The 144,179-nt window shown below is 35.6% G+C and overlaps 2 protein-coding genes and 1 pseudogene across 3 annotated transcripts; 1 reads left to right on the top strand and 2 right to left on the bottom strand.

Annotated features, from left to right (window-relative positions):
- Positions 1-43,151: 43,151 nt before the first annotated feature.
- On the bottom strand, positions 43,152-110,682 carry SYT10 (synaptotagmin 10). Of its 2 annotated transcripts, XR_012017526.1 has the most exons (8): positions 110,476-110,682; positions 92,680-93,037; positions 78,025-78,592; positions 57,687-57,807; positions 54,278-54,449; positions 52,038-52,167; positions 49,898-50,121; positions 43,152-49,241 (listed from the first exon to the last, which is right to left on the bottom strand). XR_012017526.1 is itself a non-coding variant. In XM_072798393.1 (7 exons), exons 1-7 carry the CDS (start codon positions 110,624-110,626, stop codon positions 49,170-49,172), a joined length of 1,572 nt encoding a protein of 523 aa, XP_072654494.1. In that variant the 5' UTR covers positions 110,627-110,682; the 3' UTR covers positions 43,152-49,169. The 2 variants fall into 2 exon arrangements, 1 of the variants encoding a protein (XP_072654494.1); XM_072798393.1 differs by lacking the exon at positions 49,898-50,121.
- A 19,983-nt stretch (positions 110,683-130,665) lies between these two features.
- Positions 130,666-132,865, bottom strand: LOC140616829 (60 kDa heat shock protein, mitochondrial pseudogene; annotated as a pseudogene).
- A 1,623-nt stretch (positions 132,866-134,488) lies between these two features.
- On the top strand, positions 134,489-135,076 carry LOC140617063 (olfactory receptor 2A7-like). Its single transcript, XM_072797853.1, has one exon. It carries the CDS (start codon positions 134,489-134,491, stop codon positions 135,074-135,076), a length of 588 nt encoding a protein of 195 aa, XP_072653954.1.
- Positions 135,077-144,179: the final 9,103 nt, after the last annotated feature.

Raw genomic sequence — 144,179 nt, 5'->3', positions numbered from 1 at the left:
TTTCAGGCACTGGAGACATAACAGTAAACAGACTAGGCGAAAATCTATGCCTTTAGAATGCTTATATTTTTTTGAATTTTCTACTCACAAGAACCAATGTTACTGTCACTTGCTTACTGGAAGGAAAGTTTCTAACATGAAGGTCTAAGAAATGTTTAAATTACTTCCCATTGATTGCTTAAAATCATGTATTTATGATGGAAATGATGGGTAAATAATTTGGAACTTAGTATGTGACAAGAATTCTGCTCAGTATTTCAAATATATATATATATGTATATATATACATATATATATATATATTTCTTACAACATCTCCATGAAATAGGTATTAATGCATTCATTAGTCTATAGACAATGAAATGGAGATATATATATATATATATATATATATATATATATATATATAAGATTCAATACTTCACAGAAGGGACTACGAATCTGTAATCACTGAAGAGAATCACACTCAAATACATGAAGAGATCCGAGATATAGGAAAATATTTTCAGGAAATATTTTGTTAAGTTACAGCGAGGGAACAAAGACAGACTGTCTTAAAACATGACATGCAGATTATGTGAGCTGAAAGCAATCAAGGCCCAAAAGACTTTGGAAGAAACTTTGACCTTCTCCCCACAAGAATCTAGATAGAGGACCTGCTTCTGTCGAGAGTTATCACTATATAGAAGTACATTATAATATGGGCTACATAGGGTAGACATGAGGAACCTAGCAAGGCCTGTTTGGCCAAAGTCCTCTCTGTCCTATTGTTAGTAAATGGCCCAGCAAACATTTGTTCATCAAACATTTGTTTATCAAATATTTTCTCTTTTTCATCTTCCTATAAATTGTATTCCTTCCCTTTGAAGTCCCAGACCCCTACTCACTTCTCTTTATTTCAGGATGACATAAATACCTCATTTTGCTTGACTGTCTTTGGAATTTCATGTCTGTGTGGATTCTTCATACATACAGAATTAAATTGATTTTTTCTTTTCATGTCAATTTAATTTTTAGTCCAGCTGGAAGAACTTTGACAGAATATTTCTTCCTCCTCAATAAAAGAGAATATGATCTTTTTCAAGTGGCAATGGAGTAATTATAAATGTTTTATATAGTTTAAATAATGATTTAAACTGTAGAACACACACACAAAATATAAATTCCAAAAATTCACGAGTTATTGGGACTATATTGATTGATTTTTTTTTCCTTTGTGGCCTCTTTTCCTGCTGCTTCCTTCCCTGAGCACTTGGATCATGACCATTATTCCAATATCCATGTTGGGACATGAGGTAACCTTGAAGATAAAGGTCACGCACATAGGATGGCTGCATAGGAACAACCACTAAATGACCAAAAACAAAAAACAAAAAACAAAAACAAAAACAAAAAACAAAAACCCAGCAATATTAGTCCTGGACTCTCTTTCAGGACTTCTTTTATCTGAGAGAAAAATAATATCACATACATTTAGCTAGTATTAATATTGGATTCTATTATTTCTGTTACATGCAGCTAAACCCCGTTCTCCTTGATACATAATATTGCTGTCATTTTGACTCTGTCTCCAAAATCTGACTAAAATGGTCTAAGGTGATATGGCTCCTAGAAGATATGGTCTATTAAATAAGATCTTGATATCGGAAATGAAACGCTATTCTATTTAACAATGACCTTGGGTAGATTTATGGGACAGATAATGTTGATACATTATCCCTTATTAGTTACAATATCTTCCCAGCTGCTAAACTGATCCAACTTAAACTAAGGCATTACCACTTCTTCCTGGTGACCTATTTGAAGTGAAGAGATAATAAAACAATAGTAAGTAAAAGGAAGTCTAAGGAATTTCTGTATGAGTGGAAGTTATCTAATACTTAATGTATTTCATAACATAAGTTCAATTTGACTTTAAATAACTGAATTCTGTAAGAAGTTACACTCAGTAGAAAAATATTTTTTTGGAGGTAACGGAGAAGAAATATATACTATCCAGAACTCATTTTGGGGAGGGATATATGTTACCAACTGACTTAACAATGGGTATTTTGTTAATCATTAGAATACTCTCAATATTTATGAGACTTTAAATGTTTTCTTCCATCCACATACTGCTCTTATTTTTGACTTTAATAAAAACAAATATATGGATTACTCATCCATGCTATAAAAATATACATTTTACATAATCTGCCCCCTATTTAACAAATTCAAACACACTACTGCAAGACAGATGTGAATGAGAATGATGAGAGCAGATTTTTTGCTGTGATCTTTTTGATAGTGTTGCAATTAAGCTGCCAAAAGCTAAAGAGAAAGAACACATGTGCACACTGTATTTGACTAAAGAATGGCTGCTCAACCAAAGCACATTTAGTACAACAGATTCAAGGAAGCATTTAGCATACCTGACACATAATAGCTAGATGATGGGCAGTGACGTATTCATCACTGGAAGTAGCTGTAATATAGAGCTTTCTCACTTTAACATTGACTTCATTCTTAGACCTTTGTGTCAAAGAGGATGAAAAAATAAACACATCTCAAAATTAATACTATAATAAATACTGCTTTAGAGAAAGTGAAGATTTAAATGTTTTAGTGGCCCCCTTCCTGCCTTTCTTAAGTCTCATGCATTTTGAGGGGTGTGGAAAGACACACATCTGTCTACATGAGGAGACTGAACCTTGGTTGACTCTTCTGGGTTTTTGAAGCATTCACCTTTATTGGCAGGTTAACTGTTTTCTCATGCTTCCATATTAGTAGCTTTGTAGGCACAAAGCCCAACAAAGATTATAAAAAAAGGAAATTTCAATGGAGATGCTAAAAATTTTTACTATATGAGAAGGATGCTTGGTCTATATAGCTCATGTCCTGCAAATTCTCCTTTACTTAAGTCACATTTAAAAAATGAATATCAAACTTTATTTTTAATATTAAACTGATAAAGCAAAATTCATTGTTCTAAAAATTGACAATACAGACAAAAGAGCATGTTTCGATAAGTTTCTATCACTTTTGAAAAGACATGGATAATCTCAGCATGTTGTAGCATCAAGAGATGCTGGTGGAAATGTGAAATGGTGCAGCCACTCTGGAAAACTGTGTGGAGGTTCTTCAAAGAGTTAAAAATAGACCTGCCCTACGACCCAGCAATTGCACTGTTGGGGATTTACCCCAAAGATGCAGATGCAATGAAACGCTGGGACACCTGCACCCCGATATTTCTAGCAGCAATGTCCACAATAGCCAAACTGTGGAAGGAGCCTTGGTGTCCATCGAAAGATGAATGGATAAAGAAGATGTGGTTTATGTATACAATGGAATATTACTCAGCCATTAGAAATGACAAATACCCACCGTTTGCTTCAACATGGATGGAACTGGAGGGTATTATGCTGAGTGAAATAAGTCAATCGGAGAAGGACAAACATTATATGTTCTCATTCAGTTGGAGAATATAAATAATAGTGAAAGGGAATAGAAGGGAAGGGAGAAGAAATGGGTAGGAAATATCAGAAGACTCCTAACTCTGGGAAACGAACTAGGGGTGGTAGAAGGGGAGGAGGGCAGGGGGTGGGGGTGAATAGGTGACGGGCACTGAGGGGGGCACTTGACAGGATGAGCACTGGGTGTTATTCTGTATGTTGGCAAATTGAACACCAATAAAAAATAAATTTATTATTTATTAAAAAAAAGAGATGCTTAGGGCTTATCTTAAAGAAACAGAGTAATTGCAGGCTTTGAATTACTTAAACCACTCAGCTGAATTTAACTGAGATAGTATACTCCCATGTACTCAGGACTAATTCCTAAAATTTCTCCCCAAAACAAGTTTAAATAGCCTATCAATTAAAATTTTTGCCAGTGTCTTTCAGAACACAGCAGAATTCCTTAGTCTGGTTTTACCAGTTTTTCTTATTGGTTTCTTAGCTCTGTCATAGCTCTAGTAATACAGAAATTTTATCTATACATTGGAAAGTAACTTGCCTTAGCTCTCTTTTAAAAATTTTTCACTAAAAAAAAAATTTCACTAGATAATAAATAAGAACAGGTAAAGATGCTCAATGTCATCAACCAGTTACCATAAATTTTCTGGCAAATGTAGAGCCAGGGGAGGTGGCTTACTTATTTGTTTGTTTGTTCATTCATTCATTGATTTATTCTTTCACATATGCACTCCTTTATTCATTCATTTACTCCCCACTTTGCTATGCAAAGGATTTGAAGTGATTCTCAAGAATATAAATCAAAAGTAGAAGTACTATAAAAATAAGAAAATTTAAAAACTAGAATTAGAAAGTAAAGATGAGATATAGCAGGGTTGGAGGAGGAAGCAAGGAAAACTATTATGATAGAATTTTAGGTATGTCTCTGCCAAGGCAAAAAAAAAAAAACAAAAAACCCACAACCAAAAAACAAACCCAGAATCAATTATATGATTTGCATTGTCTTCAAAAGGAGAATGCCAGTAGAAGCAAAATGTTCTCCTGTCTTAAGAACTGAAAATAAATTCTCTTTGGGAATACTACCATGAGAGGTACCAAGTGATGTAATTCATTAAAAGTTAAATACAATTGAGCAGTAAGTAGAATTGTCAGTTTCACACAGCACGCTCTAACACTATCCCTCAAGTTAAGCTGAGGGCATAACAAGAAATAACTATAAGAAAAAAAAAATCTGAGAATGGCCAGGAATATGTGGTTTTGGGTTACTGCTTTCTGATATTTTCAGTGTATTAGTTAAGATGCTTTGGTTTAAATCATTGGAAACCAAGATAGTGTAGAGTGACTAACTAAAAATATATAACAAACTGGAAGTAGGGAGTGATGATGGATTTCTGGGCATTCCCTGGACAAGCCAGAACTTTTCCATACCCTGAGACTTGACACATGCTTTTCTATTTGTCTGAAAAAATCTTACTTTCCCAATTAATTAGCCAAACTCCTAACTGGTGTTGTACAGTGTAGTGGTTTAGAATCCTGGGTTCTCAAACAAATAAACCTAGGCTTGAGTCCTAATCCTGTAACTCATTTGCTTGTGACCTCTTATAAGTAACTTTGCTGAGTCTCTGTTTTCTCATCCAACAAAACAAACAAACAAAACATTTTTCCAAGTTCTTGGTCCATAGTAAGGCTCAATAAATTGTGGTTACTAATAATAAATGAAAAAGCTTATGACAAATTTTATGAAATATTTGGAAAATAAAACATCTTACAGAAAAATGGGAATAAAATCAATCTATTACAAAAGTCTGTCTTGAGTAAAACTTAGTCTTTTAAATTTTTTGTATTTTTCTGGATGACGTGCCATTGCTCACCTTGTTTTGTCAGTTTTTGATTGACTCCATTTGAATAAATATGTTCAATACCTTATTTTAGAAATGTGTCAGCAAAGTAATTAAAATGCATAGGTTGTTTTGTTTAAAAAATATGATCTTAAAATGTAAAGGTCTTGAGTTTGAAATACTTAAAAACTCTTAAGGCAACTTTGTTGTGAGAGGCATTGGGAAATAGAAATGTGATGGTTAATTTTCTGTGTCAATTTGACTGGACCGCAGGGCAAGCAGACACTTAGCCAAACATTGTAAGTATTTTTGTGAAAGTGTTTTTGGAAAAAATTAACATTTCCATTGGTAGATTGAATAGAGCAGATTGCCCTTCATAATGTGGATTGGCCTCATGTAATCAGCTGAAGGTCTGTACAGAAATAAAAGATTGAGCCTCCCTTGAGTCAAAGAGTTTTTTTTTCTCCCTCATGGCCTTTGAACTGGGACATCAATTTTTTTCTTGCCTTCAGACTTGGACTTGGCTTTTCCTGGGGCTCTAGAGGCTTTTGGATTGGAAATATACCATAAGCTCTTCTGGGTCTCCAACTTGACAACTTACACTGTAGACCTTGGGACTTGCCAGGTTCCATAATCACATAAGTCAATTCCTTATAATAATTCGCTTTATATATCATTCTATTGGTTCTGTTTCTCTGAAGAATACTGACTAATATAGGGCACTTCATCCTTTTTCATGTTTAGTTTCAGGATTGTTCTTGGTTGTAGGTGAACTCAAGTATGTGAACTGAAGCAGTCATCATGTATCCTGACTACATTTAATCAGTTTTCACAAAAGTGTAGTTACAACTCCTTTAGGCACAATCTTTCCTCCCAGTATTATCAACTTCTTTTCTGGATTTAGCCTTGAAAATATGCTCATGTTTTCTCCAACCTTCTACATCTTGTCCTGCATGTACTCAGAAACCTAAACAAGGTGGGTGTCTTCTGTCCTGCTGATAAGAGACCAGAAACCTGAATGTTCTATGGCACTATGTGGGTCAAACCTTTTTTTGTCCAGTTCCACTTGTTCTGTGAACCAGTGTAATATTTTTATGGTTAACCCAGAAGCATGTTTGGAGCCTGGCAAGTTATAAGGAAATCTTTCTTGCACCCTCAGTACAGTTTTTAGACCAGCCTTCTTATATCCTTCCCTTCATTATCTATGATTGAGCCATGTTCCTTACTTTTCCCATTGTTTTTTAGCTCTTGTAATTTAGATTTGGTTAATCTTTAGAGTGATCTTTTAATTTTTTTCCTATCAGACCAGTGACTAGAAAAGGTAAAGGCATTTATTTCAAAGAAATCTCTACTAATTAAAGTTAAACTCCTTAATACATCAGGATACTATTACTCTCAGATAATACATTTTGACTTACATTGACCTCTCCCTTGAACTTCAAAAGAATTTATGCTATCCATTTTGACATTATATGGGAATGTATTTTCATATTACTTATTCAAGAGTCTTAAATTATTTTGTTGGGATGAATCATAATTAATGCTTCTCTAGTTCCTGATATAGCAGAGATGATGATAAAATATGACATGCTTAATAAATATGGTATTGCTAGAGTCAAGTAGTTTTTAAAAACTTGCCCTTGGTAGGCTTTTAGGAACAAAAATTATCAGAGATATTTAGAAGGAGTTTTAAATGGAGTTAATCCCTGCTTGGATTATGACCATATATTGCTACAAAATATCTAGAAGAGGTTTTCTGTGTTCACTTATAATGGAGAATAAAATGACCACTATTGGCTACAAAAGATGAGTTATATAAAATAAAGGACCCTGGTATGTTGACCACCCTGATGGGTTTTAACATGGGAAGGAGGGCCTGATGCTAGTTTAAGAGTATGCTGAAAAGAACTAAATTACTCTTAAAAAAAAAAAAAAAGTGGTACAAATTCCCAGATCCCAGAGAGAAAGGATGAAGTGGAGGTTTGAGATAAAGGAAAAGGAAAAATGGAATGATATAAGACTGAAGCAGTCCATTGGGTCATCAGTGAAAAATATCTGCTGTGGCCAAGTTATGAACTAAAGAGATTTTGAATAGAGATATTAACAATTTAATTTGAGCTTCCATGAATGCTGTAATATATACCCCTCCTTGATTACCTCAATCAAAAAAAGTCTTCAAAATATATAAACACTGACAACATTATGTAAATAAAGAAATTGAGGCATAGACTGAGTTTTATGACTTGGCAGAGAAAATATGACATAAGTACTACTCATGTATGCAGTGAAATAGTTCATAATTTAAACTGACAAAGTAGAAGAAGTGCTCAGAAAAAAAGATGTAACCATGGGGACATAAGCCCTCCAAGAAACTGTGGGAATTTTGGAAAGACTTCTGGGCTCCTACATGTAATGGATTGAGCATCTGAGTTAATTTTATTAGATCTCAAGAAGCAAGAATCCTAAATTCAGTGTTATATACATTTAAGAATTATCGGCCCTCTTTCCCTTATCTGTTATTTTTGCTGATGTTTGCTCTTAGAATTCTATTTCAGTGCCTATTATTGCTCCTACAACAGAGAACAAAGACATTATTAAAGTGACGCATATTTGCCTAAAATGAAACACGTAAAAATATTTTCCATGTCATGTGGAAGAAATAGAGCCTATACCTACAGCCATTCATAATTTTTTTCAACAATTTTATTCAGTGAAGACCATGGAGTTTCATACAATGTCTTGTATTCATATGACAATAACAGAAATACCAGTTAAATCCATTGGAAAGAGTCGTCTTAAACCAATAGATTAATTGCTACCTTAAATTATCCCTTGGATTATCTGCAGAGTAATAAAGTTAATAAATTTAGGACACACTACCCCCAGAAATGGCACATTGGCATACTAACTATTTTAAAGTGAAGGAATTTGAGTAATGGCAGGTGCAGGAAGGACTTTGTGACTTTCTCTTGAAGTAGGTCATAAGACCCTTGTGTGAGAAGTACTCTTCCTACTCCCAAAAGAAAGGAGCATCCTTCTCTCTGAAGGTGAAGGGACATCAAGAAGAATCTGAACAGGCCTTGCTAAATTTTCTCCAGTCTACTGCACTTGCTTCACATCCTTTGTCCTATCATATTTCTACACGACTTTCTACTCTTCATCAAGCCTACTATAAAAATGTTCAGGTTTGACCGTTACTTCAGGTCTTTATTTCCTTGAATGCACCCTTGTCACATAAAACTTATATTAGGGATCCCTGGGTGGCGCAGCGGTTTGGCGCCTGCCTTTGGCCCAGGGCGCGATCCTGGAGACCCCGGATCGAATCCCACGTCAGGCTCCCGGTGCATGGAGCCTGCTTCTCCCTCTGCCTATGTCTCTGCCTCTCTCTCTCTCTCTCTATGTGACTATCATAAATAAATAAAATTAAAAAAAAAAATTAAAAAAAAAAAACTTATATTAAATAAGGTTGTATGCTTTTCTCTTGTTAATCTGCCTTTTATTACAGAGACTCAGCCAAGAATTTAGAAAGGTAAAAGAAAAATAGATTTTTTTCTCCCCTACAAAATGCATTAGGTCAAGTTTTAACAACCTCCATAGAAAATAAAGCATATGTTTATAAATTCTATTAAATATGATCTTTTATTTTTAAATTTTGTTAATAAATTAGAATGCTTATATCAGAAATATCAAAGAAAGGAGAATTTACAGTCATAAAACTTGCTCTTTGATATTAATAATAGATTTATACTGTATGGATGATTGGTTGAAAAAAATCAATCTGCTGGTAAATGTGTAAAACAATGAAACTTTCTTTACTCTTTCTCATATTATAAAGGTGGAGGGTAGCAGAGTATGCCTCCGCCAAATATACCTTTTGGGGATAAGGATTATTTTGGGCTGATTGTTTTGAGAAACAGCAAATACTTAAGCAGTTCTGGAAACAGAGTGGAAGTTATCGTATGGAAAATTTACAACTATAAAGGAAAGCTCCATTTGTAATGGTGTCTCCTTGTCCATCCAGGAAAAAGCTGCAGGAAGAGACCCTTATTAATGGAGAAGGCTACAATTGAAATTTGCACAACAAATCTTACCCTTGATTACCATGCTTTCCCTGGTCACCTCCCTCACCACTACACACAACCTTTCTTCTTTTGTCTTTAGTTAAAGATGGTATTTTAGCTGGAGTTCTAAATCACTTCTCTGAAATACTCATTTTTCCCTTGGTATCTCCCATGTATACTATGAGGTATACACGTTAGTCAACTTTGGTTTTTCCCTTTTAATCTGTCTTTTGTTACAGGATTTTCAGTCAAGAACTCAGAAGGTTAGAGGGAAATTATTTTCGCTTCCCTACAATCTGGTAGTTCTATTTTCAATGTTTTTAGGTACCTCCATACTGTTTTCCATAGCAGCTGCACCATTTTGCATTCCCACCAACAGTGTTCAGAGGTTCCAATTTCTTTAAAACCCTGCTAACACTTGTTACCCTCTTTTTTTTTTTTTTGGTAATAGCCATCCACCAGTGTGATTTTGATTTGTGATTGTGATCTCATTGTGATTTTGATTTGCATTTCTCTAATGACTGAAAATGTTGAACATCTTTTCATATACCCATTGGCCATTTGCATATTTTATTTGAAGAAATGTCTGTCCAAGTCCTTTCCCATTTTTAAATCAGTTTATTGGTCTTTCAGTTGTTTTTTGTTTCTTATTTCATTTTACTTTTGAATTATAGAAATTTAGTGTCACATTTTAAATAAGAAGCTGTATCTTCCACAAGAAAGGCATATGGTGCTTTTGATTTGTTTTAAAACCAAGACATTAATTTTTAGTTTCTATTTTCACAATGAAGTTAATTGTCTCTATGACTTAAAATGGCAGTTCATTCTAGCATTAAACTAACCCAAATTACACTTTGTTTAAAAAAAATGCTTTCTTGTTTTCTCCAGCCTTATTGGTACTCTTTTTGAAGATTTTGCATGGCAAGGATAATGCTATATATTTATCAAATCTCCTTTCATTTTCATCTTTCAGGGCACACAGGAATACAACATTTCCCAAGCTCCCTTGCAATTAAATTGGGGCCAAATGGCTGGGTCCTAAACTAAATTGCCAGAGTATGTATTACCCAAGCCTGGAAACAATATGTTACAGAGATAGCTATAAGGGGGAAGAAGTGTGGCTAACTCACATTGGCCTTGATCTGAGCAAGAAATAATCTTTATTAGATTAAAATTTTAAGATTTCAGGTTTATTTTTATTTCTTTTTACAAAGTGTAGCCCAGCTTTTGATGACTCTCAGCAAACATTGTATATTAAGCCTGTATAAAATTTGATACAGAAAGGATTTTTTTAAGAATTTAAAAATATATAGACATTTTACAACATAAATCAACAATTTCCACAGTAGTGTTATACAAAAAAAAAAAATTGATATTTTGCCAAATAACTGATGATGAATTAATGTCAGGAAAGAAACCAATTGTTTGTGGGATACGAAACTGCAGACTGGAGAAGTCTAAATATATTTAAGAACATTGAATAAACCAACATTAGCTGTAATTATATTTAATTATATGGTAACAGTTTTTAGGTTAACAAATTTGAGAAAATAAATCTTTGGCAGTTGGAGCATTTTATCTTCTTAAAAAACTTTTTAAACTAGTAGATGAAAAGAATAATACTGTTATGCTGGCCAATTTAACTCAAAGTGCTAAAGAGACCAAGGCAGGAGTCTGAGGAATACCCATAAACCTAATAAAACTAAATGAATAGATCTTCAGTGAAATTCCTGGTAACCACATCAGTGACATTTTGTAATTTTCTTTTTCATAAAGATTATCTGCAGAACCTGTAGACTGAAAAAATTGAAGAAGTACAAGCAATAAGGTAGCCATCAACAACTTCAGTATACAGGTCACTCTGACATATGGAAAAAAGGAACAGTTAGACCACGCAGTTTCCAAGATCAGTGGAGGAGGTACTAGAATGTGTCACCTCAAAGCAGGTTTCTTTAATATAGGATTATTTTAAGTTAAAGGCCTTTGAGAACCAGCAGATGCAGGAAAAAGCTCTAAAAACGGGGCACAAATTTTCCTTCTATAAAGAAAATTTACATTTATAAAGAAAATTTCCATTTGGAGAGATGTCTCCCCTTCCTGTACCAGGAAGTGGAGGACTCTTAGCTCATCAGTGGAGAAGGCACTGACTTAATTCTGCATTATAAACCTTACTAAACAATCCTTATTTACCATACCTTTCCTGGTCACCTTCCCATAATCTATCTTCCACCTAGGAGCCCCAAACACTTTTTCTTTTATTTAAGTCTAAGATGGCATATAAATCCAAGTTCTAACCATCCTCTGGAGTTACTCATCTCTGGGTGCTCCCATCTGTAATTGCAATGCACAAGCTAATAAAAAAATTTTTTACTCTGTTTTTTTTTTTTTGTTACGGGGGCTCAGCCAAGAACATAGACAAGTAGATGGAAAAAAATTATCTTTTTCTCCACTACCCTGCCAAATTCACCCCTGTCAATTTGTAGGCATTGTGTTATATATACTATATATACATAATATATGTATGTTATATATATATATATATATATATATATATATATATATACACACACAACATTAATTTTCAATGAACTAGATCAGTTTTTGGTTACATTTTGATTCTGCTATCACTGTTTACATATATCCAGCCTTGATTTTTGGCAGTTCTCTTAGAATAATGTGTACTTTACCATAATCAAAGAGTGCTCAACTATATGACCTATATTCTCACTAAAATGACATCTATAGTTTTTTGAATTAAAAATTTATGAAGAGAAGGCTAACACAATTACACAAAAAATATTTAAGGATCAATATAATATGAGCATTTTTCTCTGAGTTTCCATTCATTAAAAAATTTTAAAAAGAGAAGCAAGTCATTCTCTACTGGGAAATTTATTCTAAGATGAATAAATGAGTGATACATAGAATACACTTGGCATAATAAATTTTGGCTTTGTGATATGGGTATAAGGAGACGTCAGTATCTTAAGTGATGTCACAAATTATAAATCATTAGAATTTAATTACTATATTTTCTTCATAAGTAAATTTTATTAACAGGACACTAGTACTACAACAAATATGAGTCAAGACTTTTTAAAATATACCTCCTCTTTGCTTTTTGCACTTTTCAAATTTTCATCCTTAGTTACTAAGGTTTATATTTTGCATTGTTTTATATTGGGTAACAAGCTAAAGAAGAAACAAATATGATCAATTAAAGCCAAATGTTAACATATTTGCCATGAATTTTCGTTTATGCAAGACAAAAAAGAATAATTAATATTAAGCAGGCTCCAAGAACGGCACAGAGCCTATGTGAGACTCCATCTCAAAACCCTGAGATCATGACCTGAGCCAAAGTCAAGAGTCTAGGCACTTGACCAACTGAGTTACCCAGGTGCCTTGGAACTGGAAAATGTTTTTGAGATCACAAAATTTTTGCTTGGCTATCCCTTCTTAGTTATCTGATTTTCATCTTTTTTGGGGTTGTTAGGTTGAGAGAGTCAACAATGTACCTGGTGATGACTGTTGCCCTTACAACCTATGCAACTACGTTACCAAAAGATGTAGATGTGCTGCAATCCAGGGGGTTTCTGCAAAACCAGGCTGGATAGCCAAAATTATAAACTTTTGCTTTTGCTTAATCTGTACCAGTCAGGCTCTAGATAACTGTCAAACCTCCCTTAATTCCCCCCACCCCAGAATTAACGTCCCCTTTCAAGCTGATGAATACACCAGAGTCATACATAGAGACTGGCAAATAATGGAAGCTTTTAAAATGTTTGTATCTGAAATGATTGCACTTCGTACTTCTAACAAACCTCCTAGAATATTCTATTTAGCATCAGCATTGGTAGAATGTACACCTCTGCCAGGAAATTGTAAACTCTTTTGGGGTGAGACTTCCATTTTGTTATGGGCCTTATGTAGTCTATCTTGCATGGTTTGTTTATGTTTTTCTCCTTCACTAGATGATGAATTTCTGGAGGACTAAGTTGTGTCACTTTCATCTTTGTGCCTAACACTACTTGATACATAATAAGTGCTCAAAGATTGTTTATTGAATTTGAATGATATATCCCCTGGATAAATCTATTTATAAAATATTCACATTTGGATGGGACTTAATCTATCAAAATGATTTACTTTGAAGATTAAGGTGATCGTGAATTAAGAAGACGTGGAACTCTTTAAGGTAGTCCTTCCAACTTCACTAGGGGATTTAATAGGATTAGTACAGTATGGCAACAGGTACAGATGCTGTTTGGTACCTAATTGTTTTCAGATTGTGTTTGCTTTGAGAGGGTCAGGTGCCACATCTCGGGAGCCTATTTTTAAAAGTGGTGTAAAGAGGCCCTCAACACCATATGTCTTTAAAAGGCCTGTGTTCTTTGTATGCAAATTTTGGCAGTGATCACCTTAGGTTTATACATTCAAAAAAAGAGCGAAGCTAACTACACATTCTAATCAATCGGATAATTGAGGCTTTTGGATTCTCAAAGAAAAATGTTTACTCATTCAATTGGTTGCCTAAAACTGATGTCTGAGTCAGAAAACCTGTCAGCCCAAGGTGGAAGGACAGTGAAGAGAGTTTTAAAAATCACTTTATTTTTATTCTATTTATTCTCCATTTCTTTTATATATATATATATGTGGGTGTATAAATTTATTTATCTTATTCTCCATTTCTAAAAAGTACCGATATTTAGTTCTACAAACATTTTTTTAAATACTCACCTGTTATATTAAATGAGTTAGAATATGTTTTTTTTTTTTAATTTGGAAACTTTGTTTTCAAAAGATTTAATCTGTACCAATATCTGTGAAGTCTTTCTTAATTTCCCTTCAGAATTGAACATTGCAGGTACTGGGTGGGGGGGGAGGGGAGGCTGAATTTGATCATTGATTTACTTGACAATTCTATTAAGATAACAATTTGACATCATTTTAATTTTCAAAATTAACCCTTAAAAGTCGAGAGGATCTAGGCTGAAATCTTGCCATTCATTGTCTCTGTCATCCAGTATCCTAAGGATCAAGAAAAGCCCAGCATGGGACGGTCTCTTCAACTGATTGGTCTGAAACTCAAAGAAATGGAGGATTTTGGTGTGTGAGCAGGTTAGGGTACCTGCAGTTTTCTTGGGGGCCCTAACAGTTATAATTTAAAGAAAGTTCCTTTAAATAGCATTAAATATGGATTCCTATGGGTATATGCCAACGCTGTCTTTGAAAAGGAGCTTCTCTTATATTAAAGTGAGATCTCACTCTACTTTGCTGATGCATATGGCAAACTCAGTTTTACATCCAAACTGAGACAATTGGAGAGCAAAGGGCACACGACACACTGTTAATAAACACACAGGGAATGCAACCGTAAACCAGTCAGGGCATCTATGATCACCACAGCAACAGAAATTCTTATATTGTACTTGGTTCTATCATTGTAGGACTTAGATGATGATGATGATGATGATGATGATCATGATCATGATGATAGTATGATGGTAATTTCTTCTTCCTGTCTAGAGTCCAGACTGCATATCAGATTGAGAGTTTCTCAAAGAAAGAAACTATATTTCATTTTGGAGAAATAGCAGAATAGTCTGTTTTATCTATTCCATATACACTTGTTAGACAGGAATAAAGGAGAAATATAGTCTTTCCATTTCCTTTTCACTTCTGTCTCTTCCTCAAACTCACTTTCTCCGTGCCCCAGACTTTTGAGAAGAAGAATGCCTTATAGCTCAGTCAGCCTCAAGTCTCTGTCAGAGCTACACAACCTAAAATTGCTGAGGTTTAGGAGTAGGTGCTGGAAGAAACTGCGAAGGCCTGATGATCACTGAAACAGGAAATGGCAGAAAGAAACTCAGAGAAGAGTATGGCCAAATAGGGAAAGAACAAGCAAGAAGAAAGTCAGGGGTTTTGTGAAATTTTGCAAATAGGAATGATTTAAGAGATGTAACTACTCGCTAAAGTGAAACCTAGGAGGAGTTTGGAAAGTTTTACTGTCTAATGTGGAAAGCAATTCTAGTACATTTTAAAGTGAACCGCAATAAAGGCTGGCAATATCCTCGATGTTTCATGGAGCTGGACTTCTGTATGCTGTGAATGTAATAAGATACCCTAGTTTTATATGTGCTGTACCTATTAAGCGTGTATCAAATAGCAGGCACTCTATTTGGAGAGGTAATGTTGAATAAGGCGTGTGTAGCAGATGATGCTTACAGAGCGAATGAGCAATGGATGCATGAATGAATGACCACATTTGGAAGACCAGAAAGTTTTTCTCCTGTAAGCAATTTAAGGGCGAGTTGCCTACGTCATGGCCCTTTACTCCTAGATATTTTAATGTCTATTCTGTTAAAATAGAAAAACACAATAATTTTTTTTATTCATTCTCTTGATTGTGTGGGATTTGAGAGAGGGTGAGGGGAGATTCGGAATCAGGCCATTGCTATTGTTTTCCTGAGAGCTGTTTATTAATCATGTTTTTCCTCCCGCTGATCTGACCCCTGCTGATTACTGCAAAGCTGTACACTGAGCACACACCTGTGAGCTTCCTCCTTCCTGCTCCCATAGTCATAATGTGCAAGACTGTACACCCTCATGTTCACCGTATTCTTGCGGATACACTACTTGCAAGGGAGCACTATGAAAAGAGTTTGCAAAACATTTTTCTAGAACAGCTTCAACAGTGACACTGTTTCAAGTCCTTCTAGCAGACATCTAGTCTCATTTAGCTCTTGCATCAAGGGATTACCATTGTATTCACTTCCTTACACCTGCCACTACCTCCCTTTGGCACCCCTCTTGTTTACCACTTTTTAGTTTCACAGGGAAGATCACTGTGTCAATGGGAATTCTCCTTTCACTTCCTTCTTCTCCTACTTGGGTCACTAGGATCTTGTGTGAGTTTTGTCCCCTCTACATCACTCATGAATTAATTTCAATCATATTTTTTATGTAGTGATTGTATTGTTACATTAGATTTTATTTATTTCTACTTTCCAGATCCTGTTGCTTTCTCCTCTCACTTTATTGTTCAATTTTGACTCATTCTCTTTAATTCTCCTTTTTTATGCTTACTTCAGTCTTCAAGAATAATGCTTAATATTAATATTCTTGGGTCCACCAATATATGGTTTGCTGGATCTTCTCAGAAGTTTGTCTGAATTTTAGTAGATTCTGTTGGTGGTTCAGGAAACAGTAGGATGTCTGGACAGATTTAAATTGGTGTGAGCTTCCAAAGGCACCTAAAGGGAGAAATTGCAGCCTCATTACTGACAGATCAGATATAAGTGGCAAAACTGCATTTTTTTTTCTTTTTCTTTTTTTTTTTTAATTTGACCCACACTGTGATTTAAATGATTTTTAATTAGTTACCAGAATTTTACATAGAAATTTTGGCTTCTCTTTGAAATAAGGATAATTCTCTATAAATATGGATTTGTAAGCAACAGTCTGATGTAGCTAAGTAGCTGCTGATCTTGTCAGATGGGTATATGATTTGGAGTTTACCAAGTCCCCACCTTACCCATTTCAATCGTTTATATTTCTTGTCTGACTCCTGTAGGAGTTTCTGGCATTTATATGAAAGGCTTGAAAGCAGCCTGTTTCAGGAGGTGGAGAACGGGAACATGTCAAGGTGATAATTGCCCTCAAAGGACACATAGAACCTCGCGTGGCTCTTTCACTTTGTTCCCTGCCGTGTGGTGATATTTTACTGAAAAAAATGACTGATTGACTGACTGAATTTCTCAAGAATCATCATGATACCTTAATTTTGTAAACCTCTGAAAACTCAGCAATGCTAGTGTGAAATTTGCAATCCTTTCACTCCTATGGCCTAGTGCTTGTGGCAGAGGAGGTAGTTCTCTCACTTAGGCACAGTTCACACAAGAGGCCAGGGCCAAGGGCACACTAGGCCATACATTTTTTACTCAACTGGCAATGGTTCCCATCTTCTCACTGCTATTGGATTGGCCATTTCCAAAGAGTGGAGCTGCTAGAGGTTAGGAAGAAACATAGAGGCCATGGTGATTGTTCAAAATTATAAATGAATTCATGTCATGATCTTGATAATACCATTCTTTGGATTTCTATTGCAGTTGAGTAATATCTAAACTCCTTATAAGGAGTGCTCCTCACTCTCCCACATTGCAGCTCCAGTATAATCTTTATTACTCTATCACATTTGTTTTACTTCACACACACCTATGGATCTCCTTCAGGACTTGGACATCTGTATGAAGGACTTGGAATATTAAAGGCACCTCATTTCAGACCATTTCAAGGTAGTAGTTTGCCCTGAAAGGACATAGAAATCAGATTATGTCCTTCAGGTTTTTCCTGCATATCAGTCTCTTTGTTGCCCAGGAGAATGGCATTTTACTGACCGTCTGCTTTGTCTTAGCTCATCTCTTAACTTGTTCTTTTCTCATCTTTTAGGTCTCAGCTTAAATGAGTTATCTTCTAAAAGGTAGAAAATATATACCTTTTAGAAGATAACACAGAAAAGATAATCTTTGATTATCAAAGACTATCTTGTTCAAAATAAGCTCCCTCATGTACTCTTCATTACTCTCATTTTATGTTAGCATTCATTACAATCTAGCAGTATTTTTAAATTTTATTTATATATTTTTATTGCTCATCTCTCTACCTCAGACATGTATATGAACTGTATGACCATGGAAAACTTGTGTGTCTTTTTACTGATATATTTCCAGCACCAACCAATGTCTGGCTCAAAGATAATAGAATAAATAAATGTGTACCATATGTTGACTCTCTTTTATTACTTTGATATTTCTGCCTCCAGTGTCTACAACCAAATTATACTACTAAAGCATACTATATTATTTTCATTACATATGTAAACTAAACTGAGAGTACCAGAAGTGTTGAAGAGTACAATTTACCCTAATGAAATATTTATTTAATTTTCTTTAAATATGAATCATCAGTGATATTCCTATTCTAATAATCTTCTTCCATTATTCCTTTTGAAGGTGTTAAGTTTGATAACGTGGGTAAACTTTGTGGAAAAGATTGTGTCAAGGCAATTTAATTGAAGTATGTTTATTTGAGAAGTGTGATTACTGTCTTACTGAATAATATGATTATCAAGTTTTTTTTAGGTCTTAATATATATCAAGTAGGTTTTAATATATAACAAATTACTTCTCAAAGGACACTGAGATTACAATAGCCAGGGAAATGTTATCACTGGCATTTTTTATTCTATAATTCTCAAACATCAAATTTCTTATTTTTTTTCTCAAAGATTTTATTTATTTATTTGAGAGAGAGAGTGTGAGAGCAAGAGAGTACAAGCTGGGGGAAGGGACAGAGGGAGAGGGGGAAGGAGACTTTCCACTGAGTCTGATGAAGGTCTCCATTACAGGACCCTGAGATCATGACCTGAGCCGAAGGCAGCCACTTAACTGACTGAGCCACCCAGATGCCCCTCAGATTTATTTTCTTAAAAAAACCTAGCCAGTTTGACTTTTAGAAAATGTAATAGTTCTTGGAACTCTCACCTTTACATTTCTCTAAGTATTGAATCTGAGACTATTCAACCTTCTCTGTGAGTGTAGGCCTGCTCTGTATTTAAGTATAGCCAGAGCCAAAGACAAGAGAAAGTTAGAAATCTATGCCAGTGTATATCCACTCGGTACTGAGTTAGCTATTGCTATTTCCAATATAACCTGAGATCCGCAACTGTAGAGGTGAGATTTGCGGCCCTAAGTTCAGGGAACCTAACATACACCATCAAGCAGGCCCCTTCTTGTTTGTCTTCTGCCTTTTTATACCCTTTGTCCATTGCCTTCCCCATTTCTGTTCTAGATTTTTGTTTTCACTCCAATTTATATTAATTTTCAACTTATTCTATACCCATTTAGACATGCAGCCAGGTTATAAGAAAGATTGGTTTTCTACCTTGGTCCTCGTTTGTTTTGCTTCACATGTGTTTAGTCACTACATACGCATTGAATTTCTCTTACAAATAACCCATAATGAAAAATACTAGATGTCATTACATTTATATAATTCACTTTGAATTTTGAGTCTCATTTAGAAATAGAGCATTGATATTTTCAAGTGTCCTTATTTTGATTATGGTTCTCTCAGTGGTTTATACCACAGTCATCTCACCTCTTACCAACTTAGCCCTCTTGGTTCTAATTTTCTCAGGTCTGCAGAAATGTCAGTACTGTCCTTATTTTTACTCACAGCATTGTCCAATACAAGTTCCATAGGGGATCTCATCTAAAATCAGACCAAACACCAGTGGTTTCTTATCTCAAACTATCTACCTTCACTTTATTACTGGTTACTTTTGATTTCTAGTTTTAGCAAATCTCTATTCCCTATGATAGTGCTAACTATCAAGCTGAGAGGGTTATTTCTGTGATTAAAATTTCATGGTTTCTTACATCTAAATTCTTTGCTAGGGAGAACACTGAATATCCTCTGGAGGAAACAAAAATACAGCATAACATTTTTTGTTGCTGCAGAAATTTACCATTATAAATTCAAAGGAATGCCCTTTCATTAGCTCTCTCCAGGAGAAATAGAGTAATGATAATAAGCTACAGAGCAAGAATCCGGTTTGACAATTTATATTTATAATAATAAAATAATATATTTGATATGTACAGGATATTTCTTTTCATCCAGATTTTTATTTTCAAAACCAAAGAGAAAATGCAAAAAATCAGACAATTAAAACAAGAATATACTATATGGTGTATTGATTGTGCTAATAGGATCATGTTCCTCAGTATGGTTTTTTTAAAACCATTTTTTAATACGCCAGATATTTTTTTATGTAATTAAGAATGGGGGGGGGGCATTTTTAATTGAATCACGAATTAACCACATCAACTCAAAGCAAAACATTTCTTAAAATCCTGTTATGTGCCTAGCTTTATGTTATGTACTATGAGGGAATACATGGCCTTAGTTGCTGCAAATTTTATAATTTTGATGAGGAAATGAGTAGGAAGAGAAATGCAATATATATGTTATCAAATTCTGGTTTTATAGCATAAAAGCTGAGAGAGTAAAAAATATCTGCATGTTAGAATCTTAAGATGACACTAATTGAGGGGTGTGGAATTTTGATTGCCCTTAAACAGGGTGTAGGAATTAAATTCATGGATGGGTCAGGAGGAAAGAGGTTGGTTTCTACAAAAGGATGTGTAATCTTCCTGTAGGGCAGTAAATTTTTGTCTAACCCCCAAATTTCATTAGACTAAATTAGACTAATTCTCCAAAATATGTATACTAGTTTCTTTAGAACACAGGATTTCTAGGTTTCTAGCTGTTCACAGAGATGGATGGGCCTACTGAGATGGTTTACACCAAGTGAATTAGAACAAGTTCAGTGTTGTTCAGTTTGCCACATGTGTTTAGAGACAGCTATCACTCTGGAAGTTTTTAGATTTTATTTGAATAATAGGAGGTTAACTGATAAGGTCACTTTGTGATTCAGAATAGAAAAACAAAATGTTCTGAGCTGGATAATAAAATACAGTTGGACATGTGACCGTGATTGTTCTGTTACTGGAATTTGAAATGTATTTTTATGTTGGAGAAAAACAACAAAATAATTTGGTGAAATATGTCACAGATAAGAACATGTGAAAAAAAAGAACTAACATGTGATACTGATACTGCATATAATAGGCATCAGATTTTAAGTAGCTGCAATTTTTGGTATTGAGTGGAAATATTAAAGATTCTGTAACTTCAGGGTAGTTAGAAAAAATGGTTTCAGACTTTACTGAGCTTGGAATTTGTCCTCTTTTACAAAATTCAGGAGCTATAGATCCTTTCCAGTGTTAGCGTGCAGATGCAAAATAAATGGAAAAACAGAAACGGAGAAATACAACGAGAATGTTACTATAGAGAAAGAGACACAGAGACAGAGAGAAACTGAAGGAGAATAAGAGCAAGGCACAGAGACTAGATAATGAATAGAATATGGCTTATCAGCTACTTCCTTTAACCTAATACTCAGTATTGTAACTGAATTGTGTCTCTCCAAAATTCTTATGTTGAAGACCTCATTTTCAATATGCCTAGAGGTATGGCCTTTAAGGAAGTAATTAAGGTTAAAGTGAGGTCAAAGCATGGGGCCATCATCCAAGGACACTGTTGTCCTTATAAGAGATACCAGAAATCTCTCTCTCTCTCTCTCTCATTGTATGCACAAAGGCTGTGTAGGGATACCCTGTGAAGGTGGACATCCATCTTCAAGCCAGGAAGAGGCCTAACCAGAAACCAACTCTGCTAGCACCTTAATCTTAGACTCCTGGCCTCAAGAACTGTGAGAAAATAATGTTTGTTGTTTAAGCCACCCAATCCACTATGTTTTATTACGGCAACCAGAGCAGACCAATACACTCAGTGTGCCAGTAGAGAAGCAGTATGCTTGGCAAAACTGGGAGTAGTGTTCATAATGGAAACAATACTTACGAGAGGCACAAAGGGGGCAAACAATAGTTAGGAAGAGAGGATGAGGCATAGCCTAGAGATTGACAGTTGGATCCCCTTTTTGTTCTCTGTATGATCCTCAGCAGGTATATCTCAGAGTTTCAATATGGGAAACAAAGCACAGAAGCAGCTGGAGGCACCTCCTCTATTACATTTGTGTATACTTTTGCTTATGCCTACTAGATGAGCATAAAATTTGAATACAAAACATCATCATTTTTGCCTCTCTTCCCAAAATTAAACCCCAAACCAAAAACTCTGCATGAAAATGCACACAAAATTTTGAATTCTAGGTTACTCAGTCTACTCTGAGTCATGGGGCTAAGAAACACAGAGAACAAACTACTAATCTGAGATCTGGACTGCACCAGCATCTAGCTGGGGTGGGGCCCTGGCAGCATTGGGGCCAGTAGTCAGACTTATTAACTTCCAAGCGTTGATATACCTAAAAAAATCTTGTGTGTTTCCCTTAATGTGATACCATCATTGCATTAGACAGATCAGTATGACTGAGCCTTGGAAGAATTTTAAAATTACAAACATATTATTAGTAAAAAGTTACCCCAATATATATTAATATACGTTGAAGTGGAGGAAAGCTCTGCCTCCGTTTGACTAAGTCTTCTCTATGCCCCAGTCTTGGTCAGTTACACCCATGTAATCCAGTTGCCCAATGTAATGCTCATAGATTGCTTTCAGGATCTTTTCATGTAGTTTTGGGCAGTGGCTCATTCAGATATGTCCCATGTATTCTAACATGGGGACTTTGAGGACCCTGCGGTGTACCATACTTATATGTCTAGGGTGAGTCTCTATTGGCAAAGTTACATCAAAACGAGTTCCACCAAAAAATAAACAAATAAATAAATAAAAATTAAAAAAAAAAAAAACCCAAGTTCCACCTGGAGCAAGAGCCACAGCAGCAACTTCTAATCTTGTACTTTTTAGAATGTCAAAAAAATTCTGAAAGATGAAGACTGGGAAACAGGAGAAAGGCAGAACAGGGAGGGTGAAGGGAAGTGAAGGGCAATCTGGACTAAGTGGATGAACAGCCCTATCTACCCATACCCAATCTATTGTCCTTCAAAAGACAATGGACCAGTGGTCAGCAAGAGCTCAATTTTGTACAGCTTTTTGCATTCAGGGAGATCCCCACATAGTAGCACGTCACAACTATAGAAACGAGCTGAGTCATCTGTTGTTAATATTGGTGTGTGCCTAAGCCAAACTAAACAACAAATACAAAGTTAAAAAAAAAAAAAAAACCCAATCAGTACTTCTTCCTGTACTCCTTACCTTCTTACACCAAAGAAAGAAAGAAACAAACAAACTCTTTTCCTCAAATAGCCAAACCACATTCTCTGCTATAAGGAGAAATGAGGTAAGCATACTTGTTTTTATGTGACTTTGAGGTGATACCATACTTGAGTTGGCTCCAATTTTGCTAGCATAATGGATATGTATTAGGTCATACATCAGCTCAGGAAGATCTTGAGCTGCAACCCCAACTAAAAATAATTACAATGACTTTCCCTAAATCCAATTCTATAGCAAATCTAATCTTTATCCCTTCTATCCTCAGACATTGCCCAGAGATCAAAGTGAGTCCATGGTAGTTGGAATATATCAGAAAGCATCAAAGCAGCGTTATAGCATAGACAGACATCACTCCCTGCTGGGTGGCACTCAGTTTAGAGGTGACTGTGCTCCAAGGGAAGGTCTCTCACCAGTAGTGAGCTCAACCATGGTGATGGTTAATGCTCCCACTGGTGGAACTGGATAAGATCAGCTTTCCCCCAGCTGCCAGGTCCTTGAATAAAACGCTCCCTCAGAATGATCCTTTGCTTGAAAATCCTTCGTTCCTGTTCCTATGATTCACTCATGCCAGGCCTTCTCATCCTGACTCAGCTCCCCACAACCCAGTCCATAGAAACCTGTTCTAACAGGTTGAAGTGGAAGAAAGCTCTGCCTCAGTTTGACTAAGTCTTCTCTATGTCTCAATGAGCAGAGGCTTTTGAAACAAACAAACAAAAAAAGCCAGGAAGAAACTCTTATCTCCCTCTGTCATATTTCTCCCTGAGAAATGGATCATGGGAAATCTAGCTGCTTTCACTGTGGAAAGCAGCTGAAGAGAGACAGGGAAAAAAGCTCCACGGAGGAAAAAAGAAAAAGCAACAACATTGGTAAATATCTAAAAATAGTATCCTGCTCTGCTTGTTATGCCACTAGCTGTATACATGTATGCATATAAACTACTCTAAGTTGCCCACTTTCTCATGCCTTAAGAAGGAATTTAGGGAACCAGTGACCAATAGGAATAAATTAAGACCTAAATCATGGAGAAAGAAGTAATATCATTAGATCAGTACTTATCAGTAGGAATGACACTGCTCCCAGGGAGGTGTTTCTAGGTGTCATAATTCTGTTTCATTTAATGGAAAAGGACCAGAGATGCTAGATGTCCTGTGTTATTCAGGGCAACCTTCCGAAAGAAAGCATTGTCTAGCATCCTGCATGGCTTTTAACTGATCCACACAGAACATCCAAATAGATGAGTATCTACTCATAATGACCTAAACCTAAACTTACCTCTGTTTTACATGTAAGCACAAAGTATTTTTTGTATAGTGCTGAAATATATTTAATTTTTCAGGAATAGTGCTATTGAGCGAAGATTATACTTTACTTTGGAAATTTACCAAGAGTTATTAACTGCTGGAAAAAATTGTGCCTCCAATGATACATGCTGCCAGTTGGCTTTAGCTCTAAGTCCAAGCATCTAACTACATTACATATTACAGTCATGCTCAAATAATTTTATATTTAAATATCAATTGCTTTATTACAAATAATGTTCCTTCCATGTGTTCTTTTATATTGTAGTAAATGCCTTGTATACATAGGGCAGCATTGGGAAAGATGAGGCACAAGCTGCCATTTGTATACTCCCAGGAGAGTTACACTTACAGTGCTTCATTCTCCCAGCAACAATATGTAACAACCGTATAAAGTATTGTCAACCAGGGAAGTTCACTTAAGTCATGTTGTCCAAGGTTTTAATTAGGGGGAAGTCACGTAATTATGGGGGGCCCATATGGCTGGCCTTACTTAGTTTCCAATTCTTCCAAGGTCACATTGATCTTGGGGCCAAAACCATTTGTTATGGCCCCAAGCCCCAGGTAAACAAAGGCACTCTTTTCAGGCAAGATATTTTGAGAGCTTAGAGATTATCTTTCAGGAGCTCATCAAGGACCAAAACTTGTTTGAAATGAGCAGGGTTTGGACAACTTAGGCCTGTTGAGTTAATCCTCCATATTATGCTATGAGTTTTACTTCAGAACATGAAAGTAAGTGTTATAAAACTTTTGCTTAAAAAAAAAACAAAACATTAGATCTGCTCGGGCTTAGAATCACTGTATTGAACATAGAGATTGAGAGACAACAGAATATAATCTTTCACTCTGACTGCCATTTCCATCTGCCTCCCTTTCAGCCTCCTTAAGGTGTTAGGGTGCAATTTTCAAGATATAAGTCTTTTTTTAAAAAAAAGATTTTATTTATTTATTCACAAGAGACAGAGAGAGGCAGAGGGAGAAGCAGGCTTTCTGCAGGGAGCCCGATCCAGACCCCAGGATCACAACCTGAACCAAAGGCAGAGGCTCAACCACTGAGCCACCCAGGTGCCCCACGAGATATATCTTTGAGTTAGACTTCCTGAATAAAAAACTGGCCCTACCATTTACAAATTGTATGATTCAGAAGGGGCTATTGAAAGGTCCCATTACCAGTTTTTCATCTGTCAGTAAACTAGTGTTGTGAATGCACCTACCAAGAGTATAGCCAGCTCCTGATAAATGGTTCTGAATAAGCACTCAGTGTCTGTTAGAATTACTAATTGTAGAAACTTTCCTAAGAGCAAAAATGGGATTACCAAATTCCTTCCAAAGCAAAGGAAGGTTCATGGTCATTTGAAATTTTAGATATGCCTTTTCAGGATTTTGGTAGACTCTTGCTCTCAGTCCTTTTCCCAATTAATGAAGGGAATACCTGCTATTTGAGATGGGTTTTAATTCTAAAGTATGAGAAACAATGATAGAGAGGTGTCATTTGTTTTCTGTGGGCATTCTGTCATTGTTTTCTTTTGAACTTTTGGTTCAAAACAGGAGAGCTTAAAGCAAACCTTTTTTATTCCTAAGATGTTCCAAATTATTCACTAAGGTACTGATGAGACAGAGATTTAGAGCAGCACTTTTTAAGTGATAAACATTTGGTTCGAACTTTCTTTTGATGCTACTTTTATTGAGAAAGAATAGAGCCTGCGTATGGCACCCTCCACTCACATGGCAGTTAATGAACAGCCTGAACTCATAAAACTTTTCTTACCCAGAGTGAGCAAATCACATTATGTAAAGAGATTTTGAAGTGCTTTAGTCACTGCTTTCATGATATAGATACAATTTATAAGAGTATGTGAATGATTCACTTAGCCAAAATGGGTTGCATAAGTTGACTTTTGTCAAAAACAACCTAGAATAAGAGAATCAATTAACTGAAGACTGTGTGATACCTCAGCTGAAGAGTCTCCATTTATGGTAGAAGTACATAGCACTTCATCCAAAGTTAGGTGCCATCAAGCAGCAGAAAATGAGAATACATACTGTATATGAGAGAGCTTGCTTTCTAGATCATCCTACGGGGAATGGGGGTGGTCCTTGGGGATGAAGTGACTCATGCTCCCAACCCTCACTAAAAGCTATTAATCTTTCTTCTTTTTGGGAAAACTGAAGTAGAAGTGCGGTGTTGAATAATGCAACTTAATAGCAGAAACATTTTTTTAGGAACTGTCACCAAAAGAGATCGAGAGAGCTTGCCCTCCACCCTGTCACAAGACAAGGGGCATCTTTTCCAGACTTTTCAACAACTCTGGAAAACTGAGAGTCCTCACCACCCTCCAGGGACTGCTGAAGTGAAATCTGCTGCTTGGTGTTCTTGCTGTCCTCAGACAATCTAGTCATCCCACCACTCCCGAGTTCACAGTCTCCTAATGCCTCCGGGTCTCCTCTCCACTGATCTGGTCTCTCATGGTTTTAGACTCCCCTAAAGCCTCTTACTGTGCCATGTGCTATTCCTTACCCATAATCAGCAAACTCTTACATAGCCTCAGCATCTTCCCCATGTTTAACCTAACTTCCTCCTGTAGCATTTCTTAAACAGCAGTTTACCTCCTCACACCCCACTCATCTCTGGGTCAGACCATATGAAACACTTAGACTACTACCGCACCTGCTTGAATTGATGTTCTCCCAACCATCTGAGATTCTCACTTCCATGTGTGCATCCTATACCTTTGGCTACCCCAAACTGCTCCAACCTAAAGTCACCAACTCGACATCCCACCGTAAGGCCACAGACTCATACTTCTTATCAGTTTTTATGACTTAATTAGGTTTTTCCTGCTTAATTATGATATAATTGACATGTAAGACTGTATAAACTTAAGTGGTACAATGTGGTATGTGTGGGTGTGTATCAAAGTATTTACCACAATAAGGTTAGTTAACACATAGTATATACCTCACTTAGTCATCATTTTGAAGTTGTTATGGTGAGAACATTAAGGGTCTACTCTTACGGCAGATTTCCAGTATACATCATAGTATGGTTAACTATGGTAACCATGCTGCACATTAGATCCCTGGAACTCATTCATCTTAACACTGGAGGTTTGTACATTTTGACCAACACCTCTTTATCTTCCCCAGATCTCTGCCCCTGGCAGCCCCCAATCTACTGTCTGTTCTGTGAGTTCACTGTTTTTAGATTCCACATATAAATGAGATCGTGCGGTATTTGTCTTTCTCTGTCTGACTTATTTCGCTTAGCATAATGGCTTCAAGGTATGTTGTGGCATAATTGTTTTATTTTTATGCTTCAGCCCTTCAGCATCAACATTAACTCATGTAGCTTTCTCTTGCTCTTCAATAACTATTGCAGAATTTTCCTCTCTCTCCTTGAAGACCTTGCTTCCTTCTTACCATCAGCAAATGATTTGGATTACTTGACATACGCATTTAAACATTGCAGTAACCTCAACTTCAGTACGTGGAAAAATATTTTTGAATCCTCCTTCTCCATCAGAAATGTCCTGTCTCCAGTGTTCTTTATCTTTGTTTTCCTCTTACACACCTCCAATTTATTCTCTCAGTATTAAAAAAAAAAAAATGTAAACCTGAAACTTAAATGTCTATGTGCAACCACTCCACTATTAGAAAGTTTAAATGATTAATAGTTATGCTAATTTATGGGCTGGTTCCTCCCTAGCTTCACCTTGTACTGCTCCTCACTCTGCCAAGCTTTTTTTGTTCCACCAATAATCAACATCTTTCTCTTCTTCTAATGTGCTCAAGGTCTTGGCATAGTTTTATCTGTTTTTCCACCATAGTCACCTTACAACTGCCTATTCTTCATGGCACAACTAAAGTATCCCTTCCTCCAGTGAGGTTTCTGTCAATCAAGCTCTACACAGTATAAAAAAGTTGCATATCTCTATTAGAATTGCTGATTAAGGGCAGCTGGGGTGGCTCAGTGGTTTAGCGCCACCTTCAGCCCAGGGCCTAATCCTGGAGACCCTGGATTGAGTCCCATGTCATGCTCCCTGCATGGAGCCTGCTTCTCCCTCTGCCTGTGTCTCTGCCTCTCTCTCTCTCTCTCTCTCTCTGTGTGTGTCTCTCATGCATAAATAAATAAAATCTTTTAAAAAAAAAAAAGAATTGCTGATTAATAGGTCTTTCTTGCCCTCCTTTAAGCCCCATTAAGATAGGGACTAGGCCATTTTGCTCACTCAGAGATTCTCAATAACATCCATGGAAGAAAGTGAATGAATCACTTTAAATGAATTTTTTAATTATAAAAATATAGTATTTCTATTTTTTTTATTGTAAATAGACTATAGTTTACAAACTGTATTTCTTGTGACTTATAGTGGTATGACTTTCTTTCCTCATAGAAGACAAATAGCTACAATCTCAATTCCATGCACCTTTCTCCTGGATCACTATCTCCTGTCTTTCCAACTTATCCCCTCAATTATTCCCATCCTATCAAAATTTGGTGCCTATACTCTTGAAGCTGAAGATGACTGGAGAAAAATGTGCAACCACATTGACTGCTCCTACTTCAAATTCAAGGCCATGAACCTGAAAGTAGACCCTTAATTCTGCTCTGCAATCCTAGTACATTTCCCTGGGCTGCTTACCCTCCACTCTCCTGTAGGATTTTCTCACCTCTTCTTCTCTCAGACTTTGAATACTTCCTCGCGTGCATTTGTACTCTGACTTGTTCATCTCTGGCTACTCTCTTCCTCGCTCACTCCATTGTAGCCCAGTGGCCAACTGGCTCTTCTTTGAACATTTAAGTATTCTCTATTTTAGGATCTTTCCCTGGTTATTCTCTTTGCCTGGGACATTCTTCTTTCTAGATAGCTTTATGTTTAACTCTTTCCTTCCCTCAAGTCTTTGCTTAAATGTGACCACTCAAAGACTTACCCTATTTAACTTTTTACTCTACCACTCTATTTAAAATGACAACCTACCCTTCCTAGCATCAGTGGTTCCTCTTAATTTATTATCTTTAAAAATTTTTTAATTCTTTTTTTTAATAGCACTGTCTGATTCTGTCATACATATTTCATCTATTTACTATGTATAGTTTATGGTCGGACTCTCTGAGTAGAATTTAATCATCCTAATGTAATGGATTTTGATTAATTTTGTATTTTTGATCACCGATGGATTTTAAGTCTTCAGAAAATGGCTGACATAGAGTAGCTACTCGGTAGATATTAATTGAATAAACTAATGACTAAAGGATTTTTTTCCTTGTTAGAAAGTCATTGGCATTTATAGTAAATGTGTTCCCTATATGTGAAATGTTACAATATATATAAAGAAAAGAACCAACCGCAGCAAAATGTATTGCCTGAAACAGTGACAGTTTTATCTACTTTTAAGTTTCTTTCTATGCATCAATATGTAACTGAGATGGCAGCTGAGAGCATCCTACCCATCCTCTCCTGGGCTACTGTGTGCTTTCTTTCCTTCTACACCCAGCATCACCCTAGCATGGAACTCAGCACCTGTACAAGTCCCCTTACACATCTGCTCACACAGATGTCAATGCGAATAATGAGGGCTTTGCAGAAGGAAGAATGTTAAGGGGGTCATAGCAGAGTCTTAAAATCTGATTAGATATATCTGTTATCTGATCCTCCTTCTAGACTTTGTTGTCACTCAAGATTTCTTTTTGACACTTTCCCACATAGTTCTCAGCCTTCTTGGCTCCAATCTATTGGTTACCTTAGGTTAAGTTTAAATTCTTCTTTCCTTAGTTTTGCAAAACAGTTTAGCTCTGCCTCTTTCTTCATGTTGAAACTGATATATCAAAATCCAAGGAAAAGGTTAGCAAAAGATACTTTTATTAAAGAAAAAAAGCCAATCACAGCAAAAATCATTGTCCTGAAGTCATCATAGTTTATCCAGTTTTAAATCGATGCATCGACATATCTACATGTAACTGAGATGGTGGCTGAGACCTTCCCATCTCTCCCCTCCTGCACTGCTGTGTGTTCATGCTCTTCAGAAGGCAGCTGGTTCTATATACAAAATCTTTTGCTTATAAATTCTCTTTAAAGTTTATAACAATAATTTTCAAATATCAACTATTCTTCTGAAGTGTGATTTTTTTTTTTTTTTGCAGTATGTGACATTATTTTGCCAAAGTCCTACTATTGGACATATATACTATTTACTTAATCTGACAGTGTTTGTTATAAACAGGTGAGGTTTCTTATTTGCTTTATCTCAACTAATATCCGGCCTTATGTTATCTTGTTATAAAATATATTGTTTTTAGTGGTTTCTTACTGTTTTACTTCTTTTTTTTTGATCATTTGATATATTGACTATTTTGTTTTCTTCTCTCAATTCAGAAGGCATATATTGTTTTTATTTTAGTAATATCTGTTTTTAGGTTACTATAATGTACTATTATTTTCCTTGAATATGTGTATCTAAGCATGTATTTACAGCCTCCATATTTTATAATAGATTCAACTGGCCTTTCTTCTTCCATCTTTTCCTATTTTCATTTCCAGTTTTGTTTGTACCATGACTTCTCTCTTCTTAAGTTCTTTGCTTTTTCTTCCTTTCTCATTTTGTTGAATTATTTCTCCAAATATTTTGTTTTAAGCGTATGTTGTATGTGTATCATCTACTAACTGATTGCTTGAATGTCTAAAAATATCTTTTTTTGTCCTTATATAGTTGAATGCAAATTTAGTCTTGTACAGATTATTTTATCACATTATTTTCTCTGCAAAACTCAGAGAATATTGTTCTACTTTCTGCTCTTACAAATAAGTTCAATGAAGCTTGGGATACATATGTTCTGTATCATATCCACAATTTGAAGGGGGAAGAATGTGCCACTGTTAAAATGTGGAAAAATTTTCAAAAGTATAGGTAAGTATGTAAAAGATAAAGCATATTTCTATCTGCAATGTGGCAAAAGTAAACACTGGAATATTTTTAGCCAGAAAGAAAATGAAAATAATACAGCTGATTCTGGTACTTCTATCTCACCATCTCTCCTGCTTGTGTCCTGCCTACATGCCTGTTTAAGCATACTTGCTGGTTTATGATGACACGGTACAATATTATCATGTATGATGACACTGTACAATATTATCATGTAAGGCACAAAAATTTTCCTAAATCTCAGCTGTGGTCAAGTGAAATTTATTTCTTGATACCTGTGAGGACTTTAAAACCATGCAGAAGCCTGTACTAACACTTTTATAACAATTTCTGTATACTCAGCTATTAAATCAAGAATGTGAAGCAAATATAAAGAAATTTCCATAGGGCATCTGGGTGGTTCAGTCAGTTAAGTGTCTTCTTGCAGCTCAGATCATAATCCTGGGATTCTGGAATCGAGCCCCATGTGGGCATCCAGCTCAGCAAGAAGTCTGTTTCTCCCTCTTCCTCTGCCCCTCCCCGTGGGGATTCTGCTTCTCCCTCCAATCTTCCCCCTACTTGTGCTCTTGTCTCTCTTTCTCTCTCTCAAGTGAATACATTTAAAATCTTAAAAAGAAAAGAAATTTCTTTTCTTTCTTTCTTTTTTTTTAGAAAAGAAGTTTCTGTATGGTGCCAATATGATGAGAATATATTGAGATTCTAATAGAAGATTGAAAACAATGGAGAAAGAGTATCAACCAAATTATGTTTAAAGCAGGAAACTTCAAATCAAGACTTGAAATTTGAAAACATCTTGGTTCAGATTTTTCCCATCTTTTTATATGTAGGAGATAGAATTCCCTTGAATGTGTCATTTGTTTTAACAATAAAAATTTACCTGGGTTGCACAATTGATTGAGAATCAAGCTCTTGGTTTTGGCTTGGGTCGTGATCTCAAGGTCGTGAGATCAAGCCCCTACTGGGCTCCTTGCTCCACATGAAGTCTCCTTGAGATGCTCTCTCCCCCCTTCTCTGACCCTCCTGTTCATGCTCTCTATTTCTTTGTCAAATAGATAGATAAATCTTTTAAAGATTACCCATGAGAAAGAACTATTTATCACTCAAAATATTCTAATTTAACCACTCAATGATGATAACAACAATGAACATTGATAAATTTCAGAAAATATTTTTAAAAATTAAATACATTTGAAATTAATGCAGTAAAGGACTAACTGCCAATTTCATGGTAAAACTATTGCTGAGAATTACAATTATATAGTTAATAATTAAATTACTTAATCACAACAACTAGAATGCACAACTAGCTATTATATTTACTTAGACAACTATGTCTATATTTTAAAAAGCTAATCTATTTCATTGTTGGTAGTCCATAAAAGGAGAATTGTTCAATGTTTTAGTTCTTAAGATAATATTCCTACAAAATTGTGCAAATTTAAAATAGAATCATAAGGACTAGAATGCTGTATGACATTGGTAGCTAGATTCTTTTGGGCTTATTTAGTTGTTTCTGGTGGAAATATTGATGTGCAAATAAATGACAGCTGTCGGTTCATGCAAGATAGCTGGATTGAATACCAAAATTTGTTTAAAGAGAGATTCTTAAATTGTATTGTTGTTAAAGAGACAGATGGAAAAACTGAAAGAAGTTATTATAATGAATGTTAAATATGTCAAAGTTAATTTAAATAAGATCAGTGCTAATATTTATGGTATCCACATAAATTTGAATTTTAGGGTGATGTACAAAATCCACCTTTTGGATTGAACAATAAGGCTTTGTAAGGAATAAAAGATTTCCAAAATGCTCCGAATTAAAGAAAAAAAATTTGTATGACACTATGCATCTGAAATTGGGTATTTTGTTTCCCAAAATTTGTGTGAAGAAGGCAAAGGTATAGCATGTAAGAAATGATACTGCTTGTTGAAAACACATTGAATTGTGTATCATCATAGGTTATATGAAACAATGTTTCAAAAATGTAACTTGGCTAATAATTGGAGTGATTTGCCCAAACTGGCTTCTAGATTCACATGTTATCTTTTCTTTTAAACTTTTGCATCGTATGTAAAAGCTTGAGGCTTTTGCTCTTAGTGCTAAAGTAAGTATAGCTATTCCTCATTTTCTGTTTAAAAGTAGGAGCATTGAAGAGAAACTAAACTATGGAAGAAGGTAAAGAAGAGTTATGCAAAAGCAAACATCCCTAAACCAAACAAAAAAAGCAAACATTAAAACTGATATTTCAAAGTTAACAAACCAAACATTTCTAGATTAAACATTTTGTGAGACTAGTTATAAACCATGTTTTATAATATAAGGGCACTCCCCCAATCTCTATCCCATTGCCAGTTTTATATGGCAGGTCTTCAGCCAGCCCTGTTACTATCCCTACTCTTTTATTTCTCTATAGTCTGTACAACCACTGAGACGGGTGGTAAATAAAATGAAACAAACTTATTCAAAAGGGAGTATGGCTATCAGGGAAATGGGGACACTAGGGAAATGAACATGGATGTAATTGTTGATCCTGGTAGAAGAGAGATGGAAAGAGATCAGTGCCTGTTCATTCTTGCTTTTATTATTTTAGGTTATAATATTCAACTTTTATCTCTGTTTAACAGATTCAACTAAGCACATTTTATCTACCAATCCAGTTTTCTGAACTGGGAATGTGATTTACAGGGTTTAACAGGATAGGTGTTAATTAATTAACTTTTAAATGAACCTTGTTGCACAGAATTGTGTTAACCATAATGCTTGGTTTGTAGACAAATTATCTTCATTGGGCCATGCAAAGCCCTCTTTTATTTTGTTTGTAGGTATGATATACACATGTATTATTAATATAAAGAGTATCCATGAACTCACAACTTAATCAAGAATTAGACGACTTCTAATTATTCATATCTATACATTTTTTTTCATCCTATTCTAGTCCTCTAGTTCCCACTTCCAAACAAACACTATCCTGGATTTTTTGTCATTCTCTTTCCCCCCGCCCCTTTTTTTTGTAGCAACAGTTTCATTAAGATATGACTCATATGCCAAAAAATGCATCCCCTTAAAGTATATAAATTTTTGTAGTATATTCACATACTGGTAATCATCACTAAAATCATTTTAGAACATTTTCATCATCTCCAAAACTAATCCCATGCCCTTTGCATTTATCCTCATGCTCCTCATCCACTGCAGCCCCAGGCATCCACCATTCTACACTCTGTTTCTATATATTTGCCTGTTGTAGACATTTCACTTAAATGGAATCATCATGTTGATGATGTCTTTTGTGGCTGACTTCTTTCACTTAGCATAATGTTCCAAAGTTCACCATGTTGTGCATGTTTCATCATTATTTATTGCCAAATAATATTCCACTGTGTGGATATACATTGTATTTTTCTATTCACCAGTTGTTGGGTATTTGGATTGTTCCCTCTTTTTTTGCTATTATGAGTAATGGTGCTATGAATAGCCACGTACAAGTGTTTTTGCAGACATATGTTTTTATTTCTCTTGGGGATATATTAAGGAAGTAGAATTGCTGGGTCCTATGGTAACTTTACGTGTACAATTTTGAGAAACTGCCAGATAATTTTCTAAACTCGCTGCTCCATTTTACATTTCTATTAACCATCGGTGAAGGTTCCATTTAAGTTTTTACAATTTTGTCAATTCTTGTTATTATCTTTTAAATTATAAACATTTTAGTGGGTGTGAAGTGGTATCGCATTATGGTTTTGATTTCCATTTCCCTGATAACGATGATATTGAACGTCTTTTTTAGTGCTCTTTGGTCATATGTATGTCTTTGTGGAGAAATATCTTTTTGAATCTCTTGCCCATTTTTTAAAAAGATTTTATTTATTTATACATGATACACACAGACAGAGAGGCAGAGACACAAGCAGAGAGAGAAGCAGGTTCCATGCAGGGAGCCTAATGTGGGACTCAATCCCCAGACCACAGGGTCACTCCCTGGGCCAAAGGCAGGCACTTAACCGCTGAGCCACCAGGCGTCCCTCTTGCCCATTTTTAAGTTGGGTTCTTTTCTTTTAATATGGAATTATAAGAGTTCTTTATATATCCAGACACAAGTCTTTTATAAGATATATAAGCTGCATATATTTTCTCCTCTTCTGTAGTCTTTTTATTTTCTTGATAGTATCCTTAGAAGCATAAAAAGTTTTTAATTTTGATGAAATTCAATTTATTTCTTTGATTGCTAAGAAACCTGTTGCTAAATCCAAGGTCATGGAAATTTACACCTGTTTTCTCCTAAGAATTTCATTGATTTTGTTCTTACCTGTAGGTATTTGATCCACTTTGAGTTAGTTTTTGTATATGGTGTGAGGTAGCAGTCTTACTTCACTCATTTGGATGTGGCTATCCAATTGCCCCAGCACCATTAGTTGAAAATATGATTGTTTCCTCACTGAATTATTTTGTCATACTTGTCAAAAATTGATTGATCATAGACATGAGGGTTTATTTCTAGAATCTAAATTTCATGCCATTGATCTATAGTATATTCTTATTCAATTATCACAGTTTTTATTCTGTTGCTCTCTTAAGTTAGTTTGTAAGTAGTTTTTGTTTGCAATGATACAATATTCTTTAGAGATTAAAAAATTATATAAAGCTGTATGTGCCAATTCTTCAGAGTTTTAGTGTTTTCAGTGTTTTGTTACTAAAATTTATCCATGTCATAGGTAGCAATAATTTAGTTATTTCACTCTGTAATATTTTTTTCTTGACTATACCATACTTACTTTATCCAGCACCCTTTCTATAGGCATGTGGGTCATTTCCTGCTTTTATGAAAATTCTTGCTATCTACTACTTGCTACTTGCTACCTGTCTACTACATCCACATGAGTGAAGGTTTTTCTGGGTGTATACTCAGGGGTAGAATTGCTCCATCCTGGGTATGTGGGTGTTTAATGATATATCCAAATAGTTTTCTTACTATTATTCTATCAAAATTGTATTAGGAATTCAATTAGTCACCACTTTTTCAGAGTTGGTATTGGTAGACTTTGTGAGTTTTTCAATTAATGCTATATCATTATCTCATTAAAGGGTTGATTTGTATTTCCTTGACTAATAAGGTGGAGCATCTCTTTATATATTTATTGCCCATATGCATTTTCTCCTCTTCCTTCTCTTCCTCCTTAAAATATCTTTCATGATTTTCATCTTTTTAATTTCAAATTAGGTTACTTAATCTCTTATTGATTTGTAAGATTTTTTAATATCATTTATTTGTTAATAATATGTGCTGTAAATATCCCCAATTTGAGCTTGCCCTTTCACTTCTTAATGGGGTTTTTGATAATGACAAATTGTTTAAGTGTTTTTTTTAATTGAGGTATAATTGATATACATTTTATTAGTTTCAGATGTATAACATAATGACTTGAACATTGTGAAATGATCACCACAATTAATCTAGTTAACGTCTTTCACCACACATTATTACAGCATTTTTTGTTCTTCTTATAAGAACTTTTTAGATCTATTCTCTTAAGAACTTTTCAATATTCAATACAGTATTATTAACTATAGTTGCCATGATGTGCATTACATTCCCATGACTTACTTCTTTTGTAACAATTTCCCCACTGCCCCAGCACCTCTGGCAGCCACCAATCTGTTCTTTGTATCTATGAGCTTAGTGGCTTCTTTTTTTTTTTTTTAATATTCCGCACATAATGACATCATATGTATGGTATTTGTCTTTCTCTGTTTGACTTATTTCACTTTGTATAATGCCCTCAAGGTCCATCCATATTGTTGTAAATGGCAACATTTTATTCTTTTTAATGACTAATATTCCATTGCATATATATTTCCCATTTTCTTTATCCATTCATCTGCCTATGAACACTTGAGTTGTTTCCATATCTTGGCTATTGTAAATAATGCTGACATGAACATGGGGGGGGGGCTTTGCAGATATCTTTGCAAGTTAGTGTTTTCATTTTCTTTGCATACATTACTAGAAGTGGAAATGTTACATCATATGGTAGTTCTGTTTTTTAAAAACTTATTTATTTGAGAGAGAGAGATAAGGTGCTAGTGCAGGAATAAGGAGGGGCAGAGGGAGAGAATCTCAAGCAGACTCCCCCCTGAGCAGGGAGCCTGATGCAGGGCTCCATCCTATGACCATAAGATCACTCAACCTGAGCCGAAACCAAGAGTTAGATGCTCAATTGACTGAGCCACTGATAGTTCTATTTTTAATATTTGAGGAACCTCTGTACCATTTTGCATAGCAGCTGTTACAATTTACATTCCCACCAATGGTGTTGGAGAATTTCGTTTTTCCACATCCTTGCCAACACTTGTTATTTCTTATCTTTTTGATAATAGCCATTCTCACAGGATGAGGTGATATCTCACTGTGGTTTTAATTTGTGCTTCCCTGATGATTAGTGATGCTGAGCATATTTTCATGTGCCTCTTGGTTATTTTGATGTCCTCTTTGGAAAATGCCTGTTCAGTTCCTCTGCCCAATTTTTAATTGGATTGTTTATTTTATTGTTATTGAGTCAAATGAGTTCTTTATATATTTTGGATACTAACCCCTTATCAGATTTATGACTTGTAAATATTTTCTCCTATTCAGCAGGTTGCTTTTCATTTTGTTGATGATTTTCTTGGCTGTGCAGAAGTTTTTAGTTAGTGTACACTCATTTGTGTATTTTTATTTTTGTTGCCTCTGCTTTTGGTATCAAATTATTAAATGTAATACAATTTATTGGTCTTTTAAAAAACATCAAGCAAATTTTTTGCCTTAAGAAGCCATTTTCTGCCTCCAAAAATTTTATACTACAATAGAATTTTGAAAGTTTTTGACATTTAATGCCATTTGAAGTAGAATTTAGTATGTGGACTGTATTTTTCCCCATGAATAACTATTCTCACAAGTGCAATTATTGAATAGTTCCATTTTCCCCATAATCTAGTATGTCCTCTTTGTCACATATATAATTTCCATATCTACTTGACATGTTTTTATTCCATTTGTTTTGCCAATTTGCCTAACCTTGTACTAATGTCTCAGTGTGTCAATATAGCTTCAAAATAAACCATGATATTTTTAGATTAAGTCTCACCTCTTCCTCCTCCTACTTCAGCAATATGGCTGTTTAGAGACCTTGACTTTTCTAACTACATTTACAGATCATCTTTTTAAAAAGTTCTATTAAAATAAAATTTAAAAACCTCATTTGGGTTCTCATTAGAGTAGCTTTGAAACTGAGTTGCTTATCAATTTGGAGGAAATTTAAATCTTTCCAATTTTAAGACTTTCTATAATTGCCTTGGGCTATTTCTAAGAAACTAGGTCTTAGCCAAGTGTGCCTACCCCAAGGTCATGAAGATATCCTGCTTGGTCTTTTGGAAGGTTTATAGGCTTAAGATTTACAACTAAGCTTTATATGTCTGAAATTAGTTTTTATGTATGACACAAAGTAGGTTTTCAAATTATTATTTTTAAAATGAATTTCCAGTTGTTCCAATACCATTCTTTTCCCTTTAAGATTAACTTAGGGTTTCTGTGTAAGGATATGGGATGTACAGAGATGCATTTTCTAGACATGGACCTAACAGCACTGGGCAGTAGGGAGTGACTTCTATGAGAATCTGGAGGTTTTTAAGACAATTTTTTGTTTTATAGCAAGATTTATAAAAGTCAGACAAGAGGTCTCATGGCTTGAACTAGAATAGTGGCAATGGAATAATAGTTTAAAAATGAGATATTATTAGCAGGATTTTATAGGACTTGAGCCTATGTACCATGCTCTTCTCTTCCCTTCTTTGTCATTTTCTATAAGGTAGGGTAAATTTGGTATCTACCCTCTTCTTTTTAGCACTCTGATCTGCACATACACCCAGCTTATGGCTCTTAAAAATATTTTTCATGGGATAAATCCATAGACATCAGGCATTAATGATAGGTATTGGTATTGGTGACAAAAACCAGTACCTACTATTTCTATAGTGGTTTACACAGTATAAAAATGACATATACATTAACTAATTGGTAGACCAGGCAGACACAATTGATCTCAATTTATAGTTGAGTAAAGTAAAGTCATTGAAGTTTATACATATTTTATCTTGGTGATTTACCTACAGAGGCAAAAACAAAAAACAAAACAAAACAAACAAAAAAACAAACAAACAGTAAGTTCTCCTTTGTTTCAAAGTATGTTTAGTGTTGTGTTCTACTGAAAAAGGATCAGCTAATAAATTGTGAATGCAGTTTGAGGGCCAAAGACCTAGATTTGAGGTCCAGGCCACAATCTACTACTACATGACCTTGAGCTTTCATTTAACCTCTTTCAATCACAAACACCATCTCTGTGACATGGGAGTGATAAAATCCACATGCTTTGTGGTAAGGACCAAGAAACAGCATGTGTGAAAAAAGAAAAAAGCATACATAAAAAAAATTTTAAATGCATAAATATTAGTTTTTATATTTCATGACATGGGGAGCATAAAAGCCCAGACTTTGGAATGGTTTAACAATTTGTTCAAAGCTTGTGCTGTACTGTTAAATATTATGTATATCCACTTAATTGATCTGAACCTCAATTTCTCCATTTAAAAATGGTCATGATCATACTTCACAGGGATTATGTATAGATTAGGGGTAAGGTATATAATGAGCAGATGCTTGGTGCATGGTACATGAGCTGTATGTTTTAGGCAATATGCCCAATTTATTTTATTTTATTTTATTATTATTTTTAAAGATTTTTATTTATTTATTCATGAGAGACACAGCAAGAGAGAGAGGCAGAGACATAGGCTGAGGGAGAAGCAGGCTCCATGCATGGAGCCCTGATGTGGGACTCGATCCCAGATCCTGGGATCATGCTCTGGGCCAAAAGGCAGATGCTCAACCTCTGAGCCACCCAGGTGATGGCAATATGCCCAATTTAAAACAAAAAAATTCCCCTCTAATTCTTGACCCAGCTTTCAGTTACAGCTTCTGATTGAGGTCACTCTGTATCTTTTAATACTGCTCTCTGTTGTTGTTCACTAATTTAAGTTCGTTAGACTTGTGTGTTCCTGGAGACACCATGTACGTAGACTACAATGGGATCGGTGCCTTTAGGAATTGTGCAATTTGGTGGCCTGTTTGTGTTTTGTGTTCTCAGTATGATTCTTATGTGTTAGTTCCTTTATGTTTTGGTTTGATTTCCCATCATTGACTCAGGTGTATCTTCCCATTTAAAATAGAATTTTCAGTCTTTTGTCCAGAAATACCCCCCAAAATTCTCATGAAAATGCATACAAGCTAAAAATTAAATTCACTGCATGCACTTACAGTGGGAATTGATTCTGTTCATATAATTTATACTCCTATTTGGAACTTTGGATGATTTTTTTTCTGTTTAGAGGAAAAATTGGTTAAAAAACCAGAAACTGTCAAATAGGATATTTGTGGTTACAATTCAGATTTTTTATTTATTCTCTGTAGACATTAATGGATATATATTCCTACTGTATTATTTTATAAGCGTGGATAGAATCAAAACTTTTCAAATCTCACACACAAAGGAACTTAAAATAGTTTACCCACGAATTAGATACTTTCAAATTCTTTCAGATACATTGGTGATGACAGCCCAAATTGTCAAGATAACAACTCATGCTTTTCGAGAGATGGTAACTTTTGATTATACTTTGCTTTTTTTCTCACATATATTTTTCAATATATACTTATCATATATATTGTATAAGTTGCCTTTATGATTATAACCTAATTATTATGCCTTCTGGTTAGGAGAATAGAGATATGTTTAAGGTGATCGTATGAAGAATCTGCATTAAAAAAAATGGGATAACAATCTCTAACAACCAATAAGGAAGAAATTTTAATAGAAGAATGGGAAAAGTCTTAATGAAATCCAAATTTCCAATCAATTCATATGAAAAGTGATCAATACCACTAGAATAAAAAGAAATAAAAATTAAAAGATTGAGGAGATATTTTTGGCATGTTCAAATGGACAAAGATTCGAATAATGACACTACTGATTACTGACTGGGGTACTTAGAAACTAACCTATATTGTTAGTGGAAGTGTAAATTTTAAATCAGTGTGGATAGAAATATAAACATTTTTTGAGCAGATATTTGGAAATACTAACAAAAAAAGTCTTTAAATGTAGCCATTTAATTGCTTTTTTTCAGAAACAACTTGGATTTCATTTAGGCACTGCATACTTTTTGGATGTAGAAACTTAAGGCCAGACAGGTCAGATCACTAACTCTTCTTTATCCTGCATTCTATCCAGAGGTATAGATTGATTTACTTGCTTCTTCTTATAAGCTGTTTTATTTATTATTTTTTAAAAAAATATTTAAATTCAATTAACATATAGTGTATTAATTTCAAAGTAGAGTTCAGTGATTCATTAGTCTTATATAATACCCAGTGCTCATTATATCACGTGCCCTCCTTAACATCCATCACCCAGTTTCCCCATCTGCTCCCATTCCAGTGACCATCTGTTTCCTATGATTAAGAGTCTTTTACAGTTTGTCTCTGTCTCTGATTTCGTCTTGCTTTATTTTTTCCTCTAGTCCCATCTGATCCTGTGTTTTATTTCTTAAATTCCATATATGAGAGAGGTCATATGATAATTGTCTTGATTATTTCACTTAGCATGATATCTTCTAGTTCCATCCATGTCATTGCAAATGGCAAGATTTCATTTTTTGATGGCTGAATAGTATTCCATTATATATATACCACACTTCTTCTTTATTCATCTGTTGACGGACATCTAGGCTCTTTCCATAGTTTGCCTATTGTGGACATTGCTGCTATACAATGACTCTAGTATAGTACATCTGGTTTTTGTTTTTGTTTTGTTTTGTTTTTGCACATCTGGTTTATCAATGATCACGATTTCCTTTGAGTTAAGTGCTGTGTTGACTGCCTAAGACTAGTTGTGACACAGATGTTCCTTATGAAAATCTTTTTGAAAAGCTGAGGAAAAGCAGAAGCAAATGAACAAAATAACTGGCATACTCCAGCTACTGGATCACTTTCTATTTATAAGGACTTTTTGAGGATGACTCAAATGTAGCTAATATGTGTAGATAGTGGGGCACCTGGGTGGCTCAGTGGTTGAGTGTCTGCCTTTGGCTCAGATTGTGATCCTGGAGTACTGGGATTGAGTCCTGCGTCAGGGTCCCTGCAGGGAGCCTGCGTCTCCTTCTGCCTATATCTCTGCCTCTTTCTTTGTCTCTCATAAATAAATTTAAAAAATATATATGTAGGTGGTATTTACCTTTTTAACACTTGACTAATGATTATTTCATTACTCCTCAATGGACATAATTCGGGACCTTGAATTAGTAGTTCTGTGGGATGCCTGGCTGGCTTGGTGGTTGAGTGTCTGCCTTTAGCTCAGGGTGTGATCCTGGAGTCCTGGGATCAAGTCCCACATTGGGCTCCCCGTGGGGAGCCTGCTTCTCCTTCTGCCTGTGTCTCTGCCTCTCTCTCTCTCTCTAATGAATAAATTTAAAAAATCTTTAAAAAACTAGTAGTTTTGTGAAAAAATGGTGTGTATTGTGAGATTTTTAAGATACATTCAGTTGCTCAAATTAGTGAATTATTGATAAATGAATCACACTGCTCTCTAATGAATAGATGACTACTAAAGAAAAATTTAGCAATGCAAAGGTCTCAAATCTTAAAAAGGTATTTTCTTTAAAGACAAAAATAATTTATAATCACTTTATTTATTTTTCAAAATACATATGAAACAGTAAAATTATATTTCAAGTGCTTTTCCATTTTCTTTTACAAAAGTAATCATAAACTGTACACTTCATAACAGCTTTGAGGTTTCATTGTTACATAATTCATCTGAACCTGACAAATATGTTCACACATTCTAAAGTAGACATTGTAAAAATACTGAAATGTGTAACATCTTTTAAAGTGGTTGCAAAATATTTGTTCTAGGTAATACAATTATATGCAGTCAAGTTTCACAAATGGCTGGTTACCATGTACAAAAACCCGAAACACGAATTTCAAAAGATTTTAAAATTTCTGTTCTATAATGCGGAAGTCAAAGATATTGATTTGAACAATGGCTATGTATTACATCACAAACCAGTTAAAAAGTCACCTTATGAACAATGACAAAAGGATACCAAAAGGATCACATATGATGGATCTAAATTATTCAATATCACATGTGAAATTAAAAATTTTTGTGTTTTCTGGCAGTTTAACATAATTGGCAAATGTCTTGAACTATTTATTCATTAGTGGAATCATCACATTTACAATGTGAGGCAGCTCTTTTCTATTTTGACCTCTTGATCCTTCATTCTGAAAGAAGGTCTCAATTTATTGTGTTCCATAACTTACCCATATTTTGCAGATGAACCCCATCATTTCTCTCAACTGGAAGGGCCAACAGAAAGTCAATGCGAATAACATGACTTGGGTTGGACTTTTGTTTATTAAAAAACTATAAATGCAAATGTTTTGCATAGTGAATTATTTCACTTATTTCTTATATAGTGATAGAATTTACGCAGCTATTCATACTAGGGATTACTGTCTTTTATATGGAAAGCTTAAAGGGTATTTTTAAGGATAAAAATAAAACCCACAAAATGATCTATATAGATAAAATAGAGGAACTCATGCAATTTTTATAGAGATTGATTCTATTGCCAGCTGGTCTGTAGCCTTAAGGAATATAGTGTTTTTGTTGTTGTTGTTTTTGGTTCATAAGCTTTATTCTACAGCAAAATCATTGCCAAACATAATTCACTATATTGATGTTCAAATTGGGAAAATTAAAAAAAAACACACACCAATTTTGAGATAGATGACAAAACCAAAAATCCAATGCATTAACCTTCCAACATTGAGACATACTTCTCTTAACAATTTTTCATTAATTTCTATAATATGTCTTGTTATGCATTAAATTGTTTTCAAGGGAACACAAATATTAAATTGAATAATTGAATAATTGAAATCCACCACCCTGTACAGTAAATAGGGATTCTGTGCACAGTATATGTAAATCGCAACAAAATTTCTGAAGGAAATGACCTATTTTTATCCTTTTATAAGATCAGGCATAGTTGCTCTTTGGAGGGGGTTCTTATGACCCAGGTGAGCTCCGAAGAGATTATTGTCAGTTGGAGATAAAAACATTTCCATAAAAATACTATCTGTGTCTTAGATCTATCAATAGCAAGTCATTTCCAGTGTTTCATTATAGATAAAAATAGAATTATTCTAATCAATTCCTCCTTGTAGGAGTGTATTTAAATCATTTCAAGCATTAAGAAGCCTATCTTTTCTCTTAAACACCTACTTATTTTTTCAATCACCATTTCTAGTATTCAAAATGTTTGCATTCAATAAATCCTTAAACCTCACCTCAGCCCTTCATTTAGCTCTTTTTTTTTTTTTTAAAGTTTCTATAGCATGATATTGTCATGCCATCAAATCCAACCCTGGTTACCCACCTTCCTGATGAATAGGGTGAAAGTGAAAACACCTTTTTACGTTGATGAGAAAACATTTGAACTGAATAATAATTTACTGCCACTGTTCAAATACACATCTTTTTGGTTAACTGTTAATGGTGGATGACAAGTATTATCAATGCATCTTTTATTAAATTACCACTCTAATTAACATAAAATTGAGTAAATATAGGAAAAGTCTTTTAATGAAATAGAAAATTCTTACCTTAAAGAGCATCACTGAGTAAATACTTTGGAAACAGAATTTAGTGTAATCAGCAGTTTCCCATGTAAAATATAAACTCACTATTTTCTTTTAAAGAATGAGTCTTAGTAGGTTCAGATGAATCATATCCTGAGCCATGTCACTGAGGAACTATTAAAATGCTCTGTCATGAGTTTTTTTAAACAGCATTAGAGGATTTACCTTCCACTAAAAGTTAAAGATACAAAGGAGATTTCTATTTCGCTTTCAAAATCTTTATTTCCATGTATTTTAACATCTGTGTTTAACTACCATCCAGTTATGTAGATTTTCACTTTAAACTATTTTACTTTCCATGCTTTTGCATCATCTTTTACTGGCAGCAATACATTCTTAGCTTAAAAACTATAGAAGTTTAGATGGAGTAAAGTACATCAGAACAACCAGAGTTGCTTCAAGAACAAGTTGTAAAGAAAAGAGATCTCCACATTTTGTCTAAATGTAGTAGAGGTTGAATGACTTTCTTAAATCCTTATTAACTTTTTTTTTTTTGTCTTAATTATCAGGTAATTAAATCATAACTAAAGTGGCAAGAAATAATCAGATGGAATTCCATTCCATGAAAATATATTTACTTAGATAACATCAAGTACTCTTTTTAAAAGGGTAAAGAAATGACTATGTGTTCAAAGTTAAGATTTTTTTGTGTCCCTTTATTTGTAAAGGCTCCTTTGATAATTCATTCCGAAATAAGTTACATTTTGTTTTATGGACAGCAAAAGTTGAGAAGGGAGTGAAAGTTTGGATTTTCCATTTTTAAAACAATCGATTATTAAGTTAAAGTCTTACAAGATTGATCTTCATTGAGTCTGCAAAATTTTAAAATAACATTATAGGAGAATAAACACAGGTAGAAATGCCAATTAAATATCACAACCCAATAGGTTCAAATATATTTGCTTTTATCTAAAACCTGAGTCAGTATTGATCAGTTGTGATCTCCCTGCAGTAACTAGAACACACACACACTCTCCAAAACTGCACAAGAAAGTGGATGCTTGGCTCTGCATTCCCATCTCCAGTTCCCTGGCATAGTTGTAATGATATTTTTTTACTGAACTGTGAATGTATCAATATCATGAGTTTTTACATGTAAAACAAAGTACCAGAAACAGGGCTCGCCTAACAAAGAAAATTAAAACTGTCAAGAAACAAATTAAGAAACCACTATAAAAAGAAAAGCATCATCCATTCAGATTTTTCTGAGAAGACTGCACATTCCTCAAACATTAGCATACTTTTCATATCCAATTTCCTCATTCCCCTGATTGCTTAGTGAATCAGGTAAAATACACGAATAAATAAATAAAATTAAAAAAACAAAAAGAACATCAATATTGTTATATAATGAACCAAGACTTGCTCCCTTTCTCTAGATTTATGTTTGACAAGTCCCTGAATAATCCCTGAAATTAGGTGTTCATTATATACTAAACTTCAACTTCAGAATGTGTCAATGCTGTCATGAAAAACATGGTATCCCACACTAATTAGTGGAAGATTTCTGTAATATCAAATCTCATTTTAAATACTGAAATTAAAAACATTTCATCCTCAATCACATGCAGAAGGAGGATAAGATAGGTTTGTATGGATGTGTGGCTATGTAGAGAGTGAGAGTGTGTTGTATTGAAAGTGTTAAGATTGTATCTTAATAACATGAAGTATCCTTTAAAATGATTAGACTTTAGGGATAGAAGGGTACACCTCCCTCATGCATTCCATGAGAGATGGGTTGTGGTTATTTCTCTTCTTAATCTCTCTTACTGGATTAACAAATACTGGGCATGATGAATTTATCCTAATCCCTATGAAACAGTTTTTTAAAAATTACCTTAAAAACATATTCATATTTTAATCCATAGTCTCCACAGTAAAGTCTCCTGTTTGGCTGGTTGTTTGTGTTTTTTTTTTTTTTTTCATCATAAGCATTGGCTTTTTCTCCATAGGAGGCAAAGAAAAGCAAGAGCTTCTAAGAATGCATAAAAAGTCCTTAAAATATGTTTTCAGATGAAAATAATTATCCTCAGAAATATAGTTGTGAATTAATTGTAAGCTGCAGCTATATCTTACTAATAAAACATCTGTCTGCAAAAATGTCATTTTATTAAGAGTATAACTTGTCTTCCCATTTGACAATTTTTATTTCCTAGTAAAATAAAGAATCCCAGAATGGAAGTGTCATCGTCAGTCATTCTGTTTATGGCAAACGGTTCTTTTGGGCTTCATAAGGTAGACTAGTATTTTCAAACAATTCTTTCTGTTATTTTCTATTAGCTAATGCTAGCTAGAAATAGTTGTTTTTATTAGGAGGAGACAGGTATTCTTGAAAAATTTTAGGGAATTGTGTTTGCCTTTAAAATGTTAGTGTGTAAAATATTTACATCTTAATTTACAGTAATGCCATCATGTGAGAGATGCCACAAACAAAATTTCATAGCTTAAACTTGTTTTAATATTTAGAAATAAGAGATTTTACTAAAATCAAAATTTTATACCTTGATAAAATTTTCTCATTCTGATGAATATGTTTTTATATTCTAAGTATAAGTTTTCTTGTTCTTTTCTTGGTTCTTTTAACCTCCTATCCTGGGATAATCTTGAAATATGCACTGTTCATAGTATATATCTTAAAATAAGATTGGGGTCATTCAATATGGATACCTTCCGATAGGGCCCAGAAATGAGACAATAAAAAATTAACCTGATTTAAAAGAAAGTTCTGTCATGTAAAAACATTTGCATAGTTTTTATAACTCCTGGCCAGATCCTTGATCCTTATGAAGGATCCTTTCATGAAAGGACTGTGGGTCTGGGCCTTTAGAATTATTTTTATTTTTATTAAATGTGGAAATTGTTATTTATGATATATATGTATATATATAATTTTCTGAAAATTTTACATAATTTTTCCCTTCTTAGGAAAATACCCAATTCTAGTACTTAATTTCTCATTGGGTTTAAAAGTCACCATTACTGTGTATAATCTAATTGACAATGAGCACAGACATTTATTGTACCTTTGGTGTCTGTTAGTATGTTCTATCAGAAATATAGGATCTACATGATAGCTTCATGTCACAAAATATACATGTCACAGTACTTGAAAACCTTACAAACACTTAAAAAATTAACACCTTCTGTTTCTATTCACTTGGGAATACTAATGCTACATTTGAGATAATGAGTATTAGAATTTTTAAAATACCAGTTAAACAGTTCAACAGATGTTTGAACTAATGTAACAATAAGACAGTATATAGAATGGTAGCCCAAATGGTTTGACCTCCATTTTCTAGCTACTAAATATTACTTCTTAAACTTAATTCAAAATTGTTCTTTAAATTATAGCATTGTCTGTATGTTGTAAAGAATGAACTTGAGAGACAAAGCTTTGAGTTTAGCACAGCCAAACCTCACTAAGGAAGCAATTTGCTGAGAATGAAGAAAATATTATGAGATAAGTAACATTAATTTGATTGTGCAAGGATTTAATGCTATGTAAGTTAAGTTCAAAATTTCCATTAAAGTTTATATGGAACCATCTGCCCAACTAGAGATTAACATTGTTGTAACAAAATCAAAACCATACATATGTGACATGTGCTACTTTGTACAATAGCAGAATAAACTATATTTAATTTTAGATAAGTACAGATTCTTTTAAAAGAATGTATTTCTTATGCAAAGAATTGCAACTTATGAAAACACTCTTTGTGCTAATAGGCATATGACATGAAGAATAAAATGCCTTATGCGAGTAAGGACTATTTGTATTCAAGTAAAATATATCAAGATGTCCAAAGTTAATGAACCGACAAAAAAAAAAAAAAAAGAGTAAATGAAAAAAACGTCAAGTTTGTTCATTATCAAGATATATTTTAAATGAGGAAATCAAACCTCCCACTCTTTTTCTGATTTGATGAGCACAGGGTCCTGGGTCCTTATTATAATGGTCTTTATTTTGGAGGCATTATGGTGTGGAAGGTGGTTTGGGAGATGGACAGGATCCTTGACTATCAAAACTGGTTGCTCGGCCAGGCAACTGAAAGACAATAATTTCATAATGCATGATCTAATGCAAAAGATAATAAAGTGGGTAGTTGCTGCTACCTCTGACTAGTGGATATTCACCCATGATATGCAAATCTCCAAAGAGAAGACATACATAACTTCCCCTGCCCTGTAGAACTCACCTTCTTGGGCAGCATGATTGGGCAAAGACATCTTATGGAGATGTAGGCAGAGCACAGTACCAAATGGCATGCACACAACTACTCATGACTGCAGGCTCATTTCACATTCTATGATAGGCTTTTAGCTCTTACTGTAAAATAATTAATGGTTTGTGATAGTGGGAGGTGATTGCTAGTTATGAGCAAGAAGGCTCAAGGCCCAAGAGACCACACTGTACTTGCTCTAAGGCAGAGGGCAATTTTTGTGGGGGCAACTAATGAGATGAGAGGGGATGACTTTGCAGATGGGAGCCATGAGTGTTGAAGAATAATTTCTCATGGTCCTTAAATATGTGTTTGAAAAATTCAATTACAATAGGATAGACTTTTGACTAGGTAGAGGAACCAGATTTTCTAAATGATGCATTAGTCTCTCTCTGTTCCCAACTTACCCAGTTTTTGAATAATTGTTCCCTTCTCATTTTAATCCCTTCTCTGGCAATAAAACACATAATTATACACTCACCACTTTCCCAAAATGCAAAATCCAGCCAGTTCTTAGGTCTCTAGTCCATATGTTCTGTTTGACCAATGAATGTAGGTGCAGGAGTTGGAAAAAAGGAGCTACTTGCTGGAGAAAGTACCTTTATATAGTCTTTTGTCCTCTGATACTCAGCTGTTAGAAATATATCTGGGATCTTCTTCTGATGCCCATATTGTAGCTTGTTCTTCCTGTAAGTCCTACAATGACTGAAAAGCGTTTACATGTCCTGAGACACAAACATAGGCCTATTCCAGAGCTCCCCTTCACCAGATAAATGTATAGCTGCTTATGAAACAGTCATAAGTAATTATAATATACCTTGGGGCATACAACCCCTGTCCTTTCATTACTGAAAAGTTCTTGCTTACACTATCTCTCTTCTCCTTACATAATTCCTGTGAAGTCTGTAGGGCCATACATTTCTATTTTCATTAAGTGTGGAGAAATTCAGCTGTAGACAGAATAAGTGACCTGCTCAGGATCAGATAGCCAGAGGAGCAAGGATTAGATCCCATATAACTTTTCTTTCTTTTTTTTTCTTCTTTCCACATCACTTTTCAATGTGGTTCTCTGCCTGGCAAACTTTACTCTCATGCCTAGATTCTTAAAATTAATATTCACTGTTCAAACTTTAAATGAAAACAAGAGGAGAAGCAGGAAAAGGATAGTGATTGTATAATAAGAAGTAGAGTATACTTTATACTTTAGACAATACATACTATTGACATGAAACCCAACTTTCCCGAGACTTGCTAAATACACCTGTCTGTACTTCTGAAGCACTCTCGGGGAAAGTCCTGTGTGAATGTGCATTTGTGTTTGTGTATGTGTGTCTTTTATGATTTACATTAAATGAAGTGAGGTTAAAAATTGAGAACATTAATATATATAAGCGGATATCTTATCCATGGTAACAGCTCTGTTGCCTGAGCATGCAATATTCATACAGTGTTCATCAAATTTTCCCTATCGTGTCCTGAGTGACACAGCCAAGGTCACATTTTTGTGACAAAGCTGAAAAGCACTTGGGCCCACTGACAGTTAATTGCACTGTGCTACCTCTCTCATTCAACCCGGTGTTTAATGCCAGAGCAAGAAGCAGACTCTCACCCATGAACAGACAGCAGTGTATTTTTCACTTACTATGTAGCTATCATAACTATTCTTTGTATCGAATGGCATAAATGCCAGCATCTACCCCACATCCTTTTGTTAACCTGCATTACCTCTCAATCAGTCAGGTCACACAAAAGACTTACTTTGTGACTCTCCAAGAGTTTCCAGCAATCATCTTTGGGAAAGAAAGTCATCCCATCCTGTGACATTCAGTGTATTAAATAGACTGACAACTAACTTAAAGGCTAAAAATCCTGCCACAAGTGGATGTTGATATTTCTGGTTAGTATAAGTATGAATAGTAGTTGTATTAAGAGCTAACATATGTCGAACTCTGTGCTGAACACTTAATATTTGGCATTTTACTTAGTTTTACTCTTTGAGTTTACTGCTATTACAGAGCAATGGCAGAAATATAGAGAAGTTACAGGAACTTGCCCCAAGTTCTTCCAATATGGGTCCCACAGCAGAGCCAGGCTTTGAACTCAGGCAAGCTGATGCCTCAGTATCTTAAAAATCTGTGAGCACTTTTACTTAATGCTCAGAGTATTGGGAGATATACTTGTCCCTTTACATAGAGGAGTTGTATTAGAAGATAGTACTTCTAATTAGGGATTCTAGGAGAAGTTTAGGTGAGGTGGCTGTTTTCACAAAAGGGAAACAGCAAAATTCAGTTGCCAGTTAGTAATAATTTACTTGATTGCTCTATCACTCATTTATAGAAGTTTTCATGCTACGTAAGGAAAATGAGACTTGCAGTTTTTGTGAGCTTGCTGTCCAAAGGAATATCAGACCCAGAAAGTTTAATGGTTTCTAAAATCGTACAAGGCACACAGAACTTTGAATACTGGATGATAAACTGTGTGGGACAGAAGTAAGAGCAATGTTTAAAAAAAAATCAGTGAATGTATGTATACAATCAATGACAGACAAATGTTAGCAGATAAATAATATTTAAGGAAAAGAGATTTTAAAAAAGAATAGATGCCAGGGAACTGCAGCATACCTCCAGCAAGGGGTGCCAATGTGTTATTGGTTTTCGGTGATAGGCCAGCATTTCATTCCAGTGGTCTCGCCCAAGACCTTCAGCGTCCAGGCCTGTTCTACACACTCCTATGACCTCATTGTGTCCTACCCTACAATTCGGAGAATATCACACTTTGATTCCAATGTTCAAAGATAAATGGAGTTTCATTCATGTTAGCAGAATTTTAAACATGATTTAGAACTAGATTTTATGATAAGTTCTAAATTATTCTGCATATTACTTTAGGTCAAATTAAAAATTTTACACAAACAAAATACACTACACAAGATTGGCTTTCAAATATGAATTTGTAAAAGGAGCACACATAAACCGTTTTAGTTCTCTGTAACTTGGGCACATTTCACAATAAGATAGAATGAGAAACACCAGCTGGTTCTTACCTATACTGTTGGATTTCCTTTTTAGAAGCAGCCCTATTAACTTTAAGTGATAGAAATGAGATCTTGTTTTTTTCAGAATGCCTAATATTTTATAGTGATGCTTTGATTTCTTACCAAGAGCTCAATACCCACTTTTTTTTTTGTATAAATGGCCATATTTAGTTGACTCTAAGTGATATGTCAGTATATGTCACTACTTATACTACAATGAAACAGGCCAGGGCTATATTCAGTATTACGGCATTTGAGTTATTATTGCACAGCACCAGGGAATACTGCACAACATTCCTGTTGTGTATTCCACACAAGACTCAAATGTGCATGTTCTAAGTCGCTTCCCAAGAATGGAATGTAATTTAAAGGCATTTCTATACAGTTCTTTTGACGGACATCTCTAAGAAGACTTTTGAGATGATTTTAGGACCTTTCATTACTTTCTTCCTGTCACTGATGTAGTTATGTTTAGTATCATGTTTCTTCCATATGAAGTTTCCCCAACAAGCATATTTTTAGGAATAATTTAAAAAATCTTTCTGTTCTATATACTGTCAAGATCCATTTCCCTAAAATTGTCTGCATGACAAATGCTCTGTTGTATCTACCTGCAATCACTGTGATAAATCGATAGGAATAATATTTTGGAAAGCAGATTAAGGGCTTCTGATGAAAGCACTGAAATATTTTTAGAGTTTGAAATTGTAACTAATTCAAGATTTTTGTCTCTCTAAATAGTGGTAGTTTTTTCCCTAAACTGTGATATAAACTAATTTCAAATAGATAGTATAAATCATTTTACTTTTTAGTGCTTCATTATCTAGCTCTGAGCCAGGGGATAGCATATTAATTTCTCTAGATTCTAGGGTCCTGGTTACTACAATTTTCATGATATTATAAAATGGAGCACTCCTTTACAATACATTAGAACAAAATAAAGGTAGTAAGACACTATCTATGTGCTGATAATTTTGTAGGTTAAACACACAGTATTCCTTTCCAAAGATAAAAATATAAAAAGCAAAACAATACAAAGAAGTATATAGCAAGGGCCAAATAAGAGATATGAACCTTTATAGGGACAACAGTTCAGAGAAAGAAGAGGTAGGTTAGCTGAGAAAGACACAGAAGGGGTGACTTAAGCAGGGCTGAAAGCCTTGGTTGGATGAGATACACAGAGCAGGGTGACATTTCACACAAGGCAAGAGTGGGAGAGTAAAGTTCAGAGCTGAGGCAGGAAGAAACATCAGAGCTGCATTTGGGAGTTTGCAATTTATTTTATGAAAGAACTGACTTAAAGTGTGCAGGCTGAATGAATTACCCACAAAGCATGTTGAGACATCAAGGCTATTATTCACTTTCCACTCTTAATACTCACTGTTAATGGTTCTATATTACGCTAATGTCTTACAAATGGGAAAAGTGAATCCCAAAGAGATTACATAACTTGCCCTTACACACAGTTAGTTAATGAAAGAGCTTGGGTAAGAATTATGATATTCATATTCTAGCCCAGTTGGGAAAACAAACTCCATTGATAGTAATTTCTGTTGTTATTGTAAAAAGATGTCACAATAATGCTTCCTATAATGGGTTCCATATTACTTCTGCACCACTTTCTCACCAGCCCCAGGTGTCTGACTTCTTTTGGAAAAGAAAAAAGAAATATTATAACATGGGAAAAAATGAATTTTGAATGAATAATTTTTTCCTCTTCCATTTTAAATTAAAACTGTTGGAGCAGTAAATAACCTGGAAAGTTGAATTTGCTCTGCATAGGACTAAACATGGCTGTTCTCCAGTGAGTGATGAACATGTACCCACCTATCGTAATCCATGACTGCAATGGAGAGGCTGACCTGGTCCACGTTCTCTGGAGGGATATCGAAAATAATGGCCTCATTGTACACAGGGTTTAGAGTATTTTTCTTTGTAGTTGTTTTCCGCTTTTTTAATCTTCGACCCTCACACATCAGAGACACTTTGACATAAGGATCTAGGAATAGTAAGGTAATTTCATTAAAATGAAAGTAACAGTACGAAGCATAAATAAAACTGTAATTAGTTATTGCTATAAGAAAAGCCTTATTTAGCAGTATAAGAAAAGTATATTAAGCCTTTCAGTTTTATCAGTCTTAAATTCAAATGACTTATATGGGGGTAATAGACTAACACTTTGTACTTTAAATGGAATAATTTATCTTGAATGAGCCAGAAGTATTAGTTTCATCTGTTTTTAATACAACAGAGAAAACCTACGAGTCTACCAAGAGCCAGTCTGGAACTGTATGTCTTCTGGTCACAGCTATTTGAGAATATATTTTGCTAAAAGTGATTTCTAGGGAATGTAATCCTAACAGGTAAGAATAATTGCCTTAGGGATGCCTGGGTGGCTCAGCAGTTTAGCACCTGCCCTCAGCCCGGAGTGTGATCCTGGAGTCCCGGGATCAAGTCCCACATCAGGCTCCCTGCATGGAGCCTGCTTCTCCCCCTGCCTGTGTCTCTGCTTGTCTCTCTCTCTCTCTCTCTCTAGGTCTCTCATGAATAAATAAATAAAATCTTAAAAAAAAAAAACAATAATTGCCTTAAAGTTAATTTCCTTCAAAATGATTTAGGATAAGAAGATTGAAACTTGTAAAAGCATAACATTGTATCTAGAGCATATGTGTGTATGTGTGTGTGTATACACCCACAATTAGTAGAAGTTAGAAATTTCCTCAATTGTTGGAAAAGTATTAAAATAAGACATTTCATTTTACAGTCATAGTGTTGGTGCTTGATAAAGAGCTCAGACTGAAGAAATGATCACTACAAAATATATTAAATATGTTGTGTTTAATTGTATACAATAAAAAAGGTAATAATTGGTTTAAAAATGTTATCATGGAAGGTTCTTGATATGACATTGTCTATATGATACCAACTTGAAAGGGAAAAATTTATTTGGCCCATATTTTTATGGGCCAAATTTATTTCCGTAAGAAGGAAAACTGTTATAGTATTACAGAAAACTATGCAAAAGTTTCTATAAGAGCCTTACTTTTGTACCTTTTTATAGGAAGGAAGCATGGCTTTGGGAGGGGATGTAAGCATTGGGGTGAGAATGCTAGCTGGTTAAACAATCAGTGTTTGCTCTATGTTCATTTATTTTTCCCCCTTTATTCTGGTTGCTCTCCAACAGCAACACCACCACCTCTTTTTTCCTCTTTCCACCAATGTAGTAATAAATCTTATTTTCTTACAATAAGCCAAAATCATAACAGTATAAACTTACTTGAATTAATAATACCTTTTAAGCTCTAGAAAAATATATCTGTATATTTCATAAGCATTTCCATCAAGGAGCAAAAAATATATTTTCTGGCTCAAAATTGGGTAAATAAAGGTAAACAAAATGGCAATGTTCAATGGCTGTTTCCCATTTACTTCTCAATTTTTTAATAATAGGAAGTATGTTCTAAGAAGGAAACTCACTTCTGTGATACTCTTTTGTGTATTAGGCCCAGGCCTAGACCTCTCATTAACATTGGGAACAAGACATGATTTATCCTCTGCCACCCCCATCATGTCTCTGACGACATTTCTCCACTAGTGACAAGGATAATTTACTGGCTCCTTAGTTGATTCACAAACCTCTAGTGAGAGTTAATGAGGTGGTGTTCTCAGAGCATGCACTCTTTCGTTGAAAAGCTTCATATAAACAAAAAGTGATCTTGCACTTAATTACAACTTTGATGCTGTCTGCTTGTCTCAGAATTTGATCTCTTTTGATAAATGGAGGAAAGAGTAGAATAAACAATAATTTGCAGAGTACATTGTGTAAATTCTTCAACATTTACTGACCCAAGAATTTTTCACCAAAATAAATGCAGAGTTTACTTTCATTCTACTTTTATATATCAACTGTGTATTGTAAATTTTAAAAAATGAAAAAATAATTCACAAAATTGTTCAAAAGTGAAGATGGTAGAGAAAAACCTATAATGAGAAGGCTCCCTCCCATCTGTTCCCATACCTCTCTCTCCACCCCTTGGTTTTCGTTTGTCACTCTGGTAATTCTTTTTGCAAATATTAACAACATAAATATGTATTGTAATACTCCCAATTCTTACACAGAAAGGAGCATGATATCCATGTTTATTTTTGCGCCCCCCCCCCCTTTTTTTTTCACTCATTTAGTGTATCCTGGAGCTCTTTCTGCACTAGAACTTAGAGTTATCTCATGCTTTTTGTAATACAAATTTAGTTTATTTCTTTGTTCTGAAGAAGCACAAAGTTATAGATTCCTTTCCCCGTGTCATCCTTTCCTGTATCTCCACTACCATTTCTTATTTGTTTAATTTGACAAATGCTTATTGCCTTCTCTCCTCTGTCCTGATCATTTTTTCTTTTACAGAGCTCTGCCAGAGTTCACATATTAAGTTAATATATAAACCTCCAGACTGTAGTGATTTAAATGCAGGGGTAAAAGAACATGATGTGACTTTACCTCTTTATCAAAATGAGCACAGAAAGAGAAATTTCCTCCAAGAATATCGCAGGCTCCATGCAGAGAGCCCGACATGGGACTTGATCCCGGGTTTCCAGGATCAGGCCCTGGGCTGAAGGCGGCGCTAAACCACTGAGCCACCCGGGCTGCCCCCCTCCAAGAATATCTTTAAGAAACTTCAAGAAGAAAAAAAAAAAAAAAAAAAAAAAAAAAAGAAACTTCAAGAAGCATTCCTTTATTATTTCTTTCAGTCACTACACTTGCCCAAAGTTTTATTTTGAAAGGTGTTAAGAATGCAGATGCAAATGATGGTCTTTGAAACTTGTTCTTTCTCTGCAGATCGAGTGAGGGAAAGAAGTTCAGTCTACATGTGTTTTCATACTTGTAAGGTAATGCAAGCTTGAGGTGAAGAATCTTCTTTTATAAGTAACTGACTAGTTAGAAGTAGGGCAGTGATTGGTAAATCATGAATTTTTAAGAAAGAACCAAATTAGTAGAGCAAAATAAAAATAAAAACTCAAGCTCATAGTCAATATATTTGATAACTTCTTTTAAAATTTTTCTAATAATAATAATGTAAATACAAGAGGTGATTTAAAGTCCTTTGTTTGGTAATCTCTTTTTCTACTTTTATAATACTCCACTATAGACAAATGAATTTAATAATTCAATGGCCATATATAATTTTGGATACATGAAATATTTGGGAATGTACCTTGACCCATTAGCCAACTGTGTACATACCTGATGAGCCAGTGACATCCATAGCCTTCAGATTTCTGCACTTGATGACTGTCAATGTCATACGTCCAGCAGTTGGCAAATAACAAAGGGAAAACATGATTTCACCCAGATCAATACTTTCCTAGAAAGGCAATTGGTAATGTTAGCCATTTCGACCGTATAGTAAAACAAGATTATAATTGAAGAGGTTCAGTGAAAACTCACTTTGATGGAATATCTGAATGTCATTCTAAACTGTTTTATTAAGGATACAGATAACATTGCAAGAAAGCTGTTCTAAACAGAGTAAGAAAAGAGAGTCTATTCCAGTTGCTCATTTGACATCTCCACTTGTATTTTTAATAGGAATCTCAAATTTAATATAGTCAAAACCAGACTGCTGATTCCATCCATTCCTATTCATCTTCTGAAACCAATTTTTCTGTCACTCTTTCCAAGAACCAACAAAGGAAGTTATCATTTACCCAGAGGCTGGAGCCAGAGCCCAGCAGTCACTTTTATTCTTCTCTTTCCCTCACCCCTACACATCCAACCCATGTCTTGTCTACACTGTCTACCAAATATATCCCAAATTAGTGACTTTCTTTTTCAGGTCTATTAATACCATTCAAACCGATATCACTTCTTCTCAGGATTCCTTTAGGAGTTTCTAAAATTGATCTATCACAGAAGCACTCAAAAGTGATCACTTACGAACTGCAAATCAAGTTATTTCACTCTCCTGCTTGAAACCATCTGAGGGCTCATAACTATACCGGAATAAAATTCAAAACCTGGTATAGAAGCAAGGTAACTATAAATCTTGGTATATCTGGGAAATTCTGGGTTTATACCTGTTGTCCTTGTATAATTAGTAAGAACATTCCCCTTCAATTCTTAAACATGTCTTTGGTTTGGATGGTAAATCACAAGGTCAGATATAAGGCCCAATGTGATCAGGATCCTATCTTTCTAACTTTATTTCTTGCCTCTCTTCTCAGCTTACTCTGATGTGGACTCAAAAGCCTTTTTTTTTCCTGTTATTCAAATACATGCAGTTTGTTCCTGCCTTTGTCTGGTGCATTTTCATTTTTTCTCATATATCTTTCCATGGATGACTCCTTCTCACAATGCAGGACTCAGCTCAAATAGTATCTTCTTAGTGAGGCCTTCTTCCTTCCTACCCTATGCTCACCTACTCACAGATCCTTTATATTTTTTTCATAGTCCTCATAATCATTAGAAATTATCTTTTACATTCATTTTTTGTTTCCCTGATTCCCATATGTAAGATCTAGGACAGCAGAGTTCTTGTCTTTTTATTGCTACATTCTACTGAAATGCCTGGTACATAGCTGGCTCTCAGTGCATCTTTTTGAAGAAGTGAAAAGATTAGTTCATATGGACATAAAGTTGTATCAGATATACATTTGAACTGTTCACAGAACCCTAATATAGAACTATTTCCTGTCCATGGCTGCATAGATGGTGGACAAACGAAAATGAATGCGAACAATGTATATTTAGGATGCTTCTCAAAGAGCTATTTATAGGATTTAATAAAATCATTCCTGGTGAGACAATATGTGGTAGATTTAATTTGGCAGGAAATAAGTTGCTATGCACCCAGGCCCATAGGACTAGGTTCCTAAAAATTCTTCATGACAAACTATTAACATTTGTTGGACTTAATCTTATACCTTAGATTCTGATTTATGTAATTCCTATTTCTTTATTCATGGTCTAGAAGTAGTAGAGCCTGCTAATTAAGAGCATAAAGTTTAGAGTCAAACTTATGTTTGACTCCTGTTTTTTTCTACCTCCTAGCTGTGAGATCCTAGGAAATTTAATTAAGTTTTGAATTTCTGAAACTTTCATTTTCAAACTAAGGAAAGTACCCACTCAACAGTGGTTTTAATCATTAAGTGAGATAATGTATGTAAAGTCCAAGGCATTTAACCCAATGGCTGACATATGACAAAGGATACTGTTTTGTTTATGACTGTGTTGCCATCACATGAGCAGTACCTTACACATATTGAATGCTCAATAAGTACTAGATAAATGAAAAAAATTAATCAAGGAAAGCAGTTATTATTTTTTAAGAACTTTAGTAAAAAGCATATATTTTAAAACAAAGATATATTCAACTGGGTTTCCTCTGGGCTTTTGGATTGCTGCAGACCCAAAATAATGAGCAACAGCCAACAGGAGAGGCTGGAGAAAAAAACAGCAAGAGTACAATCTCCTACTAAGGATTCATTCTTTTCACCACCAAGCAATTACTGAATATTATTTGCTAGGTGCACTGGTAGGTTCCATGGACCCCAAGATAGATGTGGCATGATTCTGTCCTTGAAGATCTCAGCTGAGAAGGAAGAGTAGGCTATAAAAGACTAAGAAAATAAGTCTGGATCCTATTTTTATCTGGTGATTCTCTTCCTGTTTCTATCTCTTTTCCAGTGTTTCTTTAGGCTGAGTCAATGGAGTTCTCTGAAATTTTCTATCTGGCAGCCACCAACCTTCCTTTTCTCTCAGTGTGTATTTCTCCTCCCAGGAACTATCAATAAAAGTAGGCACACTTTGTCACCAGCTGGTGAAAAAATTAAGGCACCTTTTTATGAATATAGAGCAAGTGTTAAGTTCTTAGTGGGATGGCAGTGGAAAAGTGAGGGAGGAAATAGGGGACATGATCTCAGGGATGAAATGCTTAGAGTCCAACAGGGAATGTACCACAAACACAACACAATGTACCAACAGACACATCTAAAGGGCTTAGTTCTTACGTGAAAAGAACATATTTTCATGTATGTGACTGTGACGATTTTAATTTTACACATTGAACAATCTGTAGAAGTAATTTTTCTACTTCTCTAGATATATCACATGCTTACTGGTTGGAACAAAGAAAGTTTACAGTATTTGGTCCCACCCCTCAAAGGTCCTTTCTATCCAGCTGCAACATAATTTTGACTATCTGTTATTAACAGGTATTGGTAAATGTAAAGAGGTTAAACTGAGGAGTTGACGAAAGTACTAGCCTAAATAAACTAAAAGCAAAGAGCATGATTAAAGGACATCCCTAGGCAGCTCTGTATGACAGGCTAGCTGGCTTTTTGCCTACTGGAGTAGTAAGTAATCTCCTTAAATATTTAAACTCCATGAGGTCAGGAGTTTTAAAGAAACTAGTTTTAAAACTAGGAGTTTTAAAGAAAACCACTGGGTGGTTTTCTTTTTAAGATTTTATTTATTTATTCATCAGAGACACAGGCTGAGGGAGAAGCAAGCTCTCTGTGGGAGCCCGATGTGGGTCTTGATCTTAGGACCTGAGCCAAAGGCAGACGCTAAACCCCTGAGCCACCAGGTGCCTCTGGGTGGTAAAGATTAATGTACAGTATGCATGCATAATAACTGCAAAAAGATTCTTCATTAGACTAGATTTTTCCTTCAGGAAGTGTGAATGTGAAAGATCTGAAATTGCATACATGCTGAAAAGGGCACAATACTCTCTAAGGTAAATACCAATATTCTACAACTTTTTAAATCTGGAAGCAACCTAAGAAATAATTATGAGAAATGAATGAATGAAGGTAAATGGCTGTATAACCTTTAAAAAGGTCCTGTAACAAATGTACCAGCAGAAGTCCAGGTTTGGGTGACAGTCCTGTGAGCTAGTGTGAGCACTAATTCTCCATACCCCCTGTGTCTGCGTGTAGATGGCCCAGCCTCAGGGAGCAGGCTGACTTTTAATTGCCACCTCTTCTCTGCCCCAGCTCACTGCAGTTTATAAGGCCATACTCAGTCCCAACAATCTGAACCCTCTCCTGCCAAGCAAAAAAAGCAGAAAATAAGTTGAAAGGTCTCTGAACATATAGCATAAATATAACAAAGTTATACGGTGAAATTCTCTTACATAAGGAGACTACCTCATTTCTTACTCAACACCCATTCACTATTATTTTAGGTAAAGTTCTAACAAGAATGTTTACTTGGTATATCATTCTACAGCAGGTCAAAACTCACATGTGGAATGTGGAAATGGGGCAACTAAAGCAGTTGGTCTGGGGAAGCCCACAATAAATGATAGCTGGAAAGACACCATTCATACGAGAAGGAAGCGAATGTTTGGAAAAGGATAACAATCTGGAATCGTTTTCTATCAAGGGGAACTGACACTAATAATGCCTTACTAACTTAAAACAGCATTTTATGATAGATTTCAACAGTAATTAATATTTAAAGTGATGGCTTTTGAGTCATTAAACTTAGAAAAAATATATTCTATACGTTCTGTTTAAGAAAGTAGAGAAGTATACACTATTTTTTAAGGTATTTTTATCCAAAATCCTTAGAATGTTTGAAGTGGTAATTTTGGGCTTTAGGCTTTGAGTTTCTGAAAAGTTTATTTCTGGATAACCTCATTTATTCCAATTCTACATGAACCTGAACTTCTCATATGAACCTTTGAAAAATGACTCTATCTTTGGACAAATAATCATTTGAAATCCTGCTTTACGTCTAGTATATAGTGTTCCATAAAATTTCTCCAGGTAGGAAGACCATTCTCATACACACTAATAATGTATTTGGTGGAACATTCACAGTGATGATCTTCTGACTGTATACCTGGAAGGAGGGCTTATGAAGAAGGCTAACACTGAGCCTGGCTCAGAGACTATACATTTGATTTCTTCACCCTGGTTCCACAGACATTGAGCTGGGTAGATAAAGATCACTTTCTAGTAATTGGCTATAGTTAACTTCATAAACATAGACACAGTTATAAAGATTTTTCCATATACCATCTCTCTAAGATAGAAGTAAAAGTCAATGGACAGATAAGTTGATATACAGATAGTTGCACTGCACATCCTAATTCAGGACTGAGCTAATAGTAAGATCAAACTATAGCAACTGAGTATAGAAATGGAGAGACATCAGATTTAAGGCTTGATAACTACAGCATGTTTTAACCCAGTGAAGGAAGTAAACAGCACATTAGGGTTTGAGAGCCTACAGACATGAGACCGGCAGAGAAGAGGAATAATATTGTATGTGAGTACTATGATTAATATTTACAAATAAGAATGGGCAGCTTATGGTAAGAAATAAGGAGTTTGGTGACATGTTGGAGGACATTTAAAGCTCTATGTAGTTTATTCTGTGACTCCTATGGGTAATAGGGGGGGATCCAAAGGTGTTGGTAACATGAAAGAGTGGGAGCCTGGAAGAATGAAAAGGGTATATAGGTTCCCAGATCAGAAAAGCTAGAGTTAATATCCTACATCTCCCATGTACTAGTTGATAATGAAAACAATATTTGCAAAACATTTCTTTGTTTTGAGTAGGGTATATTAGGATGAATAAAGGAGAAAGGTGGGGTGCCTAGGTGGTGCAATTAGTTGAGTGGCAGACTCTTGGTTTTAGCTCAGGTGGTGATCTCAGGGTTGTGAGACTGGGCTCTGAACTTGGCATGGAGTCTGCTTAAGACTCTCTCCTTCTGTCCTCCCCACACTCCTCACTCTCAAATAAATAAACAAATCTTAAAAAAAAAAAAAAGTAGAGGGGCTTCTGAAGTAAACAGGTGTGTGAAGGTATGGACTGAAGAAAGGTTTGAATTCAGAGATGTATTCAAAAGAATCATTAAGACTTATTGAAAAAAAACCTTTAAACAATTGGTTGCCATGGTGACAGCAGTCATCACATCCTCTTAGCACCCTAAATGCTGCCTGCCTTCCACATTTCCTGGTTGGTAAGAAAATGGATGGTTCTCCTTACACTGTTAAACGATGTGTTACTAGATCAAATGAGCATCTTCATTAAATTACTAGTCTTTCATTTGCCTGCTCACAAACTGAAGCAGCTTTTCTCAGGCTGACACAAGAGCACAGGGAGGTTAAGGGTGAGTGCTACGGTCACACAATGGCAATCCTTCAGGGTCTCGGGTGTCTTCATACACCAGGTAAAACTGTGCCTAGAGACTCAGGAACTGCAGGGCTCCAGGCAGGGCCAACTCATCAAGTTCTCTGATGGGACCTTCCATTTGTTGAGCCGACCTTGGGCCAGACCCTGTGGGAAGTGGTTCAGGCTCGAGTGGAAGAGCATGCCACCACCCTAACCGGGGGCATCTCCCAGGTGAGCCCTGGCACTTCTTCTCCACCTCCTCTTTGGCATCTGAGCATCCACTTCAAGGAGGGGATGACACCTCTGGGAGCCCCAGAGCCAGGAAGTTGGCCATGTACTTGGCCAGTGCCACATCGTCCACCATGCTCTGTCCTGTCTGAGAGAGAAGGTGATTTGCCACCCCAATGTAATGCAGACCCAAGGTGGGTCTACTGCATTCAAACTACTGTAAAATATTCATTTCTCTGACCCACATCATCCATTCACCTGAGAAAATAACGGAATTTAACATTGGGCAATCCACTTAACCTCACTTGACCTAGTTTCTTTGGTATAGCATGAGGGTGTTCAAACAGATGAACTAATTTACTTCCCATCTCTAAAATTTTGTAATTTTATGCACTGGTTAAATGAAGACTAAATAGTATATATGGTTTAGGCATGTTCAGGAATGTATGACTAGGCCTTTTTAGCCCTTGTTGCCTACAGACCCAGCAGAGCCTCATTAGAAAGACCACAGAGGATCAGCTGGTGCTAATAGCTCAATTTCAAGTTCAAGAACAAGGTTAGAGTTGATCTGGTGGGGGATACATGAGGAAAGATCATACTGGATAATGAAAATACCTGGTTCTTCCCATGAAATCTAGGAGGAACCACCCAGAGGTGGGTGAATTTTAATCTAAACTTTGAAGAATGACTAAAGGTAAAGAGAATTAAAAACAGAGGGAGCAGTATATAAAGAGGCTTGAGGTGCTGAGTGGAAGATCCAACCGTGATCAGAAGATTAACAGAGACCACTGGCTCTGGCAGTGACATAGGATAATTTAAATGGTAACACACTGGCCTTATTCTAAATGTCCCCTGCTTGGGGCATGTGGTTGGCTCAGTCAGTTAAGTATCTGCCTTCAGCTCAGCTCATGATCTCAGAGTCCTGGAATCAAGCCCTGTGTCAGGTTCCCTGCTCAGCAGGGAGTCTGCTTCTCCCTCTCCTTCTGCCCTTCCATGTTGCTTGCACGCTCTCTAAGTTAAAAAACAAACAAACAACAAAAAAAAAAACAAAACAAACAAACAAAAAAACACTCCTCCTCAGGAGTATGTGAACAACCTGATTTTTTTTTTTTCAGTCAGGATGAGAACCATTTTCATGGTTAATAACAATTACTTGGGGAACCCTGGGTGGCGCAGTGGTTTGGTGCCTGCCTTTGGCCCAGGGCGCGATCCTGGAGACCCGGGATCTAATCCCACATCGGGCTCCCGGTGCATGGAGCCTGCTTCTCCCTCTGCCTGTGTCTCTGCCTCTCTCTCTCTGTCTATCATAAATAAATAAAAATTAAAAAGAAATTAAAAAAAATAACAATTACTTGGAAGGGTTGCATTTCATTAAGGGATAATATACAAAACGAATATATATTATAGGCCCAGTCTGACACACAAGAGATGTTGAAAAAATGTACTATTTCTTTTCTTGTTTACTTCAATTTTTCCAGGGTCAGTGACTAGTATAAGGTTGATGCTCAGTAAAAAAATGTATTGAATGAATAAATCATAAAAGCATCAGGCCAAGTCATGCATGGCTTCAGTGGCAACAGGGACATCTACTATTTGAAGGACTGAAGGCTACTCAGTAAACAGAGAACAAGTGAGCAAAGACACTGTTTATGGGTGTTGGGGGCTCTATGCGTAGAGCCCCCTAGAACTGTGCAAGGGCATGTCTACGTATGGTAGCCCTGAGAGTATAATAGTCATAATAGTTTTGGGCCATCTACAGATACACTAAAGGTTTGGGGCGCGTAAGTTAGAAGATACTTATCTATTGGTTTTTACTAAACTTTATTTCTTCATGGATCCCTCTAGTGTGATCTGGGATTATGTTTGCTCTAATTCTATAGTGCATTGGAATTTCAGAAGCAAATATCTTCCTAAGGTATATAAATTGCATTTTTTCCTTGCACACCTGACCATTTTCACCAATCACCAGAACAAGCAGTCTTGTGACTCTGGGATGCAAAGAAGGAGGAGGAAGCTGTTTGATAGAATACAATTAGGAAATGTAACATTAAAATCTACTCCAGTTTCTAGCCCACTTCCTTCCTTTTCTTTCAAAGAACTACAATTTTCACATAACACTTCCTTCCTGCCCTTCCTCCTTCTCCTAGTGATTGTGATTAAACCAGATTGCACCATGTGCAACAAGGGTGGGGGAAGGGACAAGCAAAGGAGGGTTCTATCACAACACCTTGTTAGACTCCTGGAGTTTTACATACATTTTCATTATTGATTCTTTCTTACCATCTCCACTTGAAGATAGAGAAAACACTTACTAGGTGTCCTTTAGCAGGACCTGCTTGTGTTTCTGCAGGAAGGAAAGAACACATTTTTCAGTAAGGATTATATAATATCAAGCATTGTGGTTGGCCATGACACAAAATCCAGGTGAAACTTTACTGAAATCAGGGCAGAAAGGGGAAGAGAACATGGCAGTGTTGAAGATGGGAGGATAACAAACCCCTCTGAGTATTAAATGATCAATATTCACTACCCAGAGCTACTATTGCCATGATACTATTTAATAGTGCGATGCTTCTGCTCAGTGAGAGAACCATTTTCAGCTCCCAATCTGAGTGGGGAAATAACCCTGCCTGCCGAATGGTTTAACTATTATCCCATCCAACACAGCTTCAGACTTGGCCACTTGGAGGAGCAAAATGCTGAGTTTATAGAAGAGAGCTGAGGCCTTAAAATGGTCTTTCATGGACTTAAATCAATTTCATAACTACTGGTGGAATGAGCATCCTGAGGCAGAGGGGATAGCCCAATGTAGACACTGGGACAAGAGCAATGTGGGGCATAAGAAGAGGATACAAATTTAATAAGAACTCTTCCTTTTGTAATACCGGTTAAGAGATACCTTAAACTTCTTGGTGAGAGGACCTGGAGACTTATTCTTAAACCTTAATAGGTTTAGAATAGGTTTATAAATAGTGGCATAGAAGCTTGTGCAATACATTATGCCGCTCTCCTTGGAGTATTTGAAGCTTTTAAATACCTTGATAAAATTCCTCATTAATGGCATCACTCTCAGTATGGTTGTACTAGGCACTTGGACTGGATGAATCTGGCTTCACTATTTTAGAGTCTACCTTAAATTAGTTTGTATGGTTTCACCTCTATTGTGTACTGACTGGTTATAAATTCAAACCCATGTTTTGCAAGCTTGTTTTGGACAATGCTGTTTGGATAATTTGTTTTCGTGGGTTTCTTTTTTTACTATTTTTTAAATCTATTTTTTATTTTTTGAGAATAACTTGTTTTGAATAACTTGTTTAGATGAAATTGATCTGCAATTGGATGTTAAAACTTTCTTACCAAACTTCTGCACATGGAAAGGAGAGGACCATTACATCCTTGATACCAGAGTTAATGGCAGGGGTGTCCATCGTGTGATGGACCTTTAAACTTTAAAAACCAAGGTTTCACCAGTAACTTGAAAGTGTTTGGTCTGGGCAAGTCTACACTTTGCTAATCTAAATAGCTGTATATAGATGAGACACCTGCCCCTGTCATGGCTAGGCTACTCTTGGTTGGCAATGCTGTTGAGCTGCGCAGTAGTCTCAGGAAGAGAAAGGACACGTGTTCCTGTCTTGGCGAGGCTACTCACCACAGGCAGTGGAAGCAAGCTGTGTCCTGAGAGTAATAACCTTTGGATCAGCCCATCTTGTCTGTAATGCCAGTGCTGTCGCCTGCTAGCTACATGCTCTTAGCTTCTACTACGCCAGTGGCTGATACTGAGTTTATTTGGAAAGACTAACTCTACCAAGAATAAACTCATTTAAAAGGAATGCCTCAACTAAATGTGGACTTTATTTCATTCATCTCTTCTTTGTCTAGAACAATAATGTAATTAATCTATCATTGGCTCAGTATCTTTTTATTGGCATACTAAAAGGTTTTATTGTCCTATTTGCTATTGGTCTGTGACATATTATTATAGATTACAATTCCTACATGAACCCATGTTAAACAAATTACTGGCAAAGATGATCTAGTTTCTGGGCTGTGAACAAATCCACCTCTCCTCCCCAGTCTATTCTCCACATAGTAGTCAGAGATCTTTTTGATCCTAAGTGACACCATGGCTCACTTCTAATCAAAAGCCACCAATGATCTCACAAATCACAGAGAGTGAAACTAACAGCTCTGTCCATGGCTTGAGGGCTCCAAAAGACCTGACCCTCAGCTGTCTCTGATCTCATCTCCTAACACTGTCAGAGAGGCCCTTTCTGACCAACCTATTTAGAGTGGCCTCTCTCTCCTTTATCCTGCCTCTGTTTCACATAGCATTTCCTTCATTGGACATACAACATATTTCACAACATATTTCCTTATTACCTGCCTCCTTTTTCTAGAAAGTAGACCCTCTACATGGAGACAGATTATGCTCTAAACCATGCAGAGAGTGCCTGGTAAATAGAACTAAATAGAGTTTGTTGAATTGACGGATTTAAGATCCTTGTTCTGTAAGTGAGTAGAGCAGGTAACTAGCTTCTATTACAAATGTTCTTTTTTTTAAAAAAAGATTTATCTGGGGAATCCCTGGGTGGCTCAGTGGTTTAGCACCTGCTTTCAGCCCAGGGTGTGATCCTGAAGGCCCCGGGATCGAGTCCCACGTCGGGCTCCCTGCGTGGAGCCTGCTTCTCCCTCTGCCTGTGTCTCTGCCTCTCTCTCTCTCTCTCTCTCTGTGTCTCTCATGAATAAATAAATAAAATCTTCAAAAAAATAAAAAATAAAAATAAAGATTTATGTATTTATATTGAGAGAGACTGGAGGAGTGGCAGAGAGATAGAGAGAATCCTTCACGCAGACTCCCTGCTGAGTGTGGAGCCTAATGGGGGCTTGACTCAACCCATGAGATCACAGCCTGAGCTGAAACCAAGAGCGAGATGCTTAACTGACTAAGCCACCGAGGTGCCTCTACAAAATGTTCTTTTATCCACTATTTTCTCTGGATGGCCAATTTATCACACTCGCTATTCTATGTATAACTAGACTTTAAGTTAAATATTTGTAGCCTATTGCTTTGACAAAAGCCCGATTGGGGATAATTTTCTGCTTCTGGTTATCAACTCTTTTATAGACTGGTATTTATTTGATAAGTGCCTGTACTTGTAAAGCATCCCTTTACTTACCATAGGGTGTGGGACTGTGCATAGAATACTTAAGAATTTAAAAGCACTCCAAATACATGAATAAAATTGACATTCAGTAAGATCTCTGGTTTAGTGAATTAAATTTATAGAAAGATTGAATGTGAGATGAACCATGGCATAGTCTCTTATAACATTGTCATATTTTATTCAAGTTCAGTATTGAAGAAAAAAGAAAAGATATTTCATTCATTTTTTAAAATATAAATATGATTCATTTAGGAAATTTAATTAGGGTAAGAAATTTAAAACATGGGAGAAACTGGGATATTAGCAATCAAGTGGATAATTGTTTGTGTGCAAGAGTATAGCCACTCCCCCACTCTCTCTCTAATAAATGTGAACTTCCTGTGAAAGTACCTTTAGAACCATGCTGAATTTTAATTCTTTTAATTTATTTTTAGTATATTCTAAACATGTTAATATTCCGACATAATTCAAGTCAAGGAACACTGAACTAAGAGTTATTTAAAGATTTAAAATCTAGTTCTGGATATTCTATTAATCTGCTGGGTGAGCCTAAGTGATTTTTTAAAACATCCCTGGGCCTTCATTTTCTAAACTATAAAATTAAAGGATTACACTTGAACTCTCTAGCAATTCTGAAATAATATGATCACATGATCTAGACATAAGTGTTCTCAAAATCTTACTCCAAACATACTTTGGAATCTTTAGGTTAATATGAAAAAGACTTTTGACCTATTACAAGTCTCATGCACTTTACTCTGAGAAAAAGATCACAGGTCAATATTTAAGACACATTAATTTTATTTGCATACCATTCCCTCCAACTGAGGTATTTTATTAGAAACCTAAAAGCGACAAATTGGAGAGGTAAGGAATACAGGAAGCATGTATACTTATAATGGAGATGAAAATAGTGTAATAGAAGAGCAAGGGACGGAAATAAAAATCTATTTTTAAAATTTATTATGATAACTAATGGTCATAAAGATCACCACTATTAAGAAAAGGTTATTTAGTAGATTTTACTTTAAAAACAGGGACATGCATAGTGTTTTATAAGTGTTCTATTTAAAATTTTTAAGGTAAGAAATTGGGGACATAAATATATTTTGAAACCTATAATATTAACATAGAGTTCTTTTCCAAATCACTCTAAATAAATGATGTATTATTCCTGTCTGAAATCTTGATTTTTAAGAGGCAGAAATTGAGTTTTTCAATTGTGATGAAATGTGAGATTCCATTTTAAGGAGTTCCTTTGAATTCTCTGTATTTAAAGATTAGAGGATTTTAGCATGGCCATGTTCCTTCTCACTTTTAGTGGCTGAAGGCCTTGTCTTATTATCAAGCTTCTCAAGGACTAAAGGTAATGAACACACAGAACATCTCAGACACCTGGAAAAGTCCAAGAAAGTTATAGGAAATTAACCTGTTTGTAATCAGGAATTCTTTTTCACCCACCTCCCTTGAGGTTATCAGTCAGGGATCTAGGAGGAAATAGATGGCACACACAAGCTCGACTAATTCCAGAGGGCTTAATGAATGGACTATCTACAGAGATGTGAGCAGGGCTAGGAAAACCACAAAAGATAGGCACAGCACTGGGGCTCTGGTAACAGAGGGGGCTGTGTTGACTCCTAGGTCTGAGAGGACAAGGGTAGGGGGACAGCTATCTGGACTCACAAGGAAAAAGTGGCAAAAAGAAAAGACTGCTTTGAGAGGAACTATGCCCTCAGGTGAAGGACACAGCCAGCCTGAGGTGATCTCTCAAAGAATGATGAGAGAATACATATCCAAATGACATTCTCCTCCTGCCCTGACATCTCTTGCCAGAAATTAGAGTACAGTGTCTGTGGATCTCACAGGCCAGCCCCCTGAGGTACCAAACGGTGGAGAATAGTAGAGAGTGAACCTGAAAGGACACACAAAGTACATTCTAGTATCTTTAAGCTCCTGGAGTTTTATAAGATGCACTTAATAAGCACATGTACGGTTTGGTAAAGAAACAAAGAGAAGTGGCCAGTGTGAAAGGAAGAGTCAGGCTCAGTTGCAGATGAGGGGCATGAAATGTGACATTGTGAGTATATACTTTATAAAAATACTACATTCTCACTGAATCACAGCATACAGTGACTAAAAAGATTTAAATGAACTCTTACATAAAACTTTCCACCCTTCATAGAAAAGCATACCACCTAAAACTATCTCCTATCACGATAATAAGACATAACCATTTTTCAGCACCAAGATCTTTGCTCCTATTTAATATGTAAGGTACATCAACAACGAAAATCATTTCCTGATGATATTATTCAGTAATACTTCTTGGCAGCTAACATATAGTAAGCATTGACAAATGCCTGGCTCTGCTAAGCCCTTATTTTATTTACTGTATTCAACAAACTGTGGTTTGCCTTCTCATAATCCCTGTTTTATAGATAAGGTAATTAAGGTTTAAAGGTTCTGTAACTTGCTCAAAGCCATAGAGAGAAGTGACACAGCAGGAATGCAAAGCTTGTTAGTTTGTCCCAGAGCCTAAATTCTTCAGTGATTAGGGTTGAGGGCTTCCAACAATAACCAGATAGGGAAAAGCTAGGGAGAGGGTAGAGGGTGAGGGACTGGGAAGCCAGGGAGGGAGGGCAGGGATGAGGGAGAGGCAGTGGTGGTGGAGGTTAGGGGGGACAGGGAGAGACTCAAGGGCGATAGAGAAGTTGGATCGCATTATAATCCTTACAAGTCAAGCAAGGTAGGAATTTAAATTGCAAATTATGTGGGTAGTTTGAATTTAGGAAAAAAAAAACCATTTTGCTTTTTGAACAATCCCAAATATATTGACTAAAAAATATGGTCAGCTACCAATTTTTGACTAATATCCTTTCAAGAACTCAAAATATCTTACCGTGCTTACTCAGCAATTCTTTACTTATTTAAAAAGTGTGGCATCAGCGTTGAATTCAGACTAAAACTGGCGGCATCAAAGTTTTAGATTAACTTCTTTTTGTTTTGTGAAACAAAATGCTGTAACCAATATTATAGGAATGTACTGCTTAATCTGACAATAAAAGGCTAATTTAATTGTTATGGTCTTATTTTAAGGCTAATTTGCCTCCAGTCTTTCATGTGCAATGCAAAGGCAGTCAAACAGATGGAACCCTGAAGCCTTGTTCTCTAAATGCACATAGATGAGATTTAATTTTCAAAATAATATAAAAACCTATGATGAGTTATTGAATACCAAATACTCACTAGACAAAGTTTCTTATATATTTTTTCTTTTCCCCCATTTGCCCATCCCCCCTCTCCCCTCCCCTCCGGCAACCACTAGTTTGTTGGGTGTTTTTATGGGTCTGTTCCCACTTTGTTTGTTTGTTTATTTTGTGGAGACAAAGTTCCTTAACAGTCTGCTTGAATTGAGCAGGGTTGAAGCCTAGAAAAACCACACTGTGTGAACTTTCATAATCTTTTGGTAGTCTATTATAGACTTTATATTTTTAATATTTTATTTATTTATTCATGAGAGACACAGAAAGAGAGGCAGAGACATAGGCAGAGGGAGAAGCAGGTTCCCTTTGGGGAACCTGATGTGGGACTCGATCCTAAGACCCAGGGATCCTGATCTGAGCCAAAGGCAGATGCTCAACCACTGAGCTACCCAGGTGCCCTAGACTCTCTTATTTTGAACTGAATTTTAATTTGCTTTTATGTTGCAATATAGATACTTGCTATAAATTCTTGCAAATGACTAAAAGAGCTTAGAGATAGGTTCAAAGAATTTATTTGCATCATTTGAATTAATAATCATAAATGATGGCCCTTTAGCAGATGTAGTATCTGTGACACTCCAGGATTAGGTTTAGTGCAGAGATGAAAGAGAAAATTAGGAATGCCTAAGGAAGAGCAGACATGGGTTTATTTTCCCAATCTGCAGGCCTATGACTTGTAATACTGCCTGCTGCACCCCAAAGATTGAGCCAGACCGTCCGTCCCTAACCAAAAAGTTTCCTCTCTACTGCCTTGCCTTCCACCATACTTTTTTCTTCAGAATGCAGTTGGAATTTTGCCACTCTTTAAAACGTTATTGGATAACAAAATATTCCATAGTTAACACATTTTAAAAGAGAATTGATAGTTAAATACAAACAAAGCAAAACAAGAAGGCAGTATTATTTTGATCCTGGAATAGATCTAGGATGCTCAGGGGGAAAATTAAAAGTATATCACTAGAAACAAGAAAACAAATAAAAAAAAATTTAAATATTTAAAGAAATTTTGGTACTGGGTATTAAAATACATTACTTCAAACTCAAGCTCAGCTAGTACATTCAGTACTCTGGTTGGTACAATGAACACAATAGTTTCTTTGTATTTGGTATGTCAAGGTCTACTCTTTCAAACTTGACAGATCCTTAGTTAAAAGATAACAGATTCAAGTACTTTATAGCTGTAAACCAGGTCAGTGTAGTTATGTGCATACGCTCTCTTTTCCTATGAGAATTCCTGCCTGTATAGAACATCATTGGTGCTGAAAAAATGTTCATTGATTAGATGAGTAAATAAATAAATACATAAAATAGAGTTAGTTCTATTCAAAAAAAGAAAAGCTTTTCTTTATCTACCTATACTTTAAAAAATATTTTATTTATTTGACAGAGAGAGAGAGAGCAAGAGAGAGAAAGGGAAAGGGAGAAGCAGGTTCTCTGCCTAGCAGGGAGCCCGATGTGGGGTTCAACCCCAGGACCCTGGGATCCTGACCCTAGCTGACGGCAGTTGCTTAACTGATTGAACCACCCAGGCACCCCATACCTACCTATACTTTCAATGGCTTTTTGAATGTGCATGACATCGCTACATTTAAATATTTAAATACAATCGTCTTTGAGTGACTTTGTGAAAAAAGAAATTTGAAAGATATACTTACATAGCTTAAAAATAAATATATAAAGCGATATGTTGCAAATCATTCCTTTTCTACATTCATCTAGTTTCTCCCATTTTTGCCAATATGTAACTACTATTAGATTTTTGTGTCCTTAAATAGACTTTTCTAATATATATAACCAAATATGAATATATATTTCTTTCTCAGAATTACAAAAATAGTGGCATAGGGTGCACACTATTCTTCAAAGTGATTTTTCCCTATGTTGGAGATATTTCTATATTAGTGCAAGCGATGACTGGCTTGCCATATTTCTGGTATATAGTGGGATGATCCTTAAAGTGAAAATTAATTTTTTGCAAAAAAAAAATTCATACCTTTTTATCTCCTTATTCCTCAACTTCCCTCTTATTCCCAATCATCAATTTTTAAAAATCTTGCTAATTCCTAATAAAAATATTAATCCTTCTTATGTAGAAATAATTAGTAATGAAATTTACAAATACAAAACATGTGACTCTTGTTTCAACCTGATAGGATTTTTGACAACAAAATATTCCTGCTGTACTTTGCATATGAATTTATGCCACACACTGGATAAATTTTTAATTTTTGTTACAGAAAGTGGTTGATGTTCACAAATAGAACTAAGCATATATTAATTTGTAATCAATAGGGTACAAGACTGCATTGTTTTTCCCTCTGCAGACATAATCCGCATAAGAGAGAGAGCAAACAAGTGCGCGAGTGTGTGTGTGTGAACAATACCACATTTGTGCAGGTTATCAGGAAGATATATAGTATTATTTCTACATTAGCATATACTTCTTTGTTTACTTGTTTCTTCTATTAAAGTTCTTGACAAAACTTGTATTTTACTAACCTTTATTTCTACTTTAGAACAAAGTATAAGCTTTGTACACAGAAGGTTCTCAGTAAATACTCATGCAACCAAATTAAAGTTATTTGAATTTCATGCTGTAGGGAAAAAAATCAATTTAATTTAATGAACTGACTTAGGAGATTTTTTGAATAAGATCTTGGACAGGTCTTATGATACACGGGGAAAAATTTTGTGACAGAGACTCTATGATAAAAATTTGTTGGAATGAGACACATAAAAAAATTAAAAACAAAATCACAAAAAAAGCATCAATTCTGATTTCTATAGTTATATTTTTAATAATTGTATAATTGGCCTGAAGAAGGAAAAAGAGATCCATGGCATTTATATCAATGTCATAGTAAAGCAGGACTTAATGATACTAAAGAGGTTCATTAAAAATTAGAGATATATCAGCTATTTCAAGTTGATGACAAAATTTTTTGACTGAATTTTAGAATTTTTAATTTGGAGTTTTGCAGTATATAAAGGTACTCTTTAAAAACCTCATACATGATTATTTCAAGTAAGAACCTTAAATTATAAGAATGGTTTTTCAGGATCTGTTTAATTAGTTATTTATGAATATTTGTCACCAGTGTTTCCTGATATGTTACATAAATTCTTTTAAATCTCTGTTCACATAGTTGAATCACTTTTGCAGGTTTCTATAAAACTTGGATGAGTGAAGGCATATGACTACATTTCTATTTCCTTTTTAAAAAAATTTTTTAAAGATTTTAAAAAATTTATTCATTCATGAGAGACACAGAGAGAGAGAGGCAGAGACATAGGCAGAGAGAGAAGCCGGCTCCATTCAGGGAGCCCCATGTGGGACTCGATCTTGTAACTCCAGGATCACTCCCTGAGCCAAAGGCAGACGCTTAACTGCGAACCACCCAGGCATCCCTCTTTCTATTTCTTTACTTTCTTTTCCTTCTCTGTAGAAAACCGTATTTCTGTATGAAATTATTTAAAGTTAAAATATCTAAGTAAAGATAGTTTCGTAAGCAAACTTCAACCCACTTTTTTTTCCATTTTATTAATCTGAAATATGAAATTGCTTAATGATTTTTCAAAAGCTGAAGAGAAGCTTTAATTAAACATTACACTAGCTATGAAGATGATACTAATGTAAATTGTGAACTTTGGTGTTATAGTCAAGAAATTTAGATTTCATTTCTATCTTCCTAACAGAAATGTTGGGAAGATAGCAATACCTAGGACACTATGTGGCTCAATATTCCAGTTATAAAGAAATGTCATTTGGCCAGAATAATTCAATATGTATTTTATTATCTACCTACTTCCTTTTGTATCCAGAATATTGAAATGAAAATGTCTATAGATGTATTCAGAATAAAGGCACCTCCAAAGATGGCCACATACTAATTTCTAGAGTCTATGAATATGTTACCTACATGGCAAGGGACTTTGCAGTTATGATTAAAATTATGAACTTTGAGATGGGGAAATTATCCTAGTTTACCCACATGGGCCCAAGAACATGTTTCAAAACAATTTTTTGCATCCCTATAACTTTAGAACATGCCAAACCCATAGTAGGCACTTAGCAAATATTCGTTAAATGAATAAAAGAAGGAATAATATAAGATTGAGGAATCCAAAAAGAAATAACCTAATAATTAATTAATTATTATCTGTATTTGTAGAATTCTTGGAGGTGTCAGACTTTTTAAAACAGTAAAACTATCACTGCTCACCATTTTTTTCCCTCTAGGAATATAAGTAATAAGGTTAAAAACACTATGAAATCAAGAGCCCCAATGTACCTTTGAAATGTGATCCAGTTCGAAAATTTCTCCTTTGTTCCCTATAAATGTCACAATGGAAACCATGAAATAAAAACCTAACAATGGAAAATTTATGATGATGCAATTCAACAAACTGGAAGTATAAAACTTTAAGTTATCTTATCCATATAATTTACAGTGAAATATAATGAATCCAAATACTGATTTTAATTAGTAAAAAATTGATGGGGGAAAATAAAATATGAATTACTTTGAATTAAGATATAATTTTCTTATTTTTAAAATAATCCCTGTTCTATTAAAAACTGCTACATTTTAAGCTTATAAATTTTGGTAAAATTTGGACAAAAGATGGTAAATACATAAAGATGACCTGGTGGTAACAAATTAAATGAATTTACTGAAAAACCAAGAAATCAGGGGTGCCTGGGTGGTTCAGTTGGCTAACCATCCCACTCTTAATTTCTGCTCAGGTCATGATCTCGGGGTCATGAGATCCAGCCCCATGTTGGGCTCCAAGCCCAGTGTTGAACCTGCATAAAATTTTCTCTCTTTCCTTCTGCTCCTCTTCCCAAGCTCATGCTCTCTCTTAAAACAAAAAACAAAACAACCAAAAAACAAATCAAAATAATTCTGCAATCTAACCTAAGTGACCAGTTCTTAAGTTCCAATTCCATAATACTATCCTTGACACATAATCTCAAATAAAACAGAATTATGTAACAAAGAACAGAACAACTTATAGTATGACAAAATTTATGCCTTATTCAAATGTACAACAATAAAAGAATGGTTTGGTAAATAGATCATATATTTAAACATCAGGCACTAAAACAAATGGTAGCATGAAAGAAAATTAGTGTGGAAATGTTTAAACTTAGTTTGATCTCAACAATTTTAAAACATGTATAGGAAAAATTTAGAAAGCTATATGCCATAATATTATACATAATTGGTAGCATTGCAAAGTATTTTAATTTTGTACTGCTTTTTACTGTTTTCCAAATTTTCATTATTAAAGTTATTATTTTATATTCACAGAAAGCATTTTGTAATGTAAAAGAAAAATTCTAATATAAATGATCACTTCTGATCATTTAACATTTCAAATTCTGTAATCATGTCTGTTCCATTAAAGCCTCTGTAGGAATAGGAATGAGCTGTTTTAGACTTAACCAAGGGCTTTTCAAAATAGCGCCAAGGTACATTTTAGGTTTGATCTGAGGAACAGAATTTTCTTAAATAATACAAGTCAATATTAACCATGAGGAGACAGGTTACAAATAAACATTTTATGAGAAAAGAACTTCTTTTTGGTTAACTTAAAGAGCTATTTTATTGACATAATCACTAATACTGTGTTAGGTGCCTGAATTATCATGCATGTAATCAAATCCTACCTTTGCAGGTTAGCACATAAATTCCATAACTTCATAAAGTTACTCCAATAAGCTGAGTGATAATTAGTTTTATATACCACTGCAGGTCAAATAAAAACCAATATATTGGTGAAATTATTACTTACTGTGGTAGCACAATGAATATCTTTCCACACTGTGGCTTCCCTGGAGAGATCAGAGACTTCAAACAAATTATCAAGAATCACTTCCCCAATCATGTCATGTCTAGAAAATCTGTCAAAATCATAAACACTGAAATGTAGTTTTCGGTTGCTGAGTTGATCATATGCTACAGGAAACTGAAAAGTTTCATCAAATAGAGGATTTAAAGTCTTTCTGTGTACACGGGTCTGAAATTTCTTTTTCCTATCTGGAAGAAGATACATCTTCACGTAAGGGTCAGACGTGCCTGTGAAGTCTTTAGCAGGGAGGTCTAAGGCTTTGATAATTTTAACAACTAGAAGTTCATTTTCATAGTCATATTGGAGGGTGAAGTTAAGTTTCCCGCAGGTTTTGATATCTTCTTGCCTGTTGCCTTCAGAATCAACTGATTTCTGTTTGTAGAGCTCTGGTTTTATCCTTCCAATGCTTGTTGTTGTTTCTCCTCTTTGTAAAACAGGTTCTGTGCCCATGCTAAAATCAACACTGGAAACCTGCATTTGCCTTGGTAGGTGTCTCCTGAAGGAATTGTGGCTGTACATACACACACACACACACATACACACACACGCAGAAAATAATTTAGGAAGATCATTTTGTTGACATTATTCAGTGGCATATAAACTGTCCCCTCACCCCCAAGATAATGAAAGCACTGCATTTGTATTAATAGACAGACAGATACACACACACACACACACACACACACAACTACTTTTGAAAAACCAGAAATGCAATATTCAAAGGAATAGGATTCTAAAATGATAGAAATACCTGAAACTCATGAATGTACATTTTTATTAGCTTTTGGAATTTTGTACTCTAAATCACAGGCACATAATTACTATACAATTGTAAAAAAATAGGATTACCAACAAAATTTAGTATTCCACAAAATACCATGAATCATCAGTCATCTTGTTATATGTATCTGTAATCTTATGTAGACAAATCATTGAGATGGCTGGTTTCTCTCTATCTGGATATTTGTGTCTCATGGATCTCATGTTTTACTGACTACACCATTGCAATAAAAAACAGAAGTCTACCTATTCTTATACTATGTTAAGTATTTCTAATACTTAAGACAAAGAAATGAATATTTACTTGTAGAAAGAATATGGTGACAGCCAAAATGAGTACATTTTTCTTTTTTCAACATGGAATGGGCTTCAGAAATTCTGAGGATTAAAAAATGTAGAATTTTAGAATTTGGGGCCAAAATAATAGAGTGTTTTAGAATTCAAACTGACTTTCCTATTATCAGTTACTATTCATCTAGTCAACGTTTCCAGGGCATTAGCTGTACCAACTAACCAGTGCCTTGTAAATGTGACCTGCACTAAGATCTGCTTCTCTTCTACTTCCTCTGTGATTTCTGGCAGGAGCTGTGTCAACTTATAGGTCTACTCAATGCTTAGTCCCACGTCTTTTGTTCTTTAATTTCCTTGGTCTCTCCATCAGACTAATCATTTCTTGGACTATAACTATAATATAGTGGTTCCCTATACTATATTTCCCACTACTATAGTATAGTACTACTATATCCATAGTATATCCTGGGGGGTTCCCACTACTATAATATAGTGGTTCCCTGCATGGATCTCCGACATATAAACTTCTAGTTCCATATTTCTATATCTATAAGGGAGATTTCTAAATGAATATACTAATTTTGCCCCAAACTCAAGCAAAGTCATTAATTTTTGCCTTCTATGTCTAAACTGGCGCTCCCTTCCACAATCTCAGAAAATAGCTCTAACATTTTTATCAGCCACTTATGCTTGGACTCCTACAGTATGCTTTGAATCACCTTTACTTTATTCATGAGGTTTACTCAATTTGCTAAACCTGTTGATGTTTGCTTTGAAACATCCCATATACTTGTCCATTAATTCTCATTTCCATTGCTACTCAGTCCAGATCCTCATCACCTTATACTTGGCTTTCCAGATAGTCTTTGGCTGGTTTTGCTTCTTTTAGTGCTCCCTTATACTTAATATCTATCTAGCACTTACTTCAAAACCTGTACTCATTTCTGTTATTACATCAGGTCTACATTTCTTACAGCAAGCACTAAGTAATACCGAGGACATTGCTTAACTAATACTTGGTTCATTGACGCACACATAAGGACTGATTTAAGAAGGATAAAAAAATTGATAACCGGGAGTAGGATATTTAGCCATGGTACCATTTGAGAAGAGTTCAAGGAGCTGAAGATGTTGAAACTAGAAAGGACAGGAAGTCTGCCTTCTAATTTCTGAAGGACCATCATTACAGAATTAATAAGAATCTCAGTGGAAGTTACAATTAAAATAGACTTCAGCTTAATATAAGAGAACATTAAAAAATATCTAGAGCTATCCAAAATGGGGAAGTAACGAACTTCCACAACACAAAGTATAGAAACAAAGGTTAGATGTTGAAGGAAAGTTTTCTGCCTCAGGTGAGGTGCTAGACTTCTAAGTATTTTCTTTCTTTCTTTTTTTTTTTTCTTTAAAGATTTTATTTATTTATTCATGAGAAACACAAAGAGAGAGGCAGAGACATAGGCAGAGGGAGAAGCAGGCTTCCTGCAGGGAGTCTGATGCAGTAATCAATGCCAGGATCCTAGGATCACGATCTGAGCCAAAGGCCAATGCTCAACCACTGGGCCACCCAGGTGTCCCGTAAGTGTTTTTATTTATTTATTTATTTATTTATTTATTTATTTATTTATTTATTTATTTTTTATTTTTATTTATTTATGATAGTCAGAGAGAGAGAGAGAGAGAGAGAGAGAGGCAGAGACACAGGCAGAGGGAGAAGCAGGCTCCATGCACCGGGAGCCTGATGTGGGATTCAATCCCGGGTCTCCAGGATCGCGCCCGGGGCCAAAGGCAGGCACCAAACTGCTGCGCCACCCAGGGATCCCGCCTAAGTGTTTTTAACACTTAATTTCTGATTCGCTATCATTCTGTGATTCTTTAATAATTTTATTCAAGATATCATATGTGTACTAATAAAATAATTTTATTAGGTAAATTTAAATTATGTAAAATCAGAATTATAGTCTGAGGTGTTCCAATTCTCTCACATTGAATTAGCTTATTTTCTATTAATGGGACTGAAATACTAAACAACTTTTTTTGGTGTGTGGCACTTTCCATATGTTTTTTTTTTGTTATTGTTTCAGATTTTTTATTTATATTCTAGTTAGTTAACATACAGTGTAATATTGTTCTCAGGAGCAGAATTTAATGATTCATCACTTATGCATAACACTCAGTACTCATCACAAGTGCCCTTAATACCCTCCTCCCCTCCAGCAACTTTCCGTTTGTTCTCTATAGTTAAGAGTCTCTTAAGGTTTGCCACCTTTTTTTTTTTTTTTTTTTTTTTTTTTTTTTTTTTTGCTTCCTTCCCCTATGTTCATCTGTTTTGTTTCTTAAATCCCACATATAAGTGAAATCATATGGTATTTGTCTTTCTCTGACTTATTTTGCTTAGCGTAAGAGATTCTAGCTCTATCCATGTCATGGCAAAAGGCAATATTTCATTCTTTTTCATGGCTGAGTAACATTCCATTATATTTATATACCATATCTTTATTCATCCATCAGCTGATAGTCATTTGGGCTCTTTCTATAATTTGGCTATTGTTGATAATGCTGCTATAAATATCAGGGTTAATGTACCCCTCTGAATCAGTATTTTTGATCCTTTGGATAAATACTTAGTAGTGTAATTTCTGGGTAGGATAGCTCTATTTTTAACTTTTTGAGGAACCTACATACTGTTTTCCACAGTGGCTGCACCAATTGGCTTTCCTACCAACAGTGTAAGAGGGTTCCCCTTTCTCCACATCCTCACCAACATCTATTGTTTCCAGAGTTGTTCATTTTAGCCATCCTGACAGGTGCAAGGTGGTATCTCATCATAGTTTTGATTTGTATCTCCCTGATGATGAGTAACATTGAACATCTTTTCATGTGTCTGTTAGTCATCTGTATGTCTTCTTTGGAAAAATGACTATTCATATCTTTTGCCCATTTCTTAACTGAATTATTTGTTTTTGGGGAGTGTTGAGTTTGGTAATTATTTATAGATTTTGGATACTAACCCTTTATTAAATATGTCATTTGCAAATATCTTCTCCCACTCTGAAGGTTGCCTTTTAGTTTTGTTAATTGTTTCCTTCACTGTGCAGAAACTTTTTATCTTGATGAAGTCCCAATAGTTCATTTTTGCTTTTGTTTCCCTTGCCTCCAGATATATATCTAGCAAGAAATTGCTATGGTTGATATCAAAGAGGTTACTGCCTGTTTTCCCCTGGGATTTTGATGGTTTCCTATCTCTTCCATTTTTGAATATATTTTTGTGTATGGTGCAAGAAAGTGGTCAATTTCATTCTTCTGCATGTGGCCCAGTTTTCCCAACACCAGTTGTTGAAGAACAGTCTTTTTTCCATTGGATATACTTTCCTGCCTTGTCAAAGATTAGTTAACCATAGAGTTGAGAGTCCATCTCTGGGTTTCTATTCTGTTTCCTTGATATATGTGTCTCTTTTTGTGCCAGTACCATACTGTCTTAATCACTATAGCTTTGTAATATTGCTTGAAGTCTGGAATTGTGATGACTCCAGCTTTGCTTTTCTTTTTCAAGATTGCTTTGGCTATTCAGGGTCTTTTGTGTTTATATAACTTCCATGTAAGTTTTAGGTTTGTTTGTTCTAGCTCTGTGGAAAATGCTGGTGCTTTTTTGATAGGGATTGCATTAAATGTGTAAATTGCTTTGGGTAATATAGACATTTTAACAATATTTGTTAAATATGAGCATGGAATATTTTTTCATTTCTTTATGTCTTCCTCAATTTATTTCATAAGTATTTTATAGTTTTCAGAGTACAGTTACTTTACCTCTTTGGTTATGTTTATTCCTAGGGCCTTATGGTTTTTGGTATAATTGTAAATGGGATTGATTCCTTGATTTCTCTTTCTGCTGCTTCATTATTCATGCATAGAAATGCAACAGATTTCTGTACATTGATTTTGTATCCTGTGACTTTACTGAATTTGTGTATCAGTTCTAGCAATTTTTTGGTGGAGGCCTTTGGGTTTTCTACCTAGAGTATCATGTTATCTGTGAATAGTGAAAGTTTGACTTCTTCCATGATAATTTGGATACCTTTTCTTTTTGTTGTCTGATTGCTGAGGCTAGGACACTAAACAACTATTTAAATATCATAAAAATGGTACAGCTAATACCATTCTAATTTTTGCTATTTTTTAGCACTAATTTGATAATGAAGTATCATTTATTTCTTTAAGTCTGTATATCTATCCTTGATATACAGGATCAGGGGCTTAAATTAGAGATAGGCGATCATTAGAGAATATGTAGGAAAATAAGAAGAATTTTAAAAGGAATATAACTTTAAACCAACCATAGTACAGATCTCACTCCTTCACTTGCCGGTTGCCTGATTCTGGGCAGGGCATCTTAGGGCTTCTATCTGGAAAATGAGGGTAATAGTATTACCCATGCTATATGTTGTGATGCAAATTATGTGAAATGATGCATGCCCTTTGCTGGGTACATACTACATACTCAACAAAGCTTTTAATGACAATAAAAATGATATAAATTTTTAAAAATTATAAAGGAATATAAGTATATTTTTTTGAATTATAATTCAAAACATATGCTGGGGTATAGTATAATTTAGTTCTATATTCAGTGTACCTAAGAGATTTAGGATATTTTGTTAAATAATGTAATATTTCTGCCTGAGTCACCTTTACTTATGTAATGATTTTTTAAGAAAAAATTTATAAATAAAATCCCTCCAAAGTAAATTCCTTATTTTTTATAGATTCCATTCACACTTATACTTTTCAATATAATAAAATTTTAATCTTCTATTGTCTCTCTAAAAATCAGTAATTTCTTTCCTATGTCTGAATATAATTGTACAGCTGTAAAGCCCCTCCAGCAGGAATCAAAGAGTAGTAATGTTTTTGTTCTAGTAAGCCAGTGCCCTAATTATAGGGTAAATAGTATATCTTCTAAGTCATAGTTAAGCTAGTCAGTTAAGAGAAGCTTTAATTATTACAATGCTAAACTATTACCGTGACAAAACGGATCTTTTTCTTCTTGCTTCCCCCTGCCCCGCCCCCTTTCTTTTTCTCTTTTGGAATGACATGGTAAGTGGCTAGTCTCACACAGATATCCAACCAATCAAAGTATAGGCCACTTGTCTATTATTGATCTCATTCTTACCCTTCAAACCTGGGAGGGCATCACCAAAGTACTTTTCCAGATAGAGAAGGAAAAACTTTCCCTACCTTACCTGGAACATCTAACCGTAGCTACATAGAGTCAAAATTCCTCGATGCCATAAGAATAACATGCATTAACATGGCGATTTTTAAATATTACCAATAGGTCCTTTCCTTCAAACAAAATCAGAAGCCAGAAGTTGAGTATGTAAAGACAGAGCTCCTCTAGTTGTTGTGTGGGTACAGTCCTGGAATCCCACTGGAAACCAAACCAACATTTCCCTACTACCCAGAAGAAGATGCTTAAAGATCAGAACATTGAGATGAAGCAGGAAACATGTTGGCTTGGAATCAGACAGTTTGAGCCCAGCTTCCCTATGAAGTGAAAGCAACTTTGGACAAGTCACTTAACCTGTTTGAGCTTTACTCTCCTTATCTATAATATGAATACTTCACAGTGTGAAGGAAGATCAAATGAGATATTAGATGAGACGACTATGAAAATTAGAACTTCTCATACTGATAATAGTTAGAATCATTAGAATTCAAGACACAAAGGAGTTGAAGCGCAAATGCCATAATGAACGCTCTGGTTCTGACAACTGCAAGCCTAGGGTTGCTGTTTGGGGATGCACAGGTGGCACAAAGTCATTCCTGTATGAGCATGTCCTGCGCCACAGCCCTGGATAACTCTACCCTCTAATCAACTCACTTCTTAGCATCTAGCAGTTGTCTCTTTCTTATTCTCCTACTCTTAACTGCAGTGTCTTTACCGTCTGTTAAGTTTACCTTAGATATTGCTTGAGAATTCAGAGAGGAAAAGCAAAAATATATATAGCAGCATTTTATTGATTTATTCAATATATTTATAAGGACTTCATCTCTCCCTGATTTTGTTAGTACTGAACTTTGTATCCAAAACTATCAGCATATATTAAAAGTTATACCCCATCTCATAGTTAAGAAGGCCTAACTAGTAAAACTAAATCAAGTTTGTGGTAAACTAAGTTTTCATCTTTATTTGTTTCCTGTTTTCTTCTATTCAATTAGAAACAAAGAGAAGAGTGATTCATTCAATACACAAAAATCTCAGCAAACAAAAACCCACACAAAACCAAAACCAAACCAAATCAGGCAAAGCACTCCATATATGAAGGCAGACTAAATTGCATAATATGTCACAATGAGTTTTTTAAAATAAAAACTGGGCATCAGTAAAATTTTCTATATCCTTAATCTTTTCTTTGAATGTTCTTCTCACCTTATTCCTCCGTAGAAACATGGCTCTTGTCTAAGGACATGGGTTCTGCTGCGCCCCTCTCATGTGGTGGCTGATATGTTCCCCACAGTCCTTGTTTCACTAGCCTGGAGGTGGGGCAGTCATACAATCCTCTCACTCCCCATTGTCACTTTGGCTCCATTCCCCCTTTATCGACCTCTCCCAGCCCTAAAGCTGAAGTCAGCAAGTCACGTCCCCATTATTACCTATTGTTAATCATCTATTGATTACTAAATCACTCCCTTTAAAGTCTTCATTATTTTCATTTCCTGGTTCACTAATACTTTTTAACAATGTTTTGGTCTAATTTCTAGCAGTGTATATGTTTCTCCCCAACTTGTGGCCCCTAGGTTCTTTGAATTCCCCTCCTGCAATGATGTTCTTTACTTACTGAAATCACTACCATGTACATAGATTTTTGTCATCATTAGCTGCAAACTTGCCACAACCCCAATGTCATGCATTCCTCTCACTGATCAAAATCTCATATCTTTCTAGCTCAGACCCTCTGATACCCCAACTCTGACAACCTTTCCAACTTACCAGGACTCTAATCTATGACTGTACCACCATTTCATAGTCCCTACTTCCCTGATATCATTTCCCTCTCATTATCCAGTTTTAATTCCATGGCTAATTAGTAGAGTCACTCTCAGGCACATCTCCAATGCCTGTTTTCTCGGCCTTCTTAGTTGCAGGACAAAACTGCAGCTCTGGATGAATTCAAGCCTCCATCATCTCTACACCTGTACACATGCAAGGGATTGCAATTAGAGAAAAACACAAAATAATTCTCACTGCTCCACTTTAAATTCATGACCACATTCCTCATGTAAACCCTAATGTAGCACAGCAATTTCTTCTCCCTCTCAATCTCCTAGATTTTCAAGAAGACTATATCACACCTTCTACCTTCCTACAAACCTCCATCACCTTCTTCCTCATTCTAAGTCTCAATTAATGACCTAACTTTCCGTTTCACTTGGAAAAATTGAAGCAAAGAGCAGACCTTCCACAGGCACCATCTCGTCAACCCTCTTAGCAACATCTGTAACCCATATATTTTGCCTTAAATACAGTCCCTCCACTTACATAGTAAATCCCATTTTCTTTCATGTCACCTTCCAGAATATTCCCTCTGATTCTTGCATTATTAATCCTCCCTCTGTTGGATCACTACTATCAGCATAAAAGCACACTGTTGTTTCTCCTATCTTAAAGGGAACTTCATCTCTCTGTACTACTGTTTCTCTGACATATTTATAACAAAACTCCTTGAAAGAGTTGAGGACAATCTGTTTACTATCCAATGTATTTCTTTCTATTCTATTTAAACATACTCTAATTACTTTACACGTGCTCAACTCCATCACAACCACTCTTGAAAATATGAACAGTGTCTTCTCCACATTGCTAAACTCACAGGGAAATTCCCACCCTTACTAGAGTAAGGGTATACTTGATACAAGTATATCCCAGACAACTTTACTAGAGTCACTTAACAGTTAATCTCTGCTGTTTATTTACATACAATTTCACTTGGCTCCCAAGTTATACCCTCCTGGATTTTCTCCTAGTTTACTAGTCTCTATTTCTCAGTCTACTATGCTATTCCTGATGTCTGCAAACAGTGTATTGAAATCACTTGTTTGCATATCAGTCTTCCATTCCTCAACCCTTTTGCTAGATTGTGGTCTTTATAATGGCAGAGACTAAGTATTATTCATCTTTTCATGAATTTCATATAACATATACTGGGATTCAGGAAGTTTGTTGGAGTCTGCATTAAAATAATTTACCCTAGGGGCACCTGAGTGGTGCAGTCCATTAAGCATCCAGCTCTAGGTTTTGGCTCAAGTCCTGCTCTTATGGTCTTGAGATCCAGCCCCATGTCGGGGTTCTGCACTGAGCATGGAGCCCACTTAGGATTCTCTCTCCCTCTCCCTCTGTCCCTCCCACTCATGCTCACTCTAAAAAAAAAAAAAAAACCTTAAAAAAAAATCATATACCCTAATACTCCTGTGAGTAATGAAATCAAACGTCTCAAGAATGATTTGTATTATAAAAGAGGGCCTAATCAATTTATAATTAGTGTTTGTAAAGAGGAGATGATATTTATCAGTACCAGAAAACAAACTCTCCAAGTTTGAATTTATTTTATAAAGTTCTGTCTCTGACCTTGGTTCAAAGGGCCATCCAATTTCAGAAAAGAAGTTGCTATATTTATTGAATACATATGTTTCATGAAATGGCTTATTTAACTAACACCTGCACAGCATGTTTCATGAAATTTTAATTCAAAGAGATGGATCTTAGGTCCTCTCACAGCTTTAGGCAAGTGTGGCTTCTTGATATCCTAGCTAGGTATATATCTTTTAAACTCTTCCTTTGTGTAACATCTTGCTTTCCACTCCTTACAATGCCCTAGAATGGATAATTGCAATTTTTGCTATCTTTGGAGAGGAATTTAATTTTTAAAAATCTCAAAAAATTAAAAAAATTTTTTAAAAAATCTCTTAAAACTATATACTTCAGTATTTTTACATAATTCTTTCATATTTATTATGTGATGATTTTAAAAATTACTTTTCTAGGCAACCATAGCTAATTGTAAATTCATGAGCACCTGTAAGTCAGTGATTTCTTACCATGAACATTTTCCCGCTTCTGTTCAATTGGCACTGCCATTAGGTTTCCTAATTATTTTTTTAGTAGGTACTTAGAATCCTCTATCACAGCAGCTAACCTATATAATTTCTCATCCTCAACAAATTGTTTTGCCACTTATTATTCACCTCTTCTCTGCACCATTCATGGATGCAAGAAAATTGGTCCTAATACTCATCCTGGGAGTATAGCATCATTAACCTCTTTCTAATATGGGCAATTTATCTCACTACCTGATGCTGCAGGTAGGAGCAAAGTGAAGTGGAGAGATGACCAATCAGTCAAAAGCACCACCTGATGCTTATTATGTACCTACACAGTGATAGAAATTAGGAATGCATAAAAGTTGGCTACACAATCTTGTTCTCTGAGAACTTAGCAATGAGTTTGGCAAATAGCTAGAGCTCAATATTAAGACAATAAATAATTGCTAGATTGTAACTATGGCTTTAAAAAAGAATAATAGCTTATAATTGGGCAGAAATAGTAGACTCTAGATACATTTTTCCTTAAACATCTTATAGAAGAAAAAGAGGTGCCATTCCAGATGTGGAAAGCAATATAAGCAAAAGCACAGAGGCAGAGAGGTGAGGTCTACAGGAGGATAGTAAAAAGACCAAGCACTCCTCTCATGGGCAATCATAAAATATCCATTTGGATAGAAATGATGAGGTCACCAAATTTGTTTATTGAATTTCTTAAACCAACAAACATAGGCTGAGTTCCTACAGTACTTTGTCTAGGTGTCAAGAGCAGTACTGATGTGAATTTGGCAGATTTTCTGCCTAAAAAAGCAGCACAGAGCTATATATTTGGAGAATATGGAATAAAAAATGCTTGAGTGGTAGCTTGGTGGCATCAGATTGTAATTGTTTGAAAGGCACTTTAAAAAGATTTAGACTACACCTGTAATGACTGAAGTGTCACAATGCTTTTTTAAGGGATCTTAGATTCTTCCTTTACAAGTTCCCTCAGGCTTTTGTTCTTGGTTGTTGTTTGCTATTTCCCAATTTTTATCATGCCTTCATTATTATATTAGTTTCTAAATAGATATCTTTTTCTTTAGTCTATCCTATAAACTGTTGCAAAATTAATTTTCCTAAAACACAGCTCTTTTATCCAAGGGACTCTTCCATGGCAAATATTTTTAGGAGGACAGACCTTGAACATCCCGGCCATGATTTCAAGACCTCCTTTTTACTTTGATTCCTGCTGACTTCCTCTTCTTCCTTTACTCCTCTACTGAACTCTGTTTACTGATCAAGTTAACTTACCTGCTATTAGCATGGAAACATTTCCTATTCTATGTCTTTTTACATAAAATGTTTTCATCTGGGATGCACACCTTCTTCCAGTTGCCATTCATGTGAATTCTTAGTTTCTTTTAGCCTCTATGTAATGGCCTTTCTCCATGCTGGAAATAATTTTTCTGTTCTCAGAATTCCACATTCTCCATCACAGTTTGCACTTGCAATTCCTTTTATTGAAGTCAGTCTTAAATGTTTTATCTTTGCATAATGTTAAATGTTTTTCCAACTCCCTTGGATTTGCAGAATAGATGGAGTGTGCATAATACTTGATGATACCCATTAGTAAATATCTACTGAATAAAACTACTGAATGAATGAACAATCAATTAAGATAAACTAGAAGATTGTTAGTAATGAAGAAACAACACAGCTGCTGCCTGGCCATTTGGCTGCTGGCAGGTTGATGGGGTCAAATGTCCAGGCACTTGAAAAGGAAGGCGAGAACTTGGAAAATGTGCCAGTTTCCAGCAGTGCTGTTAACTTCGGGACCAATCAAAATGTTATGAAGTTATAGAGACAAATAAAGCTTAAAGGGGAAGATGTTTGTTCTATCTGAGCCAAGTCAAAGGGAGTCCTAACAGTAGACTGGAGTGAGCACAGCCTAATAAGGTGATGAAATGAAGCCTTCAGGTTAAATTCATTGTGTGTGTGTGTGTGTGTGTGTGTGTGTGTGTGTGTGTGTGGTTTGACTTTACTACATTTCAATGACAAGTTAGGATTTGAGTCTGATTTATGATAATGTACCCTTGATCTCTGTGTTCAAGTGGGCTGCATAATGAATTTAGCAATTTCTTCCTCTTTCCATATAAAGGTAATTTCTAATATGATGAAATAATTAATGTAGATGAGGGGTTTTGAGAACTAAGTATAATCAAGTTTTCTGCAAGGAATTCATCTAAAGGCCAAAGAGATTAAAATCATGACTCTAGTCATTCACAATAACCACTTATAATTTTAGATTTCTGAGTAGAATGAGCAGGAAGATGCTCTCATTTTTCAATCTCCAAACTATCTGTCCTCAGCAGACTTTGTAACCAACATCTTTGATTGCAGAAAACTATATCCTCTTGGCTTTCATGCTTAAAATGTGAAGCCATTAATCTGGATAAATTTGAATTCTAACTTTTGCCAGCTGCATGACTTCAGGCAAATTCTTAAATCTCTCTGGGCTTGAGTTAACTCACAAGTAATGGGAATAATTAATAATACTTACTTCATGCAGGTTGGCAGAGGATTAGCAGGAAGGGTGCCTGGCATAGTGGCTAAATTGCAAGTGCTCAAATATAATTCTTTCTTTCTTCCTTCCCTAGCCACTCATATAAAAAAGGAAATTCAAAGAGGCAGATGAAATTATATCAAAGTTCTAACAAAACTTTGAATTTGTATTCTACTTTTTTCTTTTAGAAAATATGAGATATGTATAATTCAATCTTCATGTTTTAAGTTTGAGAGAGAAACTTATGTCCTCATGTAGGGTACACTTATTAATTAAAACAGTTGAATAATTCTGAGTGCAGGCTGACTGAGGTGCATAGCTGCTGCTAATATTTAAGAAATGTTTTGCAAATTAATTGAACATTTTTACCCTAAAATTTCTAAGTGTCTTTAAGGCTTTATTAAATATCATATTTAACTACAGTTGCCAGTGATGATAGCAGTGATAATCAAATAGCCACATGAGATCATTTTAAACAGTTCTTCTTATATTTTAAAAAGTGGCACATGGGATAATTATTTCATAGTTAAATATCCATAATAAATTTAAGTGAACATATAATTATGTGGCATTAAATTATAAAAATTAAAAATGATGCTAAATGACACAGCTCAGAAATCTAAATGTGAGGCATATATTGGTTATAAGTTAAATAGCACAGAAAAGTATAACGTAGAAAAAACACCTCTATCTCTCTTCCTTATTCTTGAGTTCCTTATTCCCAAAGTAACAATTATTTTTATTTATCTCTCTGGAATATATTTCAGAAAGAAATAGCTTTATTTATTGACACAATCCTTTTCTATTTCACAAAAGATATACTGAATATTCTTTCAATCCTAGTAGCAAACATGACCCATGCCCAGTTTTTCAATTTTATTTCTAAACCTACAAAGGTATGTCATGTCAGAAAGTGTAGAAGCTCCTTAGATTTAGAGAGGTAGAAAAGTAAGATTAGGAAGTCAATTAGTTAGCAGGAAACCAACTTATCCTCCCAAACTACTGATTTTACTCTGCCCTAGGGTAAAACCAGTTGCTATTTTTAGGAACCAGAGAAAAACTGCTACCATCATGTAGTCATTCATTTTAAGGACTGATGACCATCTTAAGTAGAAAAAAAAAAACAAAAAACATTTTTCTTTTCCAGTTTAACACAATTGGAAATACACTATAGCAAATTATTTTCATCTAAGCAGTCTTTTGCTGATTTTTCCAAGCGGAGTTAAAATGTATCTCCACAAAGAGGTCTCACTTTTCCCTCCTTTTATGTACATTCTTTAGTATGTTCATGATATTCACCAAAACTCTTGGAGAGCTTATCACATTCTGCCCAATGTAAGAGTTTGGTCTATGGGAGTTCAAACAACATTTTCCAGTGGTTCTATGTTGACCGTGTAGTTGCGAAACAATTGAAGATTAAACATTAGTCTCTGTTACTCAATTTTGATAGTGAAGTTCTAGATGATTTCATGCCAGACATTGCAAATGGCTGTTTTCCCCATATTTATTGGTTGAATTATACTAAATTGAAAGACTGCAAGTAGCAACTATCAAACAATGATATTTCAAGGGAAAGAGTTAATAAATAATAGTCTTGTTATATGATTTTATTGAGACCTCAAATTCTACTAAACTCCTTTCATGGTACTGCTCCCTGTTTAGCTCCTTTGTTCTCAGTTTTTCTCATCCTTACTTACTCTGCCCTTATATACTTTATTCATTTGCCTGTTTTCTACGTTTTTCTCATTTCTCCTGTTTGTCTTTTCTTCTCTACCACCTCCACCTCATTCTTTTCTCTTACAAAATCTCTCTCTCTCTCTCTCTATCTCACACACACACACACACACACACACATGCCCAGCTTTGTGTATCTGATCTTTCCTTACCGGGATGAAGATGTAGGCTCAGTAGTTTGTCTTTGCACACGTGCATGTTTAATTAAATGCTCTTTTAAAGCAGTTTGGACTTCTGCTGGGATATCAGGGGAAGTGTGGCTGATTTTTATAGCAGGTTCAATAGCTTTTAGAGCTGGCTTTTCATTTTCTTTAACTTCTTTTTTCTCTTCAGTCTCTAAAACTTCAGTAGGAGCAGTTGAAATGCTCTGAGGAAGGGTATTGATGTTGGAAGTCAATGGTTTGCTTTTCCAGCAAGGCCAGCACAACTTCCAGAAGACAAAAAGTGAGACAACCAACAAGGCGAGGCCACAGAAGCTGACAACCACTGCCAACAAGCTGACCGAAATATCTGGAAAAAAATGACAATGCAAAGAAATTTTAATTCATTGATAGTGTAGAGATAAGACAGCAGCAATGGTGAGATAATTTACATTAGCTTTCTGATTTAGAGTCTTAAAATTTACTTTTAAGATGTCTTTGTAGGGAGGAAAGATTAATAATTACCTCTGGAAATTCTCAACGGAGATATATGAAAATTTCTAATTGTACACAGAAAAAGCACATTGCACTACAAGGGGTCCAAGAGTTTGCAAAATGAAGGGTGGGCAGCCTGCACCCTGCCTTTAAGATATGAAGCTTAAGAAACTTGGAAAATGCACACAAGGAAAGGCTTCTGTTGGCTTCATCTTTTCACTCTTGAAGCAGGCAATACTGTTCAATATTTGTATAAACCACTTTCTGTAGCCCAAATGAGGACAACTTGTTACTAACAGAGAATGGGTATACTAGTAACTAGATTTTTAAATCCTCTAGGTCCCTTCTGATAACCTTGCATCTTCCTATTTTATAAAGTCCAAAATTAATGATGTGTCACCTAAGTAACTCTAAAATATCCTTTAAAATAATCACAAAATTAATATATGCTCATTATGCAAAGTGCTTTAAATAAATATAGTTAGAAAAAGTTAGTAAGATTAAGTAAATAAGTGAATGAGAGAGAAGAAACAAATCTGTGCAAAATTCCAAACGATTTATGTAGACACTCTGCTCTCAAAGAGCTGGAGCACAGCTCCCCAGGTCTTTTTTTTTTTTTTTTTTTTTTTTTTTATGATAGTCACTCAGAGAGAGAGAGAGAGAGAGAGGCAGAGACACAGGCAGAGGGAGAAGCAGGCTCCATGCACCGGGAGCCCGACGTGGGATTCGATCCTGGGTCTCCAGGATCGTGCCCTGGGCCAAAAGCAGGCGCCAAACCGCTGCACCACCCAGGGATCCCAGCTCCCCAGTTCTTAAGTGTGGGTTGCACATAGTGACTTCCTTGAGAAGAGAGAGAGAAAAAAAAAGGTAACTTTACAGTGGAGAGACCTCACCAGGTGATCAAGGTGAACATCGACAATAATGAATCATGTTGATAGTATGCAGCCCTGATACCTGATGAAAACAGCACTCTTCCTCTGTGGTCTTCTTCCCCAAACCCATAACCTTAGTCTAGTCATTAGAAATATACAAGACAAATTCCAGTAGGAGGGCATTCTATAAAATATCTGACCAATACTGTTCAAAATTGCCAAGGTTGTCAAATAAAAAGCTTGAGGAACTATCAGAGCCAAGAGATTAGAGAGGCATGACAACTAAATAGATGGAGTCCTGGAATAGAAAAAGGATATTAGGTGAAAACTAAGGAGACATAAATAAAATATAGACTTTAACAATGTATCAATACTGGTTCATTAATTATAAGAAATGTCTCATATTAATCTAAAATGTTAATAATAGGAAAAACTGGGTGTGGGGTATATGGGAACTCTGTACTATTTTACCCTATTTTTTTTTAATTTAATTTTATTTATTTATGATAGTCACACAGAGAGAGAGAGAGAGAGGCAGAGACACAGGCAGAGGGAGAAGCAGGCTCCATGCACCGGGAGCCCGACGTGGGATTCGATCCCGGGTCTCCAGGATCGCGCCCTGGGCCAAAGGCAGGCGCCAAACCGCTACGCCACCCAGGGATCCCCTATTTTACCCTATTTTTATGTAAATCTAAAACTGCTCAAATAGTAAAGTCTGTTTTTTAAAAAGCTAATGATCTCCTGCTACCCACTTCCATTTTCAGCCTTCAAAAATAACCAATGTTAGCAATCTGGTATAACGGCACTCTTCAAAACCAAACAGATTTCTTATAAAGGGAAAGTTTCTAGATGTAAATAACCTTGTAATTTTCTTTTACAACTTTGTTTAGACTCAATGTAAAATATGAATTCAATATCTTTTATTTGTTTAAAATAAAAATGTTTAAAATAACATGTTATAGACTGAATTGTGTCTGTCCCTTCTTCCAATTTCTTATGTTGAAGTCCTAATGCCCTTAGTGTCCCAGAATGTGACTGTATTTAGAGACAAGACCTTTAAATTAATTATTAAGGCAAATGAGATCACATGACTAGGCACTGTTCCAGTGACTGGTGTCCTTATAAGAAGAGGAGATTAGGACAAAGATACAGAAGACCCTGTGAAGACATAGGGAAAATGTGGCCACCTATAAGCCAAAGGGGAGAGGCCTCAGAAAGAAATCAACTCTCCTGACACCTTGATCTCAGACTTCTGGTTTTTACAACTGTGAAGAAATAAGTTCCTGTTGTTAAAGCCACCACTCCGTGGTACCTTGTTATGAAAGGCCTAGCAAACTAATAAAGAATAAATCTAATTTCCTTTAACCACTACCATAAATCAAGAATTTCCCACTCCTCTCTAGAAGCAACCACTGATCCCAATTTAGTGTGTATCTGCCCAGTCTAAGCACTAATAAAGATATTTATTTAAAAAACATAAAATTAAAAAAAACATAAAATTATTTAATACACTTTTTAAAAAACATAGTTTACTGCATATTTCTTCAATTTGCTTTTTTTAATCGATCATCCTTGAGGTCTAACTTCACCTCACATAGCATTCCATAATACTTCCTCATGATGGATATTTATATTACGCCCAGTGTTTTGCTATTACAACATAGCCACAGGGAAAATCCTTGCACCCTTCTTCTTGTGCATATCTCTGATATTTCTGAGTGTTTCTCTAAGGTAAATATCTAAAAATAGAATTGCAAAGTCTTAGGATATACCTATAGTTATGTTACTAGATATTTCCAAAAGAATCCCAGAGTGACTATAACTTTTACCAGTTTACCAGTTCCTACAGTCTCAGAGAAATGATGATGTAGTTTAATTTTCACTGATACGATCAGGAAATGATACCTTGCTTTAATTTACATTTTCCTGATTGGTAAGATAAAACAGTTCTGTTTAAACTCCTAATTTGTAACTAATGGGAACCTATTCAGAAACTGAAATAATTCCAAGTTTTTAATGCTACTTAATTATAAGAATAAAAGTTAATTTGACATGCTGTTATACATAGATATTAATGTTTTCCCTCATTTTCCAGTTGCTTATTAAAGCAACCATTCAATATATTTCCCATTTATATTCCATTGATGAGGAATGTGTGATATTTTATATTTTGTAGTTTATTTTTACTTTTTAATTTTTCATTAGCCCCATAACTTGAGGAAAAAAGAAAAACATATAAAATTAATGTGCTTCCTGATCATCAACTATGGCTTTACAAGGAGGAATAAATACAATTATGGATTCATAATCTTTATGTATTTTTGGCTCCATTTACATTATATTTTTCTGGATATTTTAACTCAATCAACTTCTACAATCTACTAACTTCTACCCAGTTGGAGCGAAAAGCCAAGATACAAGGAAACTGCAGTACGATGTGGGGTAGGGGAAAGGATTAAAGTTTTCAGTCCATAACTGAAAATGCCTCCACTCTTACTTGTAGGCATTAGAGAACTTATACTCTACTTATAAAAATTTGAGGACATTCTTTTATGCCACTGTTCCTGTGATGGGCTTTGGCATTCACAAAATTTTTCTCATCTTAGGAAAAAGTCTGTGGAAATCTCTTACCCTAATTCCATTTTCCTTACTGCTGACAAGTTTCTTTCTAAAGTCAGTGTCTGGTTCTACCATTTAGGGGACCATAACATATTTTACCCAAATTAAGTTACTTGTGAACACTAAAAGTTGTGCTATCAATAATGCCAGGGTAGCAGGAAGAAACCAAGTCATGTTCTGGCAACTGAGATGTATAGTCACCTTACCTCTCTAAGCCTAACATCCTTCTAGGTCACCTCTTAATCATCTGGGAGAAATCCAAATTTTGTAAGGCATTCCTCAGCATCTTTGTGATTTGACCACTTGGTATTGCTCAGTTTTATTCTTCTGCCACTTTCCCACCTATACTCCCTCCCCTGACCACACATTACTGTTTTATGATTTTGTTCAGGCTGTTTCATGTAGCTCCAATGCATTTTCTTCTCCTACTCGGCTGCCTGGCAGATTTGTATTCAACAATGAGATCCAATAGGGTAGGTACCTCTTTCTTGACACTCTCTGTCTCTTCTATTCCTAAGGGCTTTGAAAGCACATCCACTACTGTAACATAATTGATGGCTTAATCCTTTACCTCAAACACTGGGACATGATGTGTTTCAAAAATTATTATTTTCTTTTGGTTATTAGAAAGGCAACATGGCACACATTATCTGGGATAACATCCAGTACCCAACCACATCAATAGATCTACAATGGACTGTATGAAATTGTCACCCTGAGCGGGATCACTGAAGACTGTTAAGTAGCTTAATGCCAATTCAGGTAAGGTGTTGGTGCCAAAATGCTACAATTGACAAAATAATTTTCACTTTTCAGGGTTTTGAGGTTTTATAATCATGGATAAGAGATTGTGGATCTGTATTTATTTTGTTTTTCCAAATGTTCCCATCCTACAAATACTCTCATTCCTTGATCCTTCAGAGAAGCAACCAAATTTATTCATCTATTTTAGTGTCTAGTATTACATAGTCAAAAAATGTTTATGGAGCTACTATATACATATTTTGGGAGTTATCTGACACATGGAACTTAAGTATCTGTGGATTTCAAGGTGGATGGATGAAAAAAATTGAGTAATTTGGAAGGAATATGCAGAAATCCTCATACCAGGAAAACAGTATAATATAGCTTATACTGTAGCACTGTTTAACAGGTCTGGGTTCAAATGTCAATTCTACCACTGTGACTTTGGGCAAGTTGGTTAAGTTTTAAGAGTTTCAGAAAAATAGGGCTATTTATATCTATTTCATAGGATGTTGTGAGGTTTAAGTAAATATACATAAAATATTTAGCATGGTAATTTGCATAGTAAGTTAAGTGATGGGTTACTATCAACTATATTTTCCTTAAACAAAAATAGGGAGTGATGCCTACGTGGCTCAGCAGTTGTGCGCATCTGCCTTTGGCTCAGGGTGTGATTCGGAGTAACAGGATCGAGTCCTGCATCGGGTTCCCTGCATGGAGTCTGCTTCTCCCTCTGTCTATGTCTCTGCCTCTTTCTTTCTGTATCTCTCATGAATAAATAAATAAAATATTTTTTTAAAAAAGTACTGAGGGAAAAAGAAGTATGGTTATAGATTCAGTATGGATTGAATGGTGATTCATAAATTACTGAGACTCATCTGATGAGATCTGGTACTTAAAAGGGATCAATTTGTTTAAAATGAACACTATTATTTCTAAGTAAATATTAATGTTTCAGGAAGCTAACCAATAACATCCCATTTTTCTACCCATATGTGCTCAGAACAACTGAGAGACAGACACAGCATTCAAACATGCAGCAGTTGAAATACCAGCAGCTATCAGCTTAGGTCTATCAGAAAGTGGACTTGCTAATACGCCTCCTTAAATTTAATTAGGCTTGTCCATACAGTCACAAGCCTGGCTGGATCACCACATGTATTCCCCATGAAGACTGGACTCTGTAAAATTTACTACATGGAGGAGTAGAGAATATTTGTTTCCTGAGGCTTTGAAGCTTACACCTCAAGGAAGGGGGAAATAGGTAACTCATTTCTCAGAAACAGGGGTGGGCCAAGATTCCATGAATATTCTTATCTTGTAGCTCCTTTCATCAAAAAACATAGAACAAAGGGAAAAGTTATTTGTTCTCAACAGCAAAAAGTGAAATAAGTTGGATAATTAGAATTTTATGCTGAAAAAATTAAACTAAAGTTATAAAAATAAGCTTAGTGTATTTTATATATTTTTACATTGCCTGCTATTGTAATTATAAGTAATCATTACAAGTATTAAAAAGCAAAACAAACTGTTAAATACTTAGGTCTTTATAATTTTTTTCAACAAAATTTGGCAAAATAAAAAAAATCTGACTATCAAAAGATTAAGGAAGGAACTGGGAGAATTTATAAAGTCATCAAAGTATTGTAAATGATTTTTTTATGATCATGATTCAACAGTTAACTATGGCATGAAAAACAGTGTGAGTCTGGGCTTAGTTCAAAGAAAAATAAGTCTCAGTCTTGACCTTAAGTCAAGAAGCACATTTCTCTCCAGCTATGGAAAAGAATGGAAGTCAGACTAGAAGAGGAAAAACTAGTTAACAGATTATGATAGTCACCCATAGGATTATGGTGGTTCTGAATGAGGTTTACTGAAATGGGGGAAAGAGTAGGTTTGGAGATCACTGGGAAGTTAAAGTTCTAGTTAAGGAGCTTCTCTTGAAGGACAAGAATGTGAGTTAGTGGGAGACCAACAGGATGATGAAGTCAAGAAGACTGTGATTTCAGCTTTGTTCATTATTGAATTTGAAGTACTTGTAGTCATGCAAGTAGAAATTTTGAGGAAGCTATTGGTCATACATGACTGCAACTAAAGATAAAATTAAAGAACTTCCTTAAATAGTGGAATATGGATCCACGAAAGAGAACATAAAGGCTGGATAGAAACCTGAGTACATCGTACATCAGTATTTAAAGAAAAGGAACTTAAAGGATCAAAGGATCAAAGAGCCTGCATGCATAGAAAACTAAGAAATAGCAGAGAAGAATGGAAAAAATCAGGTCAATGGGTTTTTATAGAGTTTGAAGAAAAATATTTTAAGAAGTGAACAACCATGTAAAAAAGCGAAGATAAAGTAAGTTCATTTAGAAAAAGTAACTACAGGGATCCCTGGGTGGCGCAGCGGTTTGGCGCCTGCCTTTGGCCCAGGGCGTGATCCTGGAGACCCGGGATCGAATCCCACATCGGGCTCCCGGTGCATGGAGCCTGCTTCTCCCTCTGCCTGTGTCTCTGCCTCTCTCTCTCTCTCTCTGTAACTATCATAAAAAAAAAAAATTTAGAAAAAGTAACTACTAATATTAAGAAGTAGGTCTTTGGTGAATTCAATGAGATGAGTGAAGCAGAGGCTATATCTGGTTAAATAAGTGAATAGGAGTGAGGAAGTAGATTCTATGGGAATAGATTATTGCTTCAGGAAATTGGATGTAGAAAGGAGAGAGAAAGTGAAAACTCTACAGTAGCACATGGAGTTGAGGGAGGTGTTTTATTAGGACGTGCAATACTGAAGCATGTTTTAAAAATTAAGGGAAGGAATCCATAGACAGAGTACATAGAAAGTTAAGCAGAACAAATAATTAATGGGAAGTCTAAAAGGGGTGACAATGGATAGATGGGCTCTGGAACAAAGGACTACCTCATTTTTCCCTTTACAAGTAAAAGAGGATGGTTCTGGAATCAAGTAAGTTTATAGGTCTTTGGGCAGAAAGTCAAGTGACTTCTTGTCTGTCTAAAATTTTCAATGTCTCTGGATAGTTAGTTAAAAAGAATCCATTATGCATTTGTCTTATTATGTCTTGGTAAGACTAAGAATTAATGAAATTTAAAAGTATTAGATTAGGTGTCAAGATAATCAGGTTTAAAATTGCTCAAACTCTGGTTTGATTACATATATAAGCATAACCATTGCTTTACCAGTGTCCATCTAATTATCTGTCTGACATCTCTGACTCCCTTTTGCTATAAAGATCTTACTTTTATTGCGTCTTAATATCTCAAAATAAGGTTACCTAGTTCTGAAAAACTGAGAAAGACAACCCTCTTAGAAAACACAGTAAGTAAAAAAAAATGCTAATTCTTTATAAACTTTCAGTAAAGCAAAACTTTGCTAAAGTCTGTAAAAGCAGACCATAACACTTGCATTCACTGATGCTTGTAAAAAGTGTTATATCTAATTGTCAACTGCCTATTCAGATGCAAATGTCACACAGAAAAGCACAGACCAATAGGCATGCTCTCAATTTCCATCACCATTGCCTTAATTGATATTCTTATCTGTGTTTCTGTATCATTTTATTTAATTTTAAAATTCTAGTTCTTTAGTTTTCAAAATGTACAAAGGTGATTTCTTGTAATTAATCAAAAATTATAATTTAGTTGATATTCCAAGCCTTTTCTTTGGTTGCTTCCCATTATTGCCAGAACAAATTTATTGTATCATTCTATAGAGAAAGAGGGGGAATAAAACTCAAATTAGCAATTCTTATTCAAAGAAAGTTGAGGAAAACTGCATCTAAGATGAAAATGTGGAATTATCCTTGAAGTTAAACTATTTATCCTATTACATGGTATTACAGTTGACCCTTAAACAATGAGGGGATTAGGGGCACCAAGTCCCAGTTGAAAATCTCCATATAACTTTTGACTCCCTAAGAATTTAACTATTTTTATTTAATTTAGTTTTAGTTTAAAAATATTTTATTTATTTATATGAGAGAGTATGTGTGCACAAATGGGTGGAGGGGCAGAGGGAGAGAGACAAGCAGACTCCCCGTGCAGGGCTCTATTCCAGGACGCTGAGATCATGCTCTGAGCCAAAGTCAGACACTTAGCCAAATGAGCCATCCAGGCGTCTCTGTTTTTTTTAAGTAGGCTCTGATGCATGGCCTACACTCAGGATCCTGAGATCAAGATCGGAGCTGAGATCAAGAGTCAGAGGCCTAGCTGCCTGAGCCACGCAGGCACCCCAAAAACTTAACTATTAATAGCCTACCATTGACCAGAAGCCTTGCCAATAGCATAAATGCTGGATTAACATGTATTTTGTATATGTATTACACACTGTATTTTTATAATACAGTAATCTAGAGAAAATACAATGTTATTAAGTCATAAAGAGAAAATACATTTAGAGTACTTACCGTACTATAAAAACCCACATGTAAGTGAATCTGCACAGTTGAATCCCATGTTGTTCAAGGGTCAATTCTTAATATAATAGGGCATAATTGTGATTTCTCTAACAGAGGGACAAAATAACAATGACTTACACAAGGGAGAAGCTTATTTCTCTCTTGTGTAATTAACTGGCCCAGTATAAACAGGCCAAGGCAATACACATCAGCTCCAAGGAGTCTACAATCCTGATTTCTTCTCTATTTTTGTTTTGCTATTCAGGTTTTTTTCTCCTTAAAGTCCAAGATGGCAAGTTACCATGCCCCGGTTACAGGCTGATTGGTGATAGAACAACAAGGGAAAGGGAAGGTGAGCGTATGTCCTTTGATTTTAAGGGCACAGCCTTGAAGTAGTAAACATCACTGCCGCTAACATTCTGAAGGGCAGATTTAGTCACATGGCTGCACCAAACCAAAAAGAAAGCTCAGAAAAGTTGTCATTTTTAAACTAAAAAAAGTTTTTAAAACCCATTTTAATGCTCCCATATCCTTAAACTAAAAATAAAGGATCCTGATGCTGGTAAATAAAAAGGGAAAACGAATACTAGGAAACCAGCAGTTTTTTTTTTCATCTATAAATCCAATATGTAATCAACATACCATCCTTGCAAAAATGCCTCTTATATTTTCCATTTTAATTGCATTGACTTTTGCCTTTTTCTTGAATTTCACCAACTGATAAACAATGTTAGGTTAATACTATACATGATTATAAAATGCAAATTTGAAACATTTTGATTTTCTGAAATCAGAATATATTTTAGTATCAATGGCTTGTTACAATCACTAAAAGCCAGGAAATAAGTGTGCATAACTTATTCTTAGCATGTGCTAAAGCAAAAGCATCAGCATCAAAAGTCCTAGAAAGCCAAGTCTAAGTGGCTTGAAGGAAAACATCAGAGGAAATAGTGAAGCCTAGCCCTAAACCTCACAAGCCAAACTTTTAATGAGGATAGGTGGAGAAAGCAGTGAGTCTAGTGAGTTTGCCAACACTGCTAACATTGCACATAACTATACAGGTAGCTTAGAGCACACCACCAATGGCCTCTATATCTTTAATTATTTTAAGGAGAAAAATGCACTTTTAATACCCTTGACAGCATTCTTGATGTCACAGAGCCCAAAAATAAGTGGAAAACAACGGTATCACTAATTCTGAATCAAAAAGTCATGTAGGAGAATCACACTCAACTTTAATTTAAAATAATTTTAGGCAATTTGTCTTTTATATTTCCTTTTTATGTTTTTACAAAAGATTTTTAAAATTTATGTCAGTTTTAAAAGAAGTCTTTTCATTAGTGTGAAAAAAATTTTATGTGAAAAAAGGACATCAAGACACAATTTAATTAACTACATTCTTTTTCCTTTTTGGTATCATATAAAATAATGGTGCTTCTTATAATCAAAAGCATCTTAGATTCAGTCAAATATGGTATCAAATATGGTATTAAATATAATATAAAAGTACCCAAACTTATAAAAAAATCTTCACACATGTTCTTAATCATCTATGTGATTGTCTATTCTACATTTACAATAACTTGAACTATGCACAGTGTTTAATTAATGGCACGAGTACATTTTAATGTCTGGCACAGTGGCTTTCACCTAAGTGTTCAATAAATATTTGTTGGATAAAAGCATAATGCTAAAACCACCTCTTGGACACAGTAACAATTTATACTAACCTATTAGAAATGATAATATACTTCTTGATATTGCTTTGTCCATTATTCCTATAAATCTATGACTACTGAAACAGAACTAAAAAGGAATAATAAAGACTGTAAACAGTAGTCCTCGTTGTATGATTAAAATAATTCCGCAGTATGAACAAATTGACAATTACAAGTAAGTTTTTTTTAAAACGACTGTAACGTTGTCTCAATAGAATGTTAAACAGTAGATCTTAACACAGTTCAGAATCCACCTGGAAGGAAAAAAAAAAGTTAATATTGGTCCTCCCACCTCCATCATTCTACTGTTCTAGCTCTGAGGCATCAGAGTCCAATTTCATGATTTTATAATCATATATTTATATATACACACAGCTTTATTTTCTGAGAGTCTACCTAAGCTATGTTAATGTCAGCTCTTACAGCTTCAGTGGTCATTTAGGATATTTAATATTATAAGGAAAAAAAGAAAACTACTTTATTATATAATAACAAGAAGCACCTCTTCAGTCAGGGATTCTCTTTCTAAACTTCACCAATGCTGGATATTCCACCAACAGAGAAAATCGATATTGTACAAATTAGAAACCAGGAAAATAATTCACTCACCTTTAATAATAACACTTCCTATTTTTTTTTTTTAAATAACACTTCCTATTAGGAGGTCTAATTTTCTTTGGCATCATAACAATGTTGATAATGATATATATAGATGATTGCTTAACTTATGTACCCAAAATATGGTAGGAAAATAAAGCAAAAAAGGTTTTAATGTATTATTTTTCCAATTACAAAGTAATAAAAATAATTTAGCCAACAATTTCCTATCTGTTTTCATTACAGGCATATTTATGGACATACAAAAGAAGCTATATTTATAATTATATAGGTTCTAAGTTGTACATTTCAAACACACTAAAATCTTTTTACATAATTTTACTGTTCAAATAAATCAATTATATTTAGCTAAGAATTCATGAATAAACATTCATGTGCTCTTAATTGCAGATGCATTCATGTACTCAAGAAAAATAAATAAAGAATGTTGTATGTTATACTATATGACAGTATATCTAATAAAAAGAAATTTTGGGATCTGGGCCATAATTACACACTAAGAAATCTTATTAATACTGGTGCCTGGGTGACTCAATTAGTTAAGCATCTAACTCTTGATTTTGGCTCAGGTCATGATCTCAGGGTTGTGGGATGCAGCCCGGCATCAGGCTATGTGTTCAGCAGGGAGTCTGCTTCTTTCTCCTTTTCCCTCTGCTCCCCCGACTCATGCTCATTCTCTCTCTCTCTCAAATAAATCTTAAAAAATACCTCCCAATATTCCACTAATTATAGCCAATAGTATAATAATAGCTAAGAGCCTATCTTTACAAACATTTGTTCCAGTTCCCTATTGCACCAAGAATGCCCCCAGGAAATCTTCCTACTCCTACTTTTTGTGAACCTATGATAGAATCTAAGGAGCACTGGGTTCTTTTCCTAGTTGCATCATTAACTAGCTGATTTGAGGGAAAGTTGCTAACTTTTCCTGCCTCCATTTTCACCACTGCAAAATGATACTTTCTAGTTCTAAATAGTATGACTAGTAGGCATTTGAATAATGATGATTATTTTCCCATGCTATTTTCTACTTTAGCAAACAGACTTTTTTTTTTTTACTACCATCAATTGATATTTTAAATAGATATTCCCACTTTTCTAGAACTTCAATAAAGTCAACACTTGCAAATTTAGCCACTGGATCTTAGAGTTACCTGAATGCACTCTGGGAAAAGTCGGTGGACATCCAAATAGGGTACAGTTGCTTTTTCAGGAGTATGTTGCTCATATTCTAGGTTTTAAATACCTCAAATGCTCTAATTTCTACCATTACATAAACTACATTTTTGTGTGTGCCTATCTACCTAGGATACTGTATTGGATACTGGAGATACAAAGACACAAATATATATATTTTAGTTTCAGAGGGATTTGGGAATTATTAGATAGTACCCATCATTAAAAATAAGGGAAGTTGGAACGCCTGGGTGGCTCAGCGGTTGAGTGTCTGCCTTGGGCTCAGGGTGTGATCCTGGAGTCCTGGAATCTCCCACATCGGGCTCCCTGCAAGAAGCCTATGTGTCTGCCTCTCTCTGTGTCATTTATGAATAAATAAATAAAATCTTTAAAAAAGATAAGGAAAGTGGGTTCTTGAGGATAAATTCATTAATTCATTTATTCTTTCATTCATTTAACAAATATTTTTTGAGACTACTAAGAGCCACAGATTTTTCTAGGTAGTAAGGATAAGACAGTAAACCAACCACTGCTCTCAAAGAGCTTATATTTTACTGACAATGTACACATCAGGAAGCACACAAGTACATTTTCAAAACAAAGATAATTTTAATTGCCATTAGAGATTCCAATAAACATTTGTGATGTTTATGTTCTGCCAGGTTTTTGTGCAAAAGAAATCTTGTAAATATATGCAAGTGCATTCTATTTGGGTTTTTTTTGTTTTTTTGTTTTTTGCATAAAACAAATAACAATGAGGTCTAACTTTTTGAAGAAAATGAGATTTGAATGAAACGGGCAGCTATAGATCTTGTACATATAATCATTTTTGTAAGGATCAGATTTCAGAGATTCACTGCTCATGTAACAAGGAAATATAGATCTTAGTTTGTTTCGAGAAAAAAAAAAGATTAAAGCAAAGAAGGTCCTGTCAATATTGGCAAATACTGATATCTCAGAATTAAGAAAAACAGATGTTTGTTCAGACTGGCTTGGCCTTTGAAGGTGGTTGTTCATTTCACTTTGGAGCAAATGAGACCAAATGCAATATGTATTGATGATCATGTAAAAATGACACTAGAAATAGAAGGTGGCCATTCTTCACTGGAATGACATTGTGGAAGACGGAAAAAATCCTCTCATACATCTTTCATATGGGTTTATCTGAATTCACTAAGGTTCAATTACTCTTTCTCAGACCCACAAGTCTTGAGGAAAAATTTCCACTATATTTCTAAATTATAACTTTAAAAAAAGATTTTATTTATTTATTCATGACAGAGAGAGGCAGAGACACAGGCAGAGAGAGAGAGAGAAGCAGGCTCCCTGCAGGGAGCCCGATGTGCAACTCGATCCCAGGACCCTGAGATCATGACCTGAACCAAAGGCAGACACTCAACCACTGAGCCACCCAAGTGCCCTTAAATTATAATTCTTTACACAACCATTAGAATGTGTAAAACTCAGTGGTGTAGTGAGACAAGAATTATAAATTGACTGAGTAGTCATTTGCTTTGTGTCTGTAGAGAAAAATCTATGAAACACCCTTATTCTTTTTAAGCCTTTATCATAGACTTAAATGCTATAATCTCAGAGGAAAATCATGATGTAATTTAAAAATTTTTCTTAGTCATTTCTTTTATTAGTCAAGTAACTTCACAGAAATTCTTTGATAGACCTACATACCCCTACATCTAGGAAATTGAGGAACACATGTATGAATTTAGAAAAATTTGTTTAAACTTTTATTTTAGAATTTTTAGTCCAAAATTAAAAGTATAAAGTGCAAAATTAAAACAATGATGAATGATGGGGCGCCTGGGTGGCTCAGTTGGTTAAGTGTCTTCCTTTTGGCTTCCGTTCAGGTCATGATCCCCGGGTGCTGGGATCCAGGCCCAGATGGGGCACCCTGCTCAGTGGGGAGTCTGCTTCTCCCCCTCCCTGCCACTCCTCCGTTTGTGCTGTCAAATAAGTAAAAAAAAAAATCTAAAAAAAAAAAAAGGTGAATGACATGTTTATTTAAAATATTCAAATTAAGGCTAGGTCATTACAATTATGATATGACTGTGCACTGGGTTTGGTTAGTTATGTTTTGCAACGTCTCCCTTTTAAGCAATATGCTTTCCTAAAACCTCCTAAGCATTTGGATATAAAGCAGCAATTAAAGACTGACCAGCAATGAATCCCAATGCAGTTCAAAAACTATTATGTATATTAGCCACAGTCTCTCTGAAAAATAACATTTCAGGCAGATATATTGTTTTGTATTTCCACTAAGCATTCTAGTATTAAATCATATTATGCATGAAGATGAATTTAGTGGGTGACATGTCTATGGGGGGGGTATCAGTGGTAAAAGAGGACAAAAATTTGATTTTCTAAAAATTGCACATGATGAATTTTCTAGTGTATGAGTAATGTTGACATTAATAATGTCTCTAATAAACTATTAAAAAAAGTAAGCTAACTAGTGTTGGCAGATGCAATCTATGTCTTCACAAATTTTATGAAAACATAGGATTGGTCAACTTGATTGGTAGATCCTTAATGCCAATAACACGGCTGCTGCTTCTGCCACTGCTGTTATAGTAAAGAGGATGGTTTTTATTGGCACCTAAAGAACCAAGAGAATATCTTATTTATATATGTGATTCATCAGGTCTTTAATGTAGAATGTCTTTAAATGGGATTACCAGAATTTCTCTCCCTCTACTCCTATGTGAAGGAATCTAAAAATATACACAATCTGGAAGCCTGCAATTGTCACTGCAACCTTTGAATAACTGACAGCATATGGGCAGTGCTGATTAACGTTCAAAGTAAATAACCACTGGAACCATTCAATGTCGATGTCCTTCTATTAATGTGTTTCCCATTAAACAAACAGTGAGTAGAAGGATCACCTATTAGGAGTGTTTTTACTTAGGGACCTAGAATAAAAGGCACAAGTACACGAGTTATAAGAAAATAAGGAACAAAGTGAAGCTGAGTGACTAATTAATACAAAGAGTCAGTAAAATATTATTTGGATCCATTTCACAAATATCTATTGGTGTTGGGAGTCTATTTGTAGATTAAAATATTTTATTTCTAATTGTTGCATAGATTTACAAATGGAATATGTAATCTTACACATCTTTATATCTCATATACAACCTAATAGAAGGTCTTTAGTGGTAGCCACTCAAAATATATTCATATATTCAAATACCCGATTTGGATAGTATATATATATTTCCCTTAACAGGAGAAAAATATCTATGTAATTGTTTTAGACTAGTTTTCCCCCACTTTTTCTTCCCAAGGGAAAGTCCAAAAGGAATGAGGACTACAACTTCTTGTGGTGCTTAGGACAAGCTCAAAACCCTTTCTGCAATTCATACACTGTATTTTACCTTAAATTTATATGGTTGTGTACTTAGAAAGCCTTATAAGCCAGTAATTGGTTTCCAAACTTCACAAATTGTCCTCATCACCAGCCAATCTGAGACCCAGGAAACCACTGCTTGGTGTGAGATCACAGTTGGATCATAGCATCCAAATGACCAAATTACAGGTCTTTAAATTTAAATTCTTTAATTTCTTCCACTATACCCCCTTCTCTGAGTCTTCTGTTTAGCAGGTCTATGCCTAAAGATAGTCCGGAAGACTTTATCCCATAGCGCCACAAAGGACTTTTAAGGTCACACTATTTTGAGTGTTTAGCTCCTGCTCAGCAACCACACACACACACACACACACACACACACACACACACGACAGGCATAGACACAAAATTCACCCAGTCCCTTCCACTACCAGTGACTGCATACATTCCGAGGAATTCACACCTACTGAACAAGAGGTAAAGCCTGGTGTTTGTATGTTCTCAACATGTCTAAGTGTTCAGCATGTGGACAGCACCAGTCACGTATCACTCTGCCCCGGGTGCAAGTAGCAGCATCTCAGTTTCTGCCAACTGCAGACAGAAAGAAGCCTCTCTCGGTTCCTGTTGCCATGATCAGAGAATCTGAAAACCCCGAAGATCCTCCATTTAAAAAACTGGCAGGAAAAGCTAACCCACATCTCTCCCCACTCCCACTGCCTCTCCCTTTTCTTTGGTAGTGGTGGTGGGCCGGGGAGATTGGCTAGGGGAGCCCTCGCGGCCGCCTTCCCAGCCTTCCCGGGCTCTCTGCGGTCGTGCTCCCTCCAGGTGAGCGGGCCAGCTGTCACCTGCTGCCCTGGCTCCCCTCCAGCCACGAGGCCCCGCCAAGAGCGCACAATGACAGGGGAGCAACGGGACACAAACACCACCCAGGGCAGGAAAGGCGATCTTGCGGCCGGATGCCGAAAATCCAGAAACCAGCGCTGACCTCCCAAAGCAACAAGTGACCCTCACAAGGGACTCACTCTCGAAAGCACACGCGGCCCGCAACTCTGGAGTCGCTCGTTGGCGGGACCAAGCGCAGCGCTGCACAAGCCACACATTGCGCATGTGGTTAAAACCCTACCCAAGCGCGCGACCCACCAGGAGTTCTGATGCGGTTGCCCCCATCCGCCGAGAAAACCCGGTCTCCTGGGGTCTCCTGGGGCTTCTTCCCAACCCCGCACCCCCCAGATTTCTGGCGGTCCATGTCCTTCTCCATCCCATCCCATTTCTTAGCAACTTTCCTGAACGGAGAGGGAGGATGCCCGTGCGCTGGGGGTGTCTCTGGAAAGGATTTACAATCTCCTCCTCTTTCTTCCACTTTATGAAACGTGACTCGAGCCTTGGTTTCCGTCCCCCACCCCCCAAAAAACTGGATCGATAAGCTCTGCTGCTGTTTCGCCACCGTTGCCAAGAAGCCCTATAAAAATCCTACTTGCTAAGGGGGCTTGGGCGCTGTCAACAGCCCGACAGGTTGCAGCCGCCAGTTACCCCTCCCGGGAACCTTGTCTGCTCCCGCAGTCCCGGGCAGCCCTATTTGCAAGGAAGGGTCTTGGCTTCCGCGCAGGGAGTCCCGGGTCCGGCCGCTTCCCCGGCCAGAGGGGGGCGCGGGGCGCGGGGCGCGGGGGCGCAGCCGGGCGGGCGGAGACCCGGAGGCGCGTCGCGAGCGGCCCACGGCCGAGGTCTCGGGAGCCGAGCGGACACTCGGAGCCAGGTAGGGAGGCGCCGCGCCCCTCCGAGGCCGCCCCGGTTACCTGTGCTGCTGGCGCCCTGGCTGCCCCTGTCCCGGGGGAAGATGCCCGAGCACTTCTCCCACTCCACCTGGCCCGCGAAGCACAGCTCGGTGACGATGTGCAGCGCCTTCTGGCACAGGCTGCTCACTCCGTCCTCCTTGTGGAAACTCATCTTGTGGCCTCGACCCCCCCGCGGGCCGTCCTCTTGCCCCTTCCCGTCGCCTCGAGGCTGGCTGCTCGGGCGCCCTAAGCCATCGCGCGCCCGCGGGGCGGCGGGCGGGCGGGCAGCGCGGTGCTGCGAGGCGCAGCTCAGGGCCCGCGGGTCGGCCCCATGCGCGCGCGGCTGCGGCGGGAGCGGGGAGCGCGGAGCGGGGAGCGGGGAGCGCGGAGCGGGGAGCGGGGAGCGGGGAGCGCGGGGCACCGCGGCGGCGGCGAGGCTCGCGCCAACTCTCCCGCCGCGCCAGGCAGGCGGGGCGAGCAGGGAGGGAGGCCCGGCCCGGAGCGCCAGGGGAGGGCGGGGGCCGGGGGGCGTAAGAATGCCGGGGCCTCGGCTCGCTAGGACGCCCCCCTCCTCTCCCGGCGCCCGGCGGCCGCGCGTCCAATCGCAGCCCCGCGCGGGCCCCGCCGCCCCGCAGCGCCCCCTCCGCGCGCAGCCGGGGCTGGAGTTGGCGCCGGAGGAGGGGCGGCCCCGAGGCCGGGGTGTCGGCGCAGGGCGGGGGGGGGGGGGGCGGACCTGGTCTTCCGCGGCCCTTCCCCAGCGGCAGCCCCGCCCCCCCGCGCCCCGCAGCCCGCGGCCCCGCCAACTTGGCTCCACACCTGTGCGGCGCTCGCGGGTTGAACCGCTGGGACTCCACTGAACACAAGCGGAAAAAGTTAAATTTAAGAAAAAAAAAAAAAAAAAGGATCAATGAACATCCAAGTCAGACGTCTGTACGGTAAAGAAAGGTGTGCCTGGAAAGCGTGTTTTAAATGACTCCTGATGGGGACACCTGGGTGGCTCAGCGGTTGGGCACCTGCCTTTGGCTCAGGTCGTGTCCGGGATCGAGGCCCGCGTCGGGCTCCCTGCGTGGAGCCTGCTTGTGTCTCTGCCTCTCTCTCTCTCTCTGTCTCATGAATAAATACATAAATATTTGAAAGAAAAAGGAAAAAGATTTCTAACGATGATGGTCTAGAGGCAAAATGTATCCCACAGTTCTTTTTATGGCTATCTCTGAAATTCACCATAACGTGGGTTTCCTGTTTACCCAATTCAGGGTCTGGGTTTTTTTAATTTATGCATAGTGAATAGTCAGATTTTAATTTATTGCCTTTAATTTGTACTTTAAAAAAAAACTCATTTTGTAAAGGGAAATGTTATTTATATTAATACTCACTGTTGATTAATCGTAATTGGCAATTGAGAATGCACAATTTAGGGCACCTACCTGGGTGGCGCTCAGTGGTTGGGCGGGCGGCTGCCTTCAGCTCAGGGTGTGACCCCGGTGTTCTGGGATCAAGGCCCGCATTGGACTCCCCGTAGGGAGTCTGCTTCTCCCTCTGCCTAGGTCTCTGCCTCCCTGTGTCTCTCACGAATGCATAAATAAAATCTTAAAACCAAAATGCCCAACTTATCTTCTTTGTCATTCTTTTTTTTTTTTTTTTTTAAGATTTATTTATTTATTTATTCCTGAGAGAAGCAGACACACAGGCAGAGGGAGAAGCAGGCTCCATGCAGAGAGCATGTGAGACTGGATCACCTGGATCAGGTCCTGAGCTAAAGGCCGCCCGGACTGCCCCTCATTCTTGCATAGAAATCCTGAAAACAAGGCGTGGGTGTTAAAAGGGAGGGCTCTGAAGTTCAAATCTATCACATACACCTGCACTTAGCCTTGAAGAAACTGCCTTCAGGTCCTTCTTTCAATCTGTAAAATGAAGGACTGGGACTCACCTGTCCTAATTCTCTAATGAAAATGGGTGAAAATCACTCCTGGAGCTACAACTATAAAATAATGTTAATAAGTGTGTACCGCAAGGTCACAGTAAATGGGTTTACATTGTTTTTATTTATTTTTTTTAATTTTTATTTATTTATGATAGTCACAGAGAGAGAGAGAGAGAGAGGCAGAGACATAGGCAGAAGGAGAAGCAGGCTCCATGCACCGGGAGCCTGATGTGGGATTCGATCCCAGGTCTCCAGGATGGCGCCCTGGGCCAAAGGCAGACGCCAAACTGCTGCACCACCCAGGGATCCCAGGATTTACATTGTTTTTAAATTGTTTTGAGACAGAGTTTGGTACCCACTTATAACGTGAAGATTGATTTAGCCTTTATTAGGTGGGGATCTTTGTTTCTGAAGTGGAATATCCTGACCTCGTTAACATATTTGTACTAGTAGAGTACGTAATCTTATTTTAAACTGCTAGGCAGTTTATGATAAATTATTTCCTGTGTAAGGACACTATGGTAAATTTACTATAAATGCTAGGCATAGCATCCCAGTAGATAAGCATTCATTAGTTGAATCATTTTGACCTGATTCATAGGACACTTGGTATAACTAGGACTATTTTTATCATGAATCAAGACAAACTAAAATCTGCAGTCTTCATTTGTTTTTTGTTTGTTTGTTTTTATGCACATTCATTTGGATGGTTTTTAGATAAGATTGACTCTTTTGAAATAATTTCACTGTCAAAAAATATTAAATATCGACTGTGTCTTTGAAACAGAATAACACACTTTAATAAGACCCTTTCCAGTTGTCCTTGCCTTCCAGTCTTCCACAGTTTAGACAGATTCATATAAGAAACCTGAAATGCGATGTTGTTCTTTCCTATTTACTGTATGAGCAAACGATTATGTGGGAGTCCAAATGAGTAATTTATCTCTATACTACTTGCAGACTCTAATTGCTTAAGTGGAGTAATGCAGGTCTTTCTCATGACCCTTTTATGTTTGATTTTGGTGTTAAATGTTATTAGGTAAACAAATTTTGAAAATAACTCTCTTCATATTTGTTTATGCTGTTCCTGGCCTGTTGCTACCCTTACCTGTGTTTCCACAACAAGCAGAGCTCATTTCACTTGTATATTTATTTTCCTGAATTTATTTGTCTGAAATAGTTTTGCTTTCACCTAAAATTAATACCCTAAGGTTTTGATTTTTTTTTTCCCTTTGTTCTTTAGATCATCTCATACAGCTCATTAGCAGGTGAATCAAACCAGTTTTTCTTGTCACTTATTAACAGCTCCCGTAAGAGGTATGGGAAGTGTAGAAACTGCATTCAAGGTGGGTCACTATTTCAATGCTAAAAGAGAAGATGACAGGAATTGCAATTCACAATCTGTAAAATGTTTTTGTGAACTATTTCAACTAAGAGCCTGCCCATCAAGTAAACCAAGCAATACAGATTTGCACTTACTTCCCCACACACACTCTGAAGGAGTTGCTGAAACAGTAAAGAAGGGGAAAGCAGGTTAGACTGCTTTTACTAAGCACCAGATGCTACACTAAGTGATATATGAGACATCGATAGTCAGGTAGTTCTCTGACATAGCTAGCTTCCTTCTGAATGATCTCTGCATTAAGTAGAGGAGGAATTAGTATGAAGAGCCCATAAGCACTCCGATCTAAGTAAGCTAAGCCAGACTCTGGAGAAGTCATTCTAAAGGGTGAACACTAGGATTTCCCTGCTTGTTCAGTCCTCTCTCAAGTCTTTTTCCCCTTTCCATGGCTCTTTCAAAATCTGGAGGGAGTTATCTTCTTGGGTAGAGATCTCCCTAAGGTAAGGGGAATTTGGAAATCATTCCTGAGTCTATAATTTCAAATGAGACTCGATCCCCATGACAGGCACACAAAGAAGGGAGGTAAATGAGGAAATAGAATAGCTGAGCTCAGTCTGGATGAATATGAGAGACAAGTATTAAATTTTAACTTACTTAAAGCTTTCCTACCTTACTTTTCTGTGTTCTACAGTTCAGATTCATGTGAACCTAGTTCTAATTGCCTGTATATTGGGCCTGCTTCTGTATTCCTAAATTTGGAGAGTGGCATCACCACTCACTCCCACCTGGTAAAATGACCCGACTTCTGCTTTGCATGGATGGGTATTGCTATTGAGAAGTCCATTTCTATTCTGACTCCAGACCCTTTGATCAGCCTGATTCATTGTTCTGGAAGGTTTGTTGTCTTTTCTCTTTCCATTGTGCTCACTTTGTTCATTCATCCCGATGGATACTCAGTGAATGCTTTATACAGACTCAGTTTTGAATCCTTTGATTTTGAGAAATTCTATTGACTTATTCCTTCAGTAATCCTCTGCCTTCTCTGTGTCTGTGTAGTTCTTTTCTGGAACTCATTTATGTTGAATTTTTGAATGCCAGACTGGAATCTCTAATTTTTGTTTCTCTACTATTTTCCATCTCTATCACCCCTACTCCTTGTGCTCTAAGTTTTGGAAGATTTCCTTAGCTTTCTTTTCTGAGCCTTCTATCTAATCATTAGAATTTCAGCTATTATAGTTTTAAGATATACATACTTTTGTATTTACTTACTGTTTTTTCTTATTTCTTGGATATATAGTCTGTGCTTATTGATTTGATCATATTAATTATATATTTTTAACTCCCCTCCCCTGCTTCTGTCTTGTGTCTTTTTTCTCTGAATAATTTTGTTTTGTTTTGTCATTATTCATTTTCATGTAAGATTTTCTCAGCTGTTTGCTCACCTAAATAATGAAATATAAATACCACAAAGATAAGGAGTTGAAGCCCCAAGTGTATTAGGCTTTAAACCAGGGGCTTGGGATCCCTGGGTGGCTCAGCGGTTTAGGTCTGCCTTCAGCCCAGGGCGTGATCCTGGAGACCCAGGATCAAGTCCCACATCAGGCTCCCTGTGTGGAGCCTGCTTCTCCCTCTGCCTCTCTGTTTCTCTCTGTGTCTCTCATGAATGAATAAATAAATAAATCTTAAAAAAAATAATAAACCAGGTTCTTCACTGCAGGGTGAGTCAGGGTGTTTTGAATTGGAGCATCCCCAAATATCAGAGAGGGACTATCTAATCTTTTATTAGGGTTATGGGGCAATAATTAAAGTCTACCTGCTTTTATTTTCCAGTTGGGCCTCTTATGGTTCTGACCTCTTCTAGTTTTGGTCTTAGGTTTGGTATCTCCAGGGAAGAACTATTTTACTTGGAAACTTGGGGAAGGGTAATCACCTGACCACAGGGGTTGTGCAGATGAAGGCTTAAAACTCTAGACACCTTCAGAATGACACTCCCTGCATTTTTAGCCTTTCCCTCTACTGCCATCCTCTGCAGAGTCAGTAAGAGCTACTTCCATTTCTGAGTTGTCCTGAGATTCTGTCAAGTGAAGCACTGGTCTCTTGTACCTTCTGCCTCTGGAGGTTTCAGTTGCCTTTGCTCAGCAAGAAGTCAGTACTCCTTCACTGCTTCCATCTTGTAAACCATTTGACAGCTTCTGTCCTTGTGTCATCTCCTGTGTCCTTCCCTATTCTTTCTGTCCTTTTGAGTTTATAGCTTTTTATTGCTCTATTGTCATCTTAGTGTCTTTCTAGGACAGACAGGAACACACGTACATTTTCAATCCATCATGTTTAACTGTTTAAAACGGCAATTCTGATTTATGTCACTTTCAGTGCCTTCCTCTTGTGCTGTAGCAACATCGAACACCTTGGATGTGACCTGTAGAGCCCTCGGTGACCTGACCTCTGCCTACTTTCTGTATTCTTTTCTGAATTCTTTGACTTGTGCTTTCTCTTCATTCTACATTTCTCCTTTGTAGCACATAACATAATTTACACTAAACAATCAATCTGATATAAACTGGTCAGTAGAAAACCTTTTGTCTCTCATCACTGCTCTTTTCATGAGCTTTCACTCTGCCAGCAATAATAAATCACTCAATATTTACTGATAAATTAATGTATGTCTTTTGTTAACCCTCTTTCCCTTTGACTATCAGAAATAAAAGCCTTTATTACTTGTTTAAGAAATAATAGGATATAGTAGAAACTAATAAACTATTCTATTCCCAGGGAAGTTGAGAGAAGAGGGATGAGAAGGAAGAGTGAGTGATAGTAGTGGAATGTATCCTTTGAGAAGGAAGACGATGGTCCTTTGTATCTTAGGAAAATACACTAACTTTTGAATACCTGCTTTGTACTAGGCCGGTTATGTATATTCTATACATGGTTTAATAATAATAATAATAATAATAATAATAATAATAATAATATAGTTTTTGTTTGATGTGTAAGCTAAATACTAAATACTTTGTAAGCTAATTGTTACAGTATTAAGTCATACTAACTCATAAGTAACTTATACTAACTCACATTGTCACTTAGAACAGTGATAGGCATAGTACTAGGCTTTGTACATATATTAACTTACTTAAATCCTTCTTTTTTCTCTCTCTCTCTTTTTTAGAGTGGGGGAAAAGGGAAAGAAGAGGGGTAGAGGGAGAGGGAGAGAGAATCTTAGGCAGTCTCCATGCCCAGGGAAGAGCTTGATGTGGGACTTGATCTCACGACCCTGAGATCATGACCCGAGCCAAAATCGAGACAGACGCTTAACTGACTGAGCCACCCATGTGCCCTGATATTAACTTACTTAGTTCTTACAGCAAGGTTGTGAGATAGATACTGCTATGTTCTCATTTTACAGGTACGAAAAGAGCCACATAGAGGTTAAGTAGCCTTTCTTAGGCTATCCAGCCATTGTTAGTAGAGTCTGGATTTGGACTAAGGCATTAAGGTTGCAGAATTTAGGTTCTTAACTATTGTAGTATGCTACTTCTTACCTATCCTTATGACGTGCTCATAGGGTGGGCAGGAGGAGATTAAAGGGCTATTCAGCCAGACAGCTGTAATTGGTAAAAGTGTATAATGATAAAATCATGACTTTTACCTACTTCATATTAGCAAGCAGTCCCTACCCCAATAGTTATGCCATTTAAGAACTTAGAATGTGTTTTGTCATATTCTTCTCCTCTCTCATATAATTAAGTAAGTGTACGAGTGGACATGTGTATTGTATACATAGGTGTTCTGTCATCGTTTACCTTCCAAAAAGGTGCAGTTTTTTCCCAAGTATAATGACAGTCTCTCTAGTTCACTTGGGTAGCTTTAACTAATAATTTTAAATGGCTGTAAATTATTCAATGTGATGATATACCCTAATTTATTCAACTATTTTTCCATGGATAGGAATTTACTTTACTTTCAGTTATTTACCACTGTGGATTTCTCCATAGAGTCGTGGTATATGTATAATATATAGTGCATGTTGTAGTAAACCTTGTAATATTTACTTACATACTAAGAATTGTATTTATTTGATCTAGATTCCCAAGGAAGAGAATTCTGATATATGAAATCACCTTAAAAATCACATTTCTGGGGATCCCTGGGTGGCTCAGCAGTTTGGCACCTGCCTTTGGCCCGGGGTGTGATCCTGGAGTCCCAGGATCGATTCCCGCATTGGGCTCCCGGCATGGAGCCTGCTTCTCCCTCTGCCTGTGTCTCTGCCTCTCTCTCTCTCTCTCTCTCTGTGTCTATCATGAGTAAATGGATAAAAAATATTTTTAAAAAATCACATTTCTACCAGGAATATATGTAATATTATTATTTTTTTATCTCTTGTTTACAAAAATAGATGTTACAAATTCTTGTCACTATTTTGTGTGATTTTTTTTCCAAACTTCCCTAAAAAACATGAATTAAATGGTCATATTTATACATTTTTATAAATTTTTATCTATATAATAATTTTATCTGTGTATATAAATGAAGTTCAAATTAAAAGTTAAATATATTTATTTGTTTTAAAGATTTTATTTATTTATTCATGAGAGACACAAGAGAGAGGCAGAAACATAGGCAGAGAGAGAGAAGCAGGCTCCATGCAGGGAGCCCGATGTGGGACTCGATCCCAGGACTCCAGGATCATGCCCTGGGCCAAGGGCAGACGCTCAACCACTGAGCCACCCAGGCATCCCAAACATATTTATTTTCAATTAAAAAAACAAGAATATGGAGACAGCCATGACTTATCTTTTAAATTAGTTAAGTTCAAACCATAGCATGTATCAAAATCACCTAGAAGGCTGCTAAAGTATGTGTGGAACATAATTTAGGGCCCACAAATTGTTGGGCCCTACTCCCAGAATTTCTGATTCAGTAGGTCTGAAGTGAGGGTCTGAGGATTTGCATTTGCAGGTTCCCAGGTGACAGTGCTGCTTGTCTAGGGACCATACATTGAGAATCATTGTTCTATGGATCCCCTTTAAAATCAAAGAAGTATTCCTAAGAATTTATACCACAAGTGAGTTTCCCAATAATCATACCTGGTCAGTTCAAATAACCAATCTAAAATAACAAAAGTTTGAGGGTGTTAGTTAAATTAGGTAGAAAACCTTAGTTTTGGCCTAAATTCCATCATTTGCCAACTGTGTGATACATAGCTTAATCAAACTCTTTGAACCTAGTTTTTCTTTTTTAAACCTTAGAATAACAGTATGTTTTACTTTCTATCAAAGGATTGTCCTGAGGCTCAATAGACGCAACAGATGTGAAAATGCTATAAAAACTATCGTACTATACAAATACAAGTTATCATCATTCTTTGGATTAGGATTCCTTGATATGTAAACAAGTTATAATCTATCACTTCTCATCAAGGCTTTTCTCAAACTGACATTCATTCATAAAACAAATGGAGGCCAAAAAACGCCTTAAAAAGTAACAATACATCTTTCTCAAGAGATAAGTGATATATTTCACAAGCACATCCTTAACATTCCTAAAATACCTCTTTAGAAAATGCTCTCCTCCACTTTCCACTCATTGAGGACATTCCAGTTGTTCCACATCATATTAGAATATTCTATTATCTCTGTAGCAGTACCCCTCTTGAAATTATCTTGCTTGTTTATGTGTTCACAATCCATCTTCCGCGTACTAGAGTACATACTCCATGAGAGCGAGGTCTCTCTAACTTTTTTTACCCACTACCTTCCAGAACTGAGAACTATGATGGGCAGAGTAGCAGTGAAACAGTGTAGCTTTTTAGGGACTAAAGGAAACTGTACAACAGCTTCTAAGTAGGCTTTTCCTGGGACTGACAAGTTTGAAAGAGTCACTGAGAATGCACTATGCCAATTCTTAAGTGTCAGAAAGTTGAAGCTTCGCTGATTATTTTGGGAAGTTCCAAAGGAAGGATATAGTGATCAGATGTTTTGTAAATTACCATGATTACAATTTATGCATTAATTGAACAAATACTCATGCAATTTGTATATGATAAAATGAACAGTTTGTAAGTTTTTAGCAACTTTTTTTTCTACTATATAATCTTAGAAGAAAGCTTGCCTAGAAAAAAAGCAATTCTAATTTGGTACTCTAGAACCAATTCTCCTAATGTTAGGTATACTTTTCCCAGCAGAAGAAATGATTAAGTTGTTGTGTTTACTCTTTGGAGTAGCACTAGTTGAAATGGTGTAAATTCTAGGAAGATAACTTTGGCTGAATATTAGAAATAACTTTCTGGGGGTGCCTGGGTGGCTCAATCGGCTAAGCATCTGCCTTCGGCTCTGGTCATGCTCTAAGGGTCCTGGGATGGAGCCCGTGTTGGGCTCCCTGCTCAGTGGGAAGTCTGCTTCTCCCTCTCCTCACTTGTGCTCTCTCTAGCTATCTCTGTCACTATCTCTGTCTCTCTTTCAAATAAATAAAATCTTTATAAAATTTTTAATAAAAAAATAGAATAGAAATAAATTTCTGATGATTATTATCATTCTTATAAAAGTTCAGTTTTAATTTGTTGAATACATTTTCTGCAGAAGCATTTGTAGCATTCTTGGCTCCAAACATTAAACAGTTAGTGCTAGAACATAGAATGTGCCTATAAAATAAGGAGTATACTGTTTTTTGAGTAGTTGTTTTTATAGGATTATCACTAATTTTCAGAATGTTATATTTACTCAGAATATTTTGGGATTGCTTCTTTTTGGACTGACTTCAAAATCAATTCATATGCTACTGCAAAAAGCAGAGAACTTCAGGATAACACCATTTTTTAAAACCTAAATTGTAGTAATGTAATTTGGTTACATGTTTTATTTATCAGTGTTGAATACTGGCTGCTTAATATAGACTTCAAAAAGATAGATCCAAGATTCTTCCATAATAAAAACATTCAACAAACTAGGAATAAAAGAGGATTTGCTCAAGCTGATAACAAACCCATGAAAAACGCCAGCTAACACCATATAACAGTGAAAGACTGAAAGCAAGCTTTCCTCCTAAGATCAGGAAACCATAAGGATGTCCACTCTTGCCATATCTATTCAACATTGTGCTGGAGGTTCTAGCTAGAGAAATCAGGCAAGAAAATGAAATAAAAAGCACCCAGATTGAAAAGGGGAAATAAAACTATTTCTATTTACAGAGGACATGATCTTTTATATAGAAAATCCTAAGGAATCCATATCAAAACTATCACAGCTAATAAATGAGTTCTGCAAGATTGCAGGATACAAGACCAATGCTTTAAAAGACTGCGTTGCTATACACTAGCAATGAATATTCCAAATGAAATTAAGTAAGCAGTTTCATTTGTAATAACATCAAAAGAATAAAATATTTAAGAATGAATTTAACAGAAGCACAAGACCTGAACCCTGAAAACTGCAAAACTTTGCTGAAAGAATTTGAAGAAGAGTTTAATAAATGAATAGTATTGTGTTTATGGATCAAAAGATTGACCTGCAGATTTTTAAAAAGAATTTTATTTATTCATGAGAGACACAGAGACAGAGACACAGGCAGAGGGAGAAGCGGGGTGCATACAGGGAGCCCGATGTGGGACTTGATCCTGGGACTCAAGGATCACACCCTGGGCCAAAGGCAGGCACTCAACCCTTAAGCTACCCAGGTATCACACCTGCAGATTTAATGCCATCCACATAAAAATCACAGCTGCCTTTTTTGCAGAATTTGATAGAATGATCTTAAAATTTATATGGCATTGTAATACACTCAGAATTATCAAAATAATCTTGAAAAAGAAGAAAGTTGGGAGATTCACACCTCCCATTTTCAAACTAAAAGCTCTGTGTAATTCAGACAGCGAGGTACTTGTATAGATCAATGGACTAGAACTGAGAACCCCAATGGGAAAAGAATAATCTTTTCAACAAATGGGCTGGGACACTGGTATCCATATGTGAAAGGATGAAGTTGGACCTTTTTTACACATCATACGCAATAATTAATTCATAGTGGATCATAGGCCTAAATGTAGGAGCTAACATTATAAGCCTTTTAGAAGAAAATGTAGGAGTATATATTTGTGACCTTAGATTAGATAACGATTTTTAAAATAGGACACCAAAAGCTAAATCCACAAAAGAAAAACCTAAATTGAACTTAATGAAAATTAAAACTTGTGCTTCAAAGAAAATTATTAAGATAGTGAAAAAGCAACGCATGTGTTTGGAGAAAATATTGCAAAACATATATAATAAAGGATTTTTATCCAGAAAATATAAAGAACTCTTACAAGTCAACAACAAAAAAGATAACGCAGTTAAAAAATAGGCAAAGGATTTGGATAGATATTCCTCCAGAGAATAAATAAAAATCATTAATAAGTTTATGAGAAGATGTTCAACATCATTAGCCACTAGGGAAATGCATATTAAAACCACAATAATATACCACTTCAAAGTAAGATAATTATAACTAAAAAGATAAACATGTATTGGAGAAAATGGACTAATTAGAACTCTCATACATTTGTGGTAGGAATGTAATTGGTGCAGCCTCTTTGGAAAACAGTTTGGAACTTTCTATTTGGTATTATTAACTCACTACTTAGTATCTACTCAAGAGAATTGGAAATGTATGTTCACATAAAAATGCATATACTGCTGTTCAAGCAGCATTATTTCTAGTAACCAAAAAATGGTAATGTCTGTTAATTGATAATATATCTATACAGTGGCATATTATTTGGCAATAAAAAGGAATACATTATTGATACATTCTACAGCATGCATGAACCCTAAAGATTGTTTTAAGAAGCCAGTCACAATAGAGGACATATTATATGATAGTGATTTGTATCAAAGTCCAGAATACAGAATACATAGAGACAGAAGGTAAATTAGTGGCTTCTAGGGTCTGTGTGTGGAGAGAGCTAGAGAATGCAGAGTGGCTCCTAATAGAGATGGGGATTCTCCATTTTCATTTGAAAATGTTCCAAAGTTATATAGTAGTAGTGTTTGCACAACTCTATGAATATACTAAGACTGCTGAGTTATATACTTTAAAATGTGAGTATTCTGGTATGGGAATTAGACTCACCAAAGCTGTTGTATTTTATGAAAATGCTGATTTGTCATCATGGAGCTTATTTAATTTTGAAACCTAAATATTTAAAATTATTTATAAAATAAAGATTCCTTTTAGAGAATTTCTAGTTATAAAAATTGAGACCATAACATTAGTACAAAAATATATTGAAAAAGCATCGTAAAAATTGAGAAAAATGTGTGTGGCATATATGCAATAAAAAAGGCTAATAATAATAATAATAATAATATCTTAATAATAAAACACCTCTTACAAATAAATTAAAACAGAAGCTCAATTTTAATGAAGTAGGAAACATGAAGTAGGAAACATGAATTTAAGAAGCTATACACATGACAAATTAACATGTAAAAATAACTTTATTAATAGTCAAGTAACCACAAAGTTTATCAATATGACAATCTTTTAAAAAATGATAAAGTCCAGTGTAGTCCAGATTTTGGGCAAAACTGAGTAATTGTATACACTGCTGGTAAAATAAATTGATACCATCTTTCTCTAAATTATTTAACAGCTTTACAGTTTAGCATACTTCACTTAGAAACTCCCTTCTAACAGTGTATCCTAAGGAAGATATCATAAATGTGTTCATTGATTTAGCCACAAAAATATTTATTGAAACATTTATAATGTTAAAACTTGTTATATAAAAAATTTAAAAAATTAAAAAAATAAAACATGTTATATTGTTATAATAATCTGCATTTGTAAATGGGGGACTTATTAGATCAATTGTATATATCCATAAAATTGAAATCATTCAACTATTCAATAAAAATAATCAGATTATAAAGAAGTAGGTACAAACTTACTGATTTATAAATAGTAAGAACAAGTAACAAAAAAGTACCAAAATGCTCACAGTGGTTAAGTCAAATGCTGGGCATGGTGACTGTGATGGTTGGCATTCAACATCTCTTGAAGAATCAATAGTTACTTGTGGTATGGCAGTAGGATTCATTTCTGAAAGCACAACCTAGAATTTGTTTCTTCACCTTTGCAATAATTCTGTTAGTTATTTAATAGTAAAATTTCTTTTGATTTACACTGGCAGAAAGGATTCGGTTCTCTGCAGTTGGACTCTGAACATGGATACAATTGGATTCTTTTTATTTTCATTCTCTAGTTTATGCATATTATATACATTTTCAGCTACTATGTTTTACTGTTGTAATATAAAAAATTTATATAATAAAAATAATATTGTTTAGAATAAATCTGAAGTTTAAAAAAGAGCTTCTTTTAAGATTATAGTTTTTGGAAGAAAGTATTATAGTTTGGTAGTTAAGAGCTGGGCTCTAGAGACATTGTAGGCTTAAATCCCAGCTTACTCCTTTAGCATTCTTAAGCAACAACGCTTCTAAAACCTCAGAATTGTTTTCCATAAATTGAGGATTAGGACACTTTATTTATGTTGTGAAGATTAAGTGAGATAATGTATGTAAAGCTGAGATCCCAGTGCTGAATATTTTATAGGAATTCAATAAATGGTGGTCTTACAGTCTCCTTTAAACTTTCCTAGAGCTCACATTTCTTCATCTTGATCATAAGAACATCCATGCATATCTTTCCTAAATGCTTTGCTTTGAAATGCATTTCATTATATTCTACACTATCTCAAAATAAATTTAAATAATATCTTAATCTCAATATGAAATTAAAATTATTTCTCCATGTGAGCTTGTATTTTACACTTGACATTACTTAAGAAAACAAATTGTACTTTATATTTAAGTGATTTTAGTGTTCTTTCAGCACAGTGATTGTTTCAAATGAAATAAGTGCCAGCCTGGTGTTCAAACTACAGCAACGCATCAATGTCTAATAATTAAGGAGTCTCTATGTTGTGGATCCACATGCATAGCTCTTAGTAGAGTTCATAGTAAATGAGGGCACACAATGAATTTGCTAGGAATTTAAAATAGGAACATGCTTCTGATTTGTTTTTTAACTCAAGTATCCAGAGTACACAGGGTAAATATTACCCTTGAATATTGAATATTTACACCTGAATATTGTATGATTGCAGATGGATCTCTTGAAATGGTCAACAAACTCAAAGCACCTTGTCTAGTAAAGCTAATGGTTTCTGCTGATGTAATTACATTCAACTTACTCTTTGGCACTGTTAAGTCACCAAGGGAAAAGAATATAATATGTAGCTAGTGCATAAACAAATAGAAAACCTCCTTTTATGGGTTTCAAATTTATCATCTTGGTTTTATTGTCATATACACTAACCAACTGAACTTATCAGTTGTTTTAATTATGAATAAATCATGAATGTATATCTGTCAGTTACTTTGAATGTGTAATTACTATATTCTTGACAATAAATGATGTTAGATTATTCCTTGAGACAATGTGCTCCTGAATTGTTAGAAACTATTTGAGTTTCCTTTCTGCTTTAACTATGAGATTAACTATGAGATTGTCATTTGACAACGAGATTAGGAATGCCTTCTTACAGCTTCTTCTTTTAAATAAGTGCTTGGCACTAATTTGTTACAGTGAGAACTTGCTAATAAGTAGGAAAACTCTGCTCATTCATTCAATATGAATGAGACCTACCAGGTAGTCTTCTAAGTCCTGGAGATACAGCAGTGAACAAAATAAGTAAGGCATGTAAATGGTGCAACCATTTTGGAAAACAGTTTGGAAGTTCCTCAAAATGTTTAACTTAGGGTTACCATTATGACTGGGAATTCCACTCCTAGGAATCTACCCAAAAGAACTGAAAACATGTTCATACACAAAATATTGTACGTTAATATTCATGGAAATTGTATGTTAATATTCATGGCATCATTATTCCTAATAGCCAAAAAGTGGTAATATCCATCAACTCTGAATGCATAAACAAAATATGATACAGCTTTATACTGGCATATACCTGGTAATAAAAATGTATGAAGTGGGGATCCCTGGGTGGCTCAACAGTTTAGTGTCTGCCTTGGGCTTAGGGTGTGATCCTGGAGTCCTGGGATTGAGTCCCACATCAGGCTCCCTGCATGGAGCCTGCTTCTCCTTCTGCCTGTGTCTCTGCCTCTCTCTCTGTCTCTCTCTCCCTCTCTCTCTGTGTGTCTCATGAATAAATAAATAAAATCCTTAAAAAAATGAAGTATTGATGTAACACAACATGGATGAACCTGTAATATTGTGCTAAGTGAAAAAAGCCAATCACAAAAACCATATATTATAGGATTCTATTTATAGGAAATGTTCAGAGTACACAAATCCATAGAGATAGAAAGTAGATTACTGGCTCTCAGAGTTTTGTAAGAGACAAAAATGAAGGAATGGGAAATGATTTCAAATGGATATGGGTTTTTTTGGGGTGGGGTGATAAAAATATTCTAAAATTATACTAGTGGTAATATTTTTACATCTATGTGATTATACTAAAAAACCCTGAATTATATACCTTTAAAAGAGTTAATATTATGGTGTGTGAATTATATCTGTTATATTAAAAAAAAATTTTAAATTAATTGAATCCTCTTTTCCATCAGGTATTATCTCAGGATCTGGGGATACTGCAGATGTCAAAAAGTATAAGTCTGCATTCAGAGTTAACTATTTTTTAATATATGGTGTTGAAATGGAAAGATCATGCTCTATGTTTGAGCAAAGAAGGAACTAAATGAATTATTACTGGATATTATAGTTGGAATACTATTATATAGAAGGGTTAGGATTCTTCTTCCTACAATATTATGTAAGAAATTGTAGCCTGAACGTGTCACTAAAGAGATGGAACATACCTCTTACATTTAGGATGAATCTTAACACAACTTAGGAGCTTGTAGAAGCATATTTTCCTATAATTTTATATTAGAATTTCATGGAAGATAGCCATGACCTACAGAAAATTTTAAGAACTGCCAGAAATTAATATCACTCTGTGCCTACCCTCATAATGAAATATCAATGTGCCTGCCAATGATATTGTCCCAATGTTTGTAATTTGGAATAAAATGAACAAATAATAGTGATTTTTATAAAGTGTAACTGGAGAAACAAAGATGTACATGTGAACTATATATTAGATATAACATAAAAGATGATTTCAGAGCAGACCCGGTGGCTCAGTGATTTAGCGCCGCCTTCAGTCCAGGACATGGTCCTGGAGATCCGGGATTGAGTCCCACGTGGGGTTCCCTGCATGGAGCCTGCTTCTCCCTCTGCCTGTATCTATGCCTCTCTCTCTCTGTGTCTCTCATGAATAAACAAACAAACAAACAAATAAATAATCTTTAAAAAAGATGATTTCAACAATGATAATTATATGCAACAAATTGCATTATTATAAGGAAGACATGGATCTTATGAAGACATCCAAGTTGATTAACCATTTACCTAGAAGTTGCTATTGTCATTTCCAAGCAGAGGGGTCTGTTTTACATGTCAACATGACTAGGCTAGTACCCAGTTTTTAAATTATTTTGTTAGTTTTTAATTTAATTAATTAAATTTAGACTTGCTAAACCTCACAACTGTGTAAGCTAATTCTTTGAAACAAACCTTTTTCTTAAAAAAGATTTCTATCTATCTATCTATCTATCTATCTATCTATCTATCTATCTATCTATCTATCTATCTTGCTAGTACTATTTCTCTGTTAGAACCCTGACTAATACTATTTGGTACCAAGGGTGCTTCTAGAAAAAGAGAATTTTAGGATGAATTCTTAAAATTGGTTCTGGGTGTTCTGGAATGGATTCTCTAATCGCATTAGATTTAAAGGCATCAGTGACTCTACCTTGAGTGGTAAAGAGAACACTGCTAATCCATGGCATGATGTAGCTATAGAGATATGCAAAATATTGCCATTGGATACTCCAAATACATACCCAGTTAGGACATACTGGAACTAGAATATAAATGTAATTTATTCAGGCTGTAAAATCTGTGAAGTTTCTGCTGAATGATCAATAGTTAATTTTTTTTAATTTTATTTAATAGTTCAGTTTTCTAAGAGCAATAGACACTTGTAGCCTTTCCTCAGAAAACTGTTTTTGGGTGAGAAAGCCTAAGACTCATAGTCACAATGTACTAAACAAGAATGGTTGTTACTTCACTATCACCATAATGTCCTTTCAGATTTTCTAGAATTAAGGTCGCCCTTTTATAACCAGAGCAGCTACACTCAAGTTGTTAACAGAGTCAAAACTTTTTCTGTCACATTTATAATCTTGTTATCAGAATAAACAAAAATCCTGGTGCTTATAATAACATTGTACCAAGGGGCCATAGCAGGTCATGAAAAAGGACATAGAAGACATTTTTACTTCCATGTCAGACATAATAGGAAATGAATTAAATACACTTCAAGTTTTATTTGACTTTTTGGCAAAGACTAAGGTTAAGGAAAACTTGGTAGTTTATATTGAGCAGTTACTGAATTTTAGGGCCTTTACATTTCTGTAGGACTATAAAATATCCCCCAGTTTCTACTTTTTATTTGATCATTTAATACAATTTAGCCCACAAAATACATTTATTTAAATTCATACATCTATTTACATCATGGAGTCTCAGAGAGTAGTCTCAAAGAGTAAAGATTAGGGGGCATGTGGGTGGCTCAGTCAGTTGAGCATCTATTTGCCTCTTGGTTTCTGCTCCAGTCATGATCTCCAAGTGGGGAGACTGAGCCCCAAATTGGGCTCAGGCTCAGTCTCCATGCTCAGTGGTCTCCATATTCATTGCAGTCTACTTCCCTCTGCCCCTCCCCCTGCTTGTGTGCATGTGCAGGTGTGTGCGTGCTCTCTTTCTCTCTCTCTCTAAATAAATATTTAAATAAAAAGAGTAGAGATTAGATTTGCCTAATAAAATGGGCAAAGATATATAAAAGTAAAGATATTAAATGTATGTATTCATTAAACATCTATACAAATGAATTGCCGATTTTCACCTCTGGATATTCATAAGGGTTGCCTGCAGGGCTTCCTGAAACACTTGTGCCTGGATCATACCACAGACTCATGAATAAAATTCCTAGGAGGGAAAATTCCAGAAACCTACATTTTTACAAAGTACTACAGGTAGTTTTGATTCATGGCCAGTATTGATAAATACAGAGATCAGAAAAGAAACTTTACAATTTGCAACAGTTAATTGAATCCATTGGTTTTCTACCCTGCTCCCTTTTTATGAGCCCAATTTCCCATTCTACACACACATTCTGGTTCATTTTTATTAGATTCACTTTGCCACTACTTCAATTTTGGACTTTCTATTTAACTACCCTCCTGGGCTGACAAGAATATTTTCTTTAATTCTGGCTTCTTATTTTGTTTAAGGACTAAAGCCCTGGCATATATCAGTTTGGGTTTGGTGAATATATTTCTTAAAAAATTATTTTAATTGAATTTTAATTCATATATATGTATATAAATATATATGAATGAAATTAAAATATTATTTTAATTGAATTTTCACACATATTTATATTATATATATAAATATATAATATAAATATATATATTCCAAAAAATATATATAAATTTATATATATATATATATTTATATGCCGAAAACACGAATACAACTGCCAGTGTGTATTTTTAATGGAACCCTATTTTACATTACTTTGTTCAATGTGTTTCATATGAGTGATCATTAATACATAATTAAGGTCGAGGTTTCAACTCGAAACTCCCAAACTGTGTGGTTCATGACACATAACCAAACCAGCAGTGTTTCAGAATTGGGATACACATTTAAATTTTTTTTTTTTTTCTGGTTAAAGTTCCCAAGAGAGTGTAAAGGTTTTACCAGAAAGCAAAAGACCATGCAGCTTTATGGAAGTTTAAAGCATGTTTGCAAATATTGCAGCCTGATGGAAGAATTTGCATGTACAGGGAAGTTGTGGATGGAAGTGGTTTGTGGAATTTTAAGTGCTCATTGTAGTAAACCTTTGCTTTGTAGATTTGAAGGGACAGAGTTTTACAAGCAAGCTCATGAAATGATGATTAGTTAACAAACATTAAGTAAGATGAAGTTAAAATAAATTATTTTCTATTTGAAAAAATATATATATATATTTTGCCATATATATGTGTGTGTGTGTGTGTGCAACAAATGTGTTAGTATCTAAATTGTTTCCTTGAGTTAATTTCTTTGTTTCTTTTGAGGAAAGAAACAAACAGCATTTTGAGAACAAATACAAATGCCTTATTTTCCATTAGCTGAATTCTGGAAGAGTATTGAGAGAGCTGTACAGGGCCACCAGATTAAAGAAGCACACCTTTCTGAATGTTATCATTTTAAACATGGATATAATTATTTTTGCATTGTCTTTTTATTTTGTTGTGTATAATAAAATTCAAATGAGTAACATTTCTCTCTCTTTTTTTGTAATATGAATGTTAGCAGATGGATAAAATTTTGTTTGCTATATATGTGCAATTTTCTGATTAATATTTAACTAGCAGTATAAACAAAAATGGAATTAATATTTTAAAAATCTTAAAAGTATAAAATACATTCTTATAAAATAAGTTTTTATATTATAAATTAATATAATTTATTATATACACATGTTATAATTTATTGCATATAATTAAACATATTATAAATTAATTATATGTAACATATTTTATTTTTTAATTTATTTTTTAATTTTTATTTATTTATGATAGTCACACAGAGAGAGAGAGAGAGAGAGGCAGAGACACAGGCAGAGGGAGAAGCAGGCTCCATGCACCAGGAGCCCAACGTGGGACTCGATCCCGGGTCTCCAGGATCGCGCCCTGAGCCAAAGGCAGGCGCTAAACCGCTGTGCCACCCAGGGATCCCCAACATTATATTTTATTATAAAATAAGTTCTCTTCCTGAGCTTCTTTCTTTTTTTTTTTAACTTTAAACAAATTTTTATTACACAAAGTTTGTCACATAATTGGATATTTTTCTACTTTGTACACAATTATTCTTACTCTCCCCAGAAAGGCTGCTTAACTTTTCATCTGGTGATGGCAAACACTAAAATCCTGATTTTAACAGAATAGTAGTAAAAATGCCTCAGTGATTTAAGTTGAAAGCAGTACATTGGTACACGGCTCTTGCACTCAGTTATCAGGAATGTACAAATGTCTTTTTATTCAAAAATACAAAATAAATTATCTGTAGGCATGGACAATGACAGCAGTAAACCATTATATGTTGTCAACTGAAACCAGTAACTGATGGTTATAGCGATTTTCTTAAACATCAGCCAGCCTTTTCTTCGGTCATTTCCTTCAACTAACTTCTCTGAAGTTATGGTTGAGGAACAGAGCCTTGAGCTTCCTCTCACAGTTCATTAAGAATGGTAAAGCACTATTCTAGGAATCAGAACATGCCACTTCCCATACCACCTCCCATTCCATCCGTTCCACCCACTCCTGGGTCCTTCTCTTCTTTAGGAATATTGGTGACTACAACTTCTGCCGTAGTTAACAGGCCACTCCAGCAGCATCCAATAAAGCAGTTCTTCCACCTTAGTTGGATCAATGATTCCTTTTTCCACCATATTCACAAAATCTCCAAGCATAGTGTCATAACCAACTTCTGAGGAACTCCGCATAATTTTCTCAACTATCAATGATCCTTCAACACCTGCCTTCTTAGCAATGGTCATTGCAGGAATTTTGAGTGTTCTCTTAATAATTTTGATACCAATTCTTTGATCTTCATTAGCTGGAGTTATTGAATCCAAGGCTGGAATGAACCAAAGCAGGGCACAACCCCCTCCCAGAACAATGCCTTCTTCAACAGCATCTCTTGTGGCATTGAGGGCATCTGTAACTCTTTCTTTTCATTCACTTCAACATCGCTTGTCCCACCAACCTTCAACACAGCTACTCCAACTGAGAGTTTTGCCAGATGCTCATTCAGCTTTTCCTTTTCATATATACTAGTTGTGATATCTAACTGCTCAATGATTTCTTGAAAACGTTTTTCAATTTGAGCCTTGTCACCTTTTCCTTTTAAAAGCATGGCATCATCTTTGGTCACAATGACCTCTCCAACTTTTCCTAAGTCATGAGGCTGACCATCTTCAAGATTTAGAGTCAATCTTTCTTCCCCAAACACTGCACCACCAGTAGCAATAGCCATATCTTTAAGCTGGTTCTTTCTATTGTCACCAAAACCTGGAGCTTTGACTGCCACAACCTGAAGACTGACATTTAGCCTATTTAAAACAAGTGTACTCAGAGCTTCGCCATCAACATCTTCAGCAATTATAACCAAGGACTTACGGTGAGCATTGGCAATTTCAAGAGCAGATACAATGGACTGGATGCTAGAAATCTTCTTTTCACTCAATAGAACATAGGATCTTGGAATTCACATTTCTGACTTTTTGATGTATTAATAAAGTATGGAGAAATATAACCTCAATCAAACTTCATGCCTTCAATAATTTCTAATTCATCATTCAGTGTTTTTCCATCCTTTACTGTGATGACACCCTTTCTTCCAACCTTTTTCATTGCATCAGAAATGATGTCAATTTCTTTGTCTCCATTTGCAGAAATTGTAGCAACCTGAGCAATTTCTTCAGGGGTTGTCATGGGTTTAGACTGCTTCTTAAGTTCAGCGATTACAGCATCAACAGCTAACATCACACCTCTCCTGATTTCCACAGGATTAGCACCTTTGCTAATCTTCTCAAAGCCTTCCTTGGCAATAGAGTGTTCCAAGACAGTAGCAGTAGTGGTGCCATCCCCAGCCTCTTCGTTTGTGTTATTGGCAACATCTTGAACAAGTTTAGCGCCTATATTTTTATATTTGTCTCTTAAGTCAATTGACTTTGCTACAGTCACACCATCCTTTGTTACTTTGGGACTTCCCCAACTCTGTTCAATAATCACTGTTCTTCCCTTTGGCCCCATAGTAATGGCTACGGCATCGGCTAGGAGATCTATACCTTGAAGCATTAAGGCTCGGGCATTGGCACCAAATTTTACATCCTTGGCATAGCCCCGAGTGACATGAGGAGCCAGGGCTCTGGACACTGGCCTGATCTGGCAGAGGACTGTGGGTAATTGAAACATTTCTGTGGGAGACTGCAGAGCGTGCAGGCGTGAGGCAGGCCAGCGGTGGTGACTGAGGGGCCTGAGCTTATTTCTCATTTGAATAGAAATGGAATGTGTAGAGGGAAAAATTATCTGGTATGTTAGTTTTTACAATGTGACATCATTATTCTGTAGGTGGGTTTCTTATCTGTGTGTGTAGCATGATTTTTTAGGAGAGACTTTAGATGTTTACAATCATAGAGCCCAATTTTAAGATATTTGGCCTTGTTCATGTCTGGTAAAAGTTTATGGTCATCATTATATTAAAAGAATAGAAAATGGTAAATGCCTTTAAAATGGTCTTGCTATTTTATCTAATTACAGTTTTTGTAAATGTTATATAACAGTTAAGTTTTGATAAAATGTACTAAAATACATGGAATAAGATCCCTTTAAAAGACACTTGCTTAGGAAATTTTACTACTTTTAAATTCTACTGAAAAGATCTTCAGAAGACATATGGGGTAACATAATTGTTAATAGGGTAAGCATGGAGAAATAACTTGATTTATAGGATTCAAAGATTTAGCAGAGTTTGTCAATCATCTAGGTCTTATAGAGAATATGTTCATAAGTAAGTTATGTATTAAATAAGATAGTTCTTTCCTTTTGCAATTCACAAATTCTGTCAATAATTTGTCATTTTATGGTATAAACCATTTAAAAAATACACCTTAAGAGTTATGATATGGAAACTAGAGTAGGAGGCTCACTCCACTGAAACTATCATTAAGCTGGCAAAAACAATTAATTTTTTAGAACTCCAGAGTTTTATGAAAATTTATAGCAACCAGGGATGTACTTAATGAAGGAAAAGCCTGCTAAGTTTCAGCATTTAAAGAAATGTCTGTCAGTCACTGGCTAAATCTTGAGACAGTGGAACAAAGAATGAGTGACTACATACAAAAAGGAAAACAATTTTTGCTAAAATGGCTTGGAGAAGTCATTAAATGAATGGATAAGTACAGCCCTCAACAAGCAACAACAGCAAAACTTGAGGAGGGAGAGGGGGAAAAGAATCTGATTTCTGGAATTCACACATTGTAATATGCAAAACATCCACTTTTTAGCAATAAAAAACACAAAGCATACAAAGAAACAGAAAGTATGGCCCATTCCTAAAAGAAAAAAATGGACAAAGACCATAACTGAAAAAGCCAAGACATTGAATTTAATCGACAATACTTTAAACCAACTGTCTTAATTTTCTCAAAGAGCTAAAAGAAGCCATTGAAAGAATTGAATGAAACCAGAAGTCTGATGTCTCATGAAATAGAGAATATCAGTAAGGACATGCAAATTATAAAAAACAAATCAAAAATTTTAGAGCTGAAAAAAATACAATATCTGAAATAAAAGATGTACTACAGCGAAGAAAGAATCAATAAACTCAAAAATAAGGCCATTGAAATTATCCATTCTGAGGAATGGAAAAGGAAACAAATGAAGTAAAATGAACAGGTAGGAAATGCCTACCCCAGGGTTGGTTTGGGAGCAGGGAAGCTGCTTGAGGATGCTGAGTGCAGAGGAAAAGACAAGACTGGGGAGTGGGGAAGCTCTTGAGAAAAGGAGCCGCCATCACAGATCAAGGAACTTTGGAATATGGAAGACAATATGACATCTATCACAGAGTTCACCCTACTGGGATTTCCTCTTGGCCCAAGGATTCAGATGGTTCTCTTTGGGCTCTTCACCCTGTTCTACACCTTCACCCTGCTGGGGAATGGGCTCATCCTGGGGCTCATCTCACTGGACCCCAGACTGCACACCCCCATGTACTTCTTCCTCTCCCACCTGGCCATCGTCGATATAGCCTATGCCTGCAACACGGTGCCCCAGATGCTGGTGAACCTCCTGAGGCCAGACAAGCCCATCTCCTTTGCTGGCTGTCTGACACAGACCTTTCTCTTTCTGACCTTTGCTGTCACAGAATGTCTTCTCCTGGTGGTGATGTCCTATGACCGGTATGTGGCCATCTGCCACCCCCTCCGCTATTCTGTGATCATGAGCTGGAGAGTCTGCATCACCCTGGTGCTGACTTCTTGGACCATTGGAGTCCTTCTGTTTTTGGTACATCTCATGTTACTTCTCCCCTTACCCTTCTGTAGATTCCAGAAAATCAATCACTTTTTCTGTGAAAAAAAAAAAAAAATACAAGAGAAATCTTTTGGGCACTGTCAAGTGTACTAGCATAGCATTATGGGAGCCCCAGAAGAAGAGAGAGTTAATGAGAAAAAGAATATATGAAGAAATAATGGTTAAAAAAAAAAAAACTAACTCACAAATTTGATAAAACAAGTGAATATACAAATCCAAGCAGTTCATCAAACTTCCAGTAGCCTGAACTCAGAGATTAACACTGAGACAAATAAAACTGTCAGAAACCAAAGATAAACAAACAAAAACAAAGACAAGGAATCTTGAAAGGAGCAAGAGAGAAATGACTCATCACTTGCAGGTGATCCTGAGTAAGATTAAAACTGAATTACCATCATACAGGCCAGCAGACAGTGGATGACATTTAAGTTGCTAGGAAGAAAAAAAAAAAAAACTGTCAATGAAGAAGTTTATATCTGGGCCAACTATCTTTAGAAACTGAAAAAGAAATTAAGATATTAATAGAGAAACAAAAGCTGTAGACTTGTCTATAAAAAATGTTAAAGGAGCACCTGGTGGCTCAGTGGTTGTGTCTGCTTTCACCTCAAGTTATAATTCTGAGGTCCTGGGATTGAGCCCCCCATTGAGCTCCTTGCTGTGGGGAGCGTGCTGTGGGGAGCCTGCTTCTCCCTCTGCCTCTGCTTCTGCCTCTCTCTCTCTTTCTCACTCTCTGTCTCTCATGAATAAAATCTTTTTTTTTTTTTTTAAAGAAATGTTAAAGGGAGCCCTTTATGGTGAAATGAAAAGATAGTAAAAACTAACTCAACGGCATACGCAGAAATAAAGTACTCTAGTAAAGGTAACTACATAGGTAAATATAAAACAGGTATTATATTCTTGATTTATAACTATTGCACGCTATTCAAACCTGAAATGTTCTCCTTTGTCCTGCAAGGGGGCCAACACAGAAATGATGAGAGAGGCTAATGTTAGGGATAGACAAGAGCCCCAAGCAGGGCTATGCCATTACTTTTATTCACTCAGGTTTTGTGACAGCCATTATAGCTATGTGCTTGAGGCAATGATCACAAGGTAATCATTAACACATGTCATGTTTCAGTCAACAATAGGCAACTGACAGTCTGTGACATCAGAGCTAGAAAAGCATGCATTCTAGTTAAAAATTAGGTTGTAATGTTTTTGTTGTATTCCTTACTAAACTTGGGTGCTTTTGCGCTGGGGGTGGCTTTCCATCTTAGAGGCTATTATGATCCTTATTAAGCTTGGGCACTTTTTGCCGTGGAGGTGGCTTTCCATCTTAGAGGCAGCATTCTACCCTATGCTCTTCTAACCCACTTGTGCAGTAACATGGCTTTCTTAAAGCTATATCCCATATGTAACACCTCTTTCCTTTCTTTTTGATTTGAAGGATAAATGCATAAAACAATCATAAATCTTTAGTGAAGACACATAATGTACAAAGATGTAATTTTTGTCAATAATCACATAAAGGGGGCATGGAACTATATAGAAACAGTTTGTGAATGCTATTGAAGCTAAGTTAGTATCAGGTCAGAGTAGACTCTCCTAAATTTATGTTGTTAATTGTAATATCCAAGGAAATTACTAAGAAAATTACTGAAAGTGTACAGTAAAAAAATGAAGAGGAAGTCAAAATGATACACTGGAAATAAACAGAAAATAAAGCAGTATTAGAGAAATCAAAGAACAATAAGAATTAAGACACAGAAAACAAATTTCAAAATAGAGCAGTCCTTGATTATCACTAATCACCCTAAATGTAAATGGATTAAACTCATCAATTCAAGACAGAGATTGGCAGAATAGATTTAAAGACCCAAAACATGACCCACTTTAGATCCAGAGAAACAAATAAGTTTAAAGTGAAGGGATGGAAAAAAAAAAAAAAAAGATGTAAATAGGAACAAGAGAGCTGAGGTAGCTATTGTAATACGAGAAAAGGAGGGTTTAAGTTAAAATTAATAAAGAAGATATAAAAATTATAAACATATACCAAACAACAGAGCCTTAAAATATATGAAGCAAACACTGACAAGAATTAAAAGGAGAAATAGACAGTTGTATAATAATTGTTGGAGATTTCAGTACCTCACTTTTTAGAATATATAGATGGAAGAATAAGGAAGTAGACTTGAACAGCACTATAGAACAACTGGACATAACAGGCACATATAGAACATTGTATCCAACACATGAGAATACACATTTTTTCTAAGTACACATAGAACATTGTCCAAGATACATGATATAAAAGCTGTACTTGGGATCCCTAGGTGGCTCAGCGGTTTAGTACCTGCCTTCGGCCCAGGACATGATTCTGGAGTCCCGGGAATGAGTCCTGTCTTGGGCTCCCAGTATGGAGCCTACTTCTTCCTCTGCCTGTGTCTCTGCCTTTCTCTCTCTCTCTGTGTCTCTCATGAATGAATGAATAAATAAATAACATCTTTTAAAAAAGCTACACTTAATCAAAACACCGTGGTACTAGTATAAGAATAGACAAAAAAAAAAAAAAAAAAAAAAAAAAAAAAGAAATACAATTGAAAGTCCTGAATTAAACCCATACACTTGCGTGCAATGGCTTTTTCAAAGTAAACTTCTATGCCAATGTGGGGTTTGAACTCATGACTCTGAGATCAAGTGTTGCAAGCTCTAAGGACAGAACAAGTCAGGCACCCCTGTGTACAATTGATTTTTGATAGGAGTGACATGACAAGTCCATTCAATGAGGAAATAGTAGTTTTTCAACAAATGGTGATGGCACAACTGGATATCCACATGCAAAAGAATGAAGTTAATTCTTCACGTGGTGCAAAAAAGTTAACTCAAAACTATTAACTGGATCAGTTGTGTAAATATAAGGGCTAAAGCTATAAAAATTTTACAAGAAAAACAGGGAGAGGGGCACCTATGTGGGTCAGTGGTTGAGTATCTGCCTTCGGCTCAGGTCCTGACCTTGGGGTCCTGGGATTGAGTCCTGCATCAGGCTCCCACAGAGAGCCTGCTTCTCCCTCCCTGTGTCTCTCTGTGTCTCTCACGAATAAATATATAAAATCTTAAAAAAAAACATAGTATTAAATCTTCATGATGTTGGATTTGGCAATGTATTCTTTAATATAACATGGAAGCACAAGCAACACAAGAAAAGTAGATATTTTGGACTACATAAAACTTTTGTGCACCAAAGGATATTATAAAGCAAGTAAGAAGACCACCTCAACAATGGGAGAAACTATTTGTAAATCATATATTAAAAAAAAAACAAAACAAAAAGAATCATATATTTGATAAAAGTCTGTTATCCAGAATATATAAAGAATTCTTCCAACTCAACAAAATAGCATACAACCTAACTTAAAATAAGAAAAGGACTTGAATAGACATTTCTCCAGAGCAGACATATATATAATGGCCAACAAACAAAAAAGATCCTCAGCATTATTAGGAAAATCCAAATTAGAGCCAAAATGAAATACTGCTTCACACCTACTAAGATGGCTATAACTTTAAAAAATGAAAAACAAATGGCAAGAATGTGGAGAAACTGGAACCATTGTACAATGTCGGAGGGTATACAGAATGGAAAACAGTTTGGCAGTTCATCAAAAAATTTATTATCTAATATTGTTATCTATATTATTATCTAATAATTGTTCATCAAACAATTATTATCTAATATTTGCACTTATAGGTGACTGCCCAAAAGACTTAAAAATAGACATATATACCAGATCTTGTATATGAACGTTTATAGCAGCACTATTTACGATAGCTAAAAGACACAAATAATTCAAATGTCTCTCAATAGATGTATGGATAAGCAAACATGGTTTATACATAGAATGAAATGTTACCTTAAAAAGAAGTGAAATACTGATGATATATGCCTCCATGTAGATGAAGCTTGAAAACATTATGTGAATGAAGTCAGGCACAAAAGGTCACATATACTCCATTTATAGGAAATAATCAACATAGGTAAACTTAGAGAAAGCAGATTGGTGATTTCTAGGAATGAGGCAAAGGGGAATGGGACATGATCATTTAACGAGAGTATATTTGGGGTGATAAAGATACCTTGGAACTAAACAGATGTGGTGGTTGAGCAACATTGTGAATATATTAAATGCACTGAATTATATACTTCTAAATGGTTAATTTCATATTAAGGAAATTAAACCTCAGTAAGAAAATAAAGAATCCACTACATTCCGGTACCTTTTTGTTTGTTTTTAAGTGATGGGATGAAACTTAAAATTGTACTAGTCAGGGTCCAATCAAGTGATAAAACTGGGCAGCCCGGGTGGCTCAGTGGTTTAGCGCTGCCTTCAGCCCAGGACGTGGTCCTGGAGACCCGGGATCAAGTCCCACATCGGGCTCCCTGCATGGAGCCTGCTTCTCCCTCTGCCTGTGTCTCTGCCTCTCTCACTGTCTCTCATGAATAAATAAATAAAATTTTTTAAAAAGAGAAACTATATAGTAGTTTTAGCAGGGAAGGTTTACTACAAAGAATTATGATGGATTACCTACTAAAATAAAGAATGCAAAAGAGCAAATACAAGAAGAAGCCCCTACCTTTTTTGGCTGAGACAGAGCCCTGAAGGAAGGAACAAATATGGAAGAACCTTCTTCCCAAGGCTGAGACCTAAACCTGGTTAGACAAAGTGCAGCAGTACCTCATACAACAGGATATTCCTAATAGTGAAAATGTTTGCTGAGGTCCTGGGCTGTGGAACTTACTGGTATTTCTCCTGCAAGGATGTGAATTGGGAAATTGCCTGCTGGGGAAGCTGCCCAAGAAGTGCTGTTGGCTGTTGTGCATGGCAGTTTACCATGAGGAGCATCCTGAAACTAAGAAAAGACCCTTCCTCCTGCTGGGTCCCTGTAGCACTCTGCTCTAACAAAGCTTAACATGTGCCAACTGGCAAAGGGAAATGTTTACAAAGTTACATGATTATTTCCACTATTGTGTAGCAGGAAGGAAAAGAGGTTTTTCAGCTGACAAACAATAAATTGTTAACTGGCACAAAATTATTTTAACAATGTAAGCTTATTTTTTTTAAGGATTTTATTTATTCATGAGACACACACACACACACAGAGAGAGAGAGAGAGAGAGAGAGGAGAGAGGAGAGAGAGAGACAGAGACACAGGCAGAGGGAGAAGCAGGCTCCATCCAGAAACCTGATGTGGGACTCGATCCCGAGACTCCAGGATCATGTCCTGGGCCGAAGGCAGACGCCAAACCACTGAGCCAGGCAGGGATCCCCAACAAAGTAAGTTTCAATCAAGTAAGTTACACAAAGGTCTGGTCTGGATCTTGGCAATAGCCTCCAATATTAATTCATGAGTCATGTAATATTTCATATGTGATTACTTAGTTGTCATTTGGGTTTGAGATATTACTTCCAATCATCTGAGAATTGGAAAGATATATTCCTTAGAAAAAAATATAAGTTAAAAAATAGGCATATTAAATTATAATATTCAACTGAAGTTATTAGATAAAAAATATAGCAATGGATTTAAAAACATCAGTAAGACATGATTATTGGTAATAAATTAGCACATTTTTCTATTTAGTCTTACAGATACTAAGCATTATTTCAAATAGAGTTTATACAGTGTACGAAGTAAAATGTAAGAAGTAAAATGTAAGAAATAAAATGATAACTAGCTGTGCAGAAAAATACACTCAAATTTACATTTCTAAATTGTTAAAAATAAAGCAGCCAGATTTTGATCAAGCTGAATAATCGTAACATTGAATAAAATAACAAATAACTGTCAGGACACAATTATAGCATCCCTATTATAAAATAATTACTTTTCTAACATTTTTTAGAGCAAGGTATAATGTATCCAAAATAAATTATTGCAATACAACATTGCTTAAAGGTTATTATTTTATGAGATAAAAAATTCCTGTCTCAACTTTGACATTTGTTTTTGAAAAATGGGCTCTACTTCAACATTTATATAGCAGCAGGAGACCATTATCTTGTGACAACACTTCATTGCATTGACATTATCTGTTAATTATCTTTACCACCACTAATTTCAAGCCTGGTGTGCTGTATATGCTGTCTCTTACCAGTTGTATGATTGCTCTTTCTTTCCTCATTGATGAATCTGGAAAATAGACAAAGCTTAATTAAAAGTGAAACTCAGACAAAGGTTATACTTTGCACAATCACAAAATACAGGAACTGAAAAACAGTATAGCTTAATAATTATTTTTTATTTAATAGGGACTATGTTCTTACCTTTTTCTAATATTATAAAGTATTCTAAAGAGCTGCATGGATTTTTGAATCTGAAAACTAAAAGAGAATATTTAATTATTGATATACAAAAACATTTGGCAGAGGAGAAAATTTTTCTAAGTACAGTAATAAAACATAAACAGATGAGAAGTGTGAAAAAAGATTTATTCTTCTAGACAAATAGATCAATAAAATTCTGGCAATAATCCCATCAGTTACTGTTGGTATTAAGTTGCCCTTTTATCAATGTATTCATTACTTGGAAACATTTTCAAAGAGGAAATTGTTAGTTCTTTGTGTATGTGTATGTTTGTATATGTGTGTGTGTTATTTTATTTTATTTTTTTTTTAAGAAAAAAGCTACCTATTGAAGACTTACTTTTCTCCCTTATTGACTCACACGCCTTTGGTAAAGTATTACAAGACTTAGATTTTGTTTTTTGTTTGTTTGTTTGTTTTTCAATTACATTGGTTTCTCTGCTGCCCCTGAGGAAAACTCACAAAAGAGGATATTTCTAACAAATTTATAACACCAGAAAGCAACTCAAAAGATAAATTGGTATTACTGTGTTTTTTTAAAGATAAGGATATTGAGGCAAAGGTAAAACCAAATAATCTACTGAAGTGTACAAATTGGGATTATACATGTACAATACATAGTTTAATGTGTGACACATGACAAAAAAAATCAACAGATCATGGGAGCTATTGAAAGTAACCAAATACACATTTGAATATTTGAACACAAATGTGACATTTTATATTTAAGCAAAATATGGATAGATCTTTTTTTACTTTTTTTGAGATAGTGGTGTTTTTATGTGTGTCTTACTGGGTTTGTATCTGTTTCTCTCACATCCTGATATACATTCTTTGGGTCACTACTAAGTAGGAAGATACAAAAGAGTTTGACATTTGAAAATATAATATTTAAAAGAATCGCTTCTCTACTTTTAAATTAGTCTCTTCTAATTAGGCTTTATATAAGGCTTGAACTGGTGAATAGATAAGAATAAGTTAATACTACTTAATATTATGAGTTTTTAATTGCTAAAATAATATTTGTATCACTGTGTAAGTACAAAATATATTTTATAGCAAAGGCTATTAAGGAAAGACAAAATATAATTTCAACAGGTTCAGGCCTCCATGAACATAATTTACTTCTGATAATTAAGTTTGTAATAGCATAACTTCAGGTTATATGAGAACAAATTCAAATAACTGTAAATAAACATTGGTGGGCAAATTAACTATCATATGAGATTCAACATATCAATAATTGATGAATTGAGCACACATAAGGATATAGAATAAAATTAATAAGCTTGATAAGCTGGATAATAAGATGGGTACAATGTAATTAAAATTTGAACAATTCATATCATTCTTAAAACATTTTTTTTTGAGAGAGAGAGTGCACATGTGCTCATGCGAGGAGCAGGGGAGGGGTTTAGGGAGAGAGAGAAAGAATTTCAAGCAGACTTCCCTCTGAATGTGGAGCCCTAGGTGGGACTCAATCTTGTGACCCTGAGATCATAACCTGAACCAAAATCAAGGTTTGGACACTTAACTGACTGAGCCATCCAGGCACCCCATGAACAACTCACATCCTTCTTAAGCATTAGTTAAATATTTACCAAATTGAACAATTAAAATGGCATGAATGAAGCCTCAAAATTTTCCAATAACTGGTAGCCATACAGATATGCTCTGACTATAATTCAGTTAATCAGAAGTTCACGTTAAAAGTAATATATTTCCAAATGCCTTGCATTGCAAAGAAGAATTTCTAATGCACATTATAACATATTCAGAAATATACTAAAATAATCCTATAGTTCTTATCCTTTCTTTAATTAATGTGGTGTAGCACATGGATTGATTTGCAAATATTTAACTACCCTCGCAACCCAGAAATAAATCCCACTTGATCGTGAATGATTTTTTTTAGTGTATTCTTGAATTTGTCCATTGACTGATGAATGGATAAAGAAGATGTGGTACACACACACACACACACACACACACACACACAATGGAATACTACTCAGCCATAAGAAGAATTAAATCTTGCCATTTGCAATGACATGGATGGAGCTAGAGGGTATTATGGTAAGAGAAGTAAGTCAGTCAGAGAAAGACAAATACCATACGATTTCCCTATATGTGGAATTTAAGAAACAAAACAGATGAACATGGGGAAAAAAGGGAGGAAAACCAAAAAACATACTCTTAACTATAGAGAATAAACTGATGGTTACCAGAATGGAGGTGGGTGGGAAGATGGGTTAAATAGGTGATGAGGACTAAGGAGCAATCTTGTGATGAGCACCAGTGATGTATGTGTGTTGAATGACTAAATTTTGCACCTGAAACTAATATAGCACTGTGTATTAAGTAACTGGAATTTAAAATGAAAGTTAAAAAAAAAGGTAGAAAATAATGATATAAGTCTCACTGAGATTTCTGTAAGAACGAATGGGATAATATTTAAGGAAAAAATTACTGTCTCCTGGATTAAAATTTAAGTGTGATAAAGCTTTTTAACTTGTATAAGAAAGTAGAAGAAATTATCTTCATGGCTTTGGAATAGGGAAAGGCAATCACACAAAGGCACAAAACCTTAAATAAATATTTGATAAACTTTATTATATTAAAAAAACATAAAAAACATTGTCAGTAAGTAAAAATCTATACTAGAAAGCAAATTGTTTTTAACATAAAATATGAAAAATGTTTTATGTATTATATAAAATATTACAATATTAAAATATGAAGAAATAACTAAACTTTTAACAGATATATCACTAAAGAAAATGCATAAGTTGCCAAAAAATGTGGAAAAATGCCCTATATTATACTAACCAGAGATGAAAATTTAAACCAAA

This window comes from Canis lupus, chromosome 25 (assembly GCF_048164855.1).
Source record: "Canis lupus baileyi chromosome 25, mCanLup2.hap1, whole genome shotgun sequence".
Taxonomy (NCBI): Eukaryota; Metazoa; Chordata; class Mammalia; order Carnivora; family Canidae; genus Canis; species Canis lupus.
The sequence above is the reverse complement of the archived record's forward strand: the minus strand, read 5'-3'. Positions and strand labels throughout refer to the sequence as shown.

Coding starts and splice junctions, on each gene's coding strand:
- SYT10 (XM_072798393.1), bottom strand. CDS start 110,626: ATGAGTTTCCACAAGGAGGACGGAGTGAGCAGCCTGTGCCAGAAGGCG. Junction 57,808..78,024: donor ATATTCATTGTGCTACCACA/GTAAGTAATAAT, acceptor TTGCCTTTCTAG/GAAAGTATTGATCTGGGTGA. Junction 49,242..52,037: donor ATTGGCACCCCTTGCTGGAG/GTATGCTGCAGT, acceptor ATTGTCTTTCAG/TTGCCTGGCCGAGCAACCAG.
- LOC140617063 (XM_072797853.1), top strand. CDS start 134,489: ATGGAAGACAATATGACATCTATCACAGAGTTCACCCTACTGGGATTT.